Here is a 144,179-nt window from a genome sequence, read left to right as displayed (position 1 = left end):
TAATAATGAATCATTATCAAGTCCCATCAGGGAAATAATTAGCAAAAATATGCAACATAGATTAGGTTACAGATTTGCTGCCTGGCAGAGACCAATGAAAAAAGTGGCAAATGCCAGTCACGACAGAAAGACAGGCAGGGGATGATGGTGTTTTGCAGTACGTGTGAAATATGTATCCACATTGTGGTTTTCAGTCATTGATATGAGACAAGTGTTTCGGGCTCATCTAAGAATGTATACACCAGTCTCTTTGCATTTTATCTTCCTGTGACAGAGTAAACACCATCTGTGGGTGATTTTACAGCCCTGTATCATCTCAATTCTTGGATCTGGTTGACATTTTAAAGGTCACCATTGCATTTTCAAGCAGGTTCTTTCAACCGCTTTCTGCTCAGAGAAAATAACATTTACGTTTGTTATTTTCAAGCAACAAAACCCATCATATGGTCTCGTATTTGTCCTGCCAGCTGGAGCAAAATCCAGAGATGCCTTTTCCAAGTGGTCTGGTCCCACAGTAAGAAAAGAGGGACACCATAAAAATCTGGCAATTTTCTGATCCAATACCAACAAGACAAAAAACAAACAAAACGAAAAGACTACAAAAAGCCAGTCTCATTTTATGTTAGACAGTGCTAAATTCCTCCACAAATTCACCCAACACCTTTTTCATACATAAATTTTACATGACGGTGGTAGATCACATTTGTAAAGCAGATTAAAGAACAGTATATTCAACCATATGACCAAAATATTTTAGTAGTTTTCAAGCAGACTTTAATGCCCACACTGCACGTAAGACGGTCCTCTTTTTTTTAAACAGGCCAAAGGGGTTACAACTGTCAATCTGACTGCTTTGAGACTTCCCCTCTACTGTGTAAGACATTTCCACAACAATCCCAAGTAACACGCAGGTGTTTAGGAAAATGCCTGCTATCATAATACTCCATTCACCCCAGAAAGACATGATGGACAATTACAATTGTCAAAAGTCAATAGTGCGCATTATACATATGTATAGGGGGAAATGGAAAAAAGTTGTACATTTTGTAAATGTATGCCGCCATCTACAGGTTATGAAAAAGCTGTACACTTTCATTCCAATATGCCACTGCCACCTAGAGGTTATGAGAATGGTGTAGCCTACACTTTCATTCCAATATGACATAGGTACGTATAACTGTGCCGACCCGATCCCCACATGCTGCCGCCCAATCTCAGAATCTAAGCAGGGTCAGTCCTGGTTCGTACTTGGATGGAAGAGCCTAGGAATACCAGTTGCTGAGGTTGGGCAGTGGGTCAAGCACATGCTCCCGTTAAAAAAATAAAATAAAAAATACAGATTACTGAAACCTCAAATGCGCCCTAATGTACCTCATGGCATTGGGAGCTCTAACGTATGACTGCATATATGTACAGTTGTGCTCATAAGATTACATACCCAGGCAGAATTTGTAAATTCTTTTTTTTTTTTTTTTTTTTAAATACGGCTGATGTCTGAACAACAACCATCATTAATTTCTCTATGGTTATGTTTTGTTTAATGGTATTGCTTTTCTGAAATGCTTGTCAGTTTAATTTGAATCCAACTAAAATAAAATTCAATGTTTTGCCTGGCCCTTCATGTTTTCTTTAAAGAATTGTACCCATCTTACAAATTCTTCCCGGGTAATCAAACACAACTGCGTGCTTTCTCATTTACGAAATAAAAGTAGGGCTGTGAATTTCAAAATAAGAGCAAGTAAATAAAAAAGTTACGTGTTCAAATAAAGTGCTTAACTTCAAAATAATTCTTTGAAAAAACTAACAAAATGCAGATAATAATGTTTTGATCATATGAATACACACAAAATCACGATTTGTAAAAATGCATTATACAAAGGTTGAAGGGTTTTCCAGAATTTTGAGGGAAACTTTGGGGCTGCGTATTATAAAACCCCAATTCCAATGAAGTTGGGATGTTGTTAAACAAATAAAAACAGAATACAATCATTTGCAAATCATGTTCAACCTATTTTTAATTGAATACACTACAAAGACAAGATATTTAATGTTCAAACTGATAAACTTTGTTTTTAGCAAATAATCATTAATTTTATGGCTGCAACACGTTCCAAAAAAGATGGGACGGGTGGCAAAAAAGACTGAGAAAGTTGAGGAATGCTCATCAAAAACCTGTTTGGAACATCACACAGGTGAACAGGCTAATTGGGAACTGGTGGGTGCCATGATTGGGTATAAAAGGAGCTTCCCTGAATTGCTCAGTAATTCACAAGCAAAGATGAGCCGAGGTTCACCTATTTCTGAACAAGTGCATGAGAAAATAGTCCATCCATCCATCCATTTTCTGAGCCGCTTCTCCTCACTAGGGTCGCGGGCGTGCTGGAGCCTATCCCAGCTGTCATCGGGCAGGAGGCGGGGTACACCCTGAACTGGTTGCCAGCCAATCGCAGGGCACATAGAAACAAACAACCATTCGCACTCACAGTCATGCCTACGGGCAATTTAGAGTCACCAATTAATGCATGTTTTTGCGATGTGGGAGGAAACCGGAGTGCCCGGAGAAAACCCACGCAGGCACGGGGAGAACATGCAAACTCCACACAGGCGGGGACGGGGATTGAACCCCGCACCTCAGAACTGTGAGGCTGACGCTCTAACCAGTCGGCCACCGTGCCGCCGAGAAAATAGTCAGAAAGTTTAAGGATAATGTTCCTCAACGTACAATTGCAAGGAATTTAGGGATTTTATCTACGGTCCATATCATCATTAAAAGGTGAACATGATTTGCAAATCATTGTATTCTGTTTTTATTTATGTTTAACACAACGTCCCAACTTCACTGGAATTGGGGTTGTACATGGGTGCGCATTATACATTACAGTAAACATTACAAATTACAGTAAACCCCCAACGGGTGATTGGATGCTGCTTAAAAAGGACAACTAAAACACACAAAGAAAGTTTTGATTGACACAATAAAAGATAAATACATTTGACAGTGTTTATTAAGCTACTTAATGTGGATTACAACTATACAACCATATTGAGGGTTGTTTAATAAGGACCGAAATTGAGATAAAGCTCTTACATTGGCCCTTAGATTGGGCACGTGTTGAGTGACAACGTTAGTACACATTTTCCCAAAAATATGCGCATTCATTGGTTTGTCAGATAAACACAAAGTTTGGTGAAACACCACATTTAAGGACAGGAAATAGTCCCACAGAGTAAGGTCAGTTCACAACCATAAAAAAAATTTCAGTCCGTGAAATGTACTGAGACATTCATTATGAAAACAGAATTATCAGTGGAAATAAGTGGCAGATCTTTAAAAGCATTGTTCACCAGAACCACAGCATGAAGACATTTGAGACCAAAATATTTTTCACACAGCTGAAAGTTCCGTTTCTTTATATTCTGCCCTTATTAGTTGACAGGATTATGGTTAAATATATAGTAATATAGCAGAGCGATGTAAATTGAGAGGATTTACAATTGGTAGATTAAAGTGGAAGACTAATGGACAGTGATGGAGGCCAAATGCTGCCTTGCATCATCTATGACTTGCACTTTCTGAAGGCAGGGGAAGTGATTTTGCTCCTCAGCAACTGTCAGCTTTTCCTCTTCGTGGTCCACACTGATGATGACGACGATGGTAGTCAGACATGGCATGAGCACAGCTGGCCCGCTCATGGCCGCCGTTGAGCTAGCCCTGCTTCTGCTTTTTGAGGTAGCGAGCACGCTGGGACAAAGCCACTCCCATCATGTGTCTGCTGAGAATGCTGGCAGGGAGCAGAGATGTACTCACCCAGCCCTGCAGAGACAAATTACACGGTCAGCTGGTGGCCTTTACAAATGACAAATTAACATTCATTAATGATTTTCAACCTACAGGAGGAACAACTGTTACAACAAGGAAAACATGGGCAATTGTTATCAAATGCTACCAAGATAGTCCATTTGTAATGACTTGAGGTGGAAATACAGAAAAGTGTGCTTTGTTTAGCAGCTATGTTTGTCGTTGTGATGTTTGTTTCACTTAATAAATATTCTCTGGCTACATTTGACTGGATTCCATGAGTAATTTTTAACCCTTTCTTTGCATATTTAAAATTATTTTGCTTTCACCATGATCAGACATTGTTTTTGTACAAACCACCCAAGAACAAAAACAAAAAGGCTTACACACATGGACTTAAAGGGAGGAGCAGAGGGAAACAAACTACAAAAATCAATGATTAGAAATACAGCAGTGATTTGTATACAGTAGTGCCTATAAGTGACTGACACTAGTTAGTTGTAGGTAGTATTATAATCAGACCGACAAGTCGAGTTGTGTTGCAGTGGTGCCACTTATTAATTTCTTTCAAAATGACGCCACGTACCATGATGGCATGAGGCAGGTAGCCATTGGTTTGCGTCTGGAGGCCCACAGTGTTGAGCTCAGCGGCGACGTAACGCTCTGGACTCGGCTTGTCCAGCGTGGCCCTCCGGATTTTACTTAGCTTTGTTGCCACGAAAAAAGGCAGAACACTCTGCAAAAAGGGAATTCTGAGTGTCATATCAAATTACCAATGTGTCTCACTTCAAAGTTGTTTTTATTTTAAGTCACAACATGAAAAATATGAAATTAGCATTGGATTCCCCTTCAACATATTCAGCTACAGCAATTTAAACATTTGTACTGATACATTTGTGTTATTAAATGTATTCACAATAAAGCAGATTTGCTACCTGGATGATGATCCCTTTGCTCTTGTACTCAGCTTGTAACCCTCGAGAGAAGAAGTCCACAAATGCCTATAAAATACAGAATGGTTTGGTTGTGAATTAATACATAGAGGTACGATTGCAAAGGAAAAACATGAATATCCTCAATGAATCGCGATGAAACAACCACAAATTATGGCTCGAACCAGTCTGTTTTTACTGTAATCTTGACATGTAATATGTGATCACTGACTTGACATTTTGAGTTATATGTGACCATAATGAACGTTCGGTTCATCCACATCCATTTTCTATATCGCCTATCCTCATGCTTTTAAAATATTTTAGGGCAGTTCAAACATCACACCCACATAACTTTGCAACAGGTACGGTCTGTCCTGTTCTGTTCTTAATCTATCACAAACAGCAGAACTTGTTTCCTCCTTAGGCTAGAAGTGTGTGCTCTTCTTGTGGGCTCTTCTTGTGGTCATGTTGGAGTAGAGAAAAACAGGAACAGGACATATCCTGCTAAACCGTTTAGCAGCTAGACGTTAAATGTAAGGGTCTTGTCTTTACATGCTGCTGTTCTGTTGCAAAATGGTGTGAAAACTGGACATCAAAATATTTTTTGATATCTACAATAATGCTATTATTTTGGAAATCAAGGCTCCCAGGTGAACTGGAGCATATCCCAGCTGACTTTGGGTAAGAGACAGTGTACACCCTGAACTAAATGCCAACCATGTACCACAGGGTACATGCAGACATACAACCATTCACATTTATGGACAATTAAAGAGTCTTCAACGAACAAATCACGCTTGTCTTTGGAAAGTGGGAGGAAGTCGCAGTACTTGAAGAAAACTCGCGCAAGCGCGTCGAGAACGTGCAAACTATACACAGTGATACATCTTTAATAGGTTACCTAAATTGAACATGTGGATGCAGGGTTAGAAGCTGTTAAATCAAACCAAGATTAATCTGAAACGACCCATATTTTATTGGGCTTTTGACAACATTGATTTTTCAGGTGAGGAATGTTTATGCCTTGGCAGACATATTCCTTCTGCAGTGTTTTCAATCGAGTCTATGGAAACATAGCTACTAATGCCTTGGGCTCTTCGATGAAAATGCAGTGTTGGCCATCCTGCATTATCCTAATCCACAGGTATCAAACTCAAGGCCCGGGGGCCAAATCTGGCCCGCCAAGTCATTTCATGTGGCCTGCGAAAGCAAATTATCTGCGTCAACTTCCATGATTCTTGCTCAAATTCTCATAAAATAATAATTGTATCGTTGAGACATTGTAAGCATTTTCTGTTTACAGTAACTTGAACAATAGTTGAACTATTATCCTTGACTTCCGATTTCAAAACTAGGTATCCATCAATTTGTTGTGTGCATGTAATATTATGAGGTGACTAAACATTTATATGGTTTCACAGTCAACGGCCCTCTGAGGGAGACCTTGACTACAATGTGGCCCGCGACAAAAATGAGTTTGACATACCTGTCCTAATCAATCTCTCTGTGTGGCATAATGAAAATCATCTATGCTCACACTTATTTTTACTTTTGGATTTGGAAACAACCTTGGATGCAGAGTAGATGGTGAGCAGAGGAACAGGGTACATGCCACTTGCAGAAGAGATGTTGAGTATGGCGCCCTTCTTCCTGAAATCACAACAGGTGACTCACCTTCAGGTACTGTTATTTAACCAGTACACTTTAAAAAAAGCTACGAAAGAACCGATACATGCAAGAATCAAACAAAAAAATTAAATAAAAACCAAGGGCTTGTGCTGTGTATGCAAATTTACATTTGGCTATACAGTGAATAGCTGGAAACAAACTAGAAATAATTTGAATTAACGCATTTACGTTTTAAAAATTGTTAGCTTTGGCAATAACAAAAAAATTGGATCTCTCACCTCTCAGCCATCTGAGGCAAAACAAGTCGTGTCATCTGGCAAGACGATAATGGGGACCGATAGAGAGAAGACAAAATGTAAAGTCCACAAGTCAAAAAACCAAACAAAAACAAGGTTCAAAATGTGTGTTTGTCCATTTGTCGGTGTGTGTGTGTGTGGGGGGGGGGGGGGGGGGGGGGGGGGTGTTGTGTCAGGTGAGACAAATAGATGGTGACAATTATAGCTGTAGGAGCAGTTTGAAGATTTAAGACTAAAGACTATTAAAGACTAAATTACAAATTTTGTTAGCTTAAGTGTTAAGAGAGCAGGTGGGTTCCTGCTCTGGGAAAAAACAAAAATGGAGAAGAGGAAATGACAATGCTTCAAGTGAATCCCTTTTGTTTGTGTGTGTTCAAGATTCTAGATGTTTGGACACAGACAGACACACACAATTACAGTACATCTAAAAAAAAAAAAAAGAACAAAAACACGTCTGACGAAATAAGACATGGGACAAAGGAAGGAAGAAAGAGAAACTGGCAGCTCCAATCCTTCAGCAATGTGCTGTCATACTAAAAGCTAACATGAGCTTGGTTTTACATCTGTGCTCCTGTTTGTCCATCCCCTTGTTTCATTATTAGTTTCACATTGTGTCCTGTCATGGTCCTCCTGTGTCTGCCCCTCCTCCCCCTCAGTCTGGTTAGGCTGAGCGTATTTGCTAGTTTGCTGGAATTGTTCAGTCTACAGGTACTTCTCAAATTCAATAAAATAGAATAGTGTCAAAAGCTTAATTTAGTTAGGTAGTTCAGTTCAAAAAGTGAAACTCATAGAGATGCACTACACAGAGTGAAAGTTTTCATATTTTTAATATACATGGATAATGTTGATGATTATAGCTTACAGCAATCGAAAACCATCTCTACAAACTATAATATTACGTAACAATCAATCAATAAACAATGAACATGATCTTTGACCTCTGAAAAGTATTTATATATATTTATATACAAGTGTTTAATGAATCTATATAATGTATGAGTACTGAAATAAATTAACTTTTCTACCATATTCTAATTTATTGAGGTGTACCTGTATGTCTGGTTGATGTCTTGATGGTGAGTCTTCCCATTTTGCTTTTTGATTCTAAACCTCCAGTGCTTCTTTCAATTAATAAACCTTTTTGAGTTTGGCCTTGCTTCCCACACTTGGGGCTTCTGCGTGGCTCTGCCATCACCATGCACCATGACAGGCTGAGGTCTGTGCTCTATTGTGTGTTGTTATAGGTGTGTACGTTTTTATTTTTGCAGCACTTACCTGGCACACTGATGTTATATTGACATTGACCAGCGTATCAATGAACTGAAACAAGGATAAAAATAGCATGACATTAATTGTGTGCATTTGTACATGTGAATGTGGTACCTGGGGTGATCTATTCAGAACTGTTGATAACATACATGCTAATGCTATTTTTACAGTGTGATTGACTTTTGCTTCCTTCATACCTCCAGGAATAATTCTCACGCGCTACTAAAAAACTAATGAATAAGACACTGACTTACAGTATCCAGATTGGGAACGTTGAGGAAGAATTCAGGGTAAGAATAGGAAATCCCAACATTGTTCACTGTTGAAATTAAAAAAAGTAATTATTTCTCCTCAAAGCAGCCTGAAGGGGGCAGCAAAAGGCAACCAAAAAAACAAAAAGAAAAGGCACCAGTTGGTGGCAAAAAATTTATTAAATGGATAAAGCACGCACGTGTGCTGATGTTGATCAAAACTGACCTAAGCGTTATGTGACATGATGGTAGTAGATGGTGGGATCTTACCCAATACTCCAATCTCAAGTCCTGCAAGTCCATCTTCAATAGTGGAATATATATTTACTAAACTGAAGTCTGCTGCAACGGTTTTTGTCTCCACGCCACATTTGCTCTCTGTAGGTATGAAAACACATGCACATTTATAACTATAAAGTATCAGTTGAATTTTTGACCCACTATCACATTTTTAGTATCAGCAAGTGTGTCTAAACATCTGCCTTCTAATATACAGTATGTGGGAGAATAAAGGCAAGATACCAGGCACCAACAGGAATATGAGTGTTTACAGCCAAAGAGAGGCTATAAAAAATACTCCTTAATCTATGAGGAAACCCCTCCTCTTAAAGGCAAAGTAAAGTGAAGCACCAATCAAAACCACACATTTTGCTGCATTGCAATACATTCTATAATTTAGTTACTCGTCATTCATCTTTGCTCAAGTTCAACACCAAAACTATAATTAAGGCCCTGTATAAATAATCAGTGAGCTTGCAATGACTGAGATCTAGGTTCACCTGCACAAGCAAATGGGGTCCTAGTGGTTTTCAAAAATTCACACTGCTGTCTTCTAACATTTTATTTAGCTACATGCAGTGCACTTCTGCAGCACTGTATTTTTCATACAGCTCTTTTATTGAATCACTTTCGAATATGCAGGTGTAGCTAATTCTGTGGCCAGTGAGTAAACTAATGTAGAGCCTTTGGTTGAAAGCAGTTGTTGAGCTCCATTGACTACAAAATGTGGTGTTAGCACAATAAATTATATCAGGTACTACTTGGAAAAATACAAGTTTACAATAAAAAACATTTCCTTTCAATTTTAGGAAAATATACAACCAGAACTTATATGTATTACTTACCAATTGCTTTGGATACTTCATCCAGCTTCTCTTGAGACCGACTAATTAGCACAATGGAAAAGCCTCTGCGTGCCAGCTAAAAAAAAGTACAGCATTATAATTAGTCCCAGTAGTTGAACAATATAGAAATGATATTTCACAAAGCATGTGTGTGTGTATACCTCCTCTGCATAAGCTTTGCCGATCCCATCTGTTGCTCCCGTCACAACTAAGAGATAAAAGAATAAAATAAATAAAATGTGACTATCCATCCACCCATCCATTTTCTGAGCAGACCTCACCAGGGTCGCAGGAGTGCTGGAGCCTATCCCAGCTAACGAGACCCAATTACAATTTGGTAACATTTTGTGAGGTCAAATACATGCATAACACGGAGATAATTTACTCATTACACATCAAAACTGCTCCTGGAAAACAAATAAAAATAAAGCAGTGAATGAAACACAACCCCTATAATATAGCATTTTAATTGCTCAGTACAGCTTAGTCCAACAAACATTTAGGTTCATTTGACTCTGGCAAAGTTCAGCATTCTACTGAGTACCAGTTCATTTCTATGACCATGATTTGAACAATAACCATACAGTACACTGAATTTATGTAACGTAAATTAGGATCACACAGTGATTTGTCTGCTTTCTCGCTCACATTCTTTTCTCACAGTTTACGCTCATAAAAGAAAGCGTATAAAAAAAAATTCACATTGGTACCAAGAGTACACTAACATAGTAGTATATTTATAGCAGGTCCCTTCATATAATTCAAACCTCTGCCTAAAAGTAGCTCATGGACGAGACAGGAGAATGAGTTTGACTCTGTGTTCCTGTGTTAGCTACAAGAACATCTTACTGAGCAATATTTATCATATTTTGGCCTTTTCTTGTCTTGAAAACATTTAATAGGAAGAGGTTCCAACAATAGGTGGGCTCAAAAGCAAATATCTAAGGGACCTCTAGGGGCTGATAATAAGCCATTCAATTTGAGAGACGCTACAATACAATGCTAGATTTGTGATTGGATAAATGAGTTGGGGGCTGTATTTTGTGTGTGTGTGTGTAGGTAGAACTTCAACCTTCTACCTTTGCCGCAGGGGTGTGGTTGAGAGGACAACTAGTTTGATGTTTTTTTGGCATGCTTACAGCAGAACGTCTCAATTAAATGTATGCCAAAACACAATAAATCATACATCAACTAGAAAGTTTATATCCACATTAAAAAATATATATACTTTTGCCACATTACAGAAAATCGCAAAAAGTGAGTTTTTACATGAATAACAGCATGTATGTGAGGGTCCACTGTACAACTAACATCACAAGAGTATTTTTATTCATATTGCAGCAGCTAAAATACAGAATTGTGTTATTTATACACAAAAGCCTCTCTTTATCAGCCATCACATAGCCTCGGCTGCACCCCTTTCCCATCTGTGTGGTCTTTTAGAGTACAGATTGTGCTGAGGTGCCAAGCATCCTCCTGGGCTGCAGCACGATCAAACATAAGCAAGAGAGTGGGACCATGATAGAGAAAATGACAAACATCAACACAAGGGATCCTAGGGGCAGCTAAAAATAGCAGAAGAGTGGGAGAGATTCTGCAGGCACAATGAGGAGGGAAACAGAAGATGGGTTATTTTAAGAATGAACTGTTCTATGGAGGGATAAGGGGATTTTTTTTTCCAGCTGTATGCATGTTCCTTTCATTCAAATAAGTGTTTTAGGAGCTAATCACTTACCCAAATTTACTGTAGTTATGCAAATAAAATTTCAGTTCACTATCAAAAGGGAACTGGGAACAAGACAATTGCATTTTTATCTGCATCAAAAAAAAGGAACAATTATTTCATATAGCCAATTTTATGTGAACAGGTTGTTAGTGCGTTTTATAACACCACACTAAACCACAATTTAAATGTGCATGCATTACATACACGATTGAAGGAAAATATTCCATTGCTTTTTGTCATAGCAAAAATGTTGGGGAAAGTAATATAGTTCGTGTTGAAAACAGGAAATGTTACAATCATATCTCAAGTGAGGCATTTTCATTTTCCAGCAACAGAAGCAACTGTGTAAATTAGGCTACAATAATTACCACGATTCCAAAATATTTTCAGGGATTAAAGTATTTATGTGAGCAAGTACCGCACATCTTTACAACACCAGAAGAGGCTTCATGTCGACTTTGTGCCCTGATTCATAGATGAAAAAAATAAATAAATACAATTTAAAAACACACCTTGAGGACTATCATCGGGTGTGTGTCACTGCTGAAAGGATTGTCGGTACCCCCCTACCCACCCTTGAGGACTTGCACGCTGCCAGAACTAAGACAAGAGCGTGCAAAATCTTCTCGGACCCTCCACATCCCGGTCACCAGCTCTTCCAGCTCCTTCCCTCAGGTAGGCGCTACCGATCAATGCAAACTAGAACTAGCAGACATTCCAACAGCTTCTTCCCTCTTGCAATCAACTTCTTAAACACCTAACCTACAATTCCATTGCAACATGCTGGCAATTTGTTGTCTTTTGTCACATTTCTGTCGGGTGAATTCTATATTACTCGTGCACTCACTGTAGTCGTCTCACCACACTGCACTATCTGATATCTGTTGTTGACCAATACTGGCCACTCACGCCAGAGTAGCATCTGCTCCATTTGCACACAGACTGAGGAGTATCAGCAACATTTGCACAATCAACATTGTCCCAGACTATCGTACTACTCGCTTGTCTCGGCGCCCTTTGCACAATGGTCATTGAACCGGACTATTGCAATATTAGTCATTTGAACTGCTCTAAGGGCTACAGGACTCTGCATCTTTTTGAACAATTGTCCAAAAAAAATAAAAAATGTACCGCCATTACCTGATAACTAGCAACCCTTTATTGCTCAGTGACTGTTTTTTGTCAATGTCTTTATGTCTCAAAAGTGTTCTGTCAATTGACTCTCTGTTGTCGTACTAGAGCGGCTCCAATTACCGGAGACAAATTCCAAATAAAGATGATTCTGATTCTCGTTGCCGTGCGGCTCCTCAGAAATGATGCCGGCTTTTATGAAAGCTCGAACAACAGTGCAAGCAGACACGTTAGCCCAAGCATCCACATTTCATTCACAAATTGTGCCGTAACTCGCCTGGCGCTGCCTACTAGTCTTAGCGAAGCTGTGTTCGCCATCTGTCATCCATCGCTCCCATGCCGCTCGCAACTTCACTTTGAACGCCCTGTTTACAAGGATGTCCAGCGGTTGGAGTTCATTAACCCATTGCTCGAGTTGGTCTTCCAACTCACGCCACCTCGCCTTCTTTTTTCTTTTTTTTCCCCACGGAAATGCAGCTTTGTCTTCTTGACTTGGCGAAGCTCATTTTCCTGCTTCCTCAAGTTGGTCTTCCAACTCAGGCCACCTCGCCTTGTTTCCGCGTTTTGTTTTTCTTTTTCCCCCGCGGAAACTCAGCTTCGTCGTCTTGACTTGGCGAAGCTCGTTTTCCTGCTTCCTCCACTTGCGGAGGAATTGATGGATTCGTTGATCTTGAATTCGTAGGTGCAGTTTTCGACTGCGGTCAAGCCAGCCTCCACTCGTAAAGTAGCAGTCAAACCAGCCGCCTCTAATATTGTTCATACTAGGCATTACGGTAATAGGTCGCCAACTCGTGGCGAAAGACACCTTCAAAATAAAAGCTTCCCAATAATACGGACGTCAGTGGTCTTCGGTTAAGGAATACAACCAGCAAAGTTAATTTGAATCTTGAGATATATTTTAAAAAATTTTGTTTATTTGATATCTTGGGAAAAATAAATGGTAAATGGACTGCACTTATGTAGCACTTTATATCATCACAGTGCCCAAAGCGCTTTACAAAGCCTCACATTCACACACACATTCATAAACCAATGGGCGCTGTCAGGCCCACTGGGAGCAAATTAGGGTTCAGTGTCTTCGACATGCGGACAGTCGTAGCACGGATTCAAACCTGTTCTACCTACTGAGCCAAAGCCACCCCAACATAATCCCATTGGTATCGCAAGACAAGTCCAGATCTGTGTGACAGACCACCAAGGACTTTACTAAAAGAGGTTTGATGAAGACCTGATATTGTATTTCAAAATAAAGGTCTCCGAAAACTAATAAACAAAATTTTTTAATGCATCTCAAGATTCAAATTAACCTTGCTGGTTGCATTCCTTAACCGAAGAGCATTGACGTCTGTATTATTGGGAAGCTTTTATTTTGAAGGTGGCTTTCGCCGCGAGTTGGCGACTTATTACCATAATGCCTAGTATTAACAAAATTAGGGGGTGGCTGGCTTGATTGCTACTTTACGAGTGGAGGCTGGCTTGACCGGCGCTATATACCTACTGGGGTCATGCCTTTAGCGTCCTCCTTCATGCACACCCTTCCTCCTTTACGTCTGCATGCTATCCTCAGCCACGTCCGGTTTTCCTCTGTATAAGCAGCGTGTCGGCAGGAAATGCTCCCAGTCAGTGAAGCGAAGCGCTCATCACACAAAACATTTATAGATTTTGGAACTCTGTGCACACATAAGGCGCGCCGCATTATAAGGCACCCCGTCCATTTTGGAGAAAATTTACGACTTTTAAGTGCCCATTATGGTTGTGAAAATACGGTACTTGATTGTTTTTATTTTTCATTTTAATCTTTTTTTTTTTAACGGTCATTTTTTTATTATTAGCATCAGGTCTCATAAAAATTCCTCGTTGTGAATGTACCTTTGACCGACAATGGCAATAAACTCAATTCTAATTCTGATTTAAGAGTGGCCTTTTATTGTGGGCTGTCTAAGGCGCACTTTTGCAATAATCATGCTGTCTAAACAGCATCTTCATATGCCACACTTGTGAGGTGGAAGAATTATCTTGGCAAAGGAGAAGTTCTCACCAACAGATTCAGACAGATTTGTGAACAATATTTGAGAGAAATAGGCCTTTTGTGTACATAAAGTCTTAGATTTTTTTTTTTGTTCAGGTAATGTAAAATAGGAGCAAAAACAAAACCGTTACTTTTATATTCTTGTTCTGTACAGTGAGAACCGACCTGCAGTCCCAACCTGTGAATATGCAGCACGCCAATTACATGTTGAGAAAGTTGTACAAGGTGTGTTCACACATTAAACATGCTGCAATTCAACCATACATTATTCACATGCAGTCTGAAATCATAGCACCCGCATAAGATGCATAAGAAAGGGTTGGTTTAGAAAGAGGTTAGTTTTTCAGCAAATGACAGGATAGGTTTAAAAAATAAAAAATAAATATTTTGTTAATAGGCAAATTAGAAAATGAGCCACAAATATGGGTAGATGCACTGCATAATTCCACCCCCCACAAAATGTCAGAAAAAACCACACCTTTTTGTTTGCTTTTTGTCACCTTTTTCATGCAAAAAAGGCATGAAAAGGGTGACAAAAAGCAAAACATTGTAGGTGGGGTCTGGTGGGATTCCCCGGGCCCCCGCAGAGAAGATTTTGGATTTAAACTAAGCAATCTGGAAGACTGAAGGGGACAATAAGGAAAAAAAATAATTTCTTCATGCAGAAAAACATTTCTTTACAGTGCTCAAGTACATGTTGATGTAAAAATTTAAGATTAAAATAAAATTTGCCTAATTTTTTTTGCTTTTATGTTTTGGCCTCCAACTTGAGCCAGGCCCACCTCCACCTGCACCTGATGCCTGCTTCAAGCTGTGCCACATGAATAGCATCCTCTTCTTCAAGCACTCTCATTCCGGAAAAGAAGTGACTAAAATCAGTCACTTCACTACTACTACTTTCACTATTACCAACTTCAAAGGCTAATCCCAAATGCATCCTCCAGGAAAATATTAATATTATAATAATATTTTTCTGTTTTTATTGGTCATTTCTGAATTTGAAATTAGTTCATTCTGTGTTGTGACAATCGTTAACATCGCTCAATACATTTAACACTAACATCCGTAAACTAATTAGATAATTGTAGTCACGTTTTGTAATGAATGAAGCATGAACATCAGTTAAAAAAAAATTACTAAATAAAATGTGAATGTGCAAATTCTGATGCTGTGTGTGTCTATGCACAGTCAAAACATCTGCATGGTGTTTTCTCAAGTTATAAGTGAGATGAAATATCCACGTTTGGGCAGACAGTGCCAGACAAATACTACAATATATGAAAGCTGTTGTTTTTGTTCGTCCAAATGTACGTACTGCGCCGTTGCTTTCATGGTAACAACGACCTTCCCAACATGGCTGCCACGTATGCACGACAATCAGCGGGGCAGGCTTATCTAGTGTGAATACCTATGTCCGGGAAGCCCAATGGAAGACGTCGTGTGAGGTCATGTGACTTGCTTGTGTCGGTTGATTGGTGAACTAGACTTAAACGTCAATCCAATGTAAGTGCCAGTGACAGCGCCCGATCCGGAAGACGGAGTCTCGTGCAGGAAATAGTTGATCAACAAAAGTAGCAAGCGACATTTAGATCATTGTAACAGAGTAAAGGTACCGTTACTTATTAACAGCAGAGGCGGCGGATTTTTCTGGTCTCGTCAACTCCTGTGACTTCGAGCGCACAGGCGGAACCTTAGGCCGCATATTAGTCTGCCGCAGACTAACATTCAGAAATGACATCAGTGTGTGGATGGCGCATGTGTGGAATAGATCAAGCTGCCAGTGTTCAAGGAGTACGAAACAGCCTATGAAGACAGTGACGGCGACCCCCCCCTTCCAGGAAAAACTCATCGGATCTATAAGATTCACGTAAATGGCCTATTTTGAGTTCAAAACAGCGAATTTCGACGAAAGGCGACTGATTTCCATGTATGTAATAAAAGTGTTGCCTCAGATAAGGAGACTCACGAGTCGGCTTCAACTCCAAGACAAATGTGCAAAAGCTACATTATCATAAGCATTCTCCTTCACACGCATGCATGCACACACACACACACACACACACACACGCACGAACGCACACGCGAAAAAATAGTGGAACCAAGGATTCAACCGCTAATGTGAAACTCATTTATGAATGGCTTAAGTCCTGTTACATAATGAAGCTGTCGGCTCAATCACATCCACTTAAGTCAGGCAAAGTTTGTGAATGAGGGAAGCAAACAAGGCTAACGGGCTCCTTTGCCTCACTGCGTATCCTGAATTGCTCTGCATGCGTAATCAAAATTGTAAATAATAAAGGTCTGATACACTTCCATTTTTAGCTTCGCACAAAGAGATGAAAGGAGACTTCAACTCACACACACAACCTTGTCGGCTTCTCCAGCAGTCTAATGTGCTCTATATAGATCAATGATAAAATCACCTCATTGTGTCACCCAGAACATGTTTTGATCACCATTTAGTGGTTGGTAAGCAGAATTACTCAAAAGCTACAAAACTGATTTCTATGTGGGAGCTACTAGGGTGAAAACGTAGCTCACATTACTTTCTTGTTTTGATCATGTTTATTGTTTACAGCGCCAGAGGTCATTCAAACCCTCATCTGTCTGCACACTTTACAGAGGGACCTGTTTATGATGAGTACTAATCCCCCAACTCTTTAATCAAATCACAATCTTTTACAACAGTTTACATCCATTGCCAAAAGGCTGGCAGCAATCCCATTCTGATGTATTCCAAGTATAATCTGTATTTGCTGTAGAAAGAAATGTGAGACTTGAGCAACACGAACCACGACAAAGATCTATTATGTAAGAGAAACAACAGGACCAAACAGGCTCTAAATCAGTGATTCTCAACTGGTGGGTCGGGACCCAAAATGGGTCACGGAAACATTTTAGCAAAAGAGACTAGGCTTTACACGATCAGGGTTTTTGGGGCCGATCAGCAAGTTTTAAAAAAACGATAACCGATCCGATCACAAGATGGAGCAATGAGTCTATTTACATGACTTGTTCATTTATTGTACATGCTTGTGTACTGTATACTGTATTCATCCATCCATCCATTTTCTGTACAGCTTATCCTCACAAGGGTTGCGGGCGTGCTGGAGCCCGTTCCCAGCTCAAATTATTCTCGAGCATTTTAGACAAAAGTTAAAACACCAATGATCTTCAGGGGGCATTCAAGGATTGGCGACTGACATCAGTTTAGGTCAAATCGACATTACAACATGACAGAAATAATGGGTGCTAACTTACTGTAATTAAATTACTTTATTGTAATTAAGTTACTTTAATAAATATTGTTAATGACATGCTTACTCTAACTTTCTCACTGTCCCAGCTATATGGACGGGTGTTCTCCAGAGTTCGAGTCAGTTTGACTGCCCCCCCCCCCCGCGTTGCTTGAACGCGGCATGCTCCTCGTGTACATTCTTCAGGTGGTCGTCAAATTTGTTGTGTTGAAGCATTTACATGACGTTCGCCACGACGTACTTCAGTTGTGCACAGACTGCAAATAACTTACGTGTTGTTTGTCTGAGACACCGCAAAATAGTCCCACACCGATGACGTGTTTTTTCACTGACAAGATTGAAAAAACATTATTGGCCGTCAGATAGTTACAGTACTGTGCAACAAGACACGTGACAAGGCTAAAAATAAACTAGCTTTTTTGGATTCATATGCGACGAAGATGCGGAGTTAAAGGTCTTGTGCGGAGCCGATCAATGACGTCATTGATCAGATCGGCGACTTATGACATGAAGCCGATCAGCATAAAATGCTAATTGTCGGCCGATACCGATAACACCGATCAGATCGGCGTAAAGTCTATTAGAGACACGTTGAGGTTACACAATACGTTTTCCAGCACTACAAGAAGGCACCAGCACTTAGCACAGTTAGTGTTTTACATACAAATATTTACTGTAATTATGGCTTTAGTACCATGTTAGCGTTGGTTAAGTCACAGACTATGGCGCATTTCGATTTGCATACAAATGTGGGTTACGTCGCCGCTAGCAGTAAAATATTTAACGGAAATCCCAGGTCAAACTTGCCTGTTATATTGAAAATAAATATAAAAGGCATGCGTAAGAAACGTCATTGCTTGGGGCATTTAAACCTTTGAAGAATTTCATGTTTATTATTAGAATATTGAAGACATACAAGACCACTGATAATCTCCCTCGATCTGGGCCTCCACGCAAGATCTCACCCTGTGGGGTCAAAATTATCACAATATCGGTGAGCAAAAATCAAAGAACCACACAGGGGAACCTAGTGAATGACCTTCAGAGAGCTGGGCCCAAAGTAACGAAGGCTCCCATCAGTAATACACTACGCCGCCAGGGACTCAAATCCTCCAGTGCCAGACGTGTCCCCCTGCTTAAGCCAGTACATGTCCTGGCCCGCGTGAAGTTTGCTATAGAGCATTTGGATGATCCAGAAGAGGCCTGGGAGAATGTCATATGGTCAGATGAAACCAAAATAGAACGTTTTGGTAAAAACTTTACTTGTCGTGTTTGGAGGAGAAAGAATGCAGAGTTGCACCCAAAGAACACCATACCTACAGTGAAGCATGGAGGTGGAGACATCATGCTTTGGGGCTGTTTTGCTGCAAAGGGACCAGGACGACTGATCTGTGTAAAGGAAAGAATGAATGGGGCCATGGATCGTGAGATTTTGAGTGAAAACCTCCTTCCATCAGCAAGGGCAATGAAGATTAAACGTGGCTGGGTCTTTCAGCATGACAATGATCCCAAACACACCGCCCGGGAAACAAAGGAGTGGCTTCATAAGAAGCATTTCAAGGTCCTGGAGTGGCCTAGCCAGTGTCCAGATATCAACCCCATAGAAAATCTTTGGAGGGAGTTGGAAGTCTGTGCTGCCCAGCGACAGCCCCAAAACACACTGCTTTAAGGCCTCTTTATACTCCCGCGGTCACGTGACCGACGAATTGCCCCGCGCAGCACCTCTGCATAGCTTACCGCGCACCGGACAAAAATGGTTTCTGCGCGTCGAACGCCGCGGAGATCATCTCTCGTGATTGCTCCGTTTTAGTCACATGCTGTGATGACATACCAGCGTGCCCTTGGTTCTACACACCATCTACGTCGCCGCCTTCTCGATCAATTTTGTAGCATAATTAAACGTATCATCTGGTCATCTAGGTCATTTGTGCTGTCGCGGTTGCCATTGTTGTTCCTTTGTTCCTTGTTACTGAAAGGAAAGTAAAAACGGCTACCGGAAATGGCAAAAAAAAATAATTCAGAGGAAACTCCACCCTGTGGTGTCCTATCCAATACCAGCCATAGCGACACCCCCGACTTGGAGGAGAACTGCAACACACTTTCAAAACAGCGCGTGTGGGTTGTGCTCGAGTATAAAGGCAAACTACCCGAGGGACAGCCGCAGTGACGTCAGCGCGGTCGCAGTCCGTGTGAGTGTAAAGAAGCCTTTAGGAGATCTGCATGGAGGAATGGGCCGAAATACCAGCAAGTGTGTGAAAACCTTGTGAAGACTTACAGAAAACGTTTGACCTCTGTCATTGCCAACAAAGGGTATATAACAAAGTATTGAGATGAACTTTTGCTATTGACCAAATACTTATTGTCCACCATAATTTGCTAATAAATTCTTGAAAAAAAATCAGACGTGACTTTCTGGATTTTTCTTTTCTCATTTTGTCTCTCATAGGTGAGGTGATGAAAATTACAGGCCTCTCTCATCTTTTTAAGTGGGAGAACTTGCAGAATTGGTGGTTGGCCGACTACTTTTTTGCTCCACTGTATCATCAACGCAGCACTCGCAACTGAGGGGGGGGGGGGGGGGGAATACTGTGCCACAACAAGAGCTGAACGATTAATTGCATTTGCGATAGTATTGAGATATGATAAAACGCAATTTTCTAGCAGGCAACAACACTGCAACGTCGTCAGCCAGCCACCAGGGGGCAAACGTATATTTAAGGCTTCATTAAGCACTGGCACTGCGCTCAGTGGCCAATTTCAAATTAAAAGACTAATATGACATTGCTGTCCAATGTAATAATATAAGAAGCTTTTATTTTGAAGTTGGCCCTCTCAGCACGTTGGCGGAGAGGCGGCGTGTCACGGTAAGACACTATTAACAATCGTTGGAGCGGCTGCCTTGACTTCAACTTTTCGGCTGGCCTGACTGCAGTTAAAAAAATATATATAAATAAATTTTAAAAAATACCCAGAAGTAAATTGAGAGGGAAATCACAACTGTCAAGTTCTTTGCCGTTTGTGACCATGCACAAGTGACCAAAGGTCAAGCAGAACAACGAAAACATACCATCCTTGACAATTCACTGTATTGACAACTGGGATTTTCAAATGAAAAGTCAATGCTTGCTGCCTAATGTTATTGCGTTTTTTGCATAAACTACATTTGCTTCCATTAAGTTGCAATTCGTGATTATACTTTGTAACAGCATATTTAGCCCTTGGCAAAGTAGAATTTTTTTTATTTATTTATTTTTTTTAAGTTTCACGACCGTGAGCGACGACTGGTAAGATACATTGATCGAAAAGTTTTGTTCTTGAATAGAACACGAAGCCTTCCATAAACCTGCCAGACAAGCTTTATGCGGCGTTCAACTTCACTGCTTGTATTTCCACACACACCCAGACAAGCTTTATGCGGCGTTCAACTTCACTGCTTGTATTTCCACACACACACATATATATACACATATACATATATATATATATATATATATATATATATATATATATATATACATATAGATAGATACACACATGTATAAACTATGAGAGCACTTTACCTAAAAGACCCACCTGCCCATTTGCCAAGTTTAGCGGGTGACACAAGCAGCCCGTTGCCCAGCACCCACACCTTAATCCCGACCAGCAGCCGGTACACGGAGCACAGCGACAGCCAGGCCGCGGTCACAGCACCGAGCCAGAAGAGCGGCGTCTCCACGGCCCGCAGCAAAACAGCTCCACTGGACGACATGCCTGCTGCCTCAATAGCACACCGTTTGTGTTTCCTGACGATGTAATACGAGTCCTGCTGAAAGACAAGTTCAATTAAACGATACACCAAAGTGCAAGTAGATTCACAAGGATATAGGATGTAACTTCCGCGTTGGTCGGAACTTGGCTACCTGTGGTTGGATATTTTTCTTCTTCTGCTATTTTTTAAACACTGTATAATAGCTATCTAAACAATACTGCCATCTAGTGCTCATCGCGGTCACCTCAGCCCTTCAGAGCTGTTGCTAAACGCTTATTTTGTGAAATGTCGCGAATATTTATGGGCGCCCCTGACAAGAAATTTTCCCACTTTTACGTGTCATTATAATTCATTTTTATACTTTTCTCCATCAAGTATGATAATAAATGGATCGTGACCTCAATCTCAAGCAGTATGGAAAATGGATGAATGGTTGGATGATGATCAGGTGAGCGTTTTAAGAATTTGTGAAAATAATTATTTGACTTTCATCATTATCATGATTTCGTCATCATCATTTACATAAATTTTAAACTGGTGCATTACAAGTACAGGGTATTGCAAAAGAGAAATCGCCCATTAAAAAAAAAAAAAAGCTATTAAAAAAAATGTAGTTAAAAAATACATTTGCATTTGTGTTGAGCGGCAAAATATATTGTGATTTTAGACTTCCTTTTTTGTTATTATTAAAATATACCTACATATCCAGTGTTTAGTCAATGTATTGTATGTCAGATTGATTTTTTTTAATTATGATTTTAGTGTATTTAATTCACACTGCACTTTCCGTTCAAGCTACTTGTACTGTTCTGTGTCCTTTCATAAATAAATCAGAAATGTGTGTGCGTACATAGTCCCATGCAAAAGTATTCACCCCCTTAGGGTTTTTACTTGTTTTGTCACATTACAAACTCTAATTTAATTGATTTCTTGATCTGAGCTTCAATTGATGGATCTGGACAAAATAGTCAAAGTTTTGAAGAGAAGTGAGAAATACATATATAAAAAAATAATTTTTAAATAGAATAAAATTGGTATGTGCACACCTATTACCTCCATGAAGTCAGTACTTTGTTGCGCCACCTATTGCGGCTGCTCTTCCAAGCTCCTTTGAGTTTGACAGTCACTTGTAGACTGGTACCGGTTTTGCTCAAGAATATCACTGTAATTTAGCACCAATCATCTTTCCCTCGACTTGGACCAGTTTGCCAGTCCTGTTGCACACATCCCCACTGTCCATGCTACCACCATGTTTCACTGAGGGGATGGCGTTCTTGAGGTGATGAGATTGGATGGGAGTGCACCAGATTTAGCGTTTTCCTTGATGGGCAAAAAGATCAATTTTAGTCCCATCTGGCCAGAACACATTCCTCCATACATTTCAGGAGTCTCCCTTTTTGAAACCCGAAAATGTGCCTTCTTATTTTTAGCTGAAAGTACCAGCTTTCTTCTGGCCGCTCTTCCATAAAGCCCAGCTCTGGGAGTGCACCCTTTGAGGAGTGCTTCTATGGACAGATACTCCAGCCTAAGCTGTGGAACTCTGCAGCTCCTCCAGTGTTGTTTGACCTCCAGTATATGCTGCCTCTGACAAATGCCCTCCTTGCCTGGTCCGTGAGTTTTGGTGCAGGGCAGCCCTCTCTTGCCAGGTTTGTTGCGGTGTCATATTATTGCAATTTCATTATGATGGATTTAATGGTACTCCTCGGAATCATCAACATTTTTTATATTTTTTCTAACCCAACCCTGACTTGTGTGTGTGTGTGTGTGAGATGTGTGTGTCTGTGTTTTTTGGCAACTTGCACAGTACAATATACGATACAATTCTTTATCCCAATTCAACAATCTGTAGAATGTCTTTTTCCTCCCTCTTTTCCTTGTCATTGGTTCATTAGCCATACACCAGTGTTGCTACTCACGGCAAAACTGATCATAACAGTGGATGCATTTGTAACGTCCACTTTTATTTTCATTTCATTAATGTCTTCCCCTAGTCGAGAAACATAAAATAAAGTCACATCTATACTTCGGAATTTGTTATGAGTAATACTGGCTCAATCAGTGACACAAGCATTCACTAAATGTAAAAATTTTGCTTATTAAGGATATGAAGAAGGCACGATCGACCTAAAGCATGGTATGAAAATACCTGCAAAACCATAATGTGGGGTTTTTATCCAAAACTTGATTCTTATTTATTTATTGACTCTTATGATTTCTAAAACCTGGAAACTGTAGACGTGTGAGTATATCGACGTACAACATACAATGCAGCCAAGTGGAGCAGACAGCATGGGTCCATAATGTGAGCAAGAGCGTTATATAAGAGCATTGCTTCTAAAAATAGAAATGCAGCAATGGTAAACACGAGTCTAAACAGTTCGCCTCAGAGCTTTCAAAGGAAACCTGAATGAAATTTAGATTAAAGCACCATCTCGTCCATAAACAGAGCAGCTGTGATCATAACCACAGGCGCTTGTAGGCACATACATGAAAGCAATGGTCCTCATGCCATGTGTGAGTGAGTGTGACTGATAAAGTCATCTCTCTTTGATTTTGAAGGAACGATACATTTATGTGCATTCCCAAAGGTGCATGAATTAAACAAAAGCCCTTACATCGAGTTATTCAGCGGAATTGACTGTCTGTTTATAGACAGTCACTTCTTAGTTTGCCATTTTTGCTTTATTTTCTTTTTTATTTCATTTTTTAGGGGATTGATTTTTTTATTATTATTATTACATTTTAAAAGGCTAGGTGTGCACAGCCATCTCTGCACAAAGTCAATTCAAGTGACCACAAAATTTCAAAAGCAGTTTGCTTTAAAAAATAAAATAAAATCAACAAAATGAATAAAACAACACACAATGTATGAAGGGTTTTTGAAATCGTTTATTTATATTACACCTTCGATGGATAATGATAATCCGGTTGGTTACTAGGATTACCAGATATTATCATACATACAGTACATATGGAAAAACACTCCAAGGTGCGGACTTGCCATCAAAATAAACAAATGAAATGGCCTACACAGTATTTAAGGCAGTTTAAAAAAAAACATTTTTAAAAAAACAATAGGAGATAAAAGCTCACAGGCTTTCATAACCTTGTACTGTACTCTACTAGGAATACACATTTTCATTAGATACATGGTAATATTGTTATTTTTATGAAAAATGTTCATTATTTATACGACGCATATCATTTTTTACATTCTCAGCATGGGTGTGACCCTGTAAGTATATGTAACAAAAAAGATAATTAAATTTTGCAACACAAATTACATATACAAACCTCATATACCACAAACAAATCATACACACAAATAATATTCACACCCTCATCAACACGCATTCATTTACTGATACAATATCAGCTCATTGTATCTGGTCGTTCCATAGGTCTTTACACTTTCATGGTCACAAAACAAATAATAAACACATAAATAAGAAAATGACTTATATTAATAAACTATGATTTAAAAAAAAATCAAATAATGCTCCTTTCTATAAAATATCTTCAGGGGTATTTCTTAGCCCCACTGTGGTACTTACCATACAGTGTTTCCCGTTTGAATGTTTGTGCGTCACTCCTTTTTCCCTTTCTTCTATTCCACGGTCACCTGTCCAACAAGGGCAAAAACAATCCCAGGTCACACACATGCTTGGCATAAACCTCAAATTCTTAACATGGACACAATGTCATGAAATTACAGATAAGATCCCTTGTGTTGTGAACCTCTGTGTCCTTTGAAATTTTAGAGCAGAAAATATCTTACCTTTACAAGTCACATGAATAACAAAAATACAGGAAAGTACACAAGTACATCTCATCTTAATCCTGTAAACTCCCTTGCCAAAAGCCAAACATACAAATGAGACTCAAAGGTCACACAAGAAAAGGGGTTCCTGGTGTTTAAATGTTTGGAGCATCGAAATTACGCTTGTTTGATAAATACCAAAAAGTCATAGTTTCAAATCTGCTCTATGTTTTACTGATGTGTGTCAATACAACATGTAATAACAAATAACAAATAATACAACATGGCAATAATGAACCTGCATTGTTTTTAAATTTTGTGATTTGTCAAAAAAAAAAAAAAAAAAAAAAATAGGCATACCATATCCTCTGAAAAAGCGGATATGTCAAAATACGATCAAACATTCTTAAAGAGTTGTTACAACAAAGATGCTATTGTTGCAATGTCCAGTGAGGATGAACCCCAAAGTAAAGGACACTAAACATTTGATTTATATTTAATATTTAGCTAACGTAAAAGTATACAATTATAAAGACAGGTTTGGCCCTTACATTGCTCCTTGCAGCATTCCCATTCTGTGTTTCAACTGGTTTGAGCCATACCCGCCATCATCTCCAAAAGTGTGTGTGGAAACCTGTGGGATAAACAGTAAAATGTATCCTCTTTTAGCATTACAAATATCACTGAAAAAAAATACAGTAAATACAAAAAAATGCAGAACTTAATAAAGATTGAAATATTGTATATTCCGGTAACAAAAAAAAAAGTTTACCAATTGAATATGTTGAAATTGTAGGAGTGGATTAAAATATGACATTATATATCCGCGTCAATGGTTTCGAGGCCTTTAGCATCAAGTCAGAAGTTGTTTAAATAAACTGGTGACTGATGCTATGAGACACGGATGAGTGTTTGTGTATCCTAATTAATTTTATGATAAATTAAACAAAAGTATCAACTCTTTTGGATCAGTTTGAGTGTACGTTACACATACTAATGAAATCCCAGCATTTCTTAATATTACTACCCGTAGGTTGGTGGTGTGGAATTGATTCTGCAAAATCGCTGAGCAAAATGTTAGTCCTGTAATGTTTTGGGTTTTTTTGTTTGTTTTTTTACTGTTACATTATTTGTGCAAGACCATCTGTCCCACATCTGCTCTTCCACCACAACACAAACACACAATTTGCATGATTTAAAAAATCACACGCATCACACCTGCAAGCCATACACACGCAAATAAATCATTTAACATTTAAGGTATACAGTATAATGTCCCTGAAAGGTACTGCTGACTCTTACGGTTAGGAACATACTCTTATACCATTTTGGCCTTGGACTGGTTACAAAGCGTAACTAGGACTAGAAATATTAATTAGCCTACAGTATATGAGGTACACGGGGGCAGATACCCCTGTGTATGATGGTTGTGTGTAACTAGTTTGTCTTTCACTCTTAAGATCAGTGAAGATTCAAATATTACAAGGTGTGTGTGTATGTGTATAGCAGTGTCACTCCTCAGGCCCAAACAGTTATGATGTATAGCGAGGCTCAGGCTGTTGCCGTCCTAAGCCTTGTTGCACGAACTGATGGAGCCTGCTCAGATGAAACAGCGATACGTCTTCTAAGACAACCAGAACAGTCCAGTTGCGATCAATTTAATGCCCTGAGAATGAAATGACCTGGATGAATGAAAATATTCATAGGCATGTTGTAAAGCGAGGTTCATATCCTCCACAAATGCTTTTTGGGGTAAGGGCTTCCCATCTTCATGTATGCACAGCAAGCCCAGACCGCAAAAAGATTTGTGACGGACCACTCCCGGATCCACTTCTTCTCCATGACTCCTCTGGTCTTCATCATCAATATTATCATTATTATTATTATTTTTAATTATTTTTATTATTATGGTTTAAGAAGTTGTGTGTGCATGTGTGTGTGCCCACTGGATTGGCACTGCTTTTCAGCCAAACATTGTCGTTGTTAAAAAAAATATTTTTTTTTTAAATCAATAAAAGAAGGCGGCACGGTGACCGACTGGTTAGAGCGTCTGCCTCACAGTTCTGAGGGCCGGGGTTCAATCCCCGCCTGTGTAGCGTTTGCATGTTCTCCCCGTGCCTGCGTGGGTTTTCTCCGGGCACTCCGGTTTCTTCCCACATCCCAAAAACATAATAGTTAATTGACAACTCTAAATTGCCTGTAGGTGTGACTGTGAGTGCGAATGGTTGTTTGTTTGTATGTGCCCTGCAATTGGCTGGCAACCAGTTCAGGATGTACCCTGCCTCCTGCCCGCAGTTAGCTTGGATAGGCTCCAGCACGCCCGCGACCCTATTGAGGAGAAGCGGGTCAGAAAACGGATGGATGGAATAAAAGAAGCGTTTTGGACTTTTACAGCCGAGGATTTCCTGTGATTCCATTGGACAGAACGTATTGTCACCGACTAATGAGGATGCTGTGGAAAAGAGCACCCACAAACAGTGGGTATTGAGCACCTGACGCTCATATATACACTGTGACTTAATAGTAGCCATATTTGACAGTCTTGTTTGCTATGTTGTGTGTGGTTCTGGAGTTTTAGTTGTTCAACTCCATCTAAAAAAATGTGAGATGAAGTGCTCAAGCCAGAGTCCAAGTTTTATGTCAACTGTCTAATTTTTTGGGGACTCCAAAGCCTAAAGCAAAAGAGGGGCCCCACCCTCTGTCTCTGTTTCCACAGGAGCCGTCCAAGCCTTTTCATGCGTGTATGCGTCTTCCAGCCGTTCACTATCCAAGCCCCCTCCCCGCTACACCCCTCCCCCCCATTTGTCTCGAGCTCAACGGAGCCAGACGCCACTGACGCAGCACACGGCATGCCACTTTCAGCAGTCACGACTCAAGCCTCCTCGCACACAAAGGGACAAAAAACTACAAATAAGGACTCAAATGTCACTATCGAGCTCTCTTTGAGGCGGTGAGCAGCTTTTTATTTGATTATTTCATTTAGGTTATACCTAAAGCACTTCAATAAGACGAGGGGTCTTTGCGATCACGTTTGAATCAGTAAAAAAAAAATTAAAAAACGAAAAGCACTCCAAAAAAATACACCCTAAATGTATATTTTGAATTAAATGGAAGTGCATTGAATGTATGTGTAATGCCCAGAGTGGCGTGTCATATGGACCTTGTGGAAAAGAGCACTTCAGCACTACAATGGCAGGATAGCTCCCCACTCGTGACACAAAAAAATAATAATACTCAGAGCAGTAAAACCCTGGTTTAATAGCTCAGACTTCCATTAAGGAGCCGACAGCAAACAGCAAATTGCCAATGCATGCAGCCATCGTCATATCTACCCATATTATTCCTATAATAGGGTGATTCCCTTCTAGATGCAAGCACAGATCCCAAACAATCACATTTACATCTCTGCTACACAGAACAATGGCATGAATCAAAACTGAAAATTGCACAGATGATGCAAAATCTGAAAGATAGAAGAGAAAGCTTTCCACAATACTCACCATGCAAGATTCGGGAGCGTCACCATGCAGGGGAAAAGAGAAAAATAAAAGTGGTCTCTGCTTTAAAATGTGCTCGTGCTTTTCGGTTCTTCCTACAGTGCACACACTGTACTCTTGAATGGTGTGCCTTTTATAGGAGTGATGCCCCCTATCTATTTCTGGATCACGATCCAACCCTGTTTCTATTTTTAGCATGCGCGTGATGAAAAAAAAAGAAGAAAAAAAAGAACGCTCGCAGAGGTTCCTTGGAGGAATTTCGTGCGTGCAGCCTTCATCACCCCCCACCCCTTCACCCTCCTCAACCCCCATCCCACCTTCTCTCTCGTGCATTCTTCATGCGCGTGCACAGAGGCGTCTCCTCAACACAATGTGTGGAAATGCATGCTCATCTTCTGCAGATTCAAGATGTGTGCATGCAGGGACAGGCTTTTATTAAAGGTGAGATTTGCTTCGAAAAGCAAACAGATGAAATGCACACACACACACACACACACACCTACAAATGATATCCAACGCAATTGTGTCCTTACAAAATGGCAAAAATAAAAGCGACTCCCTTTTCTTGGTGGCTGCGTCAATGTTGACGTCAGGTGGAGAATCTCCCACTTTGAAGATGGACGCAGGAACATGCATGTACAGCTTGTCGGCTCGCTGTGGCAATACATACATACATAAATAAAATAATTAATTAACCACACCATGTGTCCAATGAAACATGTTTGAAAATGAAAAGAAAAGGGGGAAGATGCTGGGACTAAAATAATAGCCCCTCTCCTCCTCTGTCTCCACAATGGAAAGGCCATTTTATTATTTGCCCACACCTCAGTCTTGCCTTGTGATTGGGAGCTCCACAGCGATAGATAAAATGTTTTTTAACATGTGCGTCAGCTGGTGATCATGAGGACAAATACTAATGCCTTCAGGTCGGGTTTCCCCCTGCAGCGAGCAGACCCACGTACAAGCTCCAGGTGCGTTGACCCCCCCCTCCATGTGTGATGATGCGGAGCTACAGAAAGAGGTGGAGGGTTGCAGACCCCTCCACTGCACCCCCTCTCCCCTGCCTCCCCCTAAACAGGGCAGAAAGCTGAAACGCGTAGTAACGGAGCGCCGCTTGGCCGACTGATGATGCTATTTTTAACTCCCATCCTCAACATGCCTGCCGCTGCGGTGTTCTCTGCTCAAGGTGGCCCACTACATACTGTACACAGGGCTGGCACATAGTGAATGGTCAATCGTGCTGCATGCATCTGGCTCTGCAAATCAACCATCCCAATCACAAGTATGATCAGATAAAATGCATGGCAGGCCGATAAAAATAATAATTAAAAAAGCAACATGCAATCACAAATGCAATATCTCTGAAAAATGACTTGTGTTCAAAAGTATGGCATTAATTTTAAGAAGCCCTTCTTATTTTTGTGATCCTTTTCACAATCTTACTTGCAGGATTTCCTTTACGTGGCCTTGTCTTTCTCTACTGATGTGCAAATGGGGAGAAAAGAAAGGAAGGTTTGTAAAATATTGTCCATTAGATAAAAATTGTACTTCACCCATTTACTTGACTGTATGAACATTATTATAAGAGGGGGAATTGATACACTGTAAATTGCTAAACTTATTTTACACATCTGTTTTACGAGCTGAGAAGCAGCTGCATTTGTTGAGCTTATGGTGCAGTGGAACTGTCCTTGGTGCTTATTTGGAATACTGCATGTACTAACTTACTGCACTGCTGTAGTTGTTTTTAATTTGACCGGTTTACATTTATGTCCCAGAAGTTTATTTTCATACAAATATTTATGAAAAACATTCATATATTTTCTATTATTATGACTTCACTAGTGCCTTAGCGTAAGTTAGTAATACAATAAACATTGCAGACAGAGGACCCCTATGAATGTGTATCCTAAATAATTACCATAGAGCAGTTTCAAAAGACATGCAATTTTCAGAACTGCGATTGCGATAATGAGGATAAGTGGCATAGAAAATGGAAATTCAAAAGGAAATTCAGTGAGGTCTTTACCCTGATTGATCAAATTATATGAAAATGACTCTTATACAGTACTGTAAGTGTACAGAAATAAACACAAATTTAACATGTCATAAAGGACTTTCGTAACAGTGTTGTTTTACACTACATTAACGTATACAAACCCTGACATTTTGATGCTTTTAAAGTTCTTCTTACACTGTGGGAAGTTTCTCCTCCTGGTTATTATGTAATGTTTTACTGAATGAAGCAATGCACTCATGTCATGTTCGGCTCAAATCAGGTCCTGCGCTGTTTTTCTGCAGCAACTATAAAAAGTCACTATCACTCTATTATGTAATATCTTGCAGCAACATCCGTTACTATACTCGGCAGTGTTGTGCTAAAAATACAGGCTCAGATGTGAAATGATACTTTGCAACACAACAATGAACATCAAAAGTTTAGCATTGGAACATAAGACAAACTTTTCTCAGTGGACAGGAGCAGTTTGCCAATGACTTGAATGTTTTGGGGACAAAAGAGGCTCTTCCTTTCTGAAATGTATACTTACAAGTGGAAAAACTGGAAAATTAACAGATGACCAAACTAAAGCCATTTATATTCCTTGGCCACCATGTGCAAGGGATGAATGCATCACTTTTTGTATTAAGCCTAAATTCTTGTGAGAGTGGACATGTGTCAATAAAGTGCACATTTGTCTCAAAACGGTAAAAGGTGTGCGCAAATTCAGAAAGAGAACGGTGTGCCTGAGCTACTCCGGCAGTAAATATACTATCAGTCTGAAAACACTTAATGGGTTCACAGCCTCACACGCTCATTCAATGCAGTGGATCTGTGGTGTGCCAAGTCACATGCCTGTTACATAACAAGGCTCCGACTGCTGGGCTCAACATCCTTGACAAATCCATGCATGCTTTGATGCACATGAGCTATTTATATACTGCAGCTAAGATAAGGCTGGTCAAAAATATAACTCAGCTCAATTATTCATTGAGAAACATTTCCTAGCAGAGCTGGCACAGAGTTCTGTTGGACAGGAATAGACCAAGGGAGTAACAATAAATAATGCACACTAGCAATGCAGAAGTCTGTTTGGTGGCTTCAAATTTGAATGGGAAGGGTGAAGAACATACACAAACCTGCATGCGTCGCGTTTGTATTTAAAGCCCTGTGTGCATACGCTTCAGCCTCTCTGCAACAATCGTGTTTGTTCACAAGATTCTAAAAATAGCAGGCTGTGCTGCTATTGTGCCATTTTTAGGTCTTGAGATGGTTGAAGCGGTGGAGGTGTAGCATGAAAGGAAAATTACATTGCACACTTGTGTATGTAGCTGCACTTGTGCCTGCGAATGAATCCCTTCTAAGATCAGCCATTCAACTCACAGCAACACATTTACAATTTGCGGCCAATGCTTCGTTTTTTTTTTTTTAGCTCATGCGAACCAGTGACGACCGATTTGAGGATTTGACTGCTGCCTCACACAGCATCAAACTGAACAGGCAATAAGCTGGCAATAATGAATGAAGGCATCCACCATCAACCACAGTTACATTAAAAATGACAAATTATGTTAAGTATTGTTGTAAAACACATATTTATACTTTATAGAGTGTTTTTATGGCTCGGCTGCAGCTGAGATGCACTTTCTTAAAACCCAGAAATACCATCTTGCCGTTCAGCCGAGTTGAGTGGGTGGGTAACAGCCACGAAGTGGTCGGGTATGATATATGAATATTTGAATATAATTGCCAGTACTACGTCAAAATGTCAGCGATTTCAAATCCTGTCGTTTGCAAGCGCATTCAAACGAGAAACCACATAGATGTCAACCTAGCAGTTGTATCTTTCAAAGCACAACATGCACAAATCTCAATTTTCTTCAAATACATTCTTGTAAAAAATTAATCCTTGCATGTATTTAAAAATTAAGGTTTAAAAAAGGACTTGTTTGCATTTCACAAACATCTAGATAAAGGCTGATCTTTGGACAAAACACTTGGGTGGGCTCTCTTAATATTGTGCAGATGTACATAGGGTTGGACCCAAAGTGGCTGCCTACGACTCACAGCAGAGGCACAACATCTGAAACAATTTCGGCATTATTTGGGCAAAGTGACAATCTTTGTGGAGTAATGGTCTTGAAAAATGTATGTCAAGGTTCTCATTGTGATCTCTCTTTCTTTTCTTTGTAAAAGTGAAGATCTGAGGACATTTTGGTTTAAGGAAGTGTTGGATCCCCTTTTGAAATTTCTAATTTCTTTTGGGGGAATCAGTTAAATGAGTATATCAGAGGCACTGTCTGTTGTGTAATAGATGCCAACAAGGGAGCCCATTGAGGTGACTGGTTTTGTAGAAAGATTTTTTTTGGTGAATACATGTGTAGATTCTTTAAGTCAGAAACCTAGTCATTGACTGCTGGTGAGTTAAGAGCTTAGAACCAGGTAACGATCAATACCAATTGAAGTGTATGCTGGAATCATCAACTATTTAGGTGGAGTAAATTTGGACTGTATTTTGAGCAAAAATCATGCCCATTCATCCCCCAGATATAGCCCATGATCTGTTTGAGGGCATAATGCCTGTGGAACTTACTCATTGTTTTCCTGTCATGATCTCTAAAAGGTTTTTTAAGCTTGGAAAAAAATTAATAATTTGATACAAAACTTGGAGTAACAGAAGGGGGGTGCAGAGCCTGGAGATGACCCTGAGGTCACTGGTTGATTGATTGAAGGTCCTCAGTCATTTGGCTAATGTTCAAATTGCAAGGGTTTTGCTATTTGGACTGAAATGTTTGAACCTGTGCTACCCAACAGAGCTCAGCTGTCCTGCAAAAGATTCTTCTGAATCTGGATGGGCAGAGATCGTCATCCAAGGCACAGTTCCTTAAAATAAAAACCTTAAGGGGTGAATAGGCATGGAGATGAATGAGAAGAAGAGTATTTGTCCAAAGAGCATCTGTGTTTAATGCATGTTTTTCTTTTCTTTCCTTAATTGAAAGAGTAGAAAAAGTATGCTCACAGGAACTATTTAAGTTTGTTTGCTCAATGGACTGAGATTAAATGAGTGGTTGAGGCCTTACATGATTGTATCATTTCAGTTTTAGAGAATGTTTTGTTACATTTTATAAACATTGTAAAGAGGGTTTTCACAAGGTTACATGATAATGGTTAAAATGCATATTGGTTTAGTCATTCAACCAGACATTCTGTTTGGAGGCTGATACAGGTACTGTATGTATTGTACAAGCTTAAAATTCTTATACTTAACCTTCCAGAAATTGAAGGTTGCTGTATTAATGGAGGAGTCAACCTTTCTTGGCTTCGTGTTTCACATGGATTTGCTTATGTTAAACGTTGATTCAAAGTGGAATATTGATAAATATTTTGTGTTTTTGTAATTTAGTCATTGGATCATGCTAATAACAGCAACAAAAACAACACTAATTGAACCAACAAGATTGACTTAGTTCATTCAACAAAACAGGCATAAGAAGAACAGACTAGACCTGTTGTGATTCATACAACAGGGTTGAATTTTGTTTTACTGACGTTCCACCACAAAATTAGATTTAACTTGATTAGACTAAGTATAAACATGTTCAATGAATGCAAGAGAGTGACGGAATGAAAGTGCTACGATCATGTGTACACTAAAGTATACTTTGTTCAGATAACAGAAGAAGACAGATTGAATGTACGTTTTGTTTAGCTGGAATTTGGGTAGCAGGATACCATCAAATTCATCCAATGAATTATTTTTTGAGTGCACAAATCTTTTTTTGCAATTAAAAAAAGTGCTGATACAAGAGCATTTTACAATATGGAATAATATGCTTATATACTGGACTTGCCCTTTTCTTTCTGTACGCCAACTATAATTTTCAAGGTGAATCCTTGAAAATGTGCTAAAAGTACCACCAGAACCTTGTGTAATTTTTGAAGCATCTTTGACACTGCAGTGGATCCTCAGCAAGCTTCAGTGACGTAAAATCATTGGCTTGCAGCCAATGAAAATCGTTTACTGTAAGAGGGCCAAGCTACTCGAGCCAATTAACTCATTAGATATGAACATTTATTTTAAGGTGACCTTGTGACAACAAAGCCAAGTTTGTTAAATACAAGATGACACGCAGTGACCAATTGTGATTATAACACTAATGTTTCAAAATGTTAACTGGAATCCTACCTGTTTTTTGTTTTTTTTTTAAATTAAGGTACGTTAAACCAGGGCTGGTCAACTGGCGGCTGGCGCCCACACTCTGAGTGGCCCCTTGAATAATTCCAAAATTAAAATTAAAAAACTTTTAAATTTGAAACATTTCCTCTACTATACCTGATTACTGTAACAGTTAGCACCATAAGGTGCTGTAATAGCTCAATCAGGAAGATCATCAAAAATAGGACGGAGTTTATATGTTTAACGAACTTAAAGGAAAGCTTAGCCTATGTAGCCAGTTTGATTTGGAGAAGTTAGCCATGATTGATTTGTGACACTGATGAGGCATTCAGGACAGTCACTTTTACTTCGAGAAGGCTTTGTCGTGCAAATATCAGGAAAAACACTTTAGGACCCTGTGTACAGCATCTTGTATGACACCAGGTAGCGCTTAGCTCAGCTTAGCATGCAACGGAACAGAATGGGAGGATACTATATCACACACAACGCACAGTTAGGGTTTCATGCAAACAAAGTGCAACATAAAGCTGGCAGTTAATTAAGACACATTCAACGAACTACAGGTAACAAACACAAACGATGATTAACGTCCTAATTACGGCAAAAATTCAGCATTGAATGTAGAATGCATGCTGGGAACTAAAGTTGGTCCTGATGACATTCCTGTGGAGGTATGGAAGCATTTAGGAGAGGTGGCTTTGGAATTTTTGAACAGCTTGTTCAATAGAATCCTAGCGCGTGAGAAGATGCCTGAGGAATGGAGGAAAAGTGTGCTAGTGCCCATTTTTAAGAACAAGGGTGATGTGCAGAGCTGTGGGAACTATAGAGGAATAAAGTTGATGAGCCACACAATGAAGTTATGGGAAAGAGTAGTGGAGGCTAGACTCAGGACAGAAGTGAGTATTTGCTTGCAACAGCATGGTTTCATGCCTAGAAAGAGTACCAAAGATGCATTATTTGCCTTGAGGATGTTGATGGAAAAGTACAGGTCAGAAGGAGCTACATTGTGTCTTTGTAGATCCAGAGAAAGCCGATGACAGAGTAGCCAGAGAGGAACTGTGTTACTGCATGCGGAAGTCTGGAGTGGCAGAGAAGTATGTTAGAATAATACAGGACATGTACGAGGGCAGCAGAACAGCGGTGAGGTGTGCTGTAGGTGTGACAGACGAATTTAAGGTGGAGGTGGGACTGCATCAGGGGTCAGCCCTGAGCCCTTTCCTGTTTGCAGTGGTGATGGATAGGCTGACAGATGAGGTTAGACTGGAATCCCCGTGGACCATGATGTTTGCAGATGACATTGTGATCTGCAGTGAAAGCAGGGAGCAGGTGGAGGAACAGTTAGAAAGATGGAGGCATGCACTGGAAAGCAGAGGAATGAAGATTAGCAGAAGTAAGAGAGATTATAAAGTTGATGGATGTTGTGAGGGAAGACATGAGGGCAGTTGGTGTTCGAGGAGGATGCAGGAGATAGGCTTACATGGAAAAGGTTGACGCGCTGTGGCGATCCCTAAAGGGACAAGCCGAAAGGAAAAGATGATACTGTAGCTCTCAAATCAAAATTAGACAAAAAGCGATTTTTTTCTTCTACACTAAGAACCATTTACAGTTCAATTAAAGTGCATGAGAAGTTACTGAAATCTGTGTCCTGCAAAACCATGGACATAACGCTGTTAATGTTGCAAATGCGTATTGTGGTTTGGACGATTGGCAGGATGGGGAGATGCACCAGGGGTCCTTCAAGTTACAAAGCAGAGTGAACTGCCCTATCCTGCAAAGGGAGTAAGCCTAATAATTTGGGGATTTGAATGACATACGGGACAAACATTGCATAAAATTAAAATTTTGAGTGATTTTTTTTTTGTGGAAATATGCACAAAATTAGTTCTTGCACTTAATGGTGGTCTGCTGTTCAGCAGTTTTGTGCCATCTTTGAATGGTAATTTTTATGAGAGCCATTTGCACTGGGGTTGGGGGACCACAGTATGTGGTTATTTTTTGATTGCTTCAACCCATTTGTTGTTGAAGCAAGAGTTGATCTTTTAAGCATTGGTTTGAGCATGAAATATATTGAGATACTGTGATGTGCATTGGTTCAATAAAAAGATACATATGCACGTATTTTGATCATATCCTTAGCCTTGCAGCATTATTGGCCATTTTTAACTTCGTGTCACAATGTCAGTAAAGAAATACCAATGTATTCAGTTTAAACTCTCAGCCACCCCAGTGAAGGTAATTCGTAAAGGTTAATTGCGGCAATTGGACTTCTTTCTTGGTGAATTGGCTGTTTTTTCTTGTTTCCCAAAAACGTTCAAAAATGACTTGGGCAATTATGCAATTAGAATAATTACATTCAAAATGGCATTTTTGTCATATATATTTGTCTGGTTATGAAGTCGTATATGCCCCCCCCCCTGGTAGCGCTGTCGAGAAATTGTGACACCTTCCAGTTAGCTGAAAAGTCTGACAGCGCCATCATGTGGTCATTTGGAAAGTGTTCCCAACACGTATGCAAGCAGGCGTTTTTACTGTGTACAGACAGGTACGTGATGTGCAAGCTGTAAAACGGGGATTTTACGTTGGTGTTTGTGTACTTTTGATTTTCCAAAGAGATACAAATGAAGCTGCAACAATTAGTTGAAATCCACATATGGCCTTTATTACTGTACATTTAATAGAGCTTTCACTAATGATGGCCAGAAGGGAATAAAATTTTTTTCTCTGCCTGATTACCTTAAGAAACAAACATAGCATAATTTACCTTTTTTTCCCCCCCATTAAATTAGCTTGGAGCAAAATCAGTTTGTAAGTCCCATAAAAATAGGAATAATGAAAAAAGTGCAAAAATTTGCCGTCAATTTTATGAGCGGAAACGAGGGCATATATTGTTGAAAATATTCCATCTCAGGAATTGCTTAACGAACACAGTATTATAACCTTTTAATTAGAACTTATCAAAATAAATGTAAAACAACTGTCTCCTGGCCATATGATTCATTTCAGTATAGTTGTATTTTCATGAGAATAGTATTACAATATTATGGTTTTCCCTTTTTGTTTTAGATGCCAACTCTTGCATGAGTGTTAAAGTAATAAGCAACACAGGGGCATATAAGCCATATTTTACTTCCCTTCCACATTTGCAAACCCAGACATTAACTGTTAGGAAAAATGACTTCTAGTTTTTCCATACTAGGTCTGTTTTTTTTTTGTACAAATTAACTGTGGGCTTTTAACGAGTACGTTTGAGTGTTCTCGATCTGTTGTGGGCATGATACGGGCAACTTCTGGGAACTATCTGTTCGATGGTTTAAGGATGACGGCGTTCCCTCTTGGTAAGCAGGTAACACTGAATGGTTCTCAGTCGGTCTTTGGCAGGGGCGAACTCTGGCTGCAGCTTCAAAGTGGACTCGTACCAGCGCATTGCTTTTTCAAACTCCTCCTGCCGTCAGGAACAACAGAAACAGTATGTCCATACAGGCTCATCCATTTAACTGATATAAGTGGTGAGAAAATAATGATTGCTTTACCATAGCTATGTAGACATTGGCAAGAGTGAAGTGGTTTACTACAAAGTGTGGAGTAATTTCTACAGCCATGCGAGCTACTGTAAGAGCATCCTCCCACAGTCGAGCATTCTGGAAGATGTTGGCCAGACTGATGAGGGGAACATCCTGGTTAACAGGGGGGAAAAAAACATTAGGAAGTACTTGATTACATTTGGCAAAGAAAAGATTTCAGACGAATAGGGATGGGAATTTCTTGTAACCTCACAAATCAATTTGATGATTCAGAAACCTCTCTTTTGCTTTTCAACTGTCAAACGGCCACCTGGGGTCACAATTTCTGATGGGTCGCTGATTTTGTGGTCACACTGGAATGGCGCAGTGATTGAACATCACGAAACACCTACCATTCACCCTAGCTTACCGTGAGAACCTTGACAATATGGGACAAAATGCACCCCAACTTTGACATAACATGATAACGTGAAAGGACCGTAAAATTCCGGGATGCTTCCTGTCACACTCCGGACCACCTCCCCATTGTGTCCTGTCAGATTTAGTTGTGAATACCCCGTTTTATTATGGCTGACTGGGTTTCTCTCACACCGTGGGAAATATTTTGACAATTTAAAGATCTCACCAGGCATCCATGGCAATCACCACCCATCCCGCCCCTCCGCGTTGTCTCACAACCATCCCGTTTTATCCACAGCTGCCTGAAATGGGGCTGCAGTGGCCACTGTGACTATGGTGTAAACGTAGCTTTACAGCAGTGAGTAAAACAGTTTGAAGCAAGCACATTCAGACTCTTTTTGGAGAACTGTTCTCTATCTGCCAAATTGGGCAGAAATGCTGGTACTGAAAACATAGTATCATTTATTTTTTTACAGCACAGTGTCACAGTACTTTTTTAGTACCAGAATATCATGCAATGTATCTTGAATAAAAGCATTATTTCTATATACATTTCCGCAAAAGTATCAAGGCAGCTGGACTGTTCTTGATTGTTGAAGTTGTTTCATCTTTAATTCAAAAGATTTCTTCAGTTAAAATTTTTATGAGTGGCGCCTCCCTATTTATCCCTCTGTTGGTGTCGCCTGGGGGTGGTCAACAATAGGGGGGAGTTGTTACCCGGTGTTGTTAGTGAAAACAACCGTCCTGCATACCAATCATTAGTTCACTCGTCTTGTGGCAAAACAGCTCGTTAGGCCCACTCTTCCCGTAGAATGAAGCAATCTTTTGATATGTGAGGACATTTTTATATACAGACAAAAGGGGATGTCTCAAACCTCCTCTTCTATTTAGAGCCAGCTTTTCTAGTTTGACATAGATAGCTTCTTTTACACCTCTTTCGAACCAGCAGTCCTCCCTATCCAGAATTTGGACGTAATCAAAGAAAGTCCCTTCTAAGTTGAGATGCAAGTGAACCGCTGATTATGGACACGAAGAAGCCGCCCATCAATGCTGGAATAGAGAAATTAGGGCTAGGTATTGTTAAGAACCTCACGATTGATATGATTTGGATTATTTAGGTTGCGATATGATTAAATTTTTATTAAATACTGAGTTAAATGCTTTGCGGTCGAAGTAGAAATACACAAATAATTAAGAGTACCTGTGCCTGTGAACATATGGGTTATGTCACTTCACATTTTTGAGCAATAAAATATCTGAAAATAAAATGTGCACAATAACTTATTTGTGCATCTCGGGTATTAAAAGTAAAAAACATGATAGTTCTGTATGAACACTGAAAAGGTGAAGTGCGTGTAAACTTAATATTTCTTATCTCTTGCAAATTGTGATAAACCTCACATTACATCATTTTTTTAATGATATTGCATCTCCACTCCATTTCTGGCTATAGCCAAGTGTGCACATGTAGATTTTCTGCACCCTCCAGTGACCAGATGGTTAATTCAGAGTTTTCTGATCTGAATTGATATTGGATTGGGGAGGAGGAATATTGAAATACATCAATTAATCGATATTTTTACCCAACCCTAAAAGAAAAGTACAATTTAATGTGTCGAGAGGTTAACACACAATGTGATTAAGATAGCTAACAAATGCTCTCAAATGATGTAGTTCATAAATACAGCTGCCAATTTTGTGTATGTGAGGTGCAGATATCATTGCTGTCTATTTGGAGTCATTTTTCTCTCATAAATGACCGTTGAATAGGGGTTCCTACAACGCGGATGAATGTAAATAAATGTATTTATTCATCCGTCAGTATCATGATATATTCACAATGGATTGATCCTGGAATCTTGTCATTGTTGCATCCCATCAAGTCATTTGGTCCAGTACTGAATGAATTAATGCCTTTTGCTGCAAATAATGAGACAGGACAAGCAGAAAGCAGTACAAGCATTTCCTCCCTGGTTGGGGTATAAATGGAGGCAATGATAACAATGCTTAAAACATATAGTGTCTGTCTTTGTTTGTACACCAAGGGCTCTATTTTCCTGACTAGTGCAAATCCGGTGTGGCGTAGCTCTGTGAGGGGGAAGGTTAGACCGGGTTGTCGTATTCTTGCAGACGTGCACAGCGGTGTATTGAACCCAAGGGGCTGTCTGTGTCCATGGGAAGAAACACTGCCAACTTTATTTGCCGCTAATCAAAGCACCTAATTTTTTAATTTCCTTTAAGTGAGGCGCAATGATGGTCGTGCATGCATGAAGAGAGTGATCCGTGTGTGACAGAGCATTGTCACTTGGCCGGTGTGGCAAAAGACAACGTTATGAATTACAGAATGAGCTGGCAGTAACTGCGGGAGACTTAAATATGGCCACGGAACCTCATGAATCCTTCACCATCCATGTACAATCGTTTTTGTATGTGCCCATCCTTCCTCATAGCTGTGTGTTGGCTAGTGTGGTGATTTAAAGGGGGAGGGTGCTTATGATGACAATAATGATGATGCAGGGTTGGCACTGGGTCATGAAACCTCTTGGCCAATGTGGCTAAACTATAAAAAGCCACACTGATGTGTAGTTAGCCACAACATCACGTGTTTATGTGGCTAAACCTTTAGCCACACTTAGCCAGTCCTCGTCACAGGGAAACCGATAAGCTTTAATGATGTGGGTCCAACTAAAACTACCTCATCATCAGTCAGGAGTAGGGCTGAACGAAATGGGAAATATTCTTAATTGCAAGGTTTTTCTTGTTTGTTTCTTTTAAACAAATATTGCTATTGCGATTTAGCATGCTATTTTTCAGGGCAAAGTTTACCGTCAGCATTATTCCCTAAACAAGAAATAAATTCTATAGTATGACCAACACACCATGGACTATAAACAACAAATAACCATTTCCTGTAACTTAGGCCTAAATATTGTGATGAATTGATATGAAGAAAAATTTTTTTATTTTACTATTGAATTGTAAAAAGAAAAACCTTCCATCCAAGTAGAATATTGATTATATTTAACTTCATGCCTTGTAAAAATGTAATACTGTATAAATATGCACTTGCCAGTAGCAATGCTGTCATTGTCAGCCAAGTATAAAGAGGGTGACACGAGTGACACTTTTCATCATCAAGAGGAGTATAAAAGCGGTTCAAATGGTAAACTATATTAAATGCGAAATAATGTTCTCATCAAATACAGTAAGTGTTAAATTTATTCACTTATTTGATCATTCTCAAAAAGGATCTTAATGACTATATAGAATTTTCCCAAATTCAAACTTTTTAGTTGATGATAAACATTTAATATTCTTAATATTTATTAGTAAATATTAGTAGGCTAACTTTAGCTGTCAGTTAATTCTAACAGATTTCAAAAGCAGAGAAAAAGTCTAAATTACATAAGGGGGCGGGGGGGAGCCCTTACTATTGGAGCATTTCCACCAACCAGCTTTCAGACACGCGGCTTGAACGTTTGCACGAGCACGTATGTGGGTATGCGTAGACTGTACTTTATATATGACCAAGATGGCGCCTACATGCGTGGACGCCTCAGTAACGCGCTCTATAGTATTGTCCTTGTTTTTGTCTTTTTCCTTCGTCTTGGGAGACATAACGCAACTTACTTACACTAGGGAAGAGTCGCTAAACATTAGGGAGTCTACTACGACCCTTCTTTCGCTAACTTTCACATATCCACAAAGTTTTTTCTCCAAGTTACTTACTAGAGGAGCAGCTGCAATCTATGGTGCATGGAGGAGGTGAAGACGGCAACACGGTGGGAAGCGTGCCAGAGTGCAAGTTAAGGTCCGCCAGCGAGGATTTCAAATGCCAATTTCGTCAATTTGCATCGCCAATCTATGCTCTCTACCCAAGAAAATGGACGTCCTGCCTCCCTCTGCTTCACGGAGACTTGGCTTTGTGAACGCATCCCCAACGCCGTTCTGCTGCCCAACTTCCAACTTCACAGAGCGCACTGTGACATGGCGCCATCCGGAAAACAACAGATGGCGGGATATACTTCTACATCAATGGAAAAATGGTGCACTGATATCACGGAGCTCAGCACACAGTACACACACAAGTGACTTGGAGTTACTGTTTTTGAAGTGTAAGTCATTCTACTCACCGTGCAAGTTTACTTCATTCATTCTTGTTGGTGTTTATATTCGCCCCCAGGCTAACACGAAGGCCGCACTCCAAACGCTGGCTGACCAAGTAAACCAACCCCTCATTATTTTTGGGGACTTTAAGCAAGCAAAACATAACCACAAGCTCCCTATATACAAGCAGGACACTGACTGTCCCCAGAGGGAAAACAACATTCTAGACCACTGCTATACCCCGTGTAGCTTTGGGCTTGTCTGATCACTGTTTAATTCACTTAATACCAACATACAGGCACACTTAAACTTAAAGGTCAGAGAACATACTACTGTAACCGCTGTCTATCTGCTATATAATCACTTCGAAATGGCAGATGTGGTTTGTAAAGGGGTTCTAGAGTTATCAAGAAAAGGTTTAGAATTTTTGTCCTCTGACCTTTAATTCCTACTATGCTAGCTTTGTGTTTGCAGATATTGATAGTACTGACGTATTGTGAGCTGCACACACCTCTCACCGCACTGTCTCTATTGTGACTGCACAAACAAGTTGCCACGTAGGTGGAGATGAGTCCAATCGTAATCAGCTGGCAAGTCTTACTACAGCTCATCAGTGGAATTTTGCTTACCTGCAGGGTAAGCTGTGGAGATAAAAATTTGACATGCTAGAAAACAAACTGACTGCAATTTTGGAATCAGCATGGCAAATTTAGTTTTAATCAACATAAAACTAACACAACAGAATTATTTTTTCAAGTTGTTCCCCAGTCTTATCGGTCTCCTTGACTACTAATAATCTGTATCGGCCCTGAAAAAAAACCCATATCTGTCTATCACTAGTCATAGGACCCCTACTGGACACTCTGCAGCTTGCCTAACGAGCAAGCAGGTCTGGATGATAAGGTCAACATGGGACTGCACTTCATCCTGGAACACCTTGACAGCGCAGGGACCTACATGAGGATCCTGTTTGTGGACTTCAGCTTTGCATTCAACACCATCATCCCCGAACTCCTCTCCTCTAAGCTTCTCCAGCTCAAAGTCTTGCCTGCCATCTCCCAGTGGATCTACAGCTACCTGACAGGCAGGACACAGCAGGTGAGGCTGGGGGACACCACCTCATCCACATGTACCATCAGCACTGGGGCCATCCAAGGATGTGTCCTCTTTCTACTGCTCTCCTCTCTCTACACGAACAACTTGACCTCAATGCCCTCAGTTGTCAAACTCCTGAAGTCTGCAGGCAACACCACAGTCATTGGCCTCATCAAAGATGGTGACGAGACGGCATGCAACATCCTCTTGCACCCTCCACATCCTGGTCACCACCTCTTTCAGCTCCCTCAGGTAGGCGCTATCGAACAATGCAAACTAAAAACCAGCAGACATTCCAACAGCTTCTTCCCTCTTCCCATTGACTTCTTAAACAGTTGACTGACAATTTTATTGTAACATGCTGCCAAATCTCTGTCGGGACACTGCGACATTATTCGTACACTCACTATTTTATCATGCTGCACTATTTGCATACTGTTTACTACGGCCCACTTCCTGTGGTCGAGAACTCGATCCACCACTTGCACAATCGTCAGATAATTGCTCTATTAGTCCTTTTAAACTAGGCTCATGGCGGTGTTCCTGGCCCGGGCCCCTCTGGCTGGATGGCTCCGCGGGGTGGGGGTTCCCCTCTCATACCCTGTGGCTGCTCTCCTGGGTGTCCCCCTTATCATTATGTTGTTGGGGGTCCCTCGCCGCCCTCCTTTCCACCAAACGGGGAACACTGTCTCTCCTGCTGGATGGGCGGAGACTGGCTACATTGGCCGGCCCTGCGGGTTGGTGGGGGGTGTCTCGTTCTCCTGGTGGCGGGGATCAGCCACAGCGATCTTTGGGTTCTTCTTTACCTCTCTCACCAAGGCTCTTCTCCCCCGATTGCTCAGTTTGGCTGGACGGCCACCTCTAGGAAGGGTTCTGTTCATCCCAAACGTCTTCCATTTAAGGATTATGGAGGCCACTGTGCTCTTAGGAACCTTAGGTGCAGCAGAATTTGTTTGTAACCTTGGCCAGATTTGTGCCTTACCACAATTTTGTCTCTGAGCTCTTCAGGCAGTTCCTTGGACCTCATGATTCTCATTTGCTCTGACATGCAATGTGAGCTGTAAGGGCTTATATAGAAAGGTGTGTGGCTTTCCTAATCAAGTCCAATTAGTATAATCAAACACAGCTGGACTCCAATGAAGGTGTAGAACAATCAAGGATGATCAGAAGAAATGGACAGCACCAGAGTTAAATATGAGTGTCACAGCAAAGGGTCTGAATACTTATGGCTGTGTGATATTTCAGTTTTTCTTTTTTTAATAAATCTGCAACAATTTCAACAATTCAGTTTTTTTCTGTTAATATGGGGTGTGCTATGTGTACATTAATGGGGAAAAATGAACACATTATTTTAGAAAATGGCTGCAAATTTAAGGGGGTCTGAATCCTTTCCGTATCCACTGTATAATGATTTAGTTTCCTCATCTTTATTACAGCTAATGTCCTGTCTTTTGTTGTCTTCTCTTCCTATATTATTTAGTTATCTTTTCACTCTCTTCCTTTTGTTTTTTCTGTCACTCCCTTTTAAAACTTTGTTCCCCTCCGACTAGAGCAGGGGTGGCCAACTAGTCAGAGACTAAGAGCCACTTTTTTTTCTGTGTTACTGCAAAGAGCCACATACACGGGTACACATGAACATCATCTTTTAATCATGTATGCACGCATACACAGACCTCTGCTCAGCCAGATCTAATGAAAATAACCACACCAACATGATAATATCAGTAATTTTCAACAGTTAACATTGTGTGCAATGTCTCACACACACAAACTCTCAGTTCAAGCAAGTCCACAAACAATAATAGAATAATTTCCAATAACATCTTTCTCTTACTATGCTGCTTAGTGAGAGTTCTGGCATTCCTTATCTTGAACAATCCTCTTCAAATCTGGCTTGTATTCTGTTGTTGCCACTCTAAGCAATTCTTTCAAATGAGTGTCAGTCAGAACAGATCGATGCTTTGATTTCACATGTTTCAGGGTAGAAAACACAAGACTCGCAGACGTACGTTGACCCAAACATGGACAGTATCTTAAGTATCTCGTTTGATGTTGGGGTATTTTTCAATTGGCACACTTTTCCAGAACTCAACGGTCCCTTCCCTTAAAACAGCTTTCAGTTGATCCTCCCACAAAGGTCGATCATCTCCAACTCAGCCGCAGCCTCATCTGTGACGAGCGGGGCTTTCAAACAGTCTGGCTTCCAAGCCAGCTGATATGATGCAAGCGTTACGGTCTGAGTGTTTTGTAAATTTTTTGAAAAACTGCACCTGCTTTTCTGCCTTGCTTTGTCAAAGCGACCAACTTGTTCTTGCGAAGTTCAGTCCCTTTTGGAAATTCCTGTTCCATGTTAGGGTGGAGTGAGCTGAAGTGACGCTGAAGATTTGAAGCTTTGAAATGCGCTAATGCTGCGTGACATATAAGGCAGATCGGCTTGCCATTACGTTTAACAAAAAAAATATAAACTCTCCCACTCTGGCAAAAACGTCCTGTGTTCTTCTTCATATTTTCGTTTGGCTGTGCTTTTTTTCCCTGCCATTTCAAGAGGTAACTTGACGGAAATTGTTTACAACACAAATGATGTCACACCAAAGATTCTCTCGTCGCTCGTTTGACGTCACTCAAACAGGCTTACATGGTCAGTGTGCCATCTAGCTGTAGGGGGAGTGAATGACAGCTCCAGCCAAGCATTTTTGACGCATGTCATGTGACAGCTCCTGAAGAGCCGCATGAAACTAGTTAAAGAGCCGCATGAGGCTCGCGAGCCGCGGGTTGGCCAGGCCAGGACTAGAGTTTTCAAAAAAATAATCAGAATACAAAGAACCACAGTGGCAGCTTAAAAACTCTACTGTGGCACAGTACAACTGTTCCGGCCTAAAAGGCATACAGGTCCTCCTTTCGGCTTGACCTAACAGCTGAACAGGACCAAAAAAGCAATTTAAAATGAATTTAAATTGCTTGAGGACTGCATCATTTGCACAATCGCCATTATATAAGCATCACCACACTACTGGCACACTTTAATTGTTCAATGACTCTCCCATATTTGTGTTTTTTTTTTTAAATGTCCTAAATTAAATACATTTTGTCATAGTGGCTGTTGTTGTCATACTAGAGTGGCTTCAACTACCAGAGACAAATTCTTTGTGTGTCTTGTAACATACTTGGCCAATAAAGCCGATTCTGATGTATTCACCACTCGCAATACCGTCAATATTGCAACATCTCATTTAAGTACTATATGGTTGCGCCCTATTGCAACATGACACTGACTGCCTGGTGGGCGCTGCACGTCACAGTTCCACTTCTTTTGTTCCACCTATGTTGTTATTTAATAATCGATTATTGAAATGCATCAATTTATTCAGTATAATTTACATCCGTACGGCATGTAACTAAGAAACGATTATTTCTCATGCCCCCTACAAACGAGGGGCCTCCTCCGATTTATCACCTGGGAAAGCAATTGGTAAATACTACTATTTCGAATCTTAGTAGCTAAAAGATGGTAAAGTTTCATAGATTCACAATTACTTCTCTTCCGATTCTGTATTTTTCTGTTCTTCGGAATACAAACCCATCATTAATCAACTCAAATTGATTAAATACTGTAGTGAGGAAGTTGCACACAACCAGAAAGTAAGCATAGCCCAATAAAAACCTCATTGGAAGAGGAAATAACATCTCATTGACTGTTGCTAAAGGTACAGGCATTACCTACCTTCATGTGATACGGGGCGCAATTGAGGGCCTGTCGCAGACAGTCAATTGCTCTCTTGCCTTGACCTTTCACCCTCCAATAAAGTGCAGCCATACTGGATAATACCCATGATGTCTGGTTCTACAAGAGAACTATGTTTTAAGTTATGAAAACATTTGATTTAAAAGGTCATAATGATAATGATTTTATGTCTATTCATTTTTTAGAATTTAGTCTGTAGTTCACATTATAGAGCAATTATTTCTCCAGCCTTGGCTGTCGCCAGCATAGCAATATATGTCAATTTTCCTAAGTGCATCTTAATCTCAAAAACACCCTTCGAAGCAAGTGCTCTACGTTTTCCTTTTAAATACCAAGTGACTGAACTCACATTGTTCAAAAAACAATTTTGCTTTAAATTAAAATGTAAATTCTAACTTACCTTCTCCAATACTTTAGCAATTCGAGTCCCCACCTGCTCAAAGGACTGAGGCGAGAATTCTTCTTTGCCAAGATTTTGCAGGACCTGAGGGCAAGGACATTAAAAGTTATAATAATATAATTTTTGTATTTAAGTATGATTATCCTTTTAGTGTTTGACCCATGCGTTAGTCTACCTCACTGAGTTGGCTCTCTCCTGTATAGTGGATGGCGGCTCGATTAGCCATACCTGCCAGGTGGTCGAGGGTGTGCATACTGGCAGCGAGGTTTGCATTGCATAAAGGCTCGACAGCTGGCTCCTGGAGCGGGGTCGCAAAATCTATGTGCTCTGTGATGCTGGGGGAATAATATAAAATCGTGAATCACCCCCAAACCACAGATAAACAATGGTCCTCAGTTTACAGTAGTACCAACATGCGACTTTTCAAGGTTACGATGACATGCAGTAAACTAATTTGCAGAGCGGTAGAATATGTGTCACCAGAGGTGGGCAAGTAATGCGCTACATTTACTCCATTACATTTACTCAAGTAACATTTTGGATAAATTGTACTTGTCAGAGTAGTTTACCATACCATACCAAAGTACCATACATGTTACTTATACTTGAGTGTTTATGTAAAGAATAATCGATACTTTTACTCCGTTACAATGATTGACATGCCGCATCGCTACTTTTATTTAGCCATTATTACGTGCACAATCTATTTTTAGACTCCTATCTTCGACTTAAACATAGGGCGCCGTTGCGCTAATCCAATGTGATCACTAGTGTCAATTGACTCTCATTGACCAATCAGACAGCACAAAGCAGTCAAAAAAAAAAGAGCAGCTTTGTCATGCAGGTCTTAAATTGTGACTGCCCAAACTTGGATATTTCAGCCCACTTCGAACTAAGTTGCAGATGTTTCTATTGTTGTTTTGGCAATGCATCCGGAAACATTAGCCCTATCTTATGGTCGCTCGCATGCAAGATTCGGGTTACGTAACCGCTGCAGTAACAAACCCCATCATAAACCAAGGACACCCTGTATGTACAGACCAATTCAGAATATTTCTAAACAACAGGCGACAGAGATACTTCTGGGTGACAGAATGCAAGAGGCTATAGCTGACTTGAACTGAAACAATGATAGTTGTACAGAGAAGATAGCAAGTGGAGTAGCCACTTTTTAAGGGACAGACTTGGAACTAAACCGCCATCATCGGGTTTGAAGCTGAAGTGTGAGAAGTTTGATGTGAGTTTGAGTGAATGCCTACAGTGGACTACCCATTTCACTGTCAAAAGAGCACATCTGTGCCACTAATCCAAGAAAGTGAAAACTCAAGCTGAAGTTATAATAGCCTTCATTGTTAGAAAACGGGGAAATTAACCAGATCTAGATAAAAACACCACAGGAAAAAAGCCTACTCGATGTTCTTGGCCGACACAGCTAGCCAGGTGCTTGCCGCAGTGGTGAGATCAACCCTTCGTGTGTGTTGACACTCCTCTGGCCGTGGCCAGCCAAGACTTGTATAGTCCCTCCAGCGGCCTAGAAATGGCAAAGAAAAAAAGTAAGTTGTATATTCAACCTGTTGGGAGTCCAGCCCCTTTCAGTCCTTGTCCTTAATTCCCCCTGGTGTAAGTTAGTGGTACCTGGAGGACCTGCTGATGGGATAGTTGGTCCGCTAATCTCCAGAAGAGAATGTTCTTCAGGCACTGGCTCCCCACCCTGGCTGTCATCAGAGACGGCCACATTCTCAGTGCCATCCAACTTTGCCTTTCTTACTCTCTTTACTTGAAAAGTGATCTGATAAGCAACATCAAAATAACACACAATCAAAAAGGCCAAACAATAGATCCATTGAGACCACTTGTTTTACATGACCAGTTTACAGTAGGTGGGGAGTGTCAAACTAATTTTTGTCACGGACCACATTATAGTTAGTTTCGCTCAGAGGTCCATTTTGACTGTGAAACCATATGTTTAATCGCCACGTAATAATAATAATCAGAATTATAAGTATGATTATTATTATTGAAACATCTTATTTTGGTCTCTAATGGTTGCACGTAAAGACTTTTTGATAATAATCCATCCATCCATTTTCTGTACCGCTTATGCTCATAATTAATATTATTATTAATCGCCTCTTCATATAACATACACAACAAATGGATAGATAGTTTTTAAATCAGAAGTCAAGGACAATAGCTTATTTAACTTTGTTAAAGTTACTGTAAAAAGGGGTTTGGTAACAAAAATGCTTGCAATATCTCAGTGTTATTATTTATTACAAATTTTGGAAATTTTGCTACAGATTTGAGCCCAAAAAAATAAATAAATAAATGCCGCATAAAATGATGTAGCGTGCCGGATGTGGCCCCCAGGCCTCGAGTTTCACTCCTAGGCAGTAGGAGTATGTGCCGTTACCCATTCTGATCCGTCGTCATCCTCACAGTTTCCAAAGCAGGACCCTCCACTACTGCGGGGCCCCATCACATGGTCATTCTTGAGCACCCGGATCCCCTGCAAGTCTCCTCGTTTGCCACTGACATCCAAAGCCCCCTCGAATGCTCCAATCAGATCTTCCTTCAGCTGCCACTCCTCCTCACCTTCGACCCCTCGCTCTCCAAGTGAGGGGGTCGTCTCTGAAGACGACTGAGAAGCATGCTGTTTTCCAGCAGCCTCACCAGACCAGTTTGTGTCCAAGATGACCTCTGTAGCAATTGCAGAGAAACAGGAATCACAATCATGTCAAATTTCATTTGAGATAATGTATTATTGGAATTGTAGACGATGTTACTTTGATGCAGCGATATAAGGATGCACAAAATACTGTACAATGGGGGGAGTATTTACAGTGAACTATACTACGTACCTTTAAAGCTGAAAAGTCACTTTTTAAATGCTTGTGTGCAAATAGTTGGGTCTCTGGAGTGCCTGCCCACCCGCCAAGTGCAAAATTAAAATACTAAGCACTTTTTTTTAAAGATGCCTCTTCCAAAAAATGTGTCTTCTCGCTAGCCATTTTGAATTTTGTCAGACGTTAAGTGTGGCTAATTTAGAGTGCTGCCCCACAGAGTTTTCTCCAGCCATGACTTGTCAGCTAGGCAGAGCGAAGATCCGCAACAGCCGGAGTCCTCCTTTTATTGTCTTTTACACATTTGCATTTTCCCCCACACTGAGGGTTAGCACAACCCTGGTAGTCATGGTAACGAAAGCCATACTCTGCATTGGAGTAGTCCCCAACCTTTTTTGCACCATCTAACGGTTGTACGTAAAGACATTTTGATGTATTGGCATAGAAACAAATACATAGACATGATTAAATATTTTCTTTAAAAAAATAAAAAAAAACCTCTTTCTTGCTTGGGGTGGAGCAGTTTGGATGGCCTCATTTGCAAGACTGTCGCGACATATTGAGTAGAAATGTTAGCATCAAATATGGAAATAAAGTAACCCAAATAAAACAGTGACCTCAGAGCATTAGTGGCCAGAGAAGAAAACGTTTCTATTTTATGGTACATCTTCAAACTGACAAGACAAATACAGCTCCCATTTAAAAACAACATATAAAGCATATGATTATGATAATATAGTATGAACATAATACAGTATGGTTGATTATGAAGATTTGAGGGGGTTCCCACTGGATGGCATAAAAAGTATCCTTCCTGTTTTCCACAGTCACTGACTGCGTCACTAGATCAGATTCTTACTTTCAAAGAGCAAAGAGTCCTCTATGGCTGAAATGGAAGCTGTATCTTGTTTTTCTTCACCGTCCTCCCACTGAATGGCAAAGTCGTCAGCAGCACAAGCAGAACCCTCTGGATAAACACAGTTCGGTAAAGGCGTTAGACAAACAATTCCTAATATTAAATTGTCTAGTAATGTCACAGTTATCTGCTTCAATAAACGATCCGACTGCTGTGTCAAAATAATTATGAATGCAAGTAAAATACGGTAAAATGCTAATGAAACCAAATTCTTTTTGATGGTAGAAAACTGCTGTGAATATCAAACATGGGAAGAACTGTAAAGCCTGTTTAAAATGTCATGACATGTAAATATAAAACACATCAGTTGGAGAATATTTTTATACTGTGTGTTGTGTGTTTACTGTGTAGTCCATGTGCTTTGTTGGAGGAATATTTGGCCATGGAGAGTAACATTTTGAAACATCTTATTTTGGCCTCAGCTATTTACAGCAGGTTTAAATTATTGAGTGGTAACATTTCTCCAATTCAAAGCACTTTTCACTTAATTCTCACTGATATGAATAAAGAAGTGGGTGTGTTGTCTGTGCTCATGTCAGAAGTGTGAAATACTAAAATACTCAATGCTGTACTCATTACCACTTGCAGCGTCAAGGAACCCCATTGGGTTTTTCTCAGGATCAGATTAGAGAAAGAAAAAGCTACCTGACACATGGGGCTCCATGGCCCAGAGAAGAGTAACATATTACAAAACGCTTCTTAGTGGTTAAATAATCAGGAGGGCCCTGCTTTTTCAATTCCACCAACACGTCTTCCTATGAGGAAGCAGAGACTGGGGATGTAATGTTGGCTCTCCTATTTCTGGGGTTAAGGTCCTCGAGGTGGTTAAAAAGCTTCTCGGTGGCAGGGCCCTTAGGGTTGTAGCCGAGTGTAAACTGGTTGCGACGAGAATTAGCACCTCCAAATCTGAGTTACAAAAGGGTGGAGAGCCTTCCCCAGGTCGGGGATGAGATCCTGTCCCAAGTAGAGTTTAAGTATCTTGGAGTATTGTTCAGTGAGGGAAGGTGAGGCGTTCCGGGCATGTCCCACCAGTAGGAGGACCCAGGTGACGACCCAGGACACCCTTGAGAAACCATATCTCCTAGCTGGAGCTGGACCAAGTTGGGGGAGAGGGAAGTCTGGGCTTCCCAGCTTAAGGTGACCCACCCCCCTTTTATTTTGTAACCATTGGAAGTGTTCAATCTCATCAAATGGCAGTGACCTATAGGGTCCCTCAAGGGTCAGTTCTTGGACCCCTCCTGTTCAGCCTGTATATGCTACCTTTGGGTCAAATTCTTCAGAACTTTAATTGACTATCATAGCTATCCAGACAACATACAGTTATATCTAGCAGTGACCTCCAGAAGATGATAGTTCAATTGAGGTTTTGTGTCACTGTCTAAAACAGATAAATAACTGGATGAGACAAAATTTTCTTCAATTAAACCACAAAAAAACAGATAATTGTTATTGCCAATAAAGAAAAGAGGATTGCTGTTAATAAATACCTGGAGTCGCTCTCTTTAAAAACCAAAGACCAAGTCTGAAACCTTGGTGTACTGATCGATTCCGACCTGAATTTCAACAGTCATATAAAATCAATTACTAACACTGCCTTCTACCATCTGAAGAACATATCCAGAGTGAAGGCTTGCATGTGCAAAGCAGACCAGGAGAAGCTCATTCATGCTTTTATCTCAAGTAGACTTGACTATTGGAATGGTCTTCTGATTAGACCCCCCAAAAGAGCATTAAACAGCTGCAGCTCATTCAGAATGCTGCAGCTCGGGTTCTCACCAGAACAAAGAGGTCAGAGCCTATTACCTCAATTCTAAAGTATTTACACTGACTCCCAGTCACCTCAGAATATATTTTAAAGTTCTGATGTTTTATCCATCCATCCATTTTCTTCCGCTTATCAGAGTTCGGGTTGCGGGGGCAGTACCTTTAACAGGGACGCCCAAGACTTCCCGCTCCACAGCCAATTCATCCAGGTCTTCCCGGGGGATCCCGAGGGCAGCTGGGAGACATAGTCTCTCAGCGACCATAGGTGAGGGTAGGAACATAGATTGACCGGTGAATTGAGAGCTTTGCGTTTCGGCTTAGCTCCTTCTTTACCACAACAGACCAATACAATGTCCGCATCACTGCAGACGCTGCACCGATCCGCCTGTTGATCTCCCGTTCCATTCTTCCCTCACTCATGAACAAGACCCCGAGATACTTGAACTCCTCCCCTTGGGGCAGGATCTCATCTCCGACCTGGAGAGGGCACGCCACCCTTTTCCGACTGAGGACCATGGTCTCAGATTTGGAGGTGCTGATTCTCATCCCAGCCGCTTCACACTCTGTGAACTGCTCCAGTTAGAGTTGGAGGTCACGGGTTGATGAAGCCAACAGAGTGTCCAAGACATGTGGCCGCAAGTCCGATGACACGACCACAAAGTCAAGTATACCCAAACCTGCTCGCCGCCTCTCACCGTAGGCAACTCCAGAGTGGAAGAGAGTCCAACCGCTCTCAAGAGGACTGGTACCAGAGCCCAAGCCGTGTGTGGAGGCGAGCCAGAATATAAATAGTCAGAACTTCTCAACCTCACACACCAGCTCAGGCTCCTTCCCTGCCAGAGAGGTGGCATTCCACGTCCTAGAGCCGGCTTCTGTAGCCGGGGATCAGATCGTCAAGGTCCCTGCCTTTGGCCATCGCCCAGCTCACACTGCACCTGACCCCTATGGCCCCTTCCATAGGTGGTGAGCCCATGGGAAGGGGGACCCACGTTACCCTTTCGGGCTGTGCCCGGCAGGGCCCCACAGGTGCAGGCCCAGCCACCATGCATTCACCTTAGAGCCCCACCTCCAGGCCTGGCTCCAGAGGGGGGCTCCGGCGACACGCGTCTGGGCAAGGGAAACTTAAATCCATACATATTGTTCATCATAGGGATCTTTTAATGCTGTTTACTTGTACTTTTATTTTGTTCCTCTTTGTTTTAAATATTTATAAGCTGTTTTTTTTTTTTTTTTTTTAAATGTTTTTAATCATGTAATGCACATTGAGTTACCTTGTGTATGAAATGCGCTATATAAATAGCACTGCTGCATATGAAAAGTGCTTAATTTGCAGCAGTCCCCGCAACCTAGTCAGGCAGCCACCAGGGGGAAAACGCATGGTTAAGGCTTCATTAAGCTCTGGCACTGCGCTCCAGTGCCAACTTCAAGGTAAAAGCCTAAAATGAGACTGATGTCCAATGTAGTAATATATGAAGCTTTTATTTTGAAGTTGAACCTCTCAGCACATTGGGGAAGAGGTGGCTTGTCACGGTACGAGAATCGTAGCGGCTGCCTTGACTTGAACTTTTCGGCCAGCCTGACTGCAATGAAAAAAAATAATAACCGGAAACCACACAAAGTAAAAAAAAAAATAATTAAAAAAAAAAAGTATATATAAAGTAAAAGAGGGGGAAATCACAACTGTCAAGTTTTTTGTAGTTTGTGACCGTGAACGACTGACCATTGGTCAAGCAGAACGGAATTCATTATATTGACGACAGGGATCTGTAATATTATCGCCTTCCATACATCAACTTTATTTGCTTCCATTAAGTTGCAATACGTGATTGCACTTTTTAATAGCCAATTTATTCAGTTAGGCCTTGCTAAAGTACAATTTTATGAGTACATTTAAAAAAAATAATTTATTCTTATTTAAAAGACATTTTGAACTGAAAACTGTTACATATTGTTTGTCAAAAAGTAGTGCAATAAAAAAAAAAAAAGATTTTCAAGTTGATAAACCAGAGATCTTGCGTTGGAGAGAAAAGACACTGCGGTACCATTGTAAGCTTACTGCTTCTCGACGGTCTGTATCTGTTCTCTGCAACGCAAGATCGCTGATGCGCCCCATGCAATATGATGGCTGCTGCATTGCTGGAGGGCATGACGCAGATGACGTGTCAGCACAGTCATCTTGGTTAACTTGATACTGTGCTGTGGCGCAACACTTTTGCCTCATTGATAAATGAGAAGAGAAGAAAAAAAACAAGACAAAGAGTCGGCCATGTTATGAACCGAACGGAACACATGCGGGCCGAACTGAAACAGTCAAACCGAACAGTTTTGACAGTTTTCAAAAACTGTTCCATACCTAGTATTGGAGGCTTTGAAATATTCAAATTTATATAATGAACATAATGCTACATCACGTTAGTTTTCTTTAACAATTATTCATTTGTTAATGCTTCAAATTCATGCAGAATATGCTCTTTAACATGAACGTTTTGTAACAACTCCCCCACATAATTTATGGTTCTTTTCTGGACAGTTGCTTTTTTTGTTGGCAAGGAGAACATTTTACTTAGCATCAAAGTTACTCACGTGAGTAGGGCTGTTGGTTTGAGAGGTTGTAAAGGAAGGGATAAAACTGCAGGCAACGCAGAAGAGGTATACTGGCACGACACTGTTCACAGTCAGCAAAAGATGAGAAGGAAGTGGAGGAGGAAACGGCTGTCATCAGGGTGTGGCGAAACAAGGCCAGACCTCCTGTCACATTGCCTTGGGCCAATTGCAAGCTCACCAGGCTGAGGAGCGCATGGGGCTGGTGGGGGAAAAGGGGAGTTGTTAAAATACTCATGTAGTTTTTCTACCAAACTCTAGTAGGTCTTTTATTAACTATTTAAATATGCATAAAAATAAACAGTGCCATGAAAAGTTTTTTTTTTTTTTTTTTGCATATTAATCATACCCAATTAGACCATCAAACCGATTTTAATATCTCGCAAAGACATCCATACATCCATTTTCCGTACCACTTATCCTCACTAGGGTCGCGGGTGTGCTGAGAGGTGCACATATAAACAACCATTCACACTCACATTCACACCGACACCCAATTTAGAGTCTCCAATTAACCAACCATGCATGTTTTTGGGATGTGGGAAGAAACCAGTGTACCCATTAATTAATTGTGTGCCAAAAACATAATACATTTTTATTTTTTATTTATTATTTTTTATCTGAACATTCAAGTGCCAAGACTGCATTTTAAAATTTGTTTTAAAGGGAGGGCGTTGAAAAACTGTTGCAGCTCTAGTGTCATGGATAAATTTGAAGGCAATGTTAATGAGGCAGAAACAGCAGAGGGCAGAGATGCATCATTTTAGAATCAAGATAACTCTGTTTTTAGTCCGTCCCACACATTTCAACCAACTTTTTTCTGGTAAAAGAGTATCTCTTCTTTAATTTCGTAGAGTTGGTGAATATACTGTGTAATCGTGGCACACAACAGTCTGTGGGTCATGAAAAATCAGTCACAATGCTCTAAATCTGCTGACACTCGAAGCATTGCGTTTTCTGAAATTGCTAGCACTGAAGTAAAGATCATACCACAGCATCACATTTGGATTCAAGTCCAGACTTTGATTTGGCCACTCCAAAACCTTCATTTAAGGTTTTTCTTTCGTTTTTTTTCCCTTTTTTTTGTCATTCAGAGGTAGATTCGCTGGTATATTTCGGATCATTGTCCTGAGCACTTGAGGGCACAAAATGCAAGTTTTGAATGCACAGGCACAAGTGTTCAGCATTTCAGTACCTTTTGCACAACTTGCTGTTCTCTAACAAGAAGCTGAACTGCTAAATTTACAATGGGTGTTTGATCCAAGAATCGACCAAGATATTTTCAAGGTCCACTTCTTTGCCTTTTTCTGACTTTTACAGTCTCCCTGTATCTATGTTGCAACCTGGCGATGACACTGTGACACTCGAAATTCAGTGGCCACTTCCCTATCATATTTGATTTCTCACACTAGTAAGGTACTATTGATCAATTGGTTGACGTTGTCTTGGTCTCATGTCAAAATGTGAACAGGATGATAAAGAGGATTGTATAAATATATATCTTAATTACCCAGGTAATTTATTGGTGGATTCATAAATCACAGAAAGAAGAAAAATAACCACTGCTTATCACGCTCTACAATGGGGTTTGCCAAGATGAGAGCAGCTTTCGGTACTGTGATGACTACGTGGTATAGTGTATCCGAAAAGTATTCACTGCGCTTCATTTTTTTCCCACATTTTGTTGTCACCTCATTCCAAAATTGAATAAATTCATTTTTTTTACCTCAGAATTCTACACACAACACCTCATAACAACAATGTGAAATTTATTTTTTGAATTTTTTGCCAATATATTACAAATAAAAAACTAAGAAATCACATGTACATAAGTATTCCCAGTCTTTCCCATGAGGCTTAAAATTGAGTTCAGGTGCATCATGTGTCCATTGATCATTCTTGAGAGGTTCCTGCATCTTAACTGGAGTCCACCTGTGGTAAATTCAGTTGATTGGACATGATTTGGAAAGGCACACACCTGTCTATCTAAGGTCCCACATCAGAGCACAAACCAAGCATGAAGTCAAAGGAATTCTCTGTAGACCTCAGAGACAGGATTGTCTCGAGGCACAAATCTGGGGAAGGGTACCGAAAATGTCTGCTCTGAAGGTTCTAATAAGCACAGTGGCCTCCATCATCCGAAGATAAAAGCAGTTCCTAACCACCAGGACTCTTCCTAGAGCTGGCCGCCCGTCTAAAATAAGCAATCGGGTAAAAAGACCCTTAAGTCAGGGAGGTGACCAAGAACCCGATGGTCACTATCAGAGTCCTCTGTGGCACTCCACCAATCAGGCCTGTGTGGTAGAGTGGCCAGACAGAAGCCACTTTTGAGTAAAAGACACATGGCAGAATACCTGGAGTTTGCCAAAAGGCACTTGAAGGACTCTCAGACCATGAGAAAGAAAATTATCAGGTCTGATGAGACAAAGATTGAACTTTTTTGGTGGTGGCAGCATCATGCTGTGGTATGTTTTTCAGTGGTAGGAACTGGGAGACTAGTCAGGATAGAGAGACAGATGAATGCAGCAATGTACAGAGACATGCTGGATGAATACCTGCTCCACAGTGCTCAGACGGGGGCGAAGGTTTAGCGCTCAACAGGACACGACCATAAGCACGCAACCAAGAAAATGGAGTGGCTTCAGGACAACTCTGTGAATGTCATTGAGTGGCCCAACCAGAGCCCAGACTTGAATCCGATTGAACATCTCTGGAGCGATCTGAAAATGGCTGTGCACCGATGCTCCCCATCCAACCTGATGGAGCTTGAGAGGTACTGCAAAGAGAAATGGGCAGAACTGCCCAAAGATAGGTGTGCCAAGCTTGTTGCATTATATTCATAAAGACTTGAGGCTGTAATTACTGCCAAAGGTGCATCAACAAAGTATTGAGCAAAGGCTGTTAATAATTATGTAGAGTGGGTATAGAAAGTCTTCAGACCCCCTTAAATTTTTCACTCTTTGTTATATTGCAGCCATTTGCTAAAATCATTCAAGTTATTTCCCCCCCTCATTAAATGTACACACAGCACCCCATATTGACAGAAAAAAACAGAATTGTTAAAAGTTTTACAGATTTATTAAAAAAGAACAACTGAAATATCTCACAGCCATAAGTATTCAGACCTTTTGCTCAGTATTTAGTAGAAGCACCCTTTTGAGCTAATACAGCTATGAGTCTTTTTGGGAATGATGCAACAAGTTTTTCACACCTGGATTTGGGGATCCTCTGCCATTCCTCCTTGCAGATCCTCTCCAGTTCGGATGGTGAACGTTGGTGGACAGCCATTTTCAATTGTGTTTAAGTCAGGGCTCTGGCTGGGCCATTCAAGAACAGTCACGGAGTTGTTCTGAAGCTACTCCTTTGTAATTTTAGCTGTGTGCTTAGGGTCATTGTCTTGTTGGAAGGTGACCCTTCGGCCTAGCCTGAAGTCCTGAGCACTCTGGAGAAGGTTTCGTCCAAGATATCCCTGTACTTAGCCAAATTCATCTTTCCTTCGATTGCAACCAGTCGTCCTGTCCCTGCAGCTGAAAAACACACCCACAGCATGATGCTGCCACCACCATGCGTCACTGTTGGGACTGTTTTGGACAGGTGATAAGCAGTGCCTGGTTTTCTCCACACAAACTGCTTAGAATTAGGCCAAAAAGTTCTATCTTGGTCTCATCAGACCAGAGAATCTTATTTCTCACCATCTTGGAGTTCTTCAGGTGTTTTTTTAGCAAAATCCATGCAGGCTTTCATGTGTCTTGCACACTTCCGTCGGGCCACTCTGCAATAAAGCCGTGACTGGTGGACGGCTGCAGTGATTGTTGACATTCTAAAACTTTCTCCCATCTCCCGACTACATCTTTGTTGCTCAGCCACAGTGATATTTGGGTTCTTCTTTACCTCTCTCACCAATGCTCTTCTCCCCCAATTGCTCAGTTTGGCCGGACGGCCAGTTCTAGGAAGGGTTCTGGTCATCCCAACAGTCTTCCATTTAAGGATTATGGAGGTCACTCTGCTCTTAGCAACCTTTAGTGCAGAAAATGTTTTCTTTGTAACCATGGCCAGATCTGTGCCTTGCCACAATTCGGTCTCTGAGCTCTTCAGGCAGTTCCTTTGACCTCATTATTCTCATTTGCTCTGACATGCAATGTGAGCTCTAAGGTCTTATATAGACAGGTGTGTGGCTTTCCTAATCAAGTCCAATCAGTATAATAAAACACAGCTGGATTCCAATGGAGGTGTCACAGCAAAGGGTCTGAATACTTATGGCTGTGTGGTATTTCAGGTTTTCTTAGTTGTTTAGCCCAGAGTGTAACAAAGCGAGTGAGCACTGCCAAGTCCACACAAGTTCCCAAGACAGTAAAAGTATTGTACTTTCACTCATGAAGGGAGCACTTTATCACCAAGCTACCTTATTACACTTGTGAATTAGTGTGCAGATTCATATATGCAGTGCATTCAGCAGACTTATATGCCAACTGTAAGTATGACACAATGGTCCCAAACATGAAGCTATTACAATATTTAAAGAAAATCACAAACCAATGTATATCTACCTCAGTTCCATTGTAAGTCAGTGCTTGCTCCACCAGTGTTTGTGAGTGATTGGTCAATCCAAAATGTAGCAGCAAGTTAGCAGCATTTGTGAGGGACAAATGGCGATGGGAGGGCGGGGCTTTGATCCACACTTGGCGCAGGCACTGAAGGGCATGACTGCCATTTCCTTGGGCTCGCCAGAATAGAGATGCCTCATTATAGACCTGCCAGCTGGATAATTTGTCCTACACAAACAATACCTTCTTAGTGTAGCAATATTTGGCTTCAGAAACATGCTATGGTTATTTGATGGAGTATGTGATAATAGGTCAGGTGTATATGATACTGTATGTATGACGATAATGTACACATTGCGAGATCAGCTTCTGATGAGCATGACAGGCGTGTTAAGGGAAGACTGCTTACTAATTTCATTATTTCGGCAATTCTGGAACCAATTTGTTCCAACGTCCAATCACCACTCCGGAACTGCAATATCTGTAATTACACATGATAATGTTTTGGCTCTCTTTTACATTACTGCAAAATACCATGTTACATCTAACATTTTAGTTATGCATTACAAACACCCAGAAAAAAGACAAACAGACAGACACCTTAGAGGCAAAGGGATCTGGCATCATCTTGCCTTCCAGAAGCCAGTCCAGTGAAGCAGGCAGGGGAGCAGAATGTACTTCAGAGACATAACCACACTCTGGCAGGGTCACTGTCTGAGGAGGACTATGAGTCCCATAGAGGAGAGTTGCCACTGGGCTGAATGTGCACAGAGAGAATTAAATTAATTTATACAGTATTTTACTCTTGGAGCACAGTCACCTACAGTGACCTACCCACAAAATAATTGCAGATCTTGAATGTGTACTTGCCTGTGACTCTTGGTTTCATGTAGAAGGTGGTATGATGGCAACAAGTACGCAGGGGGAACACCTGGGTATTCCCTGATGCAGTCTGTCCTTTGAGGCCACAACAACCTTTGGATATCCTACAGAAAAAAACATGAATGCATTAAGAAAAATCAGTTTCCTTGAAAAACGTCTTAAGACTAAGCTTAATGTAAATTCTCTAATGTTTGGCCATGTGTCCACTGCGCTATATACTGTATATGGGCCTGCACAATAATTGACAAGTGTAACTTGGTGGCTGGGTGATGACATGCAGCCTCCAACAGGGAACACATAATCCATGCTGTCTTGTAGGGGCTAGTGTGTGCTTTGCAGTTCACAATTGCTTTTTTAGATTCAGCGCCTCAAAGTGCAGCTTGTCATGCCAACGAAATCCATACTGGCCATTAGCTCAGGAATTTGTGGGAGGGGATGAGGACTGGATGACTTTCATTAGACAGGGCAATCCCCTCAAAATGTGTTAAAAACAGAAATAGGGTGGGTACAGTTTTCTATAATTATTGATCCTGGTATTTTGCCACAAGCAAGTCACAAACATGTTACCACAAAACATGGCAACTGTTATTAATTGTGAAAAAATGCACAATTTGTCTGAGTGTTGCAAAGTCAATCCTTAACCAGAATATATGCAGGCTCCGCATTGTAAAGAAAAAAGTGGAAAAAAGAATATGCTGTAAACTACAGTCAACTAATTAGCCTTCTTGCCTGTGTCCCATCATGATGACTATTCCAGAGAGCGGCGACAGGATCCTGGTCACCTGACACAGAAGGATGGAGCTGAGGGGTGTATGTTGTCTGGTTTGAACTGTGATCTGACACAAGTGCCACACTGGAAGCCACAGATATCTCTTCGCCAAACTATGAAAAAAGGGAGGCAACAGCCCCAAAAAAAAACACAGTCAATGGGATTGATTAGTTTGCCGACAGGATCAACGTAGTCCCATCTATGGAAAGGAGCAAAGTGCCACTATACAGCAAAACGGAGCCTTACGTTAACACAACACATGCAACAATAGATTGACAACTAATCAATCAAATTAATCGGAAACTATTTTAAATCATCAATTAATCGTTTAAAGACCATTTTTAACTTAAAACAGTCAAATCCTTGCAATTTCAGCCTCTCAACAGTAAATATTTCTGTAGATTTCAGTTATCCTTCATGAAAGCAGACTGATTATCTTTGTGTTTAGTCAAAATAAGATATCTGCAAACATTTTACTTTGGAAAACAATGATCAACATGTTTGCCTTTTTCTGACATGTTTAGGACGAAAACAGTAACGGAATCACAATCAACTTAGGTTTGTGCATTTTCTGCACTGCCAATTTGAAATGTCCTGTTTTTGTATGACGGAATGGAATTTTATTTTTTTTAAATAATAATAAAAATAATCAACAGATTAATCGATTATTTAAATCTTTAATCGCAGCCCTAGTTATCACTTAATGTTTATATTATACATCGTTATGTAAACATGGAGATGACACATGCAAACTGAGCCACATTATAGAAAAAAAAGTCACTCAAAACAAGTAGTGTAAACCCAACCCAAATTAATTTTACAGTACAGTATTTTCCAAAACAAATCCAACAAGAAAATACTGATTACAAATACTTACTTGGACAAAATGGACATGTTCAAACAGGTCACCACGGTGATAACGTACAGGCAGATCAAAAGGGCAGTGGAGGCTGCGCTGCTGTTGACCCAGGCGACAAATTTGATGGTTCCCTGTGACAATACTTTATATTATTTCATTACATTTATATGAACGCCAAGAATAGTGTATCTATCATGTTTCCACTTCACAGTTAAATTTACTAATGCCGCTACAGTACTATTACACAATAACATTATTTTGGCCTCCATTGTTTCATATTGCCTTTTTTAAAGATAAACCTTCTTTAAATTCACAACACAAAAATATGATCACTGCCTTAAACCTTGGACACCATTACTGGCATATTACCAAGTTGGGCTTCTTTGGCCATTTGGGTTTCATGGATAATGTTGTGCAGGATCTGCTCTTCCTGCAACAGCTTGTGTTTATCTAGCGCCTCCTGCTGGCGAAGGTAGTGGTCATGCTGCTTTTGGTACTCCTTGAGCTCATTCAGGGTTCGTTGCAGTGATCTGTATACGGAGAGCCATAATTATATATACATATGAAATCATAAAGAATAGTTGTCATTACTGAATTGCATCACTGCCCTTTCGAGTTGTCCCATGTTTGTATAAAGAAAAAGTGTGGAGAAAAGCTATTGTAATTCTTACAGTGGAAGTTGAATAATATTACAGTAATGTTCTTGTTGCAGCATTTTATTGGTTTACTGTTCATCAAGATTGTCTTCAGTCAAGTCAAATTTATGTTGCAAACCATTTCAGGTCATCAAACAACACAGAAGATAACAGAGGTGTAAAGAGGAGTGAATTTTTGAGATTTAAAAGGCATTTATCAAGTATCGGTACTATCGGCAAATACTTAAATGCAAGTACTTGTACTTGGCCTGAAACAGTGGCGAGGCCAGCCCGATTGAGCTCATCCAAAACTTGCCTTAGCCTACCTTATGACCTGCGTCTTCAAATTTATTTTGATTTTTTTTTTGTCTGAAAAAAATATATGTGATGATAGCACACATTTTGTCATTGACAAAAAAGTAAACCTCCTGAAAATCGGTTGAGAAATTAGCAAATTATGACTTAATTTCAATCTCCATGCATTGCCTTTGAAGGGAACATCGACCTTCCCAACATGTCTGCCACATTGGCAGGTCGGTTCGCCGAACTCCTGCAGCGTGCTGGCGTAGTCATATCTATGGTCAGAACAGCTACACACATTTCCAGCTGTGATAACGCTAATGACCAGGTAATGCTTGATTTAAAACCCTGACACAATCTATGAAATGACAGTTTACCACACAGCGATGCTTCAATGCCTCCTCTTGAATTGCTGTAATGTGTCGGCACTGACTTCGGCAGGAGCTTGTAATGGTGCATACTGCGTAGCTATTAGCTAATAAGTTAATTAGGCACTTGGAGCTATCGCTAGCGAATAGCAAAGAGTTTTTTACTCATTGTATTCATACTGTTACAAAAGGTCTGTGCTTTTCTGACAATAAACCAGACTTTTATAATGTATTGAATAAGTAGATATAATAATAATAATACTATTGTCATCCACCAAATGGTCTTTTCAAGGTCTATAAAGTTCAAATTTCAGAAGGGTAACTTTCCAAAATTAGATCATGGGCTCAGCCCACCCAAAGTACTCAACCCACCCCTGTTCTGAAAAAAGTGGTATCGCCGCAGCCCTAATATTAACTGTAATTATGACTTTACTAGTGTAGGTTACTGATAGACTACGACGCACTCCGACTTATTTACAAATTTAGGTTACAACAGCATTGTAGGAGTGGAACTCAGTCGTAAAAGGAGTACCCTCGATAACCTTCTTTTACTTAGTAATGGATATACAGAGCTCCAAATGTATAAAGACGCACTTACAATGTAGTATGTGAACAACGTATGTACTTACGTAAAATCATAATTTTAGATTTTAATGACTACATTTTGAATGCGTGTAAAGTTGTACTTTTTATCTATGTTAAAATGGATGTGTGTGTGTACCTGTGCTGGGCTTCTAGACGCTGCTCAAGCTTTTGCTGGCAGAGCACAGCATGCTTCCTCCTCAAGGCCAACTCAAAGCCCGGCTGGGCCTGTAATGCCTGCTCATAACACAACACAGAGTGGTTGTATTCACCAAGCATCTGGTAGGGCAGAGAATGTGGGAACATAAGATTTGTAGATCGTTGTTACCTACAGTTCTAATACACACTGAAGAATTTAAAAATATATACAAGTATATATTCTGTGTAACTGTCTAAAGGCACATGTATGAACACACCCGATTGCACTGGCAGTAAAAACAAAACTTTAAATAGTATTGCACTAACGTTTTGGTCTAAATAACATTAAGTGTGAACCTTGCTGTTTAAGCTACAAGTACTGTAGCACTAGTGTACTAATGTGGCCCCTTTTTAACTCACGGCATAAATGTTTCCCAAAGTGTAGTGACTGGTAAACAGGTCTGAGGGTAGGTCCAGGGCAGCGTGGGCTAGAACAGCAGCATCTGCTGAGAAATGGCCGCGGTGCAGGATGTTGGCCATATTAACCAAGCCTACATCCTTGTGATGCCTGATAACACACAAAGAGCGAGGGAATATGAGCTTATGTGGGCGCTCTCATACAAATACAATCAATTGAAGGATCCAGCAGGATCTTTGATGAGGCTAACGCTACCTAGGGGAAAAGTGTAGAGCGCGCACCACACAATCCATTGCCCTCTGAGGATCGTTCGACATACGCCAATAGAATGAAGCCATGTTGTACAGCACCCATGATGATGTATTCTGGAACACACAAACACACGATTATTCTTTTGTTGGCTTACTGTTCTGACATCTCTGGACTTTTGTTGTTTTTGTATTTCACACTGATAGCTGAACTGGCAAGACTATTTTAATATGTAGTAACAAACAAGTCGCAAGGATAGCAGTAGATTTTGGTTTAAAGTCCATATATAAACCTTTATATTATTACTGAGCAACCTCTTGAGATGTGTAATCTCTTTTTAGAAGGGGTCTAATATACAATTACAATGTTTGTTTGATATGACGTTTGACAAAAATCTGTTGCTAGATTTCCAACAATTAACTGATTATAACATACACTATATTGCCAAGAGTATTTGCTCACCTGCCTTGACTCACATATGATTTGTGAGTGATATCCCAGTCTAAAACCCTTTGCAGCTATAACAGCTTCAACTCTTGTGGGAAGGCTTTCAACAAGGTTTAGGAGTTAGTTTCTGGGAATTTTTGCCGATTCTTCCAGGAGCGCATTTGTGAGGTCCCACACTGACGTTGGGCAAGGCCTGGCTCACTGCCCACTCAAAATCAACCCAAAGGTGTTCTATCAGGTTGAGGTCAGGACTCTGTGCAGGTCAGTCAATTTCATGCATACCAAATTATCTCATATCTTTATGGACCTTACTTTGTGCACTGGTGCACAGACATGTTGGAACAGGAAGGGGTGATCCCTAAACTTGATTGTTTGATTGTGTTGACTGTGTTCTTCCATCAGTCTTGTTTGGTGCTGCTACAAAAAAGGACAAACTGACTGCAACGGACAATCAAAACTGCTGAAAGGATTGTCGGTACCCCCCTACCCACCCTTGAGTACTTGCACGCTGCCAGAACTAAGACAAGAGCGTGCAAAATCCTCTTGGACCCGCCACATCCCGGTCACCAGCTCTTCCAGCTCCTTCCCTCAGGTAGGCGCTACCGATCAATCCAAACTAGAACAAGCAGACATTACAACAGCTTCTTCCCTCTTGCAATCAACTTCTTAAACACCTAACCTACAATTCCATTCCAACATGCTGGCAATTTTTTGACTTGAGTTCGTTGTCACATTTCTGTGGGGCCAATTATATATTACTTGTGGACTCACTGTAGTAGTCTCGCCACGCTGCACTATTTGCATATCTGTTGTTGACCAATACTGGCCACTCATGCCCGAGTAGCATCTGCTCCATTTGCACACTGATTGAGGAGTATCAACATTGTCCCAGATTATCGCACTACTCGCCACTTTAAACCGCATACATTCCTTGAAGTCTCGGCGCCCTTTGCACAATGGTCATTGCACCGGACTATTGCAATATTAGTTATTCGAACTGCTCTAAGAGCTAGAGGACTCTGCATCTTTTTGCACAATTGTCCAAAAAAAAGAAATAATAATGTACCGGCATTCCCAGATAGCTATCAACCCTTTATTGCTAAGTGACTGTTTTTTGTCAATGTCTTTATGTCTCAAAAGTGTTCTGTCAATTGACTGTCTGTTGTCGTACTAGAGCGGCTCCAACTACCAGAGACAAATTCCGGTGTTTTTTGGACATACTTGGCAAATAAAGAGGATTCTGATTGAACAGGTGTGCCATAGGCTGGCCACAATAAAAGGCCACTCTGAAATTTGCAGTTTTATCACACAGCACAATGCCACAGTTCTGAGAGAGTGTGCAATTGGCATGCTGACTGCAGGAATGTCCACCAGAACTGTTGCCTGTGAATTTAATGTTCATTTCTCTACCATAAGCAGTCTACAAAGGCGTTTCAGACATTTTGGCAGTACATCCAACCGGCCTCACAACCGCAGATCACGTGTAACCACGCCACCCCAGGACCTTCACATCCAGCATGTTCACCTCCAAGATCGTTTGAGACGAGCCACCTGGACAGCTGCTGCAACAATCAGTTTGCATAACCCAAGAATTTCTGCACAAACTGTCAGAAACAGTCTCAGGGAAGCTCTTCTGCATGCTCGTCGTCCTCATCAGGGTCTCGACCTGGCTGCAGTTCGTCGTCGTAGCAGACTTGAGTGGACGAATGCTCACATTCGACGGCGTCTGGCACGTTGGAGAGGTATTCTCTTCACGGATAAATCCTGGTTTTCACTGTTCAGGGCAGATAGCAGACAGTGTGTGTGGCATCGTGTGGGTGAGCGGTTTGCTGATGTGAACGTTGTGGATCGAGTGGCCCATGGTGGAGGTGGGGTTATGGTATGGGCAGGTGTATGTATGTTATGGGCGACGAACACAGGTGCATTTTATTGATGGCATTTTGAATGCACAGAGATACCGTGACGAGATCCTGAGGCCCATTGTTGTGCCATTCATTCACGACCATCACCTCATGTGGTAGCATGATAATGCACGGCCCAATGTTACAAGGATCTGTACAATTTCTGGAAGATGAAAACATCCCAGTTCTTGCATGGCCAGCATACTCCCCGGAAATGTCACACATTGAGCATGTTTGGGATGCTCTGGATCGGCGTAAACGACAGCGTGTTCCCAGTTCCTGCCAATATCCAGAAACTTCGTATAGCCATTGAAGAGGATTGGACCAACATTCCGCAGGCCACAATCAACAACCTGATCAACTCGATGCGAAGGAGATGTGTTGCACTGCGTGAGGCAAATGGTGGTCACACCAGATGCTGACTGGTTTTCTGACCCTCCAGAGACCCACAATAAAGCCAAACTACACATTTCAGAGTGCCCTTTTATTGTGGCCAGCCTAAGGCACACCTGTACAATAATCATGCTGTCGAATCAGCACCTTGATATGCCACACCTGTGAGGTGGCATGGATTATCTCGACAAAGATAACTCACTAACACATATTAGACAGATTTGTGAACAATATTTGAGGGAAATGGCCTTTTGTGTATGTAGAAAAGGTTTTAGATCTTTGAAGCTAGCTCAAAAAAAATGGGAGCAAAAAAAAAAGTGTTGCGTTTGTTATTTTTGTTCAGTATACAACATTATGGAAACAGTTTGGAGATGGCCCCTTCCTGTTCCAACATGACTGTGCATCAGTGCACAAATCAAGGTTCATAAAGACACGAATGAGAGAGTTTGATGTGGATGAACTTGAATGGTCAGCACAATCCTGACCTCAACCCTGTAGAACACTTTTAGATGAATCAGAGCGAAGATTGAGAGCCAGGCCTTTTCGTCCAACATCAGTGTGTAACCTCAATTAAGAATGGGATGTCACTTAAATTCAAGCGAATACTTTTGGCAAAATAGTGTATGTAAACTGGCCTTGATGAAATAAAAGAAACGTAAACACTTTTTTTCTTGGAAGGATTGCACTTGGCACACTGCATCAGTAGCATTTCAACAAAACATAACGCCTGCAAGTATCATCCTTGAAAAAAATATATAATTATAAATACATTAATACAAAGAGTTTTTCACATTACATGCCTGTGTCCAAAATGTAAAGCGCTTACCCTCGGTAATGCCTGATGGATGCGATGGCCCATCACGTCTATACTGTGACCAAGTTTATGTGACAAAGAGCTAAAAATCGGGTCCTCCTTTGAAAGTAATGGGGAGGTGAGGTTCGCCCTCTCTTGCACACCCTACAATAAACCAGTAAGAATACAGTCATGTTATGCGTTACGGTTACTTTATTATTTCATATGACAGAAAATCTGCTCACACTCATAGTACGTAGGTTGCATATGCCAAAAGATTCTTGCACTTAGTACTACTAAAAAAAACATTCAAATGCACTGACATGCAGGCCGAGTGGAAAACAAATGACAACAACATACTTACTTGCCTATTTCCAAAAATGTGTCTGTTAGAAAGACGTGCTGAATTTTGTAATGCCACAATTTGGCTAATTTGGTAACGTGAGAGAGTAATTCAGTAGCTTGGTGATCAAGTACTGCCTCCGAAAGTAAAAATAAAATTGAACTGTTATGGAGGCTCGATCTTTTCTTCACATACTGGGCTGGTAGTAGCCCTTGCGTCGTCCAAACACCCTTGCTGCCCCTCGGTCATCCTGGTAGTGGTACGGGTACTGGCCCAGTCATACAGAGAGCAGGGTGAACACTGGTTCAGCTACATGTGACAGAACCTCCAATCCAAAAGAGAGTAAGTTGTTAAACATGCTGTAATTCTCTATCCTTATTGTATTTTGATGGAGAGATTTTATCAAGACACCTGAGAACTGTTTAGTATTGGGGGGGGTGCATAATGTCTCTTTTGAAAACTCAAACTCTGCAACAGCTGCTCTCACAGGGCTCTAGACAAAATTTTTGAACTGGTGGGCCCAACCTTTTTCTCTTGGGTGCACCAGCCTTTTGACCGCATGACATTTAACACAGCAGTTTTACAGGCTCACTTTTATTTAGTAAAAGTCAATAATTAATTTAATTTAATTAATTTTTTTTTTAAAATAGCTGCCTGCCTTTTCAGGGAATATTGACTGGGAAATGATTAACTGACAATCTGATCAATATAAAGGTCTTTATTTGTAGCACAAGAGACGGGTAACTTACTGAAAAGTGTTGGTGCTAAAGTTCTACATGTCACAGCGCTGGTTAGGACTTTTGGACGAATTAGGCCTTAATTTACTTACTTACTTAACATTCTTCAGGGAGTTGTCAATCGTTCTTTTCATTTTATCACCCGCAGCTATTTCCACAAGGCCACTCACCCAGGCCTGTCATGATAACACATTTTTAGGAGGATATATTTTCCCAGAAACCATCACGATAAACGATATCATTTATTTTGTTTTTTTATGCTGCTGATATACTGCAATGTTATTCAAGCATAATAATTCAAGTAGATAATTTTTAAGACCAGTAACTTAATTTTAAAGAATAATGAACATTGGCATTGAATTGTGGAACAATTAAAATAGACAAAACACACTCAGGCTTTGTTCACAAAAATTGCAGTTAAACAAATATTAAATATTGGCACAGAAGTATAAAGAGTCACAAATACCTTAACAGGCAATATACTGTTAATCAAGTTTCCAGTTGGTGAAGAAAAAAGCAAAACAACAAAATTAATTTGATAATAAAAAGAAAATAAGCAGATCAAGGCAACCTGTTTTACATCAAGATTCTGCCTATCAAAAGACTGCAGGATTTCTTTAAACGCTTGTTTCTCAACACGTGGAATAGTAATACTTTGTGAGGCTGCGCCATATACGCTGTCACGTTTTTGCATTGTTGGGCAAAGGCTTCCTTAAATTGCAAGCTGTCAAGAAGTGGAGGGCCCCCAATGTCCCGCTGTGTTTTTTTGTTCACAACTGAAGAAATTGAGTGAGATGGTTGTGCTTTATATTGAGTGTCACTTTCAGGTTTGTAGACATTAATAAAAATTCGACATGCCAGCTCATTAATGTTAGCGGACTCCCTCCTTCATCTGGCTTCAACCCAAAATATTTGGAACTAATTTCATTCATGCCACTCCACTTTTTGTAATAGTACAGATACAGACTAACAGTTAGAAAACTACGCTTCGACTACATTCTCTTTCTTTCTTTCTTTCTTTCTTTCTGTCTGCTTCAAAGCTGCTGTGCACAAGGTCTGTGTGTGCGTGCATGCGTGCGTGTGTGTCTCACCCAATCAGAGGGCGGTCCTGCCCTTCACTCTCTGATTGGTTTTGATTTGTGAATGTTGTTGAACCAAAGGGAGACTTTCAGAGTTGTGGAAACTTTTTTCCCCTCAAGCGGCTGCACGGCTTCACCGGTGCCACCTCTTTTTTTACCTCATCGTACAGTTGAGAAATTAGGTCGTATGTGCGACCAAAATGGTCGTACTTTAGAGCTTCAGGGTGAGCAAATTGGATTGCAGCAGTCTCTATGTACCACCGTACAAATGCAGATTTGTTTCACGTCACATACATTTGAAAATTATGTGCAACTGATGATAAGCTGACCATCTACTCACCCTGAGATGCTGGAACGCATGGATACTATAGGGTAGTTGTAACACTCTTGCACAGTCTGGCTTTTCTAGATCTGGAGGGAGACCCGAGAGTAAATCCACATAGTCTTCGGGGCTACACAAAAGAGGGTTGAGAGGTACAATTCATTAAGTACATGAATATAATTGTTAATAAAATCAATAGTAAAGGTCACTTGCACTAACAATTTTAGTCAAAGCAAGGGAAGAGAACAAATTAAGAATAACACTCACTACATCTACAGCGTGATGCAGAGAAACACAGTAACACAGTTGAAACCAGATGTTTATATACACATATTAAAAGATACTTCTTTTTCTCAAAGTCTCCACATGACATAAGACTAAACATTTCCTGTTATATGTCAATTAGGATTACCAAAATTATTTATATCTTCTAATTGCCAGAATAATAAGAGGAGTTGATGTATTTATGCAATTTTTCATTTATTTTGTCAAAGTCAGAAGTCTACATACTATTTGTAAGCTTTACTATGCCTTTAAACAATTTGGGGAAACCCAGAAGATGTCATTTCTCTGGAAGCTTCTGATGTTTTGACAACATTTAAGTTAAAGATCAGTTAATCAGGGACATCTGAAACACACTGTTTCTTTGTGTAACATAATGGGAAAGTCAAAAGACATCAGCCAAGATATCAGGATGAGAATTGTGGATGTGCACAAGTATGGTTTCATCTTTGGGTGCGATTCCCAGATGCCACGTTCATCTGTTCAAACAATTATACGCAGGAATAAACACCACTTCATTCCCCAATTGCAATGAAGTTGAGACGTTGCGTAAAACGTAAATAAAAACAGAACACAATAATTTGCAAAGCCTTTTTACAGTCAGTCTTAGAACGGCAAGGTCAATTCCTTTTTTTGTTGTCTACTATAGACATTTGGGTTTCAGATCAAAAGATGAATATGAGACCAAGTTAAGAATTCCAGCTTTTATTTCATGGTATTTACATCTAGATGTGTGAAACAACTCAGGACAGAGCACCTTTGGTTTATAGCCACCCACTTTTCAGGTGAGCAAAAGTATTGGAACGTAACTGATGGGTGTTTCTAGTTGCTCAGGTGTTACTTTTTAGATTGATTGCTTAAACAGATAGTGCTTGTTTTTGGCTTTGGGTTTCACCTGTGAAAACTGCATTTGCTGTTAAGCAAACATGAAAACCAGAGAGGTGTCTATGGGGGAAAAGCAAACCATTTTGAAACAGAGAAGAGGGAAAATCTATCATAGCTATTGCACAAACAGGGCATAGCCAATACAACAATTTGGAATGTCCTGACAAAGAAAGAAGAACTGGTGTACTGAGCAACAGACATCGAACAGGTCGGCCAAGGGCATCAACAGCTGTTGATGACAGAAACATTGTGAGAGCTGTGAAGAAACAACCAAAGACAGCAGTCAGTGACATCACTCCCAAACTCCACAGGGCAGGGGTGAAGGTATCACAATCCACTGTACGAAGACGACTTCAAGAGAAGAAATATACAGGTCATACCACAAGATGCAAACCCCTCATCAGCAAAAAGAATCAGAAGGCCAGATTGGATTTTGCAAAGAAGATCAGACATGAGCCACAAAAGTTTTGGAACAAAGTTTTAATGGACTGATGAGACCAGGATTAACCTCTACGAAAGTAATGTAAAGGCCAAAGTATGGGAGAAAGAAAGGATCTGCTTATGATCCAAAACACACAAGCTCATCTGTGAAGCATGGTGGAGGTAATGTCATGGCTTGGGCTTGCATGGCTGCTTCTGGAACAGGCTCCCTCGTCTTTATTGATGATGTAACTCATGACAGTAGCAGTAGAACAAATTCTGAAGTCTACAAAACCATTTTGTCTGGCAATTTACAGAAAATTTATCAGAATCGTCTTTATTTGCCAAGTAAGTTGGAGCCGCTCTAGTACGACAACAGACAGTCAATTGACAGAGAACACTTTTGAGACATAAAGACATTGACAAAAAAAAAAACAGTCACTGAGCAGTAAAGGGTTGCTAGTTATCTGGTAATGCCGGTATATTATTATTATTTTATTTTTTTTAACAATTGTGCAAAAAGATGCAGAGTCCTCTAGCACTTAGAGAAGTTTGAATGACTAATATTGCAATAGTCCGGTGCAATGATCATTATACAAAGGGCGCCGAGACTTCAAGGAGTGTATGCGGTTTAAAGTGACGAGTAGTGCGATAATCTGGGACAATGTTGGTTGTGCAAATGTTGCAGATACTCCTCAATCAGTGTGCAAATGGAGCAGATGCTACTCTGGCATGAGTGGCCAGTATTGGTCAACAACAGATTTGCAAATAGTGCAGCGTGGCGAGACAACTACAGTGAGTGCACGAGTAATGTATAATTGGCCCCACAGAAATGTGACAACGAACTCAAGTCAAAAAATTGCCAGCATGTTGGAATGGAATTGTAGGTTAGGTGTTTAAGAAGTTGATCGCAAGAGGGAAGAAGCTGTTGGAATGTCTGCTAGTTCTAGTTTGCATTGATCATTAGCGCCGACCTGAGGGAAGGACCTGGAAGAGCCGGTGACCGGGGTGCGGAGGGTCCGAGAGGATTTTGCACGCTCTTGTCTTAGTTATGGCAGGGTGCAAGTCCTCAAGGGTGGGTAGGGGGGTACCGACAATCCTTTCAGCAGTTTTGATTGTCAGTTGCAGTCGGAGTTTGTCCTTTTTTGTAGCAGCACCAAACCAGACTGTGATGGAAGAACACAGGACTGATTCGATGATCGCTGTGTAGAGCTGCCTCAGCAGCTCCTGTGGCAGGCCGTACTTTCTCAGAAGCCGCTAGTAGTACATTATCTGCTGGGCCTTTTTGAGGACGGAGTTGAACTAATCGGGAGAAGCTTCATCATGCAACATGACAATGACCCAAAACACACTGCCAACACAATAAAGGATTTCAGGGGGAAAAAGTGGAAGGTCTTAGACTAGCGAAGTCAAGCACCAGACTTTAACCCTATAGAGCATGCATTTACCACCTGAAGAGAAGACTGACTTGAGAAACCCTGAGAAACAAACAAGAACTGAAAGAGGCTGCAGTAAAGGCCTGGAAAAGCATTTCAAATGAAGAATGCAACAGTCAGGTGAAGTCAATGGGTCGCAGGCTTGATGCAGTTATTGTAAGAAAGGGTTATGGCACCAAATATACAATTTTATTCACTTTCAGTTCATTTGTCTGTTCCAATACTTTTGCTCACTTGAAAAATGGGTGGGTTCAAACAAAAGGTGCTATGGCCTGAGTTGTTTAACATATCTAGATGTAAATACCATGAAATAAAATCTGGAATTCTGAACATTATCTGAGACCCAAATGTCTTTAGTGTACAACAAAAACAAAAGGAATTGACCTTGCCGTTCCAATACTTTTGAAGGGGACTATACCTCTTTTTGAGGTACAACAACTGTGTGGGCGGTCACGTGTGCGGAGCAGCAATCCTCTCGTCCCTGTTTTTATTGCTTTTATTGATCCTTCTCTCATTTCTTTTAGTGTGTGTTTAAGTTAACTTGCTCGTGACCCAGCGATGTGGTTTGAACCTTTATCCAATTGATTATAAATGAGCGTCGTAATGCGGCTACCTTTCTCTCTGCCGCATTCCTTCCTTATCTGGCTACGGACATCGATCGCCGGTGACATAAAGCTGAGGTCCGGGGATGTGACATGAAAAACATTATCGACATGGGGAAAAGACTTGAGGAAGAAGCTTCGGACGTCTGGCGAATACATCCTCCACGTCATGCTGTCAGGTGACAACCTGGCACACTAAGCGATTGGATATGTGGATGTGCGTTTCAGGGATGCTCCTTATATTCGCAATCATGACACTCACCTGTTTTCAATTAGCCTGTTCACCTGTGGAATGTTCCAAACAGGTGTTTTTTAACATTCCTCAATTTTCCCAATCTTTTGTTACCCCTTTCCCTGCTTTTTAGGAACTTAAATTCAAAATGAGAGAATATTTGAAACAAAACAACAACATTCATTAGTGTGAATATTAAATACCTTTGTAGTGTATTCAATTGGATATCGGTTAAAAAGGATTTGCTAATATTTGTATTCTGTTTTTACTTACTACGTTTTAAACTAGGCTTTACACGATAACGATTCGGGGCCTATCACCGAGTTTAAAAAAACAAAAACCATATCACTGATCTGATCACAAGATGGAGCAATGTGTCCATTTAAATGACTAGGTACTTGTGTACTGTATACTGAGTATCTTTAAAAGTATTTTCTATTCAGGTCAGGTATTCTAACCAGGTCAAACCAACATTACGACAGAAGTAATGGGTGCTAACTTAGTGTAATTAAATTACCTTATTGTAATTAAATTACTTCACACACACACAGAAACTTTAAAGCATAATTTGACATAACACAGGGATGTTTACGTACAGCCGTGAGTGCAAGCACTAGTTTGCTAGGCTACATCACATTTTGTTGCCTGCTTGCGAGCGGTATCGTATTAGAAGTACATGAACATACCTCAAGCAATCCTTGAATTAGTCCTCTCCCGAGCACCGGTGACCACGAGCACACGTTTTTCCCCATTTTGTTCTTATAATACACACGACGCGAGCCATTGTTTTTGTCGTCGCCATGGTAACAAGTGTATCCGGTCACGTTTGAGTTGACAAGATAAAGCCCAGTGATCGTAAAAGATGGGATGCGGTGGTATCGGAATACAAGATTTTATTGCAGTAGTCTGACATATTGCAATTGAGAAAGACCAAATTTGTCTTGTAGTCTGATCCAGGCATTATGTGTTGTCTGTCTCAGACATATTGTTTATTTATTTATTTATTTTTTAAATAACTTTATTGGTTGTCATATTTACAGTATTACTGCAAAAGACACGCGACAAGAGAAAATAAACTAGCTTTTGGATTCAAATATACTGTACACGATGGCGACGCGGAGGAAATGTCTTTTGCGGATCGGCGAATTATGACATTAAAGCCGATAAGCATAAAATGCTAATTATCGGCTGATACCAATCATGCCGATCAGATCGGTGTAAAGTCTATTTTAAACAACATCCCAACTTCATTGGAACTGGGTTTTGTACTTTTTTTTTTTTTTTTTTTTTTTTTTTTATAAATTAGACTTACCGGATGTCTTTACTTTCTAAGGAGATGTAAGTGCCATCATACAGGTCGAGGTCACCAAGAGGTACTTTGGCCATAATGCAATCAGGATCCTCTTTGTAGTGTCGCTGCTCCAGCCCTGTGTCCCTGTCCTCATTTTCCTCAATGTGAATTTTCTGTGCCACTAGCAGCTTCTGCTCAAAATTCATAGAAGGGTCAAAGGCAACTTTAGGGTTCAAGAGATAAGAGTTGTTAATGAAGCTAAATACAATCACCCCTTAATGGATAGAAAGCGAGCCCTTCCTTGAAAAGCCAAATACCGCAAGTAATTAAAACCCCCCCCAAATTATTTGTCTAGATGAATAGTTTACACCATAAATATACCACAACATATGATATCAAAACAGTTTATTGTTTCAAACTCGTCTTACAAATAAAAAATAATGTCTTAAAGATTATTTGATTTGAAAAAAAACAAAAAAAAAATGCACCCATGTGGCCAAAACTATGCTAACTTCCACTAACAACCTAAGCTAAACTTTGCTCCTCCTTGGCTTTCAAAGCTTGCCTGTCAATCGAGACTTCCATCCATCCATCCATTTTCTGTACTGCTTATCCTCACTAGGGTCGCGGGCATGCTGGAGCCTATCCCAACCATCTTCGGGCGAGCGGCAGGGTACACCCAGAACTGGTCGCCAGCCAATCGCAGGGCACATATAAACAAACAACCATTCGCACTCACATTCACACCTACGGGCAATTTAGTCCTCAATCAACCTACCACGCATGTTTTTGGGATGTGGGAGGAAACCGGAGTACCCGGAGAAAACCCATTCAGGTATGGGGTGAACATGCAAACTCCACACAGGCAGGGCCGGGATTTGAACCCTCAGAACTGCGAGGCAGATGTGCTAACCAGTCGTCACCGTGCCACCTCACTCGAGACTTATCAAGTCAATCTATTTCTTTGAGACCAATATCTGTTTAGAAAGGCCTTTATCACCATCTTAGACCGATGATTAAAAAAAAAAAAAAAAAAACATAAGGTGATTTTGCGGGAAATAATGAAGGCTCGGTAAAAAATGCAAATATGACTTTGCAAATAGCGAACCGCAAAAAGGTGGGGGATTACTGCAGAGAATTTACACTGCTCAGATCATTTAATACACAATTACAATTTTTAGTGACAGTGTTAGTCGAAGACGGTCAAAACTCGCTCACCTCCAGTTTCTTGAGGTAGTTAACGCGAGACTCTTGCCTCATGAAGATCACCACGTCATGCGGATGCTTGAGATTCAAAGGTGAATCAACCTGGAACACGTTTAGTACAGGGAAAGTATTCATACAGCAAACTTGAAGAAAAATAGTATACACTGTTATATCACGTGAAACTCCTTTTAAATACACTCTCCAACTTAGACGACCCAACGAGTTGTCGGGTAAAAAAAATGCAAGCATAACTTCATTAAGCATTAACTTACAGTGATAAGGGACCCTGACAGGGCCCCTGGTGTGTTTTGGTCTTCTTGACCTCGCTGATATACTAATCCAATGATTCCCAACCAGTGTGCCGGAGCACGTTAGTGTGCCGTGGGAAATGATAAAATATTACTTAAATGCTCAAAAAAAAAATGTTTTCCAAGAAATAATGTATCTTTATTCATGCCAGTGAGGCATAGTGACAGACAGAAGAGCATTTATTTGTTGTATTAGATGGCATTAAGTACAACCCCAATTCCAATGAAGTTGGGACGTTGTGTTAAACATAAATAAAAACCAAATACAATGATTTGCAAATCATGTTCAACCTATATTTAATTGAATACACTACAAACACAAGATATTTAATGTTCAAACTGATAAACGTTATTGTTTTTCGCAAGTAATCATTAATTTTGAATTTTATGGCTGCAACACGTTCCAAAAAAGCTGGGACAGGGTCATGTTTACCGCTGTGTTACATCACCTTTTCTTTTAACAGCATTCAATAAACGTTTGGGAACTGAGGATACTAATTGTTTAAGTTTTGTAGGTGGAATTCTTTCCCATTCTTGCTTGATGTGCAGCTTCAGCTGTTCAACAGTCCGGGGTCTCCGTTGTCGTATTTTACGCTTCATAATGCGCTACACATTTTCAATGAGAAAGAGGTCTGGACTGCAGCCAGGCCAGTCTAGTACCCGCACTCTTTTACTACGAAGCCACGCTGTTGTAACACGTGCAGAATGTGGTTTGGCATTGTCTTGCTGAAATAAGCTATCATGAAAAAGACGTTTTTGGATGGCAGCATATTTCTCCAAAACCTGTATGTACCTTTCAACATTAATGGTGCCTTCACAGATGTGTAAGTTACCCATGCCATTGGCACTAACACAGCCCCATACCATCACAGATGGTGGCTTTTGAACTTTGCGTCCATAACAGTCCGGATGGTTCTTTTCCTCTTTGGCCCGGAGGACACGACGTCCACAATTTCCAAAAACAATTTGAAATGTGGACTCGTCGGACCACAGAACACTTTTCCACTATGCATCAGTCCATCTTAGATGAGCTCGGGCCCATAGAAGCCGGCGGCGTTTCTGGGTGTTGTTGATAAATGGCTTTTGCTTTGCATAGTAGAGTTTCAAGTTGCACTTACGGATATAGCGCCGGACTGTATTTACTGACATTGGTTTTCTGAAGTGTTTCTGAGCCCATGTGGTGAAATCCTTTACACATTGATGTCGGTTTTTTATGCAGTGCCGCCTCAGGGATCGAAGGTCGCGGGCATTCAATGTTGGTTTTCGGCCTTGCCGCTTACATGCAGTGATTTCTCCAGATTCTCTGAACATTTTGATGATATTATGGACCGTAGATGATGAAATCCCTAAATTCCTTGCAATTGTACGTTGAGGAACATTGTCCTTAAACTGTTCGACTATTTTCTCACGCACTTGTTCACAAAGAGGTGAACCTCGCCCCATATTTGCTTGTGAATGTCTGAGAAATTCAGGGAAGCTCCTTTTATACCCAATCATGGCACCCACCTGTTCCCAATTAGCCTGTTCACCTGTGGGATGTTCCAAACAGGTGTTTGATGAGCATTCCTCAACTTTCTCAGTCTTTTTTGCCACCTGTCCCACCTTTTTGGGAATGTGTTGCAGCTATAAAATTCTAAGTTAATTATTATTTGCTAAAAACAATAAAGTTTATCAGTTTGAACATTAAATATATTGTGTTTGTAGTGTATTCAATTAAATATAGGTTGAACATGATTTGCAAATCATTGTATTCTGTTTTTATTTATGTTTAACACAGCGTCCCAACTTCATTGGAATTGGGGTTGTACATACAGTAATTAATGTATGCACTTTTTGTGACATTTTTGTTTGTTGGTGTGCCGTGAGATTTTTCAATTGGAAAATATGTGCCTTGGCTCCATAAAGGTTGGAAATCACCGTACTAAACTCTGCGTTTTACTAGAGATCGTTGGGGGGGGGGGTGTACTACAGAAGATTTTACTTAACAAAGGCGGGCAAACAAATGTAACAGAGTTCAAGTAATCCACCAAAACTACATTATCAAAATACGAAACTATACGTTACTGATAATGCTAACATAATAGCTTTTGAAGCTATATAGGCTCAATGAGCTGTCATACCTGCTGTTGTATTTTTCCATCCTCTGTGACAACCCAGTGGGTCGTAGCTCCTCCGGAGTCCACAATGAGTATGCAGAGCAGGAGGATAAGCTTTCCCTCAAAAAAGGCTTTTCGCGAACAGCTTACTCGACAGCGCAAGGAGTCAGGACAGATTTTCCCCATGTCCGCCATTTTTTCTGTCTCTTTAGCGCTGTGGCAACAGCCGCGCGCCCTCCGACCACACCGCGGCGCTCAACTCAACTGCAGGGCAAGGGACAAAAACATCATGTGACGTAATACGTCTCATGACACCTTGTGGTTTGAATCATACGTCAACGTCGACGCCGTATTGGACGTGGCACAGTGAAGCCAGCGGAGAGGCAGTCTATTTATTTGCCTGATCTCATGGCATTCAAATTTAACAATAACTTTTGATTGTATTTGGCTATTGTAGAATAATTCTGGAAACACAATTTAAATGCATAATACTGTGAATTACTGCAGTAAAACCAGCTTCCAAACAATTAAGTTTTTCCTACTTAACTAAATCGCCCCTAAAGAAATAAAGTGATACTTAAGAGTTTAATTCGTATGGTGATAAATGTATCAATTTAATTATCCTCATTTGAATTAATTGAAATGCCATTAATATTATCCAGCCTCTCACATTTTTTGTTACTTGTTTTCTTCTTCTTTTTTTCCTTTTCCTTCCTTGTCCTGTTAAATATATTTTTTTTCTTTCCATCCCTTGATTAAAGAACAGGACATTATTTCAAATCCAGTATATGCGCAGCATAGCTCTGCATGCGGCAAAACAGGTCGAAGCACTTCTGGCTCTGATAAATGGTGGAAACCTGTAGCATTTGTGTAACAACAGATGTCACCACAGAGCCAACAAAGATGACAATAGTTGATGTTTAGGCTTTGTTCATATTTATGTATATCATCTCGTATTTGTATAAAATTATATACATGCATTCATATTATCATTCTTTTGTCCAAAGGTACCAGCGATAGAGAAAACAAAACTTTAGAAAGCTTGGCTTTAAACCATCGTGTCATCAAACCGTAGTTATGCTTGTTAGCGCAGAATACAGAGGAAGTTTGCAAACCTGTCATGGGACATTCCACAGTGGATTGACGGTCCAGAAAATGCAAAACCATAAACATTTTATGATTCAGTTACTGGTTTGGTCTGTAATTTGTCAGATAATAGGCAAAAATGTGGATTTTTTTTTCCAAAAACAAATGTTTGCAAATGTCTTATTTTTATCAGACTAAATGACAATACGGTGGCACGGTGGCCGACTGGTTAGAGCGTCGGCCTCACAGTTCTGAGGACCCGGGTTCAATCCCCGGTCCCGCCTGTGTGGAGTTTGCATGTTCTACCTGTGCCTGCATGGGTTTTCTCCGGGCACTCCGGTTTCCTCCCACATCCCAAAAACATGCATTAATTGGAGACTCTAAATTGCCCGTAGGTGTGAATGTGAGTGCGAATGATTGGTTGTTTGTTTATATGTGCCCTGTGATTGGCTGGCAACCAGTTCAGGGTGTACCCCGCCTCCTGCCCGATGACGGCTGGGATGGGCTCCAGCACGCCCGCGACCCTAGTGAGGAGAAGCGGCTCAGAAAATGGATGGATGGATGGATAAATGACAATACGTCTGCTCTTATGGAGGACTACAGAAATCTGAGAATATTTATTGTTGAAATTGTTACAACTCTAAAAACATAATAAAACTTAATGAAAGAGAATGTAAAGAAATAAACTGCCCACTTGTTAGTGTTACAGTACCTTAATTGCAGACACGGGGAGAACATGCAAACTCCACACAGGTGGGGCCAGGATTTGAACCCCGGTCTCCAGATATGTGAGGCGGAAGTGCTGACCAGTCGCCCACCGTCCCACTTTCATCATAATCAGTTAAATGTAAATGTTAGTGCCCTTTATTAAAAACCAGGATTTTGTTATTATAGACACAATAATATTGTGTAGATAGTATACAGTGGAGGAAAAAATTATTTGATCCCTCACCGATTTTGTAAGTTTATTCACTGACAAAGACGTGAACGGTCTGTAATTTTAATGGTAGGTGTACTTTAACAGGGAGAGACATAATTTCAAAAAGAAAATCACATAGAACAAAAGATTCAAATTATTTTTCAATTCATTGAGGGAAATAAGTTTTTGACTCCCTATCAAAACAATACATGGTACTTGGTGGAGAACCCCTTGATGGCCAGTACAGAGCTCAGACATTTCTTGTAGTTGATCACCAGGTTTGCACATATGAACAGGAATTTTGGACCACTCCTCTTTGCAGATCCTCTCCAAATCCTTAAGATTTCTAGGCTGCGCCTTAGCAACTCGAAGCTCTTCCTCCAAACACGGTGAGTCAAACTGATTCCAAACAGCTCGATTTTTGTCTCATGTGACCACATCACCTTCTCCCAATCGTTCTCTGAATCCAGTGTTGTACTTGAACGAGTTCAATGAACGAAAATTTACAAACTAGTTCATATTTTGGGTGAATGTGAATTGAACTTAGTTCGTTTCTGCCTGATGAATGTTATTGAGAATGCGATCATTCTGGTGCATGTGAACGGTTTTCTAACATCAGTTCATTTTCATTCAAGAGTTGCAGGTTTTGTTAGGGACTTCCAGGACAAACCCCGGCTGAACACAGTGTGTTGAATGTTGAATGTGTTCATTGGTAGTTTTTTTGCAATACAGTACATAACTGTAAAAAATGATTACTTGGAAAATTATTTGTATCAAAATGCTTTAGTTAGTTGCACAATCACACTATCGTGATCTTGAATTTATTTTGTTTTGTAATATAAGAATAGATAAAATATTTTGTTTATATAGTCAGCCAGAGCTGTGAGGAATGCAAAGTTATCAATGTCCTTTCAACATTCTTCCTATCATATTGTGTTGCATGTTTTTTGTTTGCACATTAAGGACAAAAGTCCTGTTTTGTTTTTATTCCTCATTTTTAAAAAACAGATCACTCAAGCAACATGTTTTTCCTCATGTTTTTGAGATTGTGAGATGAAAGCTGCAATTCGCTACTAGTGTGGACTGAATAGGTGGCAACAATGGGAAAATGAAATGCCAGTATTTTGCGTGTGATAGCCCGTCAGAAACATAAAAAAAAAAAAAAAAAAAGAACTATGAAGGAGTTCATTTTGGAATGGTGAACTTAGTTCAAAATTTTCAGTTATGAACTAGAAACTGAACGAGTTCACTTTTGGAACAAATAAACCGACCATTAAAATTATAGACCACTCATGTCTTTGTCAGCAGGTGAACTTACAAAATCGGTGAGGGATCAAAAAGTTATTTCCTCCACTGTATATTGTAAATCAAATATTTAAAATTTTATCATCACAGTAACAGTGTTACATACAGAGTGTTGGTAACTGTAAACACTCATGAAAATGAGAAAAATAAAAATTACACATTGTTTTGGTGCTTACCTATTTCTTAAGCATATACGGTTTATGATCATTAGATTAAAAGTAAGATACATTGTTTTATTTGTTCATGACAATAAAAGATGATTCTTCTTCTTCTTCTTTTATATGGAGTTCAGCCCATTGACTTGTATTAATTACGGGGCAGGACTGACACATCCAACATGGCAGCTTTGCTGACGTACGCAGCAACGGGCCGACCCGCTCAGGATGAAATCTATTATATATGAGCTCTACGTTATGACGAATAATGACGTGTTAGGAGAGGAAATTCTGTACAAACGAAAAGTTCCCGACGTGTTCAAGGTAATATTTGAACACGATATTTGTCTGATATTAGCTGTTGTATGTTTTAGTGTGTTTGATGGAGTTGGACGCCATTGCTGCGTGTTGTGCTGGTTTTTATATATGTTTTAAAACCCGTATTTAGAGAACACAGTCCGGACTGTAAATGAACAGTTCCGCATGTTGAGGCTCGGCTAATCCCCTCAAACAACAACGTTGTCAATAAATTTGTATTCATTTAAAGTTTAGATCTCGAGAATATACAAGTAAGTAATACTTACCCGAACCAATATAAAGGTATACAACGATAAGTGTCCTAAACAAAGGTAGAAACAGAATAAACACGTGTGATGAACAATCGTATTACCACTAAACCACCTCGCCAGTGGAATATCCAGTAATAATTATTTGCTCATTTGTTATTAAATCTGTAATTCTTTAGGAAATTGCCACACTTTTCCGAGTTTTGAATGTTGTAGCTGTTGTATAGGAATGGTCAGCCATCTAAATATTGCTCAATACCATGTGAATGCATTGAGAGTTGGCCTGTCACGATAAAAAAAAATTAAGACCATATATTTTCCCAAAGACTTTAACGATAAACGATAATATTGCATTTTTTAATGCATTTGAAATCATGAAAAATAAGGGCGGCCTTTATTTTTTACTATTAAATCAGTATTGTTGTTATTCTTAGAGTACTGTTTTTATTATTACTTTATTTCTTTTTTCTCTATTAAGTTGTTGTTCTTTACTGTCCCTGGGTCAGTTAGAAAGATTAAAGAGCTGTAAGACTAGATAGTTTACATGGAGCCTTCTATTCTGATTATAATCGGTTATTTATATAATTTCCTTCCTTGTTGCTCTATTAAATTGTTTTTCTTTATTCTGTGATATGGATACCCCTGGGTCTGAAATAAAGAATAACGAGCTGCAAGACTAGTTTACATGGAGGCTTCTATTCTGATTAGAATCGGTTTAGAATCCCAAAATGAATGAAAATGCTCCATATAAACACCTCAGATGGCTACTTTTTTTTTTTTGTCATTCCGATTGAAGATCTCTGGTCGACCATTTACATATGACGTGATCTATTCCGATCAGGTGTATACATGTGCACTACATTTAATCAGAACAGTCGTGTGACATCACTTTGTTGTGAACATCACGTCATTTATCAAGATCGAGGTCCATCGTCTATTCAGCACAGGAGTTTGGATTTTTTTTTGTACATTTATTTTAAAAACATATCTGATTAAAAACAACTTAGCAGTAGTTAAAAACAAGATCTCCGTCGCAAACAAGCTCAGTGTGGTTGGTCTGCTGAAGATGAGCCCTTCACCTGTCAATCAGATATACGTTGATGTTCGCTGTAGTCACCTACTGGCTGAATAACGTGTGCCACTGAGGTTATGCTTAATAAACAGTTAAAGTTCCCGTGTTTGTGTTAATAGGGGACTAACACACAAGAACTCTGAGATCTTTTAAACAACTTCTGTGCGCAGTGGAGCGAGCTGTTTAGCATCTTGGCTTGCTAGCTCATTAGCTTGCGGACGAGCAAACATAATAAACAGTTAACTTTCCCATGTGTGTTAAGTGGGGACGAACACACACAACAACTCGGAGCGAAGTGCTGATGTTTTAAATGACACGGTGGTGGAGTGAGCTGTTTTGCTCCTTAACTCGCTAGCCTCTTAGCTCGAAGGCTAGCTCATTAGTTCGTGGGCTAGTGAACATAACTATCATTTAACTTTTCCTTAAGTGACTCTGTTATGTGAATCTGCGCGCTGCACATGGAGCAAGGCTGTGGCATATTGGACAGAGATAACACCGGCAAGCGTGTAGCTCTCCATTGGCGTTCCATAAGAATCAGAATCATCTTTATTTTGCCAAGTATGTCCAAAAAAAAATTTTTTGTCTCCGGTAGTTGGAGCCGCTTTAGTACGACAACAGACAGTCAATTGACAGAGAACACTTTTGAGACATAAAGACATATGAGCCCGCTAGCGGCTAATAACACAGCCATCTAGCTCTGTCGGCTCACTGTGTGATCCACACGCCGGCCCACCACAACAATTGACAATTGAGTCCGGTAGAACTATCGTGTCCATTTTATTTGTCAAACCATAAGTCGCTATAGTAATTATCATGACAGGCCTAATTGAGAATGATGAGGATTATCACTGAATGTTGTTGCCCACCAGTTTCCTCTATGTGTGTCATCTTCCTCAGATGTCTGGCTCTGACAGTCATAAGGGGAGTTTGGAGGAGGTTAGTTATGAGGGAGCTGCTGGTGCCGAGCTGTCCAGTTGTGCCTTGGCGATGCTGGAAAGGGAACGAGAATCCATACACAGCCCCTCAGAGAGCCCTGGTGCTTCCACAATTCTCCCATCTACTGCCCTTGTGCAGGGCTACGATGTGGAGTTTGACCCACCACTCGAGAGAAAATATGAATGCCCTATCTGCCTCATGGCTCTCAGGAATGCCATTCAAACACCATGTGGGCACCGTTTCTGCAAGAGCTGCATCGAGAAATCAATTCGGTAGGCTATTGCTTTTACTTTCAACACTAATTTTAGTTCCATACATGCAAATCAGTCGACTTTCGGTGAAATTCGCCGTTTTGAATTCAAAATAGGCCATTTACGTGAATCGTATAGATCCGTTGAGTTCTTCCTGGGTGGAGGGTCAACTTCGCTGTCGTCATAAGCTGTTTCGTACTCCTTGAACACTGGCAGCTAGATCCATTCCACACATCCACCCACAGATGTAATTTCTGAATATTACTCCGCGACGGACTAATATGTGAGCACATCGGCCTGAGGTTCTGCCTGTGCGCTAGGGACCTGCTTTGGATAAGTCACAGGAGACCAGAAAAAACACTTCTGCCACTTCCACTGTTAAGAAGTAGCGGTACTTTTACTCCGTTACAATGATCTAAATGTTGCTCGCTACTTTTATTTCTAAATTATTGCCTATTTATCAAATATTTCATGCGCGAGACTACGACTTTGACTTCCGCATCGGGCGCTGTTTGCGCCAATCCAGTTTAAGCGCTAGTGATGTTTAAGTCTAGTTCACCAATCACAAGAATGACACAAGAAAGTCACAAGACCTCACACAAAGTCTTCTATTGGGCTTCCTCGGCATAGGTATTAACACTACATAAGCCAGCCCAGCTGATTGTCGTGCCTACGTGGCCACCATGTTGGAAGGTCGTCGTTACCATGAAGACAACTGCGAGCTACTCTTGTTTACATTTAGATGACAAAAACAACAGCTTTCATATATTGTAGTGTTTGTCTGGCACTGTCTGCCCAAACGTGGATATTTAAGCTCACTTATAACTTGAAAAAACACTGTGCAGTAAATTGCAGATGTTTTTTTGTAATTTTTGACTGTGCATACACATGCACACACAAAACAAACACAGAGCAACATCAGAATTTGCACATTCACATTTTATTTATTTTTTTTTTTTTATTGATGGTCATGCTGTGGTTACTCAGTATTTACTCAGTACTTGAGTAATTATGTCACTGTGTACATTTTACTCTTACTCAAATAATTTTTGGGAGGATTACTTTTTACTTGAGTCAGATTATTGTCAAGTAACAGGACTCTTACTTGAGTACAATATTTGGAGACTCTACCTACCTCTGGAGCGGACATCCTCTATTGCTACTCTTGCGTTTAAGCAACATCTTTGCTCATCAGATCAGCCCTTGTCGTATTTGTTGCACTGATCTTTTGTGTTTTCGCGTTGAGGTGCTGCGGGTCGTGGCCCTGGTTGTGGTCCCAGCGGCACCGAGAAGCACACGTAACATCAGTAACAAGAGTTGATCCGCTAGTACATTTTGTGTTAATTAAGAAACGTACCTACAATTATCTAATTAGTTTACGGATGTTAATGTAAAATGTATTGAGCAGCGGAGCGATATTAGGGATTATGTCACAACACAGAATGAACTAACTTCAAATTCAGAAATGGCCAATAAAAACGGAAAAATATTGTACTTAATATTTTCCTGGAGGATTCATTTGGGATTAGCCTTTGAAGTTGGTAATAATGAAATATGAAGTGAAACGGACAATGATTTTAGTCAATACTTTTCTAGAATGAGAGTGCTTAAAGAGGAGAGTGCTATTCATGTGGCACAGCTTGAAGCAGGCATCAGGTGTAGGTGGAGATGGGCCTAGCTCAAATTTGAGGCCAAAACATAAAAGCAAAGAAATTACTCAAATTTAATTTTAATCTTAAATTTGTACATCAACATGTACATGAGCATTGTAAATAAGTTTTTTTGTGTGAAGAATTTTATTTTTATTATTATTATTTTTGGCTTTATTGTACATTTCAGAGTCTTCCAGATTGCTTAATTTATGTTAAAATAAAAATAAAATTCTCCGCGGGGGCCCGGGGGATCCCCCCAGACTTCCCCTACAATGTTTTTTTTAATGCCTTTGGTGTTTGCATGTCTGTAGTTCATAATGTATTCAATCACAGTCAAGTCTCTCCTGAAGTGGTAATTAGTTGTCACCATAGCATATATGATTGAGTAGCAATAAATAAAGTGTTTCATATGTTAATGGTACACTGAGTCTTGATGACAACTTCTTCTTGAAATAAAGGGATACAGGACAGAGGTGCCCAGTGGACAATGAAATGCTGTTAGAAGACCAACTGTTTCCTGATAACTTTGCCAAAAGGGAGATTCTTTCACTCACTGTCCGCTGTCCAAATGCTGGCTGTACTGACAAAATGGAGCTCCGACATTTAGAGGTGAGAATATATGCAATAAACCCTATTTAAGGAAGCCTGTATAAAATAGCAATCTGGCTGACGTAAATTTGTGTGTACTGTATGGACCATTAAGAAATTGGTCTTTTCCATGATTGCCACAGCAGATGACTAAAGAAAAGGAGGCACTGGTTCACTCTTTCATGTCTGGACTAGGACTGGGGAAAACGAATCAAATAACGCGGCTAAGTCGACTTAAAAAATAGGTTGACGCTAGGCCTGTCATGATATTTACTATATCGACTTATCGTTCGATAAATAAAATGGACATGATAGTTTTTCCGGAGTCGGTAAACTGTCATTGTTGTGGTGAGCCGGTGCGCGGATCACACGGTGAACCGACAGAGTTGGACGCCTGTGTCATTAGCCACTAAGTGGGCTCACAGATGGGCTGTTACTTCCGGCAAAATATTTCTGCCACCGCAAGTACTTTAAGGGCCCTCAGTCGTCATGGTGTCAGGGTTAGATTTTTGTAAACACTATCTCCCAGTCAATGCAATAGCATGCTCCCGAAGTAAAATAAAACAGTTCAAGTTTCAGCGATCAAAAAGCACTACTTTCGATCATTGACGTGTGTGTTTGTCTTTTTTATTTTTTTTAACGTGCCTTCTATATTATTATTCTGTGTTAACGGCAGCCACACGGCACCGCTGAGCGAATCTTAGACCGGGCAAAATGAAGAGCAACAAGGATAACTTTTCCCATTGTGTAAACATTATGCCAATGAAAAATATTGCGACACATTGCCTCTTCTATTTTGGAGGTTGTTGATGATCATAGGGTGAGTTGGAGCCAGTCAGTCACAAAGAGTCGACCCACACTAAGAAGTCACGTAGTATGACATAACTCCTTTCAACTATGCATCTCCATGCTTTTCCGGGTGTACATAAGTTTTCACGCAATGTTGCACAAGATGGACACATAGGATTGCTATGGTCTCAGGGCGAGTTAAATAAAACAGTGACTCTTGTGTGGTTGCTGGCTTCCCCTAAATGATCAGTTTTCATTTTATGTTCCTCTGTAAGATATTTCTTAGCCTTACACAAACAAAGCGCGAAACTCTCTTTTAAATACAGATTACGAGTTCAGAATGTGGAGTGTGCAAAAGCACAGCAACGACAAGCCCGGCCGGCTGCCGTCTTGCTCGCTGTCCCTCTTCAAGTACCTGGCCTCACAGATAAAAAATGGCTTGCTACTTGAAATCACCACGAAAAAAACAAGATAATGTTGTACGTAGTTTTCTCGAAGATGTTAGTAAAATGTCAATGATTGTGTTGTCTTTTGTAGTTTTGACCAAAGAATAAGTGGGCTCTAGTGAGCTAACATTAATAGCTATGCTAGCTACGCATGAGACGATCGGTCCATAATGAACTCCGGTATTGAGATGGATGAATATGCTTTGCGATGCAACTTTTTGAAATTTTCTGTGCGCCATAAGGGAATTGTAAATAATGCAGTAATTTAGCATAGAGATCTACGGACGGGAAGAGGCGGGGCGGGATCAGTCCTTAAAACATATTAGATGTCCATAAAATATATTTGATTGACAGGTGAAGGGCTCGTCTTCAGCGGACCAACCACACTCTTCTAGCTTGATGGCGGGCCTAATTTTTCATGATTTCATAGGCATGAAAAACTAAAACCCGGGGGTGCTGGAGCCTATCCCAGCTATCTTTGGGCGAGAGGCGGGGTACACCCTGAACTGGTCGCCAGCCGATCGCAGGGCCCGTGACCCAAGTGAGGATATGCGGTATGGAAAATGAATGAATGAATGAAAAAACAAAAACGATATCATTTATCGTGATAGTTTTTGGGAAAATATATCGTTTTAAAAAATTGTTATCGTGAAAGGCCAAGTTGACGCAGAATTTCTGCCGCGAAACTCCGCCAGGACCAATGTTTCAGACAAACATTTATTGCAGGTGCACACAGTGTTGGGGCACTGATAAACTTTGCCAAACACAACAGAGGAGCATTTTAAAGACACTATTAGATTTGTAATCTACATAAAACAATGTATGAGTGAGCTGAATGGTAGTTAGTTGGCTTTTTTTTTTGCACCTAAGATGGTACACGCTAGTGAGCTAATGCTAATTGCAAATGCTAACAATTTAGCCAAGGATGATTTTTGTTGTTTCGCCTGATGCAGTTTAAAAATAGTTGTAAAAAATATATATACATATTTATATTTCATAGGCGGTTTGCACGGTGGGCGACTGGTTAGAGCGTCTGCCTCACAGTTCTGAGAACCGGGGTTCAATCTCCGGCCCCGCCTGTGTGGAGCTTGCATGTTCTCCCCGTGCCTGCGTGGGTTTTCTCCGGGCACTCCGGTTTCCTCCCACATCCCCAAAACATGCATGCTAGGTTAATTGACAACTCTAAATTGCCCGTAGGTGTGCATGTGAGTGCGAATGGTTGTTTGTTTGTATGTGCCCTGCGATTGGCTGGCAACCAGTCCAGGGTGTAGCCCGCGTCCTGCCCGATGATAGCTGGGATAGGCTCCAGCACGCCCGCGACCCGAGTGAGGAGAAGCGGCTCAGAAAATGGATGGATGGATGGATATATATTTCAGAATCATCTTTATTTGCGAAGTATGTCAAAAACATACAAGGAATTTGTCTCCGGAAGTTGGAGCTGCTCTAATACAACAGTCAATTAACAGATAATACTTTTGAGACATAAAGACAAAAAACACAGTCACTGAGCAACAAAGGGTTAGCAGTAATGTGGTAATGCCGGTACAATTTTTAGTCCTCTAGCAATTAGAGCAGTTTGAAATGACTAATAGAACAATAGTCCAGTGCAATGACCATTGTGCAAAGGGCACAGAGACTTCAAGAAATTGATGCAGTTTAAAATGACTAGTAGTGCGATAATCTGGGACAATGTCGATTGTGGAAATGTTGCAGATGTTACTCAGGCACATGAGTGGCAAGTATGGGTTTACAACAGTTATGGAAATAGTGCAGCGTGGCGAGACTACTACAGTGAGTGCATGTGTAATGTGTAATTCGCCCGACAGAGATGTGACAACAAACTTAAGACAAAATTGGCAGGATGTTGCAATGGGATTGTAAATTAACTGTTTAAGAAGTTAATGGCAAGAGGGAAGAAGCTGTTGGAATGTCTGCTTGTTTTAGTTTGCATTGTTCGATAGCGCCTACCTGAGGGAAGGAACTGGAAGAGCTGGTGACCAGGATGTGGAGGGTCCAAGAGGAATTTGCATGTTCTTGTCTTAGTTCTGGCAGTGTGTATGTCCTCAAAGGTGGGTAGATGGATACCAACAGTCTTTTCAGCAGTTTTGATTGTCCGTTGCAGTCAGTTTGCCCTTTTTTGTAGCAGCACCAAACCAGACTGTGATGGAAGAACACAGGACTGATTCGATGACTGCTGTGTAGAACTGCCTCAACAGCTCCTGTGGCAGGCCGTGCTTCCTCAGAAGCCGCAGGAAGTACATCCTCTGCTGGGCTTTTTTGAGAATGGAGTTGATCTTGATCACCCGCTTCAGGTCCTGAGAGACTATAAGTCATCTGCAAACTTCAGGAGTTTGACAACCGGGTGTGTTGATGTGCAGTCATTCGTGTAGAGAGAGAAGAACAGCGAGAGAGAATACAACGTTGGGGCGCCCCGGTGCTGGTGGTGCGTGTAGATGAGGTGGTGTCCCCTAGCCTCACCTGCTGTGTCCTGCTTGTCAAGAAACTGTAAATCCACTGGGAGATGGCAGGCGAGACACTGAGCTGGAGAAGTTTGGTGGAGAGAAGTTCAGGGATGATGGTGTTGAACGCAGAGCTGAAGTCCACGAACAGGATCCTCGCGTAGATCCCCGCGCCGTCGAGGTGTTCTCGGATGAAGTGCCGCCCCATGTTGACTGCATCATCCGCAGACCTGTTTGCTCGGTAGGCAAACTGCAGGGGGTTGAGCAGGGGACATGTGACGCTCTTGAGGTGGTCCATCACGAGGTGTTCAAAGGACTTCATGACCACAGATGTCAGGGCGACAGGCCTGTAGTCATTCAGACCAGAGATTGCAGGTTTCTTGAGGACTGGGATGATGGTGGAGCGTTTGAAACAAGTTGGTACCTCGCACAGTTACAGAGATCTATTGAAGATCTGTGTGAAGACTGGAGCGAGCTGGTCTGCGCAGACTTTGTGGCAGGCCTGCTGCTTTGTTGATCTTTTGTTGTTTGAAGATGCGTCTCACCCCACAATAGTGGTGACGATTGTGCAAATGGCGCAGAGGCTTCAAGAAATTATGCAGTTGAAAGTGACTAGTAGTGCGATAATCTGGGACAATGTCAATTGCGCAAATGGTGCAGATACTTGTCAAGCAAATTAGTGGCCAGTATTGGTCAACAACAGATATGCAAGTAGTGCAGAGTGGCAAGACTACTACAATGAGTGCACGAATAATGTGTAATTGGCCCGACAGAGGTGTGACTACAATCTCAAGTCAAAATTAGCAGCATGTCTGCTAGTTCTTGTTAGCATTGTTTGATAGCGCCTACCTGAGGGAAGGAACAGGAGGTGGTGGCTAGGATGTGGAGGGTCCAAGAGGATTTTGCATGCTCTTGTCTTAGGTTATGGCTGCGTGCAAGTCCTCAAGGGTAGATAGTGGGGTTCCGACAATTTTTTCAGTAGTTTTGATTCTCCGTTGCAGTCGGAGGTTGTCCTTTTTTGTGGCAGCACCAAACCAGACTGTGACGGATGAACACAGGACTGATTCGATAACTGCTGTGTAGAACTGCCTCAACAGCTCCAGTCGCAGGCCGTTCTTCCTCAGAAGCCGCAGGAAGTACATCCTCTACTGGGCCTTTTTGAGGATTGAGTTGATGTTGGTCTCCCACTTCACTCCTGAGAGACTGTAATTCCCACGAATTACAGAAATTTGGGCAGTGTGGCACAGAGGGTAAGAATACACCTTGCAACCGGAGGGTCGTCGGTTTGTATCCCCGCCCGAGCGCATGTTATCGTTGTGTCCCTGGGCAAGACACTTAAACCACATTGCTTACGAATGAAGGTGGTTGAATGTTCGGTGGTGGTTGGGGGGGCCATAGGCGCAGAATCATAGCCACACTTCTGTCAGACTGCCCCAGGGCAGCTGTGGCTACACAAGTAGCTTACCACACGACAAGGGTGTGGCTTAGGAGTGAATGAATAATGTGTGAAATTGTAAATCGTCTTTGAGTGTCTAGAAAAGCGCTATATAAGTGTAGTGCATTATTGTTATTATTATTGGGTGGGGGGGGGGGATTACTCGAGTACTCGACGAAATATCAATAGGATAATCAATTCTCAAAAGATTCGATCGTGACACCCCTAGTCTGGACCCATCCCTTTACAAGTTCTGTTGTTAATGAATTGCGTTGCTAGTTAGGGACCATGAAGGCAAATGCATTGGATTCATGTTGTGCTCATTTATTCCATCAAACTATTCAGTCATGCCCTCTGGATCAGTGAGCATTGCTATCTTGTTTATTATTAGGATTACATAAAATAATCTTAGAGTAGTATAGCGTAACAACAAGTCAGTCAATCAAATTGACGATCCATCCTGATAAGCGAAGACTCAATTTTTAATCACCCGCTCTGCTGCCCTTGCTGTCCCCCTCCAAACCAAGTTATACAGCAGTGGCGGTCAGGAGGCTCTCCATGGTGAAGTTGCTGAGCAGGTGTTGAGGGAAATGGGCCTGATGTAGCCTCCTGAGGAAGTACCTGATGAGAGATGTTTATGGACCATCATCTACTTCTTCCCGGCTTTATTAAGGTCCAGGTGGTTTGTGTCACACTTTGTGTCACCTCAGATGCCAGACCTTCTCCCTATGGGCTGCAGTCCTACAATGGCGGTGTCGTCAATTTGAAGATGGTGTTGCTTCAGGTGAATGGGGTCACTTGGGTCAAGAGGGAGTACAAGAGGGGACTGAGGACAAACTCCTGCAGTGTTCCAGTGTTAAGATTGCGAGTAGAGAAGTGCTCTCCCATCCAGCCGTTCTTTGGGTTGTCGCTGAGGAAGTCCACTACAGTATCAAAGTGCATGCTGTGGCCCAGATTGTTCAGCTTCTGAACCAGTTCATAGGGTGCAACTTTATTAAATGTGGAGCTGACTTCCAAATGGGATCCTCTCTCATTTTACTGTGGTCGAAGTGTGTTGACAGCTGTTCAAATGCCATCCCCTGTTGACCTGTTTGCCATGTATATGCAAACTGGTGTGGACCAAGGCCAACAGGAGTCAACCTCAATGTGAGTCACAGTGAGTAGCACTTTGGCACCATCTTATGGCATCTTGGTACCAAGGAACTATGTTGAATTAAGGAGAGGAGATTTATTTTACAGGCCTTGTGTAATAGAAAAGTATTGGTTTGGTGCTTGTGGTGGAGGAGCTAAGTTTAGCGAAGGAGGCCCCCAGCTTGTACAGGCGCACTCGGAGTGCTTTTTTTCTTCTTTCCAAAATCCAAAAGTTATTGTTTGTTCAAAATCCAATTTATTTTTAAGGGTAATGTTGTAAGATGAGTGAAAATGTATTTGGAGGGGACCAAAACCCAATATGTCAAAACTTAGTGTTATATTTTAATGTGCATATATCTTCTTTATCAGCTACTGTTTCAATCTATGAAGTATTTATTTAAAAAAAAAATGTTTCAAAACATCCCATCTACTCACTTGCGGGGGCTGCCATTTTTAGGTCTTTTCACTCTTGCAAGAGTGCAAATGTGTGAGAATGTTACGTATGTTCATCAATTCCTACCCGCTTTATTTACTAAAACCATAGTTGGTAAATATTCAGCAACTACAAGCTACATATTGGATTTCATTATATGTACAAAAGCTAAATAATAAACCATGATGGTAAATGTCATCATCTAGATGATTACCGATGATGATGAGCCGATCTGGATTTCTTTTACTCTTCGCTGCACTTCCTCTGATGGCGGCTGCATATTTCCATTTCAGGCATGATGTACACAGGATCGAATGATTAAATCAATCACTCTCAACAATCTCTCAGCCGATACAATTCAATAGTTCGCTGTATTGGCAGCCAAAGAACTACAGTATTTGTGATTCGACATCACTTGCGGTCTGCAGCGGAAGACGATTTCTCCCAACATGGCGCCACCCTTACGTTGATTAATTATTCTGTGTAATTCTTATTCCACTAATGCAATATCAATCATAGTACCATGCCACATGCAATGTATTGTTTTAAAAATGTTGGGGTTCAGTTCCTGATTGGCTGGCAACCAGTTCAGGGTGTACCCCGCCTCCTGCCCGATGATGGCTGGGATTGGCTCCAGCACTCCGCGACCCTTGAGGATAAGCGGCTCAGAAAATGGATGGATGGATGGATGGGTTCAGTTCACCTTTAACTGTTTTGGGATCAACCCTGGAGAGGATAAGTGGTACATGGAATTGGATGGATAGATGTTTTAGGATAGGAGCATAGTTTGTGAAATATTTATGGTTGTATCTGTTAATATAGGCAATTACAAACCTTTTTATGGTGGGGCATCAATTACTCTCGGTTCTTCATTATTCCTGGCAAGGCTCGGTCCCTACCCCCTAAAACGGTGCGGGATTATTATAAACACCTGCACCCATCTCGTTTTTTTTATTGTTTTCCTTCCAGAATCATTTGGCACAGTGTCCATTTGCAACCATGCCCTGCCCCCAGTGCCAGCAGTCAGTGAGAAAAATCTACTTGGAGGAACACAAAACCATAGAGTGTCGAAGAAGACCGATGTCCTGCCCAGATTGTGTTGCAAGCTTTGTGTATGAGGAGAAGGAGGTAGATTTTTCTTACTAGTTCTTTGAATGAAGTTCCCACAGCAAGATTTTTTTTAAATTACATAATTTTTTAAATTACATAATGAGTGTTCGTTCCCTTTGAATTTTTCTTTCTCTTGAAGCTTCATGAGCAGCAGTGTCCCTTTGCTACCATCATGTGCCAGTACTGTGGGCTGGATCTCATCAGAGACCAGGTACGTTAATACCAGATGAGTAGTGCATGTTTGAGCCCCAATTGTCATGCATTTTAGTTCACTGATATGACATCTAATAGATTGACTTAATTGGATTACCGTAATTTCTTGTGTAGAATACACTCTCTCTGGTGCAAGATGATAGAAAATAGTTTAGACACAACAGCAACATGCAGGTGAATTTGCACATTATAAACAAGAAATTATGGTATGGTTACTTTAAATTAAATTAAGGATGAGGTTTATTAAACACACTTCTCATCTAAGTTAATTTATCTTGTATCATCCACCCTCAGTGGTCCCCAGTCTCCTAAGGTGTGCTCCAGGGTTCTGTCCCGGGGCACCTCCTCTTCATAGTATATCTCATACCCATTGGCAATATCTTCCGCACATACATCATCCATTTTCACTGCTAAGCAGATGACAGATAGCTTTATCTTTTCTGCAAACCTAACTCTTCTCTCCCTACTTCTCACTTTACGGAGTGTCTCAAAAAAGTAATCTTGTTTTAATTCAAACTTTTTAGCTCAACAGCTACACAACCGAATTCTTCCTCATTGGGTCCAAATCCACACATTTGACCCATTCCCATACACAACTCCACCATTTTCCCCACTGCCCAGTTTAAGAGTCTGAGTGTCATGCTGGACAGCATCCGATCAGTTCAAACCCACACAAATAAGATCACATGGTTTGCATATGCATACTTACTTCTCTGTAATATTAATCGCCTTTCCCTGTGCCTCACTCTCCATTCCACTGTCATGCCTGTTCATGAAAACGTTTCCACATTGATTACTGCAATTCCCTTCTTTTTGGTCTCTGTCACAAATCCCTCAATAAACACCAACTGGTCCAGAGTTCAGCTGCATTAAAAAAAAAAAACTTAATTCCACCACATCACCCCAGTTTTACACCAGCTCCACTGGCTACCAGTTAAATTTAGAATGTACTTCAAAATTGTCCTCACTTTCCAGGCCATTCATAACCTCACCCCGCCATACCTGCAGACATTCTACAGATTGCCACCTTATCTAGCTGGACACTGTCCCGCCTGCCCGCCTCATCACTGAGGAGCAGAGCATTCAGTTGCTCTGCTCCCTTCCTCTGGAACTCATTACCATCTGACCTGCACAACACGTACCCATTTCTCTTTCCAAATCCAAACACAAAACACGTCTGTTCAGAATGTCATACTCCTCCTAGTATTGCTTTTATGTTGAAGCTCTGTGGTTAATTTTTTGCCTTGATCTTTCTATTTGATTGTTACAGATGGACTCTCATTGTGATACAGATTGCCCTAAAGCCCCTATTGCCTGTACCTTTAGCACTTTTGGATGTAAGGAGAGGGTATGTGATACAATGTAAAGTGTCTGAAGTCGCAAGTATTGGAAAATCACTTGAAATGACTTAAAACACAAATTTTTGTCAAATTGTTTGCCTTTATAGATGCAACGACACAACCTGGCTCAGCATATGCAGGAGTTCACACAGATGCACATGCGCTACATGGCAGAGTTTGTGCGCTGCCTTAGCCTTAACGGCACCACACCAAAGTCACTTTGGGCTCTTGGACCTTCTGTTTCATCTGAGGATCAAGGAGCAGCATCTGCATCATGTAGAGGAATTGCAAGCTATGGCCCATGTCAGCCAAGCGAAGAAATGCAGAGGATACGGGATATGGATGGACGATTAGTAAAACAGGATCACCAGCTCCGTGAGCTTATCATCTTAGAAGATACTCGGGTACGTTTCTTTCAGCCTCAGAGCATGCCTATTTCCCTGAAATTGGCAGTGAAAGACTTCAAAAGGATGAGTTTTAATGCAAGTCTTTCACAGACAAGCAACCTAATGAGTTAGTGAGTTTGAAAAATGTACCTGTCATGAAGCACGCTGAAGGTATGGTAAAGCATGTGGTAGGTGCATCTGCCTCACCGTCGGTTTACGCGTGTGGTATGCACTGTTGTGCCTGAACGAGTTCAATGAACGAAGGTCCATGAACTAGTTCATATTTTGAGTGAACGTAAACTGAATTTAGTTCATTTCTGCCTGATGAACATTATTGAGAACGTGCTCATTCTGGCGTCAAAGAACGGTTTTCAAACGAAAGTTCCTTTTCATTCAAGAGTGCTAGGTTTTGCTTGGGATGTCCAGGACAAAACCCGTCTGAACACACTATATACGAGCCTTCATATGTTAGGGATTAACGCCGTATTTGGCAACCACCATTTATGTTTACATACGGCAGGCACATCCCAGCAGCCTGTGTGTGCAAGGTGTATTCAGGCACACTACGTAAATGGGAGAGAATATGTTCTTTGGTTGTTTTGTAATACAGTACGTCATTGTAAATATTTATAACTACAAAATCTATATGTATCAGAATGCTTTAGTTAAAACACTACGATCATACTGTCATAATATGGAATTTATTTTGTTTTGTAATAAGAATAGATAATAAATATTTTGTCAATATAATCAGCCAGAGACCATCGTTCCTGTCATACAGTGTTGTTTTTGTTTGCACATTAAGGACAAAAATCCTGGTTTTGTTTTAATTCCTCATTTAAAAAATACTGTTCAACCAACGGGGTTTTTTTCTTATGATTTTGAGATTATAGGGTGAAAGCAGCAGCTGGTTACTAGTGTGGACTGAATGGTTGACAACAATGAGGAAATGAAAGGCCATTATTTTGAGGGTAATAGCCCATCACCGACATTGAAAAAAGAACGATTAACCAGTTCAATTTTGAAACGGTGAACTTAGTTAAAAATGTTGAATTCTGAAGTGAACTAGTTCATTTTTGGAACAGTGAACTGAAATTTATAGGAAATGAACATTCCCAACACTCGTGGTATGTAGAGTGTGCATGCCCTGCCCATGCATGCATCTTAGGATAGGTATGTAATTGAAGACTTTAAATTGCCCATAGGTGCGAGTGTAAATGATTGTCGGTATGTGTCCTGCGGTTAACTAAAGACCAGTTAAAGATATACCTTTCCTCTCACACAGATTCAGGTGTTATAGGATCTAGTTCACCCACCACACTGAACTCATGTCAATAGTTGCTATCTCATGATTGCTGTTTCCTTTCTACAGGTAGGGCAGCTTGCACAGCTCCAAAAAAGAGTAGCTGTTCTAGAGGAGACTGTGAAGGAATTGGAGGCACAACAATGTCATGGTATCTTCATCTGGCGTCTCAGAGGTTTCTCAGCCCACCTCCGGAACCAAGAAGCCGGCCTCCCGGTGGTTGAGCACAGCCCAGGGTTTTACACGGGCCGACCGGGCTACAAACTGTGCCTCCGCATACACCTGCAGACCCCCAATGCCCCACGCTGTTCCAACTACATCTCCCTCTTTGTCCACACCATGCAGGGAGCTTTTGATGGACACCTGAGCTGGCCTTTCCAGGGCACTATCCGTCTCGCCATTCTAGACCAGGGCCCTGATGCGCAACATCATATGGAGGTGATGGAGACTAAGCCAGACCTTCAAGCCTTCAAGAAACCTACCATTCAGCGTAACCCCAAAGGTTTTGGTTATGTGACTTTCCTGCACTTGCATCAGCTGAGTCAGCGAGCTTTTGTCAAGGATGACACCCTCCTCATCCGCTGTGAGGTAACACCACGTTTTGACATGTTCCAACGTGAGGGACCCACAGTGCAGCCAAGAGGCCCTGAGGCCTCCCGGGACTAATTTATATGGCATGTCATGCATGTTTCCCAGACTGTGTTGAATGTTCAAATGTGCTGGTATTTTCTCAACAGATTTCAAATGTCTTTGTATGATTCTTTGATGCAGTTTTATTTTAATCAGGCCTAGGGTTGGGTATTAAGAATTGAGAACCGATTGGAACCGGGACTAACATTCCGCTTCCCCCAGAATCGTTCAAATAAAAAAATTGCGGTTCCCAGTTTCGATGCCTACAGTCCGCCGACCCCGAAGAAGAAAGTGGCGAAAACCAACGAAGAACGTGAACGAAGAGATGCTTGTGCCCAACAGCAGCGGCGAACAAAAGTGTGTCATAACTATGTTAAAATAAATGACCAGTCACCTCAGTGCAACACTTGGATTAAGATTATATTGTGCAAAAGAGGCTTTCACAATGTGTAGAAGTCTGATGCGCTCCCTCCCGCTCCGAACCTCAGCCAACAAAGCACGGAACTTCAGTCAAGTCAATTGGGTGAGTGTGAAACAATAAAATATGTCTATGCCAATATTAACAAGTTAAACGGTCGGTTGCGCTCTTCCACTGATAGTTTTTAGCATTTATTTTAGTCTTCAAATAAACGGAGGAGCTCATGACAGACTCAAAAATAAAATATAAATTACTTTACCATACTGGAAATAGGCAGCACGGTGGACGACTGGTTAGAGCGTTAGAGTGCGAATGGTTGTTTGTTTGTATGAGCCCTGCTATTGGCTGGCAACCAGTTCAGGGTGTACCCCGTCTCCTGCCCTATGATAGCTGGGACAGGCTCCAGCGCTCCCGCGACCCTAGTGAGGAGAAGCGGCTCAGAAAATGGATGGGTACTGGAGATAAAGTAGAAACAGTCACATTACAAGCTTAACATTGAGCTATAACTTCACCAAAGGTCAAAGTAGCAACTTTACATCACAATGAATTGGGACAAAAGTCACAAAAACGTTGTCTCACAGTATCACAAACACTAATCTTGTGTCTCATTGTTGGGTAGGTAAAGGAATCAACGTTTTGCAGAGCATTTGGTTCCATTCATTAGTCTTTTAATTGGATCTTGTTTTACTTTAATTTTTACTGGTGTTTTGTGACCTTATTTTTCTTGCCAAAGTGCAGAGTTCTGGTGCTTACCCTTCAAAATAAAAGGCCACATGCTTAAAACAGGAAGTCAAGTTAAAACTTGCAAATATAAACCATTTTATGTGTTAAAACAGTCACAAATACATATTTTGACAATGCTATATTTAACTTTTAGCTGAAACATTAATGAATATTAAGTCAATTGGGTTACTTCCCCACACATTGCCTTTGGGTTCATAGGTTTGATATTGATACTGGTTATAAAGAACCCCGAGTCAAATGTTCATTTTAGTTTATGCTGCGGGCTGATAAGAAAATGAACACCCTTTATTTAAACCATGCAAATATTTTTTGACCCCGCCCCCTAAAAGAATCGTAATCGAGAATTGTTTGGAACTGGAATCGGTACCTGCATCGCTCAAATTCAAACAATGCCCAACCCAAATCAGGTCAGAAATATTCTGCGTAAGCACATCTTTTAACAAGCAAGTATGTGCATGTCGATTTTCTCCCAACAAATAGACTGTTACTTCGAGCGCTGTTTTATTGTTGTTGTTACTTTTTTTAATTATTCTTATTATTATTATGACCAGCACGTGCAGAAAAACAATGTATATAAGCCATTACCAAGCCCTTTTATTTGTGCATTGAATAACAGTTCACACTGGCACTGGATGAACACAAATGGAAGCATGAAAAATAATTGATTATTGACTGAAATAATTATTTTAACTTTTTTTTTTTTTTTTTTTTTTTTTTTTTTTTAGGTTTGTCCAAGTTAATACCAATATTGTTTGTGATTTAACTGCACAGGATTTATATCTTAAAAATGTGCCTTTACATTTATTGAGTTATTCTCCTGCATCATTAGACTATTCTATTCAGGTTATGAATGAAAAATAACTTATTAACCAATGATGATATGTCTGATGTGTTTGAGAACATTTTAACTAATCATTGAAATGTGATAACTTGAAATAAAGGTTTCTATCTGTAGCGATGCATGGTACTTTGATGCAAAGATTCCTGTGACTTAAAACTAGCACTTAAAACTGGTATATATTAACACATATGATTAATCACACAACAATTTATTTGGACCGGACACTCCTTTACCTTCGCCATGGATTGATATCTGACAGGCGGCGCAGGTTGCGATTAGGTTAGTATTCAGGTCAATACTTACGCCAGTGCTAAGATGAGTCACCCACTCTCGGTAAAACAAAAGTAATTTGCACGTATTGCAGTGCTGAATTTTCTTTTCATCGAAGCACATGAAGTTTGAATTACCATCTCAAAGCAAAACACTATTTTGAGGCAGCCGTGAGCAAGAACGCTACTACATCAGCAACATGTGCAGGACGACAAACAATGCTGGAGGTTTGTACCCGTGGCAATGTTCTCAGGATAAATTAAGCAACACTTTTGCAAAATGGATAGCCACATCATGTAGACTATTTACCATCATTGAAGACCAGGGGCTGCCAAATATTATGTATACTGCCACAGGTGACCCATCATACAAACTACCTTGGAGGGGGACAATTACAACAAGGATAAACAAACTCCACTACACAAATAAGACCACAAAAGGTACAAGTGCTTGCTGATGCTGAATTTATTTCGATTACCGGGGGCTATTGGACTTCCTGTGAATCATCACAATTATATTGGGGTAACTGCTCATGTAATCGATGACAAATGTTTGTGGATGTGTTCTGCAGTGTTGGAAAACTTCATTTTCTATGCGAAGTAGTTCACAGTTCAGTTCACCATTCCAAAAGGGAACTAGTTAAGTTGGTAGTTCATAATTCAAAATTTTTAAGTAAGCTAACCATTCCAAAAGTGAACTAATTCATAGTTCTTCCCCACCAATATGTTGCTGGTGGATTATTACCCTAAAAATACTTTTCCATTGATGCTATACATTCAGTCCTCCAGGTGCAGCTTTCATCTTACAATCTCAAAAACATGTTGCCTATATGATCTTTTTAAAAAATGAGGAACTAAAACAAAAAGAGGACTTTTGTCCTTAATGTGCAAACAAAAACATGCAATACAATATGACAGGAATGATGGTGAAAGGACATTAAACTTTGCATTCCTCGCAGCGGTGGCTGACTATCATAACAAAACATTTTTATTTTAGCGAACATGAACTGAGATTAGAAAACCGTTCACAGGCGCCAGAATGAGCGCGTTCTCAATTACGTTCATCAGGCAGAAATGAACAAAGTTCCGTTCACGTTTACCCAAAATATGAACTAGTTCATGAACTTTTGAACTTGATACTAGTGTTTAGTACCTTACCCATTGGTGTTCATCAGCACTTTGTTTGCAAAATCATTGCAGAATTGTTCAAAATGTCAACTTAGTTCTACGAGGCTGTTAGCAATCCATCCAACCATTTTCTATACCGCCTATCCTGTTCAGGGTCACAGAGAGCAGTAGCCTATCCCAGCTGACTGGAATAGTTGCCAGTCAGTCGCAGGGCAGGCTGTTACGACATTTTGAGTAAATACATTGCACACATGCAAGTAAAACATTTAAAACATGTTATTGTATGACATTTTGACAATTTTTAAAATATATTTATATGGGGTAGTTTTACACACACACCGTGATTGCTATCAGTGGACCATGGATTTATGGATGAACAAAATAAAAAATGGTACTACAAATATTCTCAGTTTCTATCTCTCTATCTATCCATCTATCTATATAGTGAAGAATATGAATGAATTTATGAGTTAACATCGAATGCACTTGGCAGACCCTTTCGGACCCATTTGTTTTATCATGACCTTAGTTTACCTTCCTCTACGACAGGCAGGCATCTCAGGTGACAATATTATGATTTAACACTTTACTACACAAATGAGTAATTTCAAACAAAGTCAGTATCAATTTGTCACTTATAGTATACTTATAGTACATCATCTTCAAGAATATAGAAAAATATGGTCATAATTTCTTATCATCACTACTTACTATTAGGCTATTGGTTTATTTTCTTGATTTGTCATTGTAACCTTTTGCTCATTTGGTTTCTTTCTTCAGTTGACTTTGATGGGCATCATTGCTCCCCTTGCAGCCTGCCAAAGACAATGCCATTTTGTGGCCCATTAATTCACATAAAATGCTACATTGAGTATGTGTAGTGGTATAATCAGTTTTACAGATTGTAATTTTGATTGCCACTTGATTTACTTGGTGCAGTTGGAGCCTCTTTCCCACATTTTAGTGTGCTCAGAGCAAAGCATTCTGCCATCCAGGACAACACCTCGCCACAGTATCTAACCTAGACACAAATCCAAATGATGTGGGTAGGTACCACTCTCTGACAGGTTACATACAAAATAGATTTTTATATGAGATAAGAATACTGTAAATATGTATGTCAAACGGAAGCTACTGAGTTGTTTGGGCATACTTGAGCCTCCATGGATGCCAGTCGTTTGTCTTGGTCCTTAACCCCACTGATAATCCTGAGCATATTCTCAACCCTAGACAGCAAATAAACAAACCCAAATAATTAATATGTATGTACAGTATGGTATACATACACACACACAGGGCCGACCCACGTCAATGTGGTGCCCTAGGTGAGATTTCATATGGTGCCCCCCTCCATCAACGATTTACATACGCTTACAAAAAAGTTGAATAGCAATAGTTTTTAACATTGCCTTTAATTTATAACATGCCACACAATTCAAAATATAAAATGGAACATTTTCTTCATGTCATGACTGTATTGTCACTGCCAAACAAATCTTGTGAGTAACTTGCTGTTGCGACACCTAATGCGACAAAGCAAAAGTAGCAACATCTTGACCTCTCTTTCTCCCATTTTGCCTCTTTTTTTTTTTTCTTCCCTGTGGTCTGGACAGTTTTGGTTGTTTTGACGTTTCAAGAGTTCTCTGGGGTCACATCACTACCCCAACAGACAGCCAGCAGTACACCAATCAGCCAGAGGAGGAAGTATTTGCTAGGATCATTTGTAATAATAATTATTGGGCATTTCTTGAAATTTGAATCTATGTTGTTAAAAGTTAGTTGTCAAGTTATTGCAATTATGTGCAGTTTCCCCACTTGAAAGAGATTGATTGAGGGACGGCAGATTTCATCTCTACTTTACTCAACAACCAAGCAACATTTTCCTTTTGTCTCATTTTATATTAGCATTCAGTAGTTTGACAGTCCATCAAGAAGTTTCATTCCTTACCTTTGTCTCTAGCAATGAGGTGCTTTAAGTGCATTGGCATTCATTTATTCATTTTCCGTACCACTTATCCTCACTAGGATTGCGGGGGTGCTGGAGCCTATCCCAGCTGACTCTGGGCAAGAGCCGGGGTACACCCTGAACTGGTCGCCAGCCAATCGTACGACACATGTAAACAACCATTCACACTCACATTCACACCTACGGACAATTTAGAGTCCTCAATCAACCTACCACGCATGTTTTGGGGATGTGGGAGGAAACCGGAGTACCTGGAGAAAACCCACGCAAACGAGGCCGGATTTGAACCCGCAACCTCAGAACTGTGAGGCAGATGTACTAACCAGTCATCCGCCGTGCGTTGGCATCTGTATTCTCAGATTTATCCATTTTATAATTTTCTCCACAACAAATGAGGCTGTCACCGTTGTTTTAACTTTTTAGTTTAACATTAAATAATTAATGTATTTACATGTTCTTATTGCTCTTTAATATTGTAACGAACTGTTATGTGTGTTTATTGTGTGTTGCTGTTGGAGGGGGTTGTGAGAGCAAGAAGTGTTCTGTTGTGCTTAGTGCTGTTCATTCTGAGGGGCTTTGAATGCATCGTTCTGCACATTGTCGGGAAAACGGGAGAAAGAGCCTCGAGGTGAGCTGATTCCACAGTACTGTCCATAGTTCACCTTGCTCCTCTTCTTTTATTTAATTATTTATATTAATTTCATTCTCATTTTATTATAATTGTATTGAAGGAGAATTCCCCCCCCTCCACTGTAAATTAAAAACAATATAACAATTCACCCAATTTTTGGTGCCCCATTGAGGCCGCGGCACCCTTAGCATTTGCTAACCCTGCCCTATGGGCGGGCCGGCCTTGCACACATATACACACAGTATATATATATATATATATATATATATATATACATATACATATACATATCCATTTTCTGAGCCGCTTCTCCTCACTAGGGTCGCGGGCGTGCTGGAGTCTATCCCAGCTGTCATTGGGCAGGAGGCGGGGTACACCCTGAACTGGTTGCCAGCCAATCGCAGGGCACATACAAACAACCAACCATTCACACCTACGGGCAATTTAGAGTGTTCAATTAACGTGCATGTTTTGGGATGTGGGAGGAAACGCACGCAGGCACGGGGAGAACATGCAAACTCAACACTGGTGGGGCCGGGGATTGAACCCTGCTCCTCAGAACTGTGAGGCTGACGCTCTAACCAGTTGTCCACCGTGCCGCCTATATATATATATATATATATATATATATATATATATATATATATATATATATATATAAATATATATATATTTATATATATATATATATATATTATATATATATATATATATATTTATATATATATACATATATACACACACACACTGTACAATACAAATTTAGCTAACCCACTGGGCTCCTCAGAGAAGTCAGAAATGAACAAACCCTAACATTCAACTACTAAAAAATGTTTTCTCGCCAGGAATGCAAAGGAAATAACTATAAAATATTATTTTGGTTAAAGACTTCCACAAATGTATTAACCATTACAGAAACAAAAACCATGGTTTTGGTAAAAACAAACTCTGTTACTTTGGGGCACCTTTGCATAAACCTCTGGTAGTGATCTAGACAACTATACCTATACAGTTTAAGTACTGTAGTGTATATGGTACTTACGGTAGTGGTAGTGTGGCAATAGACACACTAGAGTCCATTAGAAGCTGAGAAGCAACACTTCTCCAACAAAGGAAATAAAATGGGAGCAATAGAAACTGTGCCATTTAAAGCCAACTGTGTTTTGACAGGTTACATTGGGTCTTCTAGTGGTTGGTGCAACTGTCACCATCCCCTATTCAACCCTGTGGTGAAAATCAACATAGGGTTGACCATTCCAATCGGATATAGTAGAAACATACCTAGCTATAGATGTCATGCAATTATAGTTACTTGGTCAGTTTACTTGGTCAGTAACAGGAAAAGAACACCTACTTTGATGATGTACTCCTGAGTCGCTCCTCGCTGCTCTCCCATTGTTGGCGCGCAAGTTTGGCCAGGTAGTTTTCTTTCTGTACAGTCTCCCATGTTATCAGCCTCTGGTCAAGCCCAGCTGGTAGCTCTCGCTCTAGTATAACACACAAGAAAGCTCAGCCTCAGTCTGAGTTTCAAACGAAATTAAAATTTTACGAATGATTTTTGAAATGATCGTACCAAGATGCTCCTGCTTGGACTCAGGCTGCTTGACGAGACTAAGGAGGAGCTGAGAGAGGTGGCTGATGATAATGAAAGGTGGAGCCAGGGCTGGGCGGCTGTGATACTCAACAATCAGGTTGTACCTTTGGAACTTCCAGAAAATGTCAGTGTTGCCCTGTACAACCTGGAATGTGTAGCTACACACCATAAAACAGAAACAGTTTATATTAGAAGTAACAACAAAACAAGGGCGTCTGCTTCCTAGAGTTGTTCTTGAAGCCACCTGCATACAAACATTCAGCAAAAAATGTCCACAATGTTTTTGAAGTTCTGACCTAAACATGGCAATAAGTAGGTTGAGCAGAAGAACATTGGTCACAAGAAGGAAGATGACCAGAAGGAGAATCACGAGCCAGTTGGCATAGACATTAGGACATGGTAGCCGTAGGCCCTTGATAATTTCCTCTGATTCATTGGTGCAATTCATTTCAGTCATCCGAGCAGCTGTATCATGAAAGAAACAAATTGACTTAATTGTAGCTTATTGAATCCAGGCCAACTCCAACTGCTTAAATGAAAAACACAAAATATGTCATATGACAGTTTAAAGCTAAAATGTTTCATTACGTCTCATCATCATGACTATTGATTCATCCTGCAGTCATTTACCATCTATTTCCTCTAAAGGAATCTGGCCAAAAATGTGCAGGTAGGGACGATACAAGGCTCTGCGAAACACCCAGTCGATCCGGTGGTCATTAGGGTGCAGAAGAGCCTGGGTAGCCACCCCGTATGCAATGAGCCACACACTCAGGAAGAAGAGGAAGAAAAAGACATCCTTCATCTGTAAAGAAAACCACTATAGGTAAGTCTTTCACTTCTTTTTTTATCATTCACAACATTAAGTAAGACGAATTGAATAAGTAAAAAAATAAACATTTAATAAATCATTTTATGGTTTCAGTGGTGAAACACTTGAATGTGTCACACTCAGAAATGGTCACTGATGGTGTAGCGCTACAGTACATTTGCCTGAATTTGATGCAGGCAGCTTGGGTTCAGTTCCCACTCCTGTGTGTATGTGAGATTGAATGGTTGTCTGTCTCAATATGTGCGCTGCGACTGCCTGGCGACCAGTCCAGGGTGCAGTCCACCTTCCGCCTGAAGTCAGCAGGGATAGGCTCCAGTTTCTCATTAGGGTACCCAGTATCCTATCCAGGCTGACATTGGGGAAGAGGCGAGAAGTGCCTTGGACTGGTCGCCAGTGAATCGCAGGGCATGCATTGACAAACAATCATACCAAATCACATTCACACCTATGGGCATTTTAGTCTTCAATTACCCTAACATTTCTTTTTTTTTTTTTTTGGTAATGTGGGAGCAATGCCAGAGTAACTGTAGAAAATCCACACGAGCACTGGTTGAACATGCAAACTCAACACAGGAAGGCCAGAGCCCAGCTTTGAACCCAGAAACTCAGAATTGTGGAGCAGAACGTTTGTGTTTGCCAGCTAAGTTTCTTCATACCAAAGTCTGCTTTTGTGCATAGAAAAGGGCCTGCCCCAAGCTGTTCTCTCAAAGTGTGAATCAATGAATTAAAAATACAAGAACATCCCTCAATGTCATGCAATGCAGATTCTACAGGTTCAACTAGCAGTGAAAGCAAATATAAAAGAAATAGCAAGTATCACGAGGTTAGATGTTTGCATATGATTGCTTTTGGTCACCATTCTCTCCACAATGATGATCTTCGGCCCCAACTGCTTATGAATGGCAAAGATGTGGATCAATCGCAGTGTGAATACCATGAAGTCTATTGCCAGAACACTCCTTCCTGCCTCATAGGTGTCATCAACCATCCTGCCATCCAAACAAACTTTTTACTCAAAACACACAATTAGTCATTTATTTATTTTTAAATCACAAAAAGTATATGTTCTGTTATTTACCGGCATGAAACCCCAATGACAAATAGTGAAATAGCAACCATGTCACACTTGTTCCAGTTGTCCTCCACATAGAGCTTGAACTTCTTTAAGATGTTCATCTCTTCATCTGAAAAGAAGCTCTGCAACACAGTACACTTTTTTTTTTTTTTTTTGAACGAAGCTAAAATTACAATAGTAAAACAAAACGCAGACTTAAATATGTTCTGGAGTTGACAGTATTGTCTTTGATCAAAAGCATTATACTTGCACCTTGTCACAATAATTTTCACCTAATTGTCTTCAAAATATTAGGCATTATTTCACTTTGTCAATGTAGACTCATTGAGGACGTCTTATCCAAGATGCTTAAACTAGTTGGTGTCAAACTGATTCATGTTTTGGTCAGCCCATAATTACATTGGAATGAGAATAAGACTGTTTTAGAACATCATATCATATAGCAAAGATTCAGTTAGTGTCAAACAATCATAGAGAAAGGCAAATAAGGCAAAATTAGCAAGTGGTATGTGTCAAACCATGTAATTTCAATTATATACAGTATGCAACAAGCACTATTAACAATCTAAAAGTACATTTATGCGTGAAGTTGTACTTAACGAGAAGTGGCATCTAATACTGTGAGAGTCACCTGTCGAAGTTCTTCCAGCACCAAAGTGAAAACCCAGAAGTAGAGCATTATCTCTGGGGCTCCAGGACCAATGGGGGGTGGTGGAAGAAAGTCCAGCAGGAGCACGTAGGTGAAAAGGAAGAGGAAGGCAAAATACATGATGACGTTACCAAGGAACACAGTGACAGGAGCACTCCAGAAGCGACGCCAGCGACGAATTAAGAAACGCCACCACACTGATGCACAGCTCTGATCTGCTGGGGCACCAGGTAAAGAGTCCCTTAAAGCAAAACAAAAATGAGAGGACAGCTTAGATTTTATGACGCAAACACCAAGTCATTCCCCTAAATGCATTTTTGGTCATCATACTGTATGACCAGAGGAGCGGCACAGTGAAACATGTAGCAACCACATCTAAACGGGCTCCATCCCCACATGCGGCCAGATCTCGTCCGGTCTGGGAAACTAAGTAGCGTTGGTCCTGGTTAGAACTTGGATGGGAGACCACCTAGGAATACTAGGTGCTGGGGTTGGGCTAAAACACTACAGATTACAGAAATCGCAATTGCGGCCTAATGTGCCTCGTGGCATTGAGAGCTCTAACAAACTAACCACATCTGTCTCGCAGTCACGTTATGGTTTCGAAACTTGGACATTTATGTGTGGGGATTGCATGGATTTTTTTTTTAATGGGTCTTCCTCCTGATATAGCCTCCTCCATTCCAAAATCATGTACAGTATTAGACCTTACAGACCTGTAAGGTGCTGCAAACTCACAGCAATGGTGGTGAATGCAAATCGAAGAACAGAGGAGACATTTGTGTGTACTGGATTTTTGTGGAGATTTTGCTTGGAAAAGCCATGTCATGCTCAGGAATTTCTGCAGCACCAATGCAACGTGTGTAATTCACCGTTGTTGTTTTTAACATAGATATGAACACCGGATATGCCCCCGTGCTGGAGCAGCCCGGCTAACTGACGTGACTACATGGTGGCCATGTCGTGGAGGTCGACGGTAACTTGCTAATTTCTCAACTGATTTTCATGAGGTTGACTTTTTTTTTGTCAACGGGAAAGTGTGTGCTATTAATACATAACATTTGTAAAAAAAAAAAAAAAAAAAGCACATTTTTTAAATTTTTATTTCATGAAAGGTTACTCCTAGTTCCCTTGTTGTAATTGCATGCCGTTGTACAACTTGTACACAACGTATGCAGCACAAGGTACGGGCATGCTTGGTCTTTTGGTTTTCTTGCCATCCGCACACATGCGCTGACAACTATGACCTCCCTATCTTAGGTTCGCGGTCGGCACACATCAAAGGGGTGTGTCGTACCTACCTATTCATATCTGTGGTTGTTAATGTTTGCAGTCTTCACGCACAGTCACGTGATAACTGGCACAGCCGTGTTGGCATTTCAGGAAAGATGGGTATGCGTTGTACACGAGGAAATGTGAGGGCAGCTTTTTGAAATGTATTTATGTATTTACTGTGGGACCTGGTTTTAAAAATGATTGAGTTCGGGCTTCCAAAACACCAGCTCCGTGTGGATGGAATGCAGAAACAAAGCTTTTGCAGATACAATGAAATGTGTGTCCGTGTGGATGGTTTACCCTCCCTCTTGCCCAATATCAGCTATGATAGGCTCTAGCTGGGATAGGTTTCCTTCTCTATAATGCAAAAAGAATTACGTTGTATAGGTCCCCAACCCCCGGTCCGTGGGCTGGTACTGGTCCATGAGGCATTTGTTACCGGGCCGTATAGAAAGAATGACCAATTTATATCATTTTCGTTGTGTTGCGTTCCACGTGTCAAATGTATTTTATTTTGAAAATTAACCTGATCTCCTCCACCGCAACAGCTGTGCATCGCTATTGACACGTCAAGACTGCACAGAACGCTGCAGCAATTCCGTTTCCGCTCCCAGCCAACTCGCTAACGGCGGCAAGCTCAAAGAACCAATTATTTCATAAACCGATTCAGTTATGAATGATATATATGTATGCCACGCCTTGACCGCCGGTCCGTGAGAAAAAATGCCTACTCTAAACCGCTCCGCGGTGCAAAAAAGGTTCGGAACACTGGTATAGGGTATAAAGCAGAGGATGCTTGAAATGCTATATCAGTCAATGTTTTTTTAAAATAGTTTTACCTCCATGTACTATACATTTGACACAACGATGCTATACAATCCAATGTGATCAAATCCAAGTGCTGTATCAAAGATTTTGCCTTTACAAAGATAATACCGCTCAGTTTTGATCTACAGTGTTAGAAAGGTATTAATTCAACAATATACTGTATTTATTTATTTATTTTAATGGCACTGAACCATATTGGATGTTGTTTCCAATATTCAATTATTAATTAATTCTTATTTTGCTAAAAGTGTTATTTCTTCTAAAGTTTTAAACAATTTCTGACTTCATCCTGAATTGTGTATTATTATATTTAAAAAATGTGCACAAGAACATCTTATTTTATGTTATGAGAAACAGCATCACTACAAACTTACAGTGGGCCATCTTCATCTCTTAACAGTAAAACCTTCTCCGTGTCCAAACTGTCCAGCTCCACAAACGGTTCCTCACTGTTCTGATTATCCATCTCCTCATCACTAAAGAACATTCACAGTAATAGGACACATAAAACACTTATCGCAGAACACAAAATTGTATTAAATACAAATAAAATAATCTCACCAGAACTTCATAAGGTTAGTCCAAATGAGAGGTGGGCAGAAGAAAGACACAACAAGCTTGGAGATGGCGGTGTCTGTCGTCATTGCTCCCCACCAGATCTTTGTCAAGAGAGCCTGAAAAATAACTAAATAATAAATAAAGGTTTTCTGGCGGGACGGTGGACGACTGGTTAGAGCGTCAGCCTCACAGTTCTGAGGACCGGGGTTCAATCCCCGGCCCCGCCTGTGTGGAGTTTGCATGTTCTCCCCGTGCCTGCGTGGGTTTTCTCCGGGCACTCCGGTTTCCTCCCAAAAACATGCATTAATTGGAGACTCTAAATTGCCCGTAGGTGTGAATGTGACTGCGGATGGTTGTTTGTTTGTATGTCCCCTGCGATTGGCTGGCAACCAGTTCAGGGTGTAACCCGCCTCCTGCCCGATGACAGCTGGGATAGGCTCCAGCACGCCCGCGACCCTAGTGAGGAGAACTCAGAAAATGGATGGATGGATAAAGGTTTTCATCATTTTTCATCCGACGTTCAAGGCTAAACTAGGTACATGTGAATCATCCCACAAGGGGGCAGTACAAGCCATAATAAATATCTGCCTCGTAGTCAGATTGCAGTGTCCATGCATGGAAATTTAACCTAGTTTAAAAAAAAAAAGATAATTTTCGCCATGAATCAAATTCTACCACAAGTTCTGTGGACCACTACCCACTTCATAGCTGTGCTAATGCAGTGTAATTACTGAAATGAGCACCTGCTCCTTTGACATGGGCACCTTGTATCAGGTCAAAACAGCAAATATTTAGTAGATTTATATTTAGTAGATTCATGGTGTATTGTGAAAGTAAAATACCTATTTTCTCTGAAGGGCAAGTTGAAAGTTCCCTCCATCCAGCTACCCATTTTCTACACCACTGGTCATCATTAGGATCACGGGTGAGCTGGAGCCTATCCCAGTTGACTTTGGATGAGAGGTACACCCTGATCGCCAGCCAATTGCACGTCTCATATAGACAACCAACCATTTACTCTCACATTCACACCCGTGGACAATATACAATAACTGAAAATTCTTCAATTAACCTAATGGGGACATTTTTGGAATACAGGAGGAACATGACACTACCATACAGTAAAGCTGAAGCTGGTATTTGAACCCCAAACCTATGAGGCAGGCATGCTAACCACTAGATTTCTGCACTGCTCGCTGAATTTTACATCTGACAATAACTATTATTTAATACTTAAATGACATTTTGGATGTTATTTGAATAAAACATTGCAGACAACAATTAAAAAAAAGAACCGTGCAAGTAATTGACTTAAAGTACCAAGTACAATCAAATTAATTTTGATTTCTAGCGAAAAAAGAATTACACAGAGAAGAAGAAGAAAAAAAAATCCAACTGAAGCGAAATTGTTTTATTACCTGAACTCCATCGTGAGCAAAGAAGGACTTGGCATCAGCCTCAGTTGCCAGGTTGAGGACCGTAGATTTGCTCCAACACTGTGTTCTCCTTACTAACAATGCATACGCCCTGTCTTCACTGTTGGAGTAACACTCTCCAAACACATCTGTTATAACACAGGGAGTACATGAATAATGTCCATTTTCTGAGGTCAGAAAAGTAAAAATACATCAGTGTCTTTTGCATGGTTCAACATTCTTATTCTGATCCCATAGTCAACTTGATAGCAGAGGAAGTACTCACCAAGGGCAAACTGTTCATATTTGGCCTCCTTCATGCTACGGGCTGACTCAGCCTCAGACTCGAGTCTTGCCATCTCTTTCAGAATCTTACACCCTGCCAATGCTGCTGCTACTGCCTCAGGGCCCTGAACAAATTCAATAAATATGAATAACATTTTTGAATCTTAGAAAACTGAACAAAAAAGAAATGCCTGAGAGTCCACATGTACTTATCTATTTATTATAGAACCCATGCTAAAGAAACCGTACAATGGTGGTTGGTACCCTAAAAGGCTGGCTGAAAGTGGTACGTTATGAATCACTTACTATTAACTGGTGCCCCATGGTACTTTTGCAATTGGAAATGCAACAAAACCCAAAATAAACATTCACACTCATTTACTGTCAATTTAGTGTATTTCATTGAACATACAGTACACAACACAATGGGAACATGAAAACTCTACATAAAAAGGCCACAGCCTGGGTTTGAGTATTTAAAGGCGTTATAAAATAAAATTGATTCACATGTATTCTTTATCAACCCTGCATCAGTGAGAGAGGATAATAATTGTGGGAACAAGTGAGCCAAAATAAACTCTAACATCGCAAATGAATTTTATATGAGCCCATTCTGTTGCTTGTTTGGACATTATTGGAAATTTCTTTGAACTCCCGAATAGAGGTTCTGTTTTTACATGCGTCTTATTGTTCGGGTGTTATAGCAGGATCATGAATATGCTACACAGGGCTGATTCACACGAAATTTGGAGGAGGACACTGACCCAGAGCCCATTTTCACATTTCATGTAATGTGAGACGTTGGCTCACATTACGCATGCACATATATGAGATACTGTATTTGCATGATGCATAGATAATTACATTATATTGAAGCTTGCAACACGAGAAACACTTCAAACAGTCAGAATTGTGCCAGTATGTCAATGATATGACCATTAGTGATGGCGGAACGCTGACACTTTGAATGAAATTATCATAACGTCTGATCATGTTTGAAATAAACGCAGGGAAGGAGCACACAGGGGTGTCCACTTAAGGGATTGCAGTAATTGGTTCGCTCAGTCCATGGAAGGGAAGTAAAAAAATCAAAGCTTCCTTTAAAAGAATCAGAAAATGAAGTAGTTCTACTGGTGTCATTTAAACTATCCATCCATTTTCTGAGCCGCTTCTCCTCACTAGGGTCACGGGCGTGCTGGAGCCTATCCCAGCTGTCATCGGGCAGGAGGCGGGGTACACCCTGAACTGGTTGCCAGCCAATCGCAGGGCACATAGAAACAAACAACCATTCGCACTCACAGTCACACCTAAGGGCAATTTTAGAGTCTCCAATTAATGCATGTTTTTGGGATGTGGGAGGAAACCGGAGTGCCCGGAGAAAACCCACGCAGGCACGGGGAGAACATGCAAACTCCACACAGGCGGGGCGGGGGATTGAAGCCGGGTCCTCAGAACTGTGAGGCTGACGCTCTAACCAGTCGGTCACCGTGCCGCTCATTTAAACTACCTTATTCATAAATCTTAACTCCCAGGTCAGGTAACGTTTCTCCTTGAGAACAATAACTCTGAAGCATGACCTTTATTTGAGCATTGTTGCTGGAGGTATAAAAGCTTTTACGTTCACCCCAGTCCGTGACAAAGATGAAGTTGCTTCAGCTGTCCCAGAACACTTCCTCTATGCAGATAAGATTATCTCAATTCTATTAGCTGTTTTCTTGTTGTTGTTCATTGCCAGGCACATGTATACATGCAGAATGAACCACACCATATTGTGATGGAAATGAAATGACCAGACAAACCATGGCCCAAAAGTAGTTAGCCATCTGCTGTCGGTTCTGAAGGACGGCCCAGAGGAAAAGATCCCTCCAAGGATGTTGGCAACGTTCTTCCAATTCAGCCAGGTTCTTCTGGCTGTGGAATAGTCGACCCTTTGCTGGCTTTTCCTGGAGTGCAAAGACAACCCCGTTGTAGTGCATGCTGCTAACATGACAAGGTATAGAATCACATTTTATTTTCAATACTAGTATTTAACCACAAGCCACATTAATACATCTGTATTATAAACTCACAAACTACAACATAGGCATGTCATTTCATGAGAAATATTTTACCTTTGACATGTACTGTGTTGGATTATTCAAAAATTTTTATTATTCATCTTCCGTACCGCTTATCCTCACTAGTGTCGCGGGCGTGCTGGAGCCTATCCCAGCTATCTTCGAGCGAGAGGCAGGTTCCACCATGAACTGGTCGCCAGCCCATCGCAGGGCACAGACAAACAAACAACCACTCACATTCCCACCTACGGGCAATTTAGAGTCTTCAATCAACTTACCGTGCATGTTTTTGTGATGTGGGAGGAAACCGAAGTGCCCGGAGAAAACCCACCCAGGCACGGGGAGAACATGCAAACTTCACAAAGGCGAGGCCGGATTTGAACCCGGGTCCATGGAACTGTGAGGCGGAAGTGCGAACCAGTCATCTACCGTGCCCCCGGACATTTTTATTACTATATAAGTTTTAATATTTCCTGGTTTTTATGGTTGTAATTTTTAGTGTGTAATGTCACACACAATATGGTGTTGTGGAGATGCAGGAGAGATAAATGAGCCTTCTGCTGTGGCTGGTGGGTGTATTATCACGCATGCATGAAGAAAAATTAGCTGAATAAAAATCATTGCATGATTATTTTGATTTCATAGTGGTCAATGATTCTTGCAAAGATATGGAAGAGCATAATCATGTTCTTTGCGTCTGCATTGTATACAAAATTATTTTATCTTTTTGTGCATTGTAGCATTTTTGCAGTGCTTATCTTTAAAATAAAGTGTATCACTCACTGTAGGACTCTTTTGGTAAAAGCCTTTGCAGGAGTCATGAAGAAAGTCTTTGAGCACTTTGGCAACCTCATAAAGAGTGAAACGAGGCTTCCGTTCCCCCTGCTCAGATGTGTGCTGCCCTGGAGGCCCAGGTGCCCTTGCAGTACCAAGCAGACGCTGCTTCTCCTCATATTTTTTGAGAAGTAGGTTATGCAGGAGACTCTTCTCCGACACGGACCAGTAAAGCTCTTGTAGACGTCCGTAGGTGAGGAACTCGCCCAGGTTAACACCGTTGTCGACAAACAGGCGTACAAAATCTGGTTTGTCATTGATAAGTGCATCCATCATCACTTCTTCAAGGTCGCATGCCTGCACGGACCATGTTGGAGGTGAAGTGATCCAAAATGTGATCATTAATTTGTAACTCCTACATAACATTGATGACAAATATTAGGAAACCATAAACTTAGCAGGTTTAAGGAAGCAAAACATAACACTTTTTACGACCTACTTTGACCAAATTTAAGACCTCTCATTCACTCTGTTATACTAAAATGCAACACTATTTACACATATGTCAAATACTCTGGATTTAAGGATTGCATGTAAATTTTAAGGACAATTAAGGCCTTTGTTTTGCAAAGTCAAATTGGGTATTGTTATGCCCAGTAACTCTCTCACCTTCCACTGAACATCTCCACTGAAGATGTCACTCTTGGCAATATCCACTCGGTTCCACGCCACAGCCAACTTCAACTCATCAAGAAAGTCTTGGGCTTCCTGACTTTGACTCTTACAAGCTGACACACCCACACATACACGCACACAAAATATCAATGCTGTCATATAACCTGTGAATGGCTATTAATCTGCTTTACCTTTGACGAGAGCTTTGAGGATGACTGTGTCCAGCTCAGAGCTCTCTTGTTCAGGGTCATGGACAGTGAGGAGATGCCCATGATCCAGTATTTTCTGGATCTGATTGGTATACGATACACACATATTAAATACAGTATTTTTAATATCTCAGTAGATAATTTCCAGTAATAAATGTTTCATGACCCTTTCCAACAAAATAATTATTTATAATATTTTCCTCATTATTCATAATTGGGCCATTATGTACAAATTTGAATGAAGGAAATCCCATTTTAGCTGCTCTCTTTCCCGTCTGTCCTATTTTGCAGGGAAAGTTCATGCCTCTTGACATACATAACTGTAAGCCTGCTTCCATGATCAACACATCACCCTCACCAGCTTGACCCAGTTTCTTATGGCCGTGCTGTGGCAGGCGTTCGGAAAGGTGTCCAGCAGCAGCTCATAAACACTGTCTGTATCCCAGCAGCCCCTGTTCATGAGTGTGACGAGGATGTCAGCTACTCCTCCTGAGCCTGCTAGAATAAGCCATGGTGTCGAATTGCCAATGGCTTTACACATCCGCTGCAGAAAAGGACAAATTATTGATACACATGTAGCCCACGTCTTGGTTAGCCCCCCAAAAAGCAAATATGATTTCAGGCAGAATTTATGGCCTGAGTCCAATTATTTAACCTCCTAATTTATGGCTGCATGTACAACCCCAATTCCAATGAAGTTGGGACGTTGTGTTAAACATAAATAAAAACAGAATACAATGATTTGCAAATCATTTTCAACCTATATTTAATTGAATACACTACAAAGACAGGATATTTAATGTTCAAACTGATAAACTTTATTGTTTTTAGCAAATAATCATTAACTTAGAATTTTATGGCTGCAACATGTTCCAAAAAAGCTGGGACAGGTGGCAAAAAAGACTGAGAAAGTTGAGGAATGCTCATCAAACACCTGCTTGGAACATCCCACAGGTAAACAGGCTAATTGGGAACAGGTGGGTGCCATGATTGGGTCTAAAAAGAGCTTCCCTGAATTGCTCAGTCATTCACAAGCAAAGATGGGGCGCGGTTCACCTCTTTGTGAACAAGTGAACATGGGCTTCCATCCATCCATTCACTTTACCGCTCATCCTCACTAGGGTCACGGGATGCTGGGGCCTATCCAAGCTATCTTCGGACAGGAGGCGGGCTACACCCTGAACCGGTCGCCAGCCAATCGGAGGGCACATAGAAACAAACAACCATTCACACTCACATTCACACCTACAGGCAATTTAGAGTCTTAAATCAACCTACCACGCATGTTTTTGGGATGTGGGAGGAAACCGGAGTGCCTGGAGAAAACTCACCCAGGCACGGGGAGAACATGGAAACTCCACACAGGCGGCATAGTGATTTGAACCCCGGTACACAGAACTGTGAGGCAGATGTGCTAACCAGTCGTCCACCGTGCCGGCTCCAGAAAACCAATGTCAGTAAATACAGTTCGGCGCTACATCCGTAAGTGCATCTTGAAACTCTACTATGCAAAGCAAAAGCCATTTATCAACAACACCCAGAAACGCCGCCGGCTTCTCTGGGCCCGAGCTCATCTAAGATGGACTGATGCAAAGTGGAAAAGTGTTCTGTGGTACGATGAGTCCACATTTCAAATTGTTTTTGGAAATTGTGGACGTCGTGTCTTCCGGGCCAAAGAGGAAAAGAACCATCCGGACTGTTATGGAGGCAAAGTTCTAAAGCCAGCATCTGTGATGGTATGGGGCTGTGTTAGTGCCAATGGCATGGGTAACTTACACATCTGTGAAGGCACCATTAATGCTGAAAGGTACATACAGGTTTTGGAGAAACATATGCTGCCATCCAAGCAACGTCTTTTTCATGGACGCCCCTGCTTATTTCAGCAAGACAATGCCAAACCACATTCTGCACGTGTTACAAAAGCATGGCTTTGTAGTAAAAGAGTGCAGGTACTGGACTGGCCTGCCTGCAGTCCAGACCTGTCTTCCATTGAAAATGTGTGGCACATTATGAAGCGTAAACTATGACAACGGAGACCCCGGACTGTTGAACAGCTGAAGCTGTACATCAAACAAGAGTGCGAAAGAATTCCACCTACAAAGCTTCAACAATTCGTGCCCTCAGTTCCCAAACGTTTATTGAATGTTGTTAAAAGAAAAGATGATGTAACACAGTGGTAAACGTGATACTGTCCCAGCTTTTTTGGAATGTGTTGCAGCCATAAAATTCTAAGTTAATGATTATTTGCTGAAAACAATCAAGTTTATTAGTTTGAACATTAAGTATGTTGTCTTTGTAGTGTATTCAATTAAATATAGGTTGAACATGATTGACAAATCATTGTATTCTGTTTTAATTTATGTTTAACACAACGTCCCAACTTCATTGGAATTCGGGTTGTATATGCATATACCTTGGTGGCATTTTCTGGCCCAAGAGATTACATCAAAAGAATGAAAAGAAATACAGTAATATGTTTCTCAGTCTGCTGTGGCCTGCAACTTTGGCACAACCAAAATATGAGTCAGAGGCTAATTCTCAGATACTCAGCCACTATTAAGAGCCAGATTTGGCACAATTAAGTGATCACAAATAAAAAAATTTAAAGCCAAAAACAAGGCCCTCTTAGTCCAATGAGACCAACCTTTAGGATCCGAGGTTCGCCATGGACCAATAGACATAGAACAGGGATCTCAAAACTTCCTGCACCTTTAAAACATTCAGGATTCACACAACAAATGATGAACACCTTCAGACTGCATATGTACAGTATTTTAAGATTTAATGTTGTTATGAGGCAACGTTTACAGGGCTTTTACACGAGGCGGGACCAAGTCATTGCTTTGAAAGTCACAAGTCTCAAGTATTTGCCCTCAAGTCCTGAGTCAAGTCGCAAGTCGAGACAGACAAGTCCCGAGTTTTACACTTTGAGTTTCGAGTCATTTTACCAACAAATAAAATTTTAATACATTCATCCATCCATTTTCTACACCGCATAGTTTATTGCCCTTTCAAAACCGATTGATAGTAGGTTTTCAGTTATTCTATAAAAATGCTATGCTATGACTTATTTTTTCCTCACTTTATTTCTGAAATTACATTAAATAGACGTGTCACAATTAAGAATTTGCATCCACTTGTGCTGCAATAAGTAATCGAGTATTCTACTGACAATTCTATTGGAATAATCAAGTATAAGGATAAAATATATTTTTGCTTGCTTAAAGAGCAATTATGAATACACGAGAAAATGAGACATTTCACTTAATAATGAACGACCAATTGGTTTACTCTTTTACCAGTACAAATAAGACATTGTTAATGTGTATTTGTTTGTATATGTTTTGCCTTCCATGTCTTTACCTCCATAGCCTGTGCGCTGAAGAGAGATGTGCTTGAGCAGCTTTACTCTCATTTCACTAGTGGCTCCAGGTCTGTTTGGATCATCCTCCACTAGTACAAAGTAGGAGTGGTGGCTATCCAGGGAATAAACTGAACCATGCGGCAAGTCCTGTGGCTTGTATACTGCTGGCACACCCAACTTAAAGATAAATACACATTACATAAAATCATCATGTTAGTATGTCAGTATGTATGTCCTGTTGCTTTTTTTTCCAGCTATATGTTGTTTGTGTACACTTAGATACCTTGGCGCTGAGTAGTGCCTCTCGGTTGTGGATCATGTTCCAGGGTGCGATGCCAATGGCCACGACACGAACTTTTGCAGAAGTGCTAGCCAAGGAGTGATCTCGTACAGCTTGACCCAGGTGCTTGGTGATGCCGAATCGAAGGCCATTAGTCAAAATCCATGCCCCTGGAGCATAGCAAGGATGTTGCATACTGTATGAATGCCTAAGTTAACACACACACACACACATGCATACATACACACATATATGCGACTGATGTGCTTTGGGGTCACAGATATACAATATGACTTGATCCAATTCCAAAAGACGTGCCTCCCAGGCCTGCGTGGTGGCCATGTTGAATGTGGGGCATTGACGTGGTGGCCATGTAACGGTGGTTCTATCTATTGCCGATTGTGCATAGAGCGAGAGAGAGCGGCATGGCTCTGAGGAATACAAAACCCAAGTCTTTGGAGTCTGGAACATGCTATTTGTAATACAGTAACTGTTTTTTATTTTCTGTATAAAGCCGTTCGCCTTTGGCAATGGATTTGGACCTGGGAAGCAAACTAATTCCTCACGGCTCATGATGAGTATTGTACGTCAATAATGTCACGATGAGCAAGCACACCGGCGTGGTAAGTTTGGATAAAAAAAAAATTCTATTTATCATAACTTTGTACTTACTGGGTGTTTTAGGCCACAAAAAAAGAAAAAAAAAAGAAAAATTGTACTGTACAGTAATATGGGTGCATATGGCCTCCCAAAAAAAGTGCTTCAATGTAACGGACAATCGGCTATATCGGACGAGCCCCTCAGTCCATTCTATTGAGGTTCCACTGTACACACTCTCACACATACAGTACATACGCATGTAATATATGTTGTATTGTTTGCCCTCATTTGTTTGCACCAATATTGTCAGTGTTGGATCTCATCAGATGTGCATGTGTTCTCTATATTGCAGATGTGAGTGTGGAATGCAAATCAATTATTTTCAGAGTAACTGTGATGAAGTCACTCATTTATTACAGTATGTATCAGTCTGGTGCCTCCACAACGATTGTTTGGCTGTGTCTCATACCTGTGCTTTGTGCAGCTTTCACAAGACCTTTTCTGACTGTGTCCCTGAGCCAAGGTTTCATTTGAGCCAGCTCATCTCCTCCCACTAGAGCAACTACCAGGTGTGGAGGAGCTAGTCCCCACTCCTCTGTCAGCATCTGGAAGATGTGCCCTGGTTCAGTATTGCTCTGCACCCTCATAAACTGGAATAAAAGTAAAAGAGTATAAAGCATCCTTCTAGTCCCCTGACTGTGTGATCTTGTATTATGTTCTCCACCTTTCCTTTTGTTTTGGAGGCCCCAATGAAGTCAATGTCCCCCACTTTTCCAGCTGGCCAGTGATTCTTCATTCTGCTATTCTTCTGCTCTCTACTTATATTCTGCAATGTCTCATCCTCTGTAGAGCAGCATGAACAGCTCTGGAGGACACTGGATATGAAAAGCCAATGTTTCAACATCCATCCGTCTTTAAAAAAATCGATTGTTAAAACCTAAGTAATATAACGACATATGTTAACAGTTAAACTCTAAACAAATGCCGTATAATTTCAGAGGTATGAAGATTCCATGTGATGGCCAATGAGTTGAGCAGCATAGTGCCAAGTCAAGTTTATTATTACAGAAAAATCTCAAAGGGCTTCACAAGCCCACAGTTCACAGAGATCAATGACATCCCCAGGTTTAAAACTCCATAGCGCCAGGGAAAAACAGAAAACCTATTTAGGGTTCAATATATATATATATATTTTTTTTTTTTAAATAAAAAGGAAGAAACATTGAGAAGGGACACAGATGGAGGGATCCCCCTTCAGGGATCAGCAACAGGTTGCAATGGATGCTGAGTGGACCCCATTAATCACATGGTATGATAAATAGATGCTCTACAATGATAGTTCAAACTGTGTGATGGAAATACAGATATAAGGACAAGTTATTTTAAATGATTTAGCCCTTTTTGATGATATTACTTCCAAGTTATTAGTATTTAACATACAGTACATTCATAAAAGGCACAGAAACTTTGGCATGGATTTTAAGCCATCCATGCAGTCTCTGAACCGCTTATCCTCTGGGTGTGATGGCGCCTATCCGAGCTGACTTCAGGCATGAGGCGGTGTACACCCTGAACTGGTCGCCAGTCAATCACAGGGCACATAGAAACAAACGTCCATTCACACTCACATTCACACCGACGGACAATTTAGAGTCTTTAACCTACCATGCATGTTTTTGGAATGTGGGAGGAAAACGGTGCACCCGGAGAAAACCCACGCAGGCACGGGAAGAACATGCAAACTCCACACAGGAAGGCCGGATTTGAACCCGGGACTTCAGAACTATGAGGCGGATGCACTAACCACCGTTTCGCCATGGCGTTTAATGACTTCCTTAATTGGTATTAGCCATCCATTAGTTTTATATATCACTCTTCCTCATCATGAGATTCAAACCCAGAACCTCTCAACTATGAGACAAAAAAATAAATTCCAGTTCATTTATCTTTGTCAAATTAAAAAAAGACTAGACAGACAGACAGACAGATAGACAGATAGACAGATAGATAGATAGATAGATAGATAGATAGATAGATAGATAGATAGATAGATAGATAGATAGATAGATAGATAGATAGATAGATAGATCAAAAGCTGGACTCACTGGGGCTCCTCTGACCATTGCAGTTTGTCCCCACATCGCAGGCATTTTGTCTTCGGCTGTAGCGCCTACAAACAAGCAAACGTGCCAATATTCTGTGCACTTGTCTCTAACCCAATTATGACTCATTCATCACCCTTTTCACATAATAAAACATTCTTAGAGGCACTTGTGGTCAATGCAAAACTGGCATAATTTCCATCCTCGCTCCGTATGCAAAGTGGCTCTTAGCTTATGTTTGAACTTGAAATTCACAAAGCCTCACAGCTCACTGTTGGATGCCAACAGTGTATAAATCCAATTGCTTATGATCAATTCACAAAGATGGTTTTGTTCAGTCGTTTTATGAAGTTATGTCTCGTTTCAAATTAACACTCACTGTCTCAGTAGTTCCGATTGTTTCATTTAATCAAAATAAACATTAGATGAGTCTTATTTACATATCTTGTAAAAATGATTAAAATACTCTTAATCAGTGAGTACGAATGAGCTTGTGGTTACATAAAGGGCGTGAGTCGATTTGTGTTTAGTCATCTGTTTTAATGTATGGATGCTGATTGTTGTGGGAGCTGGTATTTGACTACAGGTTGGAGTTAGGAAGGATCAGACCATTGGACATGCAAATGATCTGATTTGCATGCAGTCATAGGGGACTAAGCACCATCCATACACACCTCTCTTCCTCAACATTTAAAATATCTATTAGTGGAATAATACTTCCTCAACTATTCATGTCCATGAATTTTGACAATTTACTAATTCTAACTGGATATGTCACTGACCCCTAGCACAATATAATGCTCAAGACAAAAGCTTGATGAAATATTCTGCACTGAAAGGATACTTCAATTGATTGACATTCTCAGAGAGATATTAATTTGTTGTTTATTATTGTGGTTGTATTTGGCAGTCCTATATTTTTTAGCGCTGTACTGCATCATACTGAAAGTTGTTTCTTATATTTTTGATTCTCTCATGTAATTGCAATAACAAAAATAGTATACACAGCTCTCATTGTGATGGAGTACAGGTCAATAAATAGACATATACAATGTTGTACATACATTTTCTTTTGTTATCAGATTTTCCATCTCACTATTATTTTTGAAAATTTTACTGACATGAGATACATGGTACATAGTACTATGTGAAAATATTTTTCTGATAACAAGACAACAAGACTTCAACAGTAGCTGATCTACTTACCAGAAAATTGTCTTGTCTGCCGAGCATCACTGAATGATCCTTTCCTGCTTAAACACACCTGAGAAGGCCTAGAGGTTTACCTAACAAGGCTTGAGTCAGACACTTTGCCTACCAGGAAGTGGTATGGATCTATCACTGCAACAATACCACCAACACCATTCATTTGCATACTGCTCAGCCAGTTACAAGACTTGGAGGCCAAGGACAAAATCAAATTAAGTTGCCTCCTATCGGACGCTTTCATAGGCCTTCTAATTGCAGCAACCTTCAGTTACTGCTTATTTGTGTTTTTGCTGCTTTTACTTTGGTTTTGCGTAAGTAGAAACCATACCCTGTATTGCACTGAGATCAGGTGACTGACTTGGCCATTCTGCTATTTATTATACATCTGAAAGATGTTTATTTATTTTCCTTTAAAAGGTATCGAGTTGCTTTTGCAGTACGTTCATGGTTGTTACCCATCAGCACTGTGAAGCAACTGTTGAGCAGCAAAATATTTTGCAAAAGTTTAGACACTGTTACGAGTGCAAACTGCCTTTATGCATGATCTCACATGGCATCTCAGCAAGTCCACAGCCTACCTCGGGAGACCTCAGCTCAGCGAGCTTCAAAATGAATTGATTTTGAATTCTTTTTTGCACTATGTGTCATATGTGTGTGTGTTCCGGGTTTTGTCTTCACCCCCTGTTTCACACACACCTGCTCATGTGAGCATCTTCATCACCTGTGCCTCGTTCACCCTAATTACCCCTTGTATATAACCTCGTGTCTCATTTCCTCTCGTTGCCAGTTCGTTGTACCTTGTCGTCGCGTTCCAGCATTCCTTGTTTCCACGTCATAGATTCACAGTAAGACTTGACCCTGTTCCGATTATCGACCTTGTCTCTTTGCCTCATGTTTTTGGATACTGTTGCCTCTCTTGGATTGCCTGCCTGTGTACCGACCTATGCCCGTCTATTAAACCTCTCTTTTTGGAAACTGTCAATTTGTTTTGGAGTCGTGCATTTTTGGGTCCTATCCTCTGTTCCGTTCATGACAGAACGAACTGGCCAGAACATGGACCCAGCAGACTCAGACCCGGTGCGCAAAGCCCTTCAAGCGCAGGGTCAACGCCTCGCGAAGCAGGATGAGCAGATTGCCGCCCTCCACCTTCATCTAGAGGGACTGTCAAGGAATCAGGACAATATGATGAGGCAGGTGGCCTCGCAGTTTGAACTTCTTTTGAAATTTTTTCAAGAGAAGGAACCAGTTGGCACCACACCCAGTACTGCCACGGTATTTCCGTGTGAAGTAGTCACCATGCAGCCACCTGCCACCTCCGCTGCTGCTGTCTGCCCACAGCTCTCTCGACCGGAGAGGTTCTCTGGAGAATCTGGGAACATTAAGCCGTTCATCACGCAGTGCGAACTCCACTTTGAACTGCAGGCAGCCGCCTTCCCCACCGAGCGGGCAAAGATCGCATTCGTCATTTCCCACCTGACTGGTCGTGCGGAGGCGTGGGCTACTGCTGAATGGAGCCGCAATTCCGCCGCGTGTCATTCATGGTCTTTTTTCGTCAAGACTATGGAGCAAATTTTTCAATTTTCCACTCCTGATCGTGAGGCAGCTCGCTCCCTTGTCACCTTACAACAAGGCAAGCGCAGGGTGTCAGATTACGCGATTGAGTTTCGCATTCTAGCAGCTGAGACTCATTGGAATAATCGGGCGCTACTCGATGCCTTTTTTCAAGGACTATCCCCCGCCGTCAAGGATCATTTAGTCCCGCTAGACCTGCCAACCGACTTGGACACTCTCATCGCTCTCGCCCTCAAGATCGACAGAAGGCTTTTGGATCGCGAGCTGGATGGAGATCGGCGGAGGGATGCATCACCACGCACTTGGAGGACGAGCCTCGGTGACAAGCCAAACCAAGGCAGATTCCCTGCTGCCAGTCTCAATCCACTGGCTAGCGTCACCACGGATGAGCCCATGCAACTGGGCAGGTTCCGTCTCTCCCCTGAGGAACGTCAACGCCGTCTGAGGGAAGGGCGGTGCTTCTACTGCGGTCAGTTGGGTCATTCCGTGAGCAACTGTCACGTCAAAGTTGCCGGTGCCGGTAGCCAGGGCACGGGAGAGGTGAGTCTGAATTTCATTAAGGAAGACCCTACACGGGTTCTTCCTAAAGTGACACTATGCTCTCCTGATCAAGAAATTCATACACCTGTTTTAATTGACTCTGGTTCTGATGCAAACTTACTCAACTCCATCCTTGTTAGACGTATGCACCTTAGAACCTTTGGAATAAAACGCCACCGCAACACCTATGCTGCAGACGGCAGTTTTATGGGCAAGATCACTCACCGCACCCAAACACTCACATTGACATTCCCTGATTCTCACTCGGAACGTATTAGTTTTCATGTTTTTGACGCCATAAATCATGACGTTATCTTAGGAAACCCATGGTTGAAATTACATAACCCCCACATTGACTGGTCCTCTGGGCAGGTTATGTCATGGGGCAGCAATTGCGCCCGAAACTGTTTCAAGCCGCCACGTGATGTTCAGGGTCATGTTTCTAAGGACACTCCACAGACCCCATCTGCGGATCCTGATTTATCGCAAGTGCCCACCTGTTATCAGGATATTAAAGATGTTTTTTCCAAGTCCAAGGCCAAATCCCTTCCACCCCACAGACCTTATGACTGTGCTATTGACTTGCTGCCTGGAACCACACCCCCACGAGGGAGGTTGTTCTCTCTTTCAGGGCCGGAACACAAGGCCATGAAGGAATACGTAGAAGAATCACTGGCAGCCGGGATCATTCGCCCATCTTCATCCCCTGCGGGAGCAGGATTTTTCTTCGTGGACAAGAAAGACAAGACCCTGCGACCCTGTATCGATTACCGGGGTCTCAATGAGATCACGGTAAAAAACAGGTACCCTCTTCCTCTCATCTCCACCGCCTTTGAGTTCCTGGAGGGAGCCAAGATTTTCACAAAACTGGACTTAAGAAATGCATATCATCTAGTCAGGATAAGGGAGGGGGATGAATGGAAAACAGCATTCAACACACCAACGGGACATTATGAATATTTGGTAATGCCTTTTGGGCTTACTAACGCTCCAGCTGTTTTCCAGAACCTTGTCAACGATGTCCTGCGCGACATGTTGAATGTTTATGTTTTTGTTTATTTAGATGATATTCTGATATTCTCCCCGGATGAGGAGACTCACATTATTCATGTCCGCTCTGTTTTGCAGCAGTTACTGCAGAATCAACTCTATGTCAAGGCTGAGAAATGTGAGTTCCACCAGGCGTCCGTTTCTTTTCTGGGTTTCGTCCTGGCTCAAGGTGAAGTCAAGATGGACCCTTGCAAAGTCAGTGCCGTTATTAATTGGCCTACTCCCACGTCACGCAAAGATGTACAAAGGTTCTTAGGGTTCGCAAACTTCTACAGGAAATTCATCAGGAATTTCAGTTCTATAGCCTCTCCTTTGCATGATCTTACCTCGCCACACAAACCTTTTGTATGGAACCCGCTTTGTCATGCAGCTTTTCAAAAACTTAAGTCGAGCTTTACCTCCGCTCCCATCCTTACTTTGCCAGATCTCAAACAGCAGTTTGTGGTAGAAGTCGATGCGTCTGATGCCGGAATAGGAGCAGTGCTCTCCCAGAAGTCTCTCAAGGATGAGAAGTTACATCCTTGTGCGTTTCTCTCCAAAAAATTGACCCCAGCTGAAAAAAATTATGACATTGGCGACCGTGAACTGTTGGCAGTCAAGGTGGCTTTGATGGAGTGGAGGCACTGGCTAGAGGGGGCACATACTCCGTTTTTAGTATGGACAGATCACAAGAACCTTGAATATATTAAAACTGCCAAAAGATTAAATGCGAGGCAGGCTAGATGGGCTCTTTTCTTCTCTAGATTTAATTTTACGTTATCATACCGACCGGGTTCTAAAAATGGTAAGCCAGATGCTTTGTCACGCATTTTCTCCGAGGAGAGTTCTTTGTCCGACCCTAAGACTATTTTGCCTAAGTCATGCTTCATTTCCGCTTTTGTTTGGGACATTGAGACTGCGGTTGAAGGGGCTCTGAAAGACACTCCTAGCCCTGAAGATTGCCCCGAGAACAGGCTTTATGTGGTTCCGACCTTAAGGGGAAAAGTCATCCACTGGGCTCACACGAACCGAACGGTATGTCACCCAGGCATTGCCAAGACGCTATCGGTGGTCGAACAGCGCTTTTGGTGGCCTAATGTTAGGAGGGATGTTAGCGATTACGTCAATGCTTGCCAGGTATGTGCTGCTAACAAGGCCTCTCATCAACGTCCTTCTGGGGAGTTGCGACCCCTGCCAATACCACAACGTCCTTGGTCAGACATTTCCGTAGACTTTGTTACAGGATTACCGGCCTCTAAAGGCAATACCACCATTCTTACAGTTGTTGACAGGTTCTCTAAGATGGCGCACTTCATTGCACTTCCAAAACTCCCCTCAGCTAAAGACACTGCCGAGCTAATGATTAATCAGGTTTTTAAGTTCCATGGTTTCCCCAAGAATGTGGTATCTGATAGGGGTCCCCAATTCATTTCGCAATTTTGGAAGGAGTTTTGTAAACTCATAGGTGCTACCGTCAGTCTGTCATCCGGGTTTCATCCTGAAACCAACGGCCAAACCGAGAGGCTGAACCAGGACCTGGAGACGGGGCTCCGATGTCTCGCTTCACAGGAGCCGCGATCCTGGTCTCAGAAACTGGTTTGGGTCGAATTCTCCCACAAGTCCCTCCCCTCTGCATCCACTGGTCTATCGCCTTTTTCACGTTGTGCATGGTTACCAACCATCTCTGTTTCCTGCCATAGCCCCAGAATCCACAGTTCCAGCGGCATTAACCTTGGTGAGACGCTGCAGGAGGACCTGGGAGCGAGCCCGCCAGATGCTGCTGCGCCAGGGACGGTCCTACAAAGCCGCTGCTGACCGTCGGAGGACACCGGCCCCGAACTACAAAGTGGGTCAGCGAGTTTGGCTTTCGACCAAACATATTCCACTCCGGGTGGAGTCCAAGAAGCTCGCTCCCAGGTTCGTTGGGCCCTTCCCCATCACAAAAATAATCAACCCTGTCACCGTGAAGCTGAGGCTCCCAAGGTCTATGCGGGTCCACCCTACTTTTCACGTCAGCCTACTCAAGCCAGCCCGGGAGTCCCCTCTGGTCCCGCCTTCCAGGCCCCCTCCTCCCCCCCGGTTTGTGGATGGGGGCCCTGTCTTCTCTGTGAAGCGGCTGTTGTCATCTCGTCGGAGGGGCAGGGGGTTTCAATATCTGGTGGACTGGGAGGGCTATGGGCCTGAGGAGCGTTCCTGGGTACCGTCTGCGTTTATCGTGGATGATTCGCTCATTCGGGACTTCCACGTTGCGCATCCAGGGGCCCCAGGGCCGTCTGGGGCCGGCCGTTAAGGGGGGGGTACTGTCATATGTGTGTGTGTTCCGGGTTTTGTCTTCACCCCCTGTTTCACACACACCTGCTCATGTGAGCATCTTCATCACCTGTGCCTCGTTCACCCTAATTACCCCTTGTATATAACCTCGTGTCTCATTTCCTCTCGTTGCCAGTTCGTTGTACCTTGTCGTCGCGTTCCAGCAGTCCTTGTTTCCACGTCATAGATTCACAGTAAGACTTGACCCTGTTCCAATTATCGACCTTGTCTCTTTGCCTCATGTTTTTGGATACTGTTGCCTCTCTTGGATTGCCTGCCTGTGTACCGACCTATGCCCGTCTATTAAACCTCTCTTTTTGGAAACTGTCAATTTGTTTTGGAGTCGTGCATTTTTGGGTCCTATCCTCTGTTCCGTTCATGACACTATGGGGAAGACTGCAGACTTGACAACTGGCCAGAAGGCCATCATTGATAGCCTCCATAGGATGGGTAAGCCACAAACGTTCATAGCTAAGGAGGGTGGGTGTTCACAGAGTGTTCTGTCCAAGCATATCAATGGAAAATCTAGTGGAAGGACAAAATGAGGCAGGAGAAGATGCACCGGCAAAAGAGACGAGCGTGGGCTTCAGCGGATTATCAAACAGAGAAGTTTCAAAAATCTAGCAGAGACCCAGAAAGAGTGGAATGAGGCAGGAGTCACAGCTTCAAATACCACTACATCCGGGAGATGTGCTACAACTGTCGGGTTCCTCAGGTCAAAACACTTCTGAGCGTGAGCCAACGTAGGAAGCGTCTCAACTGGGCCAAGGAGAAGAAGGACTGGACTGTTGGCCAGTGGTCCAAGGTTCTCTTTACCGATGAAAGTAAACTGTGCCTTTCATTAGGGAATCAAGGTCCAAGGGTTTGGAGGAAGACTGATGAAGAACTGAACCCAAGTTGTTTGAGGTCCAGTGTGAAATATCCACAGTTAGTCACGGTTTGGGGTACAATGTCCCATCCAGGTGTTGGTAAACTCTGCTTTCTTAAATCCAAGATCACCGCAACAGTCTACCAGAATGTTTTAGAGGAGTTGATGATTCCTTCTGCTGAGGATCTGTATGGAGATGCAGATTTCATCTTCCCGCAGGACCTGGCCCCTGCCCATACCACCAGAAGCACCAAAACCTGGTTTGATGCTCATGCCGTCACAGTGCTTGACTGGCTAGCCAACTCGCCGGATCTAAACCCCATTGAGAATCTATGGGGATTATCAAGAGGAAAATTAGGGGCACCAGACCCAAAAACAAAGACGAACTGACAGCAAGCATCAAGGAAATCTGGGCTTCCATAATTCCCAGGCAATGCCACAAGGCTGATTGCCTCAATGCCACGGCGGATCGAGGCAGTGATTAAAGCAAAGGGATTTCCAACCAAGTATTGATTAACATATCGTTTTGAAAGCACCATATTTTGATTGATTTAATGTGACCCTAATTTCTTTCTTTTTTTTCTACAAAAACTGAGAAGTAAATGGCGATTTCTTCACATATTAAAAAATTTTTAATTCCTAATTTGGTGGGTTTTATGAGCTGGAAGCCCAAATTATGTAAAAATAAAGAAATGCTTGAATATTTTTAAATTATGGCCCCTAAATCTATAATCTATGAAAGTTTAAGTTTTTGAATGGAATTGTGGAAATAAATAAATTTTTCCTATTATATTATACTATAGATCTGGCTGGAACAGCATTATAGCAGATGGTAACTAACTTTGTAGATTACCACTCTTATGGATAAATAAATCTAAAATCCTTCGCTTACGACAATGTATCAGATTTTTAGCAGAGGTCATAATAAACCAATGATAACACCTATATAAACGCAGACATTGATTTTTGCCCAGTAAACAACTGAAAATGTTAAACAGTATCCCTTTAAAGACGAAGTAACAGGTCTGTGATTTAAATTTAAAAATTAAATTTAAAATTATTTAAAAATCATACAATGTGATTTTGTGGATTTTTTTCCACATTGTCTCTCATAGTTGAAGTGTGTCTATGATGAAAATTACAAACCTCTCTGGCTCTCCAAATAATTTTTTTCTCCACTCTCTTTTGTTCACTCATCAGTCAAATAAAAAAATAGCTTTCACACAATACTCAGGCATGCCATTAATCATTGTAACGAACTGGATCAATGTTATGTTTTCCTTCTGTACTAAATACTGAACAAAAAAATAAATTCTAATAAAATACTTTTAAACCATGAGCGTATTTAACACAAATAATGGCTATAAACACAGCACTTAATGTCCATCTGTGTTGTGATGTGTTGCTCTACTTATTTTTGTGCCACAACCCGTGTATTTGTCTTCTGCAGAAAATCAGCTCACAGCACACAGAACACAAACAAGCGAGGAAGATTCAAGATGGGAGAAACAGAGCAAGGGGCCACAAACAGAGACAACACAAACATGCTGATAAGGAATACAGGTAGTTAGTGACAGCAGGAGAAGGAGTAAAAATCTGGACACATTTAAACTTTATTGACAATACAAAGGCAGTGTATAGTTTGTAAGAAATAAAAAAGGCACACATCCATGCAATGGGAAGAATAAAGGCAAGCATTTGAACCTGATATTAATGAAGGTGCCAGTGTGTTTACTGCAATTGTTCCTGCTGATGCTATGCATTGTAACAATGCCAGTCCCTTCTGAGAGAATCCTCTCCAAGACAGGGCAGATCATTTCCGACAGAAACCGCATCAATTCCCCAAGGCTGACGCACTAGATTTTTCTCAATCCAAGTTTTCTGAATGCATATTTATTTTAATTTTTGCTTCGCACATTTTAATTTATATTTTGTCGTGTTGTGTGTTTAACAGGCACGGTGGAAGACTGGTCAGAGCGTATGCCTCACAGTTCTGAGGTCCGGGGTTCAATCCCCGGCCCTGCCTGTGTGGAGTTTGCATGTTCTCCCCGTGCCTGTGTGGGTTTTCTCCGGGCACTCCGGTTCCCTCCCACATCCCAAAAACATGCATGGTAGGTTAATTGACAACTCTAAATTGCCCGTAGGTGTGCATGTGAGTGCGAATGGTTGTTTGTTTGTATGTGCCCTGCGATTGGCTGGCAACCAGTTCAGGGTGTACCCCGCCTGCTGCCCGAAGATTGCTGGGATAGGCTCCAAACACGCCCGCGGCTCAGAAAATGGATGGATGGATGGATGAGTTTAACAGTGATTCTGTCGTTTCACTTTAAATTACTTTTGTAGGGGGAATTTTTTTTTTAAAAAGCTTAACATAGTTAAGTTCAATTGTAAATAGTGAATAAAAAAATTGTTTTTGTATTGTTATTTTACTGTAGCACCATATACAGTGAATAAATGTCATATTTCATAATAAACATACTTTATTTACATTATTTTTTGTAATAAATTATTTTAATTAACAAAAAAATCTGAAGAGCCGTCCAGATGTTTTTTAGTTTTTGTGAACCTATCCAAAAGAGGCGGTTCCCTAAAAAGAGCCGGAATTCCCAGGTAATGGTTCGGGAATGATTGGGAATGGCAACAGCATTTTCTTGTGGCACAGAAAAGTCAATTATGCAAAGGCAGCCCATTGGCTTTGTGATCTTGGCGCTGCAGCCAATCAGCAATCTGCGTTGTCCGTGGATAAAAAGGACGATGTTGTGCACGGTGACGGTATAGCTTCGCCAAGATAATAATTGCAACGATTTGGAAGACTGCTACGCTACACCGAATGCTCGAAGTGCAAAGAAAAACAACAACAAATCACCCAAACTCTGGAAACATGAAGAGCAGCGTGTGCAGGTGTCTGTTTGGCCCGGTGGATCACGAGCAGCTGCGCCGAGACTTGGAGTTGAGCTTCCGTGAAATATCTCTGGAGGACAGCCACCGCTGGAACTATAACTTCCACGCCGACACACCGTTGCCGGGCAGGTTTGAGTGGGAGGAAAGCCCCGCTGACTGCTCGGCGGAGTTTTACCGCAAGTCTCCCCGGCCCAAGCCCATATCTCCCGCCGGTGAGGACGAAGACAGTCCGGCTGAGTGTAAGGAAGGCAAGACCGACCGGGAGGACTGGCCCTGCGTCTCGAACAAGTGTCCCACTGAAGTGACGCCTGTCCGGAGGGGGAAGACTCCCCCCGTGATGGTGGTCAAGCGCAGAGACCATGTAGGAATCACAGGTAGCTAACAAATCGCCATTCAAGTGTGGTTAAAGGCTAGTCACCATACATATTGGCTGTGGAATAACCTTTACTGTATGTGTGTGTATTTCCTTGCAGACGTTTGTGTCAAGAGGAGGAGGACTACAGAAGACAGACACATCGACACTCTCACAACTTCCACTGAATCAGCTTTGTGCAAACCACAACTCTGGTGAACTGCCCAAATTGTCAACCAATTGCTGCTTGATTTTTTTATTTTTTTCTCCCCCTTTTTTGTTTCCATTGTATTTTCTAGTTCTCCTAATTTATTTTATTTATTTTCGCTTTTAATTTAATGTTCATTATTTCTATTATGTTGTGACCAAAAATGTTCAAACATGTTACAATTTGTTCATTTCTTGACATTGTTTGCTTAAAATATTTTATGCTGTCTTGGTTAATTTAAGGAAAACACTATTCTGTTGCCTACTGCGTTGTAGAGCAAGCGAGGTTTTAAATACCTGCTAAAGTTGTAAGTTTAATAAACTGTTCCATAAATTTTTCACTCTCAGGATTTGGTTGATGGAGGAATGCACTACCTTAACATCAAAGCAAAGCAAATTTATTTATATAGTGCATTTCATACACAAGGTAACTCAATGCGCTTTACATGATTAAAATCATTTAAAAACAAAGAAAAAAAACAGCTTATAAACATTTAAAACAAAGAGTGGGAAAAAATAAAATAAAAACACAATTTACAGTGCAAGAAATATCATTTAAAAGTGTAAATGCTCTAAAAAAAGAAGTCAAGAACTACTATAATATGGATTTCACTTAGAAACAAAAACATCAGTACTGTATTCTGTATAGCTCCAACTTATTATTAATATCTATTGCAAAAGATTTTCGTAGCGGCACGGTGAACGATTGGTTGGCACATCTGCCTCACACTTCTGAGGACCGGGGTTCAAATCCCGGCCCCGCCTGTGTGGAGTTTGCATGTTCTCCCCATGCCTGTGTGGGTTTTCTCCGGGTACTCCAGTTTCCTCCCACATCCCAAAAACATGCATGGTAGGTTGATTGACGAAATTGAGCTAAATTGGTGTGAATGTGAGTGCGAATGGTTCTTTGTTTATATGTGCCCTGCGATTGGCTGGCGACCAGTTCAGGGTTTACCCCGCCTCTCGCCCGAAGATAGCTGGGATAGCCTCCAGCACACCTGCGACCCTAGTGAGGATAAGCGAAACAGAAAATGGATGGATGGATAGATTTTCTTATTAGGATCCAAATTAACTTTTGGCCAATATGAAAAACTCACATGGACGTTTGTCTTTTTTTTTTTTTTGGGGGGGGGGGGGGGTGTCAGGCACAAATATATCTCACACAATATATACTCAGAATATTGGTACATCATTTTCCCTTACTGTACACACTATAATGTCTATGTTATTTACCATATAATATAATTTATAGCGGCACGGTGACCGACTGGTTAGCACATCTGCCTCACAGTTCTGAGGTCCCGGGTTCAAATCTGGCCTCACCTGTGTGGACTTTTGCACGTTCTCCCCGTGCCTGGCTGGGTTCTCCAGGTACTCCGGTTTCCTCCCACATCCCAAAAACATGCAGGGCAGGTTAATTGAAGACTCTAAAGTTGCCCGTAGGTGTGAATGTGAGTGCGAAAGGTTGTTTGTTTACATGTGTCTTGCGATTGGCTGGCGACCAGTTCATGGTCTTACCCGCCTCTCGCCCAGAGTTAGCTGAGATTGGCGCCAGCACGCCCGCCACCCTATTGAGGATAAGCGGTACGGAAAATGGATGGATGGATAATTTGTTGGACCCCACAGTACCTATTTGTACTTATAACAATTCCATGGTGTCTTTCTCTCCTTGTTGTAAAATGTATAAAAATATGTTCACAAATTTTCCATGGTATCAAATCAAACTTTATTTGTAAAGCACTTTTAATACAATGAAATGCAACTAACTCAAAGTGAATTCCGAACTAGGTACATAACATAAGGGTACTACAAATATGTACCCTTTGAAAGGGTACAGAAGTGTACCGCTTTTGGGAACTGTCGCAGTGAAAAACCATTGTGTCTGTAAGTTGTATCTTTAATAGATGTACAGTGAACCCCCATTGATTCCCGATTCGCCATTTGTGAATGGGCCTACTAGCAGCTTTATCTGTAAAAACCTGACTAACGATTATTTTCTGAAAAACTCATATTCCCACCAATACGTGTATTTCCTGGCTCTTTCTGATGCCGCCCACATGCTCTGCTCCTTCTAATGATAGTCAGCCGGCTTGACCACGAACGCAGCTTGATGGAAAATTCTAGCAGAGGTTCAACAGGCAGGTAACGCTCCTTGTGAGGTTGATGCCAGAAAAAGATTGATGGTAAATTTCTCAAAATGCAGCGCAAGGTACGGATAACTATTGGTAGTGGTGGAAGTTAACAGCTGATCTGCTGGTAATGGCAAGCTGCTCAATTTAAGGTGCAGTGAGTAAATTAAGTCTGTGCTATATTTAAAAAATGAGAGTATGCATCATTGATTCAAAAATGTAATACAATAGCTAATAGGAATGAAGAAATTGGTATTTTTATTTATAAGGGGTGTCCATTACTCAATAATTTTTGCAATTCGTGTCAGGACTTGGGTCCTTAACCCCTGTGAAATAAACGTTTGCGCTTGTGCCTTTTTTGAGTGTAGCGAGACACAATACATATTGCAATACTATAAAACATGCTTTTTTTTAACATTGGAAGAAAAGTATGCTTAAAATACAGGGTGTAAAAGGGAGAAAGTGACACTGATGATTAAGAGGGTGTGTCTTTTCCAGGTTGTGGTAACGGCCCACCTTCAACCTAGAGCCAATATGTTGACTCATCCCCATACATGGTCCTAGATCAGCTTCCTCATAGGTTTACATTCCACGAAAAAAATCCTTCAAAGCACTACAGTACTGTTTAATTTAATTTTTTTTTTTTTTGAGAAAAAAATGTCGATTTATTTTTAGACATGGACAAACAGTGGTTACTATGGTGAAAGAATGCAACAGTTTTCTCTCAAACCACATATTCTTTTCTTTTCTAATATTAAAATGTCTTTGGGGCTTCAACTGTTCAAAACCTTTGTTGCAGAAACTTGAGTATGTTAAAAACAAAAAGATGATATGATGATGCATTAATTCACTGATTTAATGGCAAAAATAAATATGATACAGAAGAATAAATCTCGGCAATAAATGAAAGAAGTACATTCAAAGTATTTGTATATTCAAACGTTGATAATAAAATAGTCTTTAGTCAGAAACATTCAAAGAATAAGATGAAAGCGACAACTTCCAAATTAATACGAGCACACTCCTCCCTCAGTGTTGGGTTTTCATCTCGAGAGCATCCAAAAGGCCATCTGGCCAGAGAGCAGGACAATGACCACAAAGCAGAGTGTGCCATCTATTTCTCCTGCAAATCAGCTTTTGTAGCTCCTCAACCCCCCGGGTCTTTCGTCAACTTTACTCTTTTCACTTGCTCCCTTTCATAGTCTAAGCTCTATTGTCACCGGCATGTGCCCAAACTATCTGACTGTTTACGCTCCTTTTTGGTTCATGTTTACTTGTATGTCTTTGTCCCAATGGGAGACTATTCATGTTCAAGTAATTATGTGTTACTCAAACATTACATTTGCAGTGTAGATGTTTAAAATGTAATAATGGCAGATACAAAGTTATATTAACTTATCACCGAGATTAAATATACCGTAATTTATTTGATGGAGAGTCAAAGTTTTATATGGGTCCCAAAGTATGAAATTGTAAAGCGTGCCTAGAAAAGAGTTATACAAGTGTAATGCATTATTATTATTATTAACTTATAACTATTAGAGTATTCGAGCGATATATTGATGTTCAAAGAAAGTAAATAGTTATAGAATCATAAGAAAGTCGAGCTAGAGCTAGGAGTAAGGGAGTAAAGTTTTTATTCCTACACTTTTTGAATTTGTATAGCTTAACTTGATTGTTAATTTAGTTAATTTAAATCTTTTCTATTTTGTTGTTGTTTTTATATCATTCTTACATGTTCGGAAAAAAAAAGTGATGTGTTTTGGAAACATTTATCCTGAAAGGTTTGAAGGAATTAAATGACAAATGAAAAGTTATGTTTCATGTTCATAGTAGCATTATCATAATTATGATAAATAGCAAGCATGTTGGAAATAATAAAAAACGGTTGACAGTCATTGTTAGATTTTTGTTATGATTGTTGTTATGCTGATGATGAATTTCCACTCTCAAATACGCAAAATGACACCAATTACCGGCGGCACGGTGGACGACTGGTTAGAGCGTCAGCCTCACAGTTCTGAGGACCCGGGTTCAATCCCCGGCCCCGCCTGTGTAGAGTTTGCATGTTCTCACCGTGCCTGCGTGGGTTTTCTCCGGGCACTCCGGTTTCCTCCCACATCCCAAAAACATGCATGAATTGGAGACTCTAAATTGCCCGTAGGCATGACTGTGAGTGCGAATGGTTGTTTGTTCCTATGTGCCCTGCGATTGGCTGGCAACCAGTTCAGGGTGTACCCCGCCTCCTGCCCGATGACAGCTGGGATAGGCTCCAGCACGCCCGCGACCCTAGTGAGGAGAAGCGGCTCAGAAAATGGATGGATGGATGGACACCAATTACCAAGTTTGGACACCAATTACCAAACCCCCAATCATCTCTACACAGCGCAAAGTCCAGCCACACTCAGCACACTTTAAGTGGGTGTGGCCCATTGTTTTGGACACTGCAGGCAGATGGTCACTTGGGTCTTTTCTCCACATGACTACTTGTGTAAAGGAATGTCTGGAAATCCCTTGAATGACCAGTGAAGAGAAGGTCACCATCTGCTGCCCAAAGGTCTCTTGTCTAAAGACCAGGGTATTCTGCATGCTTTAGCTATTTGCACAGCCCCCCCCGAACCCCACCACTGAAATCTCACAGCGACAAAGGAATCTCTTCTGCCAACAAGAGTGATGTACGATTGTGAAGGACACACTTGAATGCTACTAATCATACTGAAAGAGGAGGGCATGATTGAGTAATGGCTGAACATCATCTGCACTCAGAAAGTTGTGGCACATGTAATGCCCCCCACTCCACGAACTTGAATCTTGTTATTTCAATTTCTTATGTTATAACAAAGAGCACAACTGCCCTGTTAATGCCATGCTGATGACGGAACCCTGTCAGAACAGCTGTCAAGCTACCCAACATACATCATACATACATGCTTAATTCATGCAAAAATGCAAGAAAAAGGTGATAAACAATGAATGCAATCATCAACAAGAAAATTGAGTGATCAAGTCATCAATGTTTCTGCATCCTGAAATGTTCCAGTTGCACAGATGAAGCTATCAATGCTGCTAGGCAACAGGACAGGCAACACTATTTGTCACATTTGTCATCCTACATGCCACAGAGACGAGAGAGACTTGATGATCTTGAAAGAAAGCTTCGAGACTTCGATAAAATATACAATGTCTAATGGTAGGGCATGAGCAAAATGCAGGTGTCATAATCTTTAACCACAGAGGAAAAATGAATACAATAACCACTTAATTAGGTACACTAACTAATAAACCACACCCATACAAGAGCTGTATCAACATTTCTGATCAGACATTCTTGACATTGTCAGAGAGGTACGAATGCTGAGAGTCAAGCATTCATCATTCTTATGCTTGTTTATCCCGCACCTAATGGTACCCCTGTGGCTTGAGCTCCCTCAAAGAACAAAATGTGCTTGTTTGGAGCAGAAGAACTATTATTTTGCGCAGTCATAGCATTTATCAGAAAAGAAATATAGTATGGTTGTTTTCTGTGAGAATTTAATGTTTTGCCTCTCTCATGTGACTAAATAAGGAAACCTAAATATAAAACACTTCTTAATATGATGTGGTGCAGTTTCTCCTATCGACTTAAATTTGTCACTTGTGCACCTTAAAGATACGCGCTCTCGGTGGGGCAACTCTAAAATGTGGACGTTCCAAGTCAAATCCAGCTTCCTGCATATTTTCTAATTGATTAAGCGCCTTTCCTTTTATGCGTTTCTGGGGTTGCATTAGTTTGCAGTGTTTAAACTGCAGATTTAATTGTAGCCATGAACTAATCCCTCCCCCAGCTTGAGTCAAATCCATGCCCCCCACTAACTTGCAGAAGTGTCATTCTCAATCATGGCCATTCATATGATTGAAAAAGTGTGTAACGAAATAGCAGCACTAGCAATAACGGCTTTAGCACAGAAACAAAGCAGACGATAGCCGTGGCTGCTACATTGGGAGCATGACTTATTCGAAATTGAATGTTACTGTTACTATAACAATGTGGGCTCTATATTCTTGATTGGTGTGAATCCGGCCCAGCGGGTGGGATAACGCTGCGTTATGAAATTACCAAAACCCGGTCTAAACCGTTAGACCGGGTTTTGGTAATTTCATACAACAGTGCACCCCAGTGTAGTTAAAAGAGGGAGGTCTGCACCACTGTAGCAGTGAACATAGCTGATTTCAATCATATCCAATCCAAGCAGATCCTCTCATTCCCTTTAAATGTTGCATACTTATAGTCTTGCATGAAGACATCTCTGTGTGCAAGAGGACAATGCGTAAGCGATCAGTGAGTGAGTGGAGCATTGTCACTGCTCTTGGCTTGTGGCAACAGACAATGTAAGCTTATTAAACACAGAATGAGCTGGTGATAATTGCCGGTGACTTAGATATGTCCGCAGACCTCGTACCTATAAACTACCCCTATCATTCGGACTGGACAGGACAGGGACAGGAGGGGAAGCATGCAGGACAGGGGTCGTGGACCCAGCTGTACAACTGAAGTGTGGTGAGTGTGGCTATGTAAATTATAAACATCTGTAGGACCAGAGTGTAAGTGAGGGGATACGAAATAAATTTGCATAGTTATTTGTCACAGTGAGTGAGTGGCTCCACAACCAGCGAATAATCCCAGGGGTGTGTGTCTGCAGACAAATGCAAGTGAATTGACACCATTTTGCATGCACAATAACCGTCAGAAGTGTCCTGTAATTGCTGTGCCTGCACCGCGGGGGCTGAGGACCCCACCCCATCCAATCAAAATGCCCAAGAGTCCACCCGAAAGCAGCCCGGTGGACGGAACACCTCCCACACTGAGGGATCCAAGGTGGTCCAATGGCCCCATCGAGGCGCCCTGAAAACGGGCCACCCGGTGGAGGCCGCAGGTACCCAACGCCACCCCCCATCCAACCCCGTCCCACACGCCCTGCTACCACCGACCCCCCACCCCCACATCCACCCCCAGGAGAGCGAGACACCCCCCAACAAACCGCTAGACCCACAATGTAGGCAGTCCCCCCCCCACAGCCCGAAGGCAAGACGGTGTCCCCTGTTTGGTGGAAAGGAAGGCAGATGGGGGCACCTGATAAGGGAATGATAAGGGGGGCAACCCGGAGAGACAGCCACGGGGCATGGGAGGAGAGCCCCCACACCAAGCAGCCATCCAGCCAAAGGGGCCCGGCCCCAGGAGCACCACCATGAGCCTAGTGAAACCCACCTCACCCCCCGTAACTATAACTGCCAGGTCACAAACTGGCAGTCACTGGCTGTGTATAAGTTCCCCGAGTGGTGTGGTGCATGAAAATGTGGAGGGGCCCGTGAGGATGCGGGATGAGTTTGTGTAATGCATTAAAATCTTGGTGGTCAGGCAGGGCGGAGGAGTAGGGCATCTAGACCAGGAAACAGCATTGACGTACTGAAACCCTGTCCGACACCCACATTCTCCTGACCCCACACCAGCCCCCCAGGAAACCCTGAATATGTGTGTGTGCCCGGATGTGAGGAGTGAAAACAATATTTACAGTGAGTGGTGTTAGTGTGTGCTAAATGAGTGATTAAGAGGCATGGCTCCTGCAGGTCGGGACCATCCGGCGGGACAACCACGGGGAGAGCGGGCCACCACACCCACACCCGCACACCAGCCAAGACCCGCTACCCGCCCCCAGACCAGGCAAGGACAAAACCCCACAGCAGGCCCCACAGTCCGCAGGGCACCCCCCCCCAACCGC

The 144,179-nt window shown here is 41.2% G+C and overlaps 5 protein-coding genes and 1 long non-coding RNA gene across 10 annotated transcripts; 2 read left to right on the top strand and 4 right to left on the bottom strand.

The window, feature by feature from the left end:
- Nucleotides 1-2,987: 2,987 nt before the first annotated feature.
- hsd17b12b (hydroxysteroid (17-beta) dehydrogenase 12b) lies at nt 2,988-21,363 on the bottom strand. The gene is made up of 11 exons (XM_061762158.1): nt 21,020-21,363; nt 9,465-9,511; nt 9,304-9,379; nt 8,450-8,557; nt 8,183-8,247; nt 7,935-7,979; nt 6,642-6,676; nt 6,303-6,384; nt 4,735-4,800; nt 4,386-4,535; nt 2,988-3,814 (listed from the first exon to the last, which is right to left on the bottom strand). Exons 1-11 carry the CDS (start codon nt 21,195-21,197, stop codon nt 3,707-3,709), a joined length of 960 nt encoding a protein of 319 aa, XP_061618142.1. The 5' UTR covers nt 21,198-21,363; the 3' UTR covers nt 2,988-3,706.
- Nucleotides 21,364-24,066: 2,703 nt separating this feature from the next.
- On the bottom strand, nt 24,067-28,745 carry LOC133471955 (uncharacterized). Its single transcript, XR_009786456.1, has 3 exons — nt 28,458-28,745; nt 25,509-25,591; nt 24,067-24,819 (listed from the first exon to the last, which is right to left on the bottom strand). It is a non-coding gene; the product is annotated as an uncharacterized LOC133471955 (long non-coding RNA).
- An 8,522-nt stretch (nt 28,746-37,267) lies between these two features.
- Nucleotides 37,268-80,864, bottom strand: ttc17 (tetratricopeptide repeat domain 17). Of its 2 annotated transcripts, XM_061762142.1 has the most exons (25): nt 80,560-80,861; nt 78,144-78,233; nt 76,947-77,116; nt 71,796-71,907; nt 69,330-69,461; nt 65,769-65,878; nt 65,516-65,663; nt 65,097-65,236; nt 63,442-63,602; nt 63,091-63,203; nt 62,174-62,326; nt 61,433-61,548; nt 61,163-61,319; nt 60,972-61,043; nt 60,566-60,790; nt 56,001-56,220; nt 51,597-51,704; nt 50,308-50,594; nt 49,530-49,683; nt 49,305-49,425; nt 48,070-48,229; nt 47,895-47,978; nt 47,474-47,593; nt 38,161-38,304; nt 37,268-38,072 (listed from the first exon to the last, which is right to left on the bottom strand). In XM_061762142.1, exons 1-25 carry the CDS (start codon nt 80,728-80,730, stop codon nt 37,941-37,943), a joined length of 3,600 nt encoding a protein of 1,199 aa, XP_061618126.1. In that variant the 5' UTR covers nt 80,731-80,861; the 3' UTR covers nt 37,268-37,940. The 2 variants fall into 2 exon arrangements, with proteins under 2 accessions (XP_061618126.1, XP_061618136.1); XM_061762152.1 differs by lacking the exon at nt 47,474-47,593 and having other exon boundaries at nt 80,560-80,864.
- A 3,384-nt stretch (nt 80,865-84,248) lies between these two features.
- On the top strand, nt 84,249-117,800 carry traf6 (TNF receptor-associated factor 6). 4 transcript variants are annotated; one of them, XR_009786453.1, is made up of 12 exons: nt 84,249-84,324; nt 86,536-86,846; nt 88,936-89,086; nt 96,728-96,886; nt 97,008-97,079; nt 98,352-98,429; nt 98,529-98,825; nt 100,180-101,263; nt 106,625-106,734; nt 108,980-109,157; nt 116,984-117,241; nt 117,432-117,800. XR_009786453.1 is itself a non-coding variant. In XM_061762114.1 (8 exons), exons 1-8 carry the CDS (start codon nt 84,259-84,261, stop codon nt 100,774-100,776), a joined length of 1,731 nt encoding a protein of 576 aa, XP_061618098.1. In that variant the 5' UTR covers nt 84,249-84,258; the 3' UTR covers nt 100,777-102,856. The 4 variants fall into 4 exon arrangements, 1 of the variants encoding a protein (XP_061618098.1); XR_009786454.1 differs by lacking the exon at nt 106,625-106,734 and having other exon boundaries at nt 117,432-117,798; XR_009786455.1 differs by lacking the exons at nt 106,625-106,734; nt 108,980-109,157 and having other exon boundaries at nt 117,432-117,794.
- On the bottom strand, nt 104,803-124,111 carry trpm5 (transient receptor potential cation channel, subfamily M, member 5). The gene is made up of 24 exons (XM_061766294.1): nt 123,932-124,111; nt 123,677-123,857; nt 122,611-122,777; nt 122,327-122,504; nt 121,608-121,672; nt 119,322-119,507; nt 118,946-119,045; nt 118,749-118,867; nt 118,089-118,436; nt 117,048-117,191; nt 115,250-115,373; nt 114,967-115,112; nt 113,552-113,664; nt 113,365-113,466; nt 110,870-111,128; nt 110,242-110,360; nt 110,020-110,152; nt 108,962-109,136; nt 108,628-108,796; nt 108,311-108,489; nt 108,092-108,224; nt 105,294-105,366; nt 105,071-105,161; nt 104,803-104,955 (listed from the first exon to the last, which is right to left on the bottom strand). The coding sequence occupies exons 1-24, from the start codon at nt 124,109-124,111 to the stop codon at nt 104,900-104,902; spliced, it is 3,540 nt and encodes a 1,179-aa protein (XP_061622278.1). The 3' UTR covers nt 104,803-104,899.
- An 11,454-nt stretch (nt 124,112-135,565) lies between these two features.
- Nucleotides 135,566-136,635, top strand: cdkn1ca (cyclin dependent kinase inhibitor 1Ca). Its single transcript, XM_061762092.1, has 2 exons — nt 135,566-136,109; nt 136,209-136,635. Exons 1-2 carry the CDS (start codon nt 135,665-135,667, stop codon nt 136,304-136,306), a joined length of 543 nt encoding a protein of 180 aa, XP_061618076.1. The 5' UTR covers nt 135,566-135,664; the 3' UTR covers nt 136,307-136,635.
- The last annotated feature ends 7,544 nt before the right edge of the window (nt 136,636-144,179 follow it).

This window comes from Phyllopteryx taeniolatus, chromosome 2, assembly GCF_024500385.1.
Source record: "Phyllopteryx taeniolatus isolate TA_2022b chromosome 2, UOR_Ptae_1.2, whole genome shotgun sequence".
In the NCBI taxonomy this organism is placed as follows: Eukaryota; Metazoa; Chordata; class Actinopteri; order Syngnathiformes; family Syngnathidae; genus Phyllopteryx; species Phyllopteryx taeniolatus.
This window is presented reverse-complemented; position numbering and strand designations above follow the sequence as displayed.

What these genes read in the sequence shown, in the direction of transcription:
- trpm5 (XM_061766294.1), bottom strand. Translation starts at nt 124,111, where the DNA reads ATGTTGAAACATTGGCTTTTCATATCCAGTGTCCTCCAGAGCTGTTCA. An exon ending in GCGAACCTCGGATCCTAAAG is followed by an intron (nt 119,508 to 121,607) that starts GTTGGTCTCATT and finishes CCTTTTCTGCAG; the next exon opens with CGGATGTGTAAAGCCATTGG. An exon ending in TCATCATTGTGGAGAGAATG is followed by an intron (nt 109,137 to 110,019) that starts GTGACCAAAAGC and finishes TTTTCTTTACAG; the next exon opens with ATGAAGGATGTCTTTTTCTT.
- hsd17b12b (XM_061762158.1), bottom strand. Translation starts at nt 21,197, where the DNA reads ATGTCGTCCAGTGGAGCTGTTTTGCTGCGGGCCGTGGAGACGCCGCTC. An exon ending in TGAAGTATCCAAAGCAATTG is followed by an intron (nt 8,558 to 9,303) that starts GTAAGTAATACA and finishes TCATACCTACAG; the next exon opens with AGAGCAAATGTGGCGTGGAG. An exon ending in TTGCCTCAGATGGCTGAGAG is followed by an intron (nt 6,385 to 6,641) that starts GTGAGAGATCCA and finishes TTGTGATTTCAG; the next exon opens with GAAGAAGGGCGCCATACTCA.
- ttc17 (XM_061762142.1), bottom strand. Translation starts at nt 80,730, where the DNA reads ATGGCGGACATGGGGAAAATCTGTCCTGACTCCTTGCGCTGTCGAGTA. An exon ending in AACATGTCCATTTTGTCCAA is followed by an intron (nt 62,327 to 63,090) that starts GTAAGTATTTGT and finishes CTTTTTTCATAG; the next exon opens with TTTGGCGAAGAGATATCTGT. An exon ending in GTCATCATGATGGGACACAG is followed by an intron (nt 61,549 to 62,173) that starts GCAAGAAGGCTA and finishes TTTTTTCTGTAG; the next exon opens with GATATCCAAAGGTTGTTGTG.
- traf6 (XM_061762114.1), top strand. Translation starts at nt 84,259, where the DNA reads ATGACGAATAATGACGTGTTAGGAGAGGAAATTCTGTACAAACGAAAA. An exon ending in TGCATCGAGAAATCAATTCG is followed by an intron (nt 86,847 to 88,935) that starts GTAGGCTATTGC and finishes CTTGAAATAAAG; the next exon opens with GGATACAGGACAGAGGTGCC. An exon ending in TTGTGTATGAGGAGAAGGAG is followed by an intron (nt 96,887 to 97,007) that starts GTAGATTTTTCT and finishes TTTCTCTTGAAG; the next exon opens with CTTCATGAGCAGCAGTGTCC.
- cdkn1ca (XM_061762092.1), top strand. Translation starts at nt 135,665, where the DNA reads ATGCTCGAAGTGCAAAGAAAAACAACAACAAATCACCCAAACTCTGGA. An exon ending in AGACCATGTAGGAATCACAG is followed by an intron (nt 136,110 to 136,208) that starts GTAGCTAACAAA and finishes ATTTCCTTGCAG; the next exon opens with ACGTTTGTGTCAAGAGGAGG.